We start from the raw sequence: 144,179 nt of genomic DNA, 5'->3' as shown, positions 1-144,179 counted from the left end.
GCAGCTTCTTGCTCCGAACACGTCCAGTCCCTTGAGTTAGCTTTTAATTTGTGATTTTTGAACAGTGTTGGTTTTAAGAATTCGAATATCAATCTTGTCTTGGTCACTGCCATCACTATCTCAATCATTCCGACTTTGCGTTACTCTCAACTTCCTTGACATTTTATGTAATTTATTCGTTGTGTCTAACTTCATTACTAGTAATCGCGTTCGTCTTAATTCGATTGAGCTTAATTTCCGGAATAGTGGAATGGCACAGTATGTAGTACCAATTATATAACATGGGAATGTGTATACTCCATTAGACGATGCGTATCGCAGTCCTGCGAGACGCCATTCACCAGCAAATGGGAATCGCACCCATCTCTCGTGAGGCATAGGTCGTGTCACGAATGGTATGGTCATGTCCTTTTGCAGTACCTGACGCAGTTGACATTTTCACCCAGTGTCTTGAAATTAATATCCATGTCCACATGGACCTACAATAAAAACGGCATTGTAAATAAGTTAGAAAATGTATAACTAGAAATTCTGCTGGCATTGGTAATATTTCTGGGCATATACTAAATTCAGTTGATTGAGATATAGAACCAAATATGTAGTGATTAATTGGATGTATGCAGCAGCTGTACCAAATGAATTAAGATTTGGTGTAGTAACACCCTGCTTATAAAGAAAATTTTGATAAACATAAACGAATAATTACACTCTAGTCATCTTGACCGGTTTTGGATGCCAGCCCTTGGTATTGATTCTTCATGATTATATTATACACCTTCACAACAATACTAACCGGTTCGATAGAAGTGAGTTCAGTTTTAGGAAATATAACTCCACTACAGCTCGTAGATTCCAGCAAATTATGGCAAAAATTTTAGATTCAGGAGGTCAAATGTATCACGATTGGCATATGTAAGGCTTTTGACAGTATTGTGAGAGTGACATTGGGCAATGGTATGATGGCAAATGGGGTGGAAAGTCAGATTTGTGTGTTTCCAAATGGGAGTCCTTCCTGTTTTAATTATTGTGTTGATGGGGTGAAAGTTCCTTATGGGGATCTCTGTAAATACCTAGGTATTTGTAATAAGGGTAGATCTTCACCTGAAGAAGATTGAAAAAAAGTTTTTGGATCTCTTAATGAAATTATGAGGTTATTTATAGGTTGTTAAAGAGAGGGAACATAAATCCCCAGCAAGGCCTCAATTAGAGCATGAGACCGTCACCAGGATTACTTGATTAGAGAACAGGAAGTAATCCACAGAGTCAGCTCCATTCCTCGTGGTGATTTCTGACAAAAGAGTTTTGTTACGTAAATATTGCGAAGTTTGTGCTGGGAGGACTTGGAAAAAAGTAGACAGGCTGGTTGACTAAACAATATATATTCAGATGTCATTGGAGAGATGGCTTGGAATGACGTTAGTTGATCAGTAAATTTAAGTCATGTTTTTTAAATGTAGGAAAGGTCACAACATGAAGATAAGTTATAATTCAAAGGGACAAATTTTGGCAAATATTTTTTTGTATGAAGATGATTTAATGATTGAAATAATTTACCAAGAGAGTTGTTTCATAAATTTCCAGAATCTTTTTCTACATCAAAAACTGATAAACAATCTGCCACCTTCTTGACAGCCCTAAATGCTGATCAGTAGTGATGGATGGATTTCATGGTTGATAGATTGATTGATAGACTGATTGTTTGATTTTTGCTTGATGGTTTTAATGTGTTGAGCAAAGAGGGTTGAAAACAAAGTAATTTTGATTTGATTTGACTGTTCCTTTACATTCTTATATTTTTACATTGGGAGATGAATGAATTATACTCTTATTGTGCCAATATGAAATGTATTTTCTCAGCTCTTTCTTGTTTAGTCCTATATATTTTTATTCCCTTTTAATTCTACTTTTCTTATTTTTTACTTATAGCCTTCCGAAGGTATTAAGGAGGAAATATTCACAGACCCTGGTACAATTAAACAGCTGGTACCGAACATCGAAGAAGAAACAAAGTACGTACACCACACACCCTAAACAGTATGGAATATGTAGTACCTATTCACTGTTGTGTTCAGTAGTGGATGATTTATATCCGAAAACTGGCCGTTTTCATCAGTATAATCCTTTCTTTAAATGGTTACATTTAAACACTGACATCGTAAAATTATATAGGTTAAAATTATCTAAAATATTCCGGAACTTTTAGATCGTACTTAATGACCCTTCATGTAGTTTTATCGAATCTATCTACAAAAAATCTCTGGTAGAGCTAGATATATCTGAAGTGTATTTATTTACAACAAATTTCAGCACAATTTACGAACATCATGGTGTAGATGCGTATTGATGCAGTTAAAACTAAGAAACAATGCTAGGTTCCGGTCCACCCAATCAATACACATCACTTTACAAATGAACTATTTATTTAGGAAGAAAAAATATATCATGTTAGTTTCACCTTTCGATTCAAAAGAAGGTCAACCACTTATGGTTAAGAAAAGAGACTAAATTTCTTTACAGAATGAAATCCTTTTTAAAGGAAAAGTTGTATCTTGAGGCCCCCCTGTGACTGGTCTCTCTAGAATGGAATTCATCCCTGTGTCATGTCGCAAATAAAATGGAATGCATCTTATGTATATATTTATATATTTTGCATTTCCCAAATTGTCATTAAAAAGACAATGGGTTCTTCCATTTTTTATATTTTTTCAGTTTCTGATTTGAGTTTTGTAATCTACCACATGATTTAATAGCTGATTATTATTTATTTATCGTATGATGTGCACAGATAGATTATATAAATAAGTATACAATATATATACAGTATATACAAGCAGAAGCCTATAGTTCCAAATCAAGTCCATTGATCCATTTCAAGGCCTCCTCAGTTGCGTTATTAATGTCCTCCAAAGGACCTTGAAATGCTCTCTGTGGACACTCGGCAATTACGTGGTGGATGGTCTGTGAGGTAGCTCCACAATCACACCCAAAGGACTTCTGCCAGCCCCTTTTATAAAGAGTATAGCCGCATCTTCCTTGATTGACTCTTATCCTGTTTAGAGTCCTCCATTGATGTCTGGGTAGATGGAATCCGGGAGGTTGAACATGAGGTAGAGTCACAAGATGTTGATTGGGAACAGAAGACTGCTGCGATTGGTGTAACCAAGCGTTCGTGATGGAGAACCCGGATTCTTCCAGTGTAAGTGCAGTGCGCCAGGGTGGAGATCTAGACTTAAGCCGTGGAGGGGCAGGTTGAGTAATATCCTGGTGAACGGGGAGGTTGGAGTCCTGGCTGGTTTTCTTCCACAGTTTTAGAAGAGATTCAGATCTTCTTAAGCAAGGCGGTGGAATATTACTGAGTGTAGGCAGCCAGGCCACATTTGTAGAGCGAATACAACCAGTTACAATGCGCATTCCTTGATTTAGTTGAGCATCAATCTTCGCAGTTTGAGCACTGTTCAGCCAAGTTGAAGCGCAGTATTCGGCAAATGAATAGCAAAGGGCTAGAGCAGTAGATCTCAACACTTGGTTGTTTGCGCCCCAGGATGTGCCGGCTAATTTTTGAAGAATATTATTCCGACTTTTGATCTTGGCGGCTGTGTTGTTATTATGATGTTTATATGTTAGGGATCTGTCCAATGTGACACCTAAACATTTTGGGAATTGACAGTGTTGTAAGGATTGATTTCTGAATATTATTGTAGGCGTGTAGTTGGCAAATTTATTTCTGAGATGAAACACAGATGCAACAGTCTTTTGGAGATTTGGACAGAGACACCACTTTTGGAAGTATGTATCTAGCTTTTTTAAATCTGCTGTAAGAATTTGTTCAGCTTCTGGAAAACTTGGTGTTTGGCTAACCAGTAGTATATCATCTGCATAAATAAATTTTCTGGACTTAGTTGCTGGTAAGTCAGCAGTATAGAGGTTGAAGAGTAAGGGTGCCAGAACAGATCCTTGTGGAAGTACATCATTCAGTTTGAAGGTTTTTCTTACTGCATCATCCGAGATCTGAAAGTTTATGTTGCCAATTATATTGCCAATGAGATTTGTAAGCTTGACACAGGGGATGGCAGAGATAAGTTTTAGCAGGAGCCCTTCTCGCCAAACAGTATCATAGGCTGCTGATAAGTCTAAGAAGACAGCCATACTAATCTTCCGATTCTCAAATCCATTTTCAATATGAGAGGTCAGTGCAAAAATTTGGTCAGCGCAATTTCTTCCAGGTCTGAAGCCAGCTTGTTCTGTGGGAAGGAGATTATTGATAGTTTCTGAGATCCTATTGTATATTAGTCTTTCCAGGAGCTTTAGAGTAACACTTAGCTGTGCAATGGGTCTGTAGCTTTCCACTCTCAGAGGGTCCTTGTTGGGTTTCAAGATCGATATTACTTTGGTCTTCTTGAATAATTAAGGAAGGTTACCTGCGCGTGTCCCCCGGATGGTGCTAAGAAAGCAACGGCGAAGAGATGCGATCGAACTGTCTGAAAAGACCTCTCGGTCATGATGCACAGAGTAATGAAGAAATCTGTCCATATCAGGACCCGGAAGCCTATAGCCGAAAAATCGGACCTTCAATTCGAATATGCCATCTTAACATCGAAGGCATCAGCAGAGTAAAATGCGAGTGTCTAGGTAAAATTCTGAAAGGTCAACAGATTGATGTCATTGCGCTACAAGAATGGCTGATGAAGTCTTAAATAGAGACAAAACATGTTCCTAAATAAACAGTTCACTTGTAATGTGATGTGTATTGATTGGGTGGACCAAAACCTAGCATTGTTTCTTAGTTTTAACTCTATCAATACGGATCTACTCGATGAAGTTCGTGAACTGTACTAATGAAGCCAACCAGGCTAAGAAAGTTTTAAATAGGTTCATGAATCTCAAAATCAGATTAGCAAGAATTTCAAAAGACATAGCTTTTTAAAAGGAATGTCTAGTAAGCAAAGTAACTCCTTCCCCAAAAAATTATATCATCTTAGTTTCACGTTTTGATTCAAAACAAGGTCAAATCTTATGGTTAAGAAAAGAGATTACATTTCTTTACAGAAGGAAATCCTTTTAAATGAAAATTGTATTTAGCTCATCTTGAGGCCAGGGGCCGATGACCTTCGATGTTAGGCCCCTTAAAACAACAAGCATCATCATCAGCATCATCTTGAGGCCCCCCTATGGCTGGTCCCTCTAGAATGTAATTCATTCCAATGTCATGTCGCAAATATAATGGAATGCATCTTAAGTATATATTTATATATTTTGCATTTCCCAAATAGTCCTTAAAAAGATATCGGGTTCTTCCATTTTTAACACTTTTTTGAGTGTCTAATTTGAGTTTTGTAATGTACCATGTGATTTAATGGCTAATGAAGTCTCAACTAGAGACGAAACATGTCCATGAATAAATAGTTTATTTGTAACATGATGTGTATTGATTGGTTTGACTAAAACCCAGCATTTTTTCTTAGTTTTATATCTTTAATCAAGTGTGAAGGCTGTATTCATTCTTTCACTGTCACCAAATAATTTGTTCATCACATTTTTATCACCTGAATTGCCTTCTGCAACTATTACCTCCAGATATTCTCAGTAATTTTGTATGTTTGTATCAAGAGTGGTGCACAGAAAGAGGCATAATTGTAGATTATAAAATAAATATACAAATTAAAGATTGTTATTTTTATGTACATTGCAAACAATATAATAATTCCAAACTAACATAACTTAGCTTCATTAATCAATAAATTGATGGCTCAGTTCAATAGTGCAATAACACAAAGAATGTCATTTTTTAAACTTTCCAGTTCTATTGTGTTAAGTCAGATTCCTCCATTTGTGAACACCAAAGCAGATAATCTGCTGAAGAAATGAAATGTTCAGTTCAGTAGTCCATCATCTTAAATACCATAGTTTTAAAATGAAACTTCCACATGGTTTTAAGCATAACAAGATATTGTGGTAGTGAATTATCTTTGTTCCAGTGTTGCGGTCACACTTGCTGAATGTCGCCATTTCCCCACTTTTCATTTTAGTGCTCATTGTCAGTGAAGTGCTTGTACTGTGTTGACTGGAAACACATTTACACAATTAATATAAACTAATAAAATGGATAGCTACAGTAGAAGTTTTATATTTTGTGCAGGTTGCCTAAGAAATTTCCAGAATTCATCGGGTGAATTGATTATCTCGTAAAAGTAGGTAAAAAATAATCTAATGATATAAATTCATTACAAAATTATTTTTATCAGTGACGTAACAGAGTAGCGCAAATGTATATCCTGTTTTCAAACTTTTAATGCAGTAGTGTTTCTTGAACTGCAGGTGTGCCAATGGACTCCTTGCTATTTGGTTACTGTGTGAAACGATCTTTGATAATCCCTGAGAAATGATTGTTTAAGCTCCGGTTTGTGCTCTTAGCCGCGCCCTGGTGTCGGCAGATTCTGCAATGGCTAGTCATAGCCTAAGGTTTGACTTCAAACCAGATTATTGACGGAAACTATGAAGTCTGAAAGGCTTATTTGATTTTGTGGGTAGTGAGAGTCTCCTCGTCTGTTACGTGATGCGTTGACTGCTTCCCACTCATCTCCCATCTGGCGCTCTGTTATCCTGACATTCACAACCAGTGGCAAGAAATATTCATTTCATTCCTCAGAACTGCCCAGTACACTCATTAGTCAGATTAGAACCATGCACACAACTGAGGAACGACCAAATATGTCAACTCTTTGAGGTTGAATTTCTCCTGTTTCTGAGTAATTCTTTTGTAACAGGTCACAGTAGGCTACGTTAGACAACAATCTTGTAATATGACCACCAATAAAAATGTTGCTTATGAATACGTTTCACACAAAATCATTATTTCACAATGCATATTTCTATTTTTGGATGGAGATTAATTTAGTTTTCTTCCTAAACATATATTGTGCAGGGTCACTCTCCAACCAGCAAAGCAGCAAGCCCCTGTGTGTATTCATTTTCCTTGGTATACAAGGCAGAGGACAGTCCATTGTCTACGTAGTTTAGTCCGTTGTTTATCATACGTTTTAGATGCTTCTGAAGGATTCATTCGACCGGGTCTTACTGTATCTACTGCTTCCCACTTTTTATATCTAACCTCTGGTGCTATCTTGTCCTGACTCTCAATTCAGCAGTCTACAAATATCATGCAGCAACTTAAATGCCTAAAAGGTTTGCCATGTTAATTTTTTATTGAATTACATAAGAAAAGGTTATGAAGATAATAAAATTTCCTAATTGCTGACTTGTGGAAAGACACATATTTTTGAGCTTACCTCTTAGTGATGAGGTTACCTTCCGTTTGCAGAGAGACACATTGCCCTGTGCTAAATAATTAGTGAAGAGACTCATGTGTGGAGACACATGGTCCTGAACCTGCCATTTTTGCGACTCCTTCACGGTCTTCATAATTATAGACTTGACCGTATTAAAATATCAAATTGATTAATCTGATTGTCTGCTGTCTAAGACGAACTTCCGTTCAGCCCAGAATACACTGACTGACTCCTCCACGGCTATTCTGTCACGCCCGATTAACACACATCATTCTGAAATTTTTATTTTGTTGAGTTATTCATATTTCTTAATAATGCATTTCATATAGTTGCTTAAACATCAAATCGAGAAGTACTCTGCCATTCAAACACTAAGTCATTTATAAATATTGGACGTAGGCTTTAGGAGAGAGAATTTGAACGTATTACGTTGTATGCTAGGATGTGTAAAATATCCATTGTATCCCATTTTTCACAGTAGAATATTCATCAGACTGCTTCTTGTTGTTCTGCTTCTTTAGTGTTAGTCCTGCATGGTGGATGGTCCAGTGTTGTGATTCATTGTCTCCAGTTAGGTCTCGGGCCATGTCTGTACGTATTCTCGGCTTTCGGGTCGTTGTGCACTGTATCTTTCCTTTGCTGTCTTGTTCGTGCCTTGCGCTTCTTTTCACAGACTTCCTGTGTATACGCTGACTTCAACTATATATGTCCTCTGCACGCAACACATTCCCAAACCTGCGCACATGGCTTTCCTCAATTTTCTTGTGGATCGGTGCAACGCCAAAACATTTCATAATAACACCATTTGGAATGTGATTCAGTCTAGAAATGCCAGGCTTCCTAATAAGCATCTTCGTATCCATGACGCTTAATTTGCGATCTATTTCATTTGTAGTTGGCCAGCATTTATTGCCGTAGAAAACGACAAGGCAGATAATAACAGTTTTGTAGATCTTAGGTTTCAGATGGTCCTTCATCTGACGGTCGCAACGCGCCCGTTGTTATTCTCCATTTCAGCCTGGCTTTTTATATCCTTAAGGTGACTTCATCAGTAAGTCGCGATCATCAGAGATTGTGGAGCCAAATTTCTCTACTTGTGCTGTATTTTCACCGGCAACACACACGGTTTCAACTTCTCGACTATGTAATGTCATGTATTCTGTCTTCCTTTTGTTGAGGCGCGGGGCATATTGCGCCAGTCATTATTCCAATCTTCTGTGTGACGCTGGATATCAAACTTATTCTCCGCAGACAAAATGGCGCCATTAACTTAGAGAAGTGTCCATGGTACTGGCTTGTGCAGGTCTGATGTAATGGTGTCCATCACAAGAATGAACAGCAGTGGTTATAAGGTACGGCCTTGGTGGACTCCTACGGTTCTGTGGAAGTCATCAGACGCTCCCGCGGCAGCTTGAACGTATCTACTTGGCTCTATATAGGGCAATCGTGTCCCCTTAACAATGTGCTCTGGAGTGCCATATTCTTGTGGCGCTGACCAGGTAAGGTCATGAGGTACCCGATGAAGACCTTGTCAAGGTCCAGAAAGTCGTGATGATTGTTATAATTCTTTTCACAGTGTCTCTCAACTAACAGCCTTGCAGCGTGGATTGCTCGTGTTGTGCCAAAATTTTACACCAATCTAGCTTGGCTCGTGTTGAGTTTGGCTAAATCGCTAATTCTTTTTTCGTGGATTTGTTCGAAAACTGTCATTTCATGGCTCACAAGTCTGATCGGGCGGTGATTAGAAGAATTGGCAGGACTTCCCTTATTTTTGAATGGATAATCCGTTACCGATCTGTTGGTTTTCGACCTTCTTTGATGATCAGGTTGAAAAGCTCATTCTAGCCACACTCTGCATCCCGTAGTTGAGAGAAACGAAACTCTGCTGGAAGATCGTAGGTGCCAATGGCCTTACCTGGTTTCATTTTCTTCAGCATAGCCTGGACTTCGGGTATGACATTATCCGTCGTTGGACCTTCAACAGGGGAGGTGTTTTGTATCGGTAGATACTGAAATTCCAAGATCGAAATTTTGTCAAAGTAGTTCAGCCAGCGTTCTCGCGCTTCCTTCCAGTCGAGTGGCAAATCGCCTGTTTCCTCATTGAAGCTGTAAAAACGTTGGCTTCTTTCCGTTTTGCCTTGCCCTGCCTTGCCTTGATTTGACTAGCATTTAAATATCCCGCTCATCTTCGGGCGTACCAGATTTCACCTGCATACCGGTGTGCTCTTGTTATGGCAATAACCTCCTTCACTTTTTTTTGGCTGCTTTGTAGGCATTCCAACGAGTAAGAACCGCGTGGTACAGCTGTTCCTTCAACCGTACTGCATCCTTAACATCGTCATTCCGAAGCCACGTGTCATAGATAAACCTTCGTCGTCGTCGCCCTGACTTAGTTGTTCCAAGAACAGAGCATGCGGTGTCTTTCAGTTTAGTCCGGCTCACTTCAACTCTGGTCACTTGTGGCACTGTAACTTTCGCAACAACATCGACCTCCTCCTTCAGGCGCCACTATTTGATTGTTTGGTCCATTTCCTGCGAATGTTTGGGCTCTTGGTGACTTTACCCGCAGCTTGCAGGTGACTGGTCGATGTTGCATTATAACGGTTTCGTAAGGAACATCTAGAACATCTTTGAGATTCCTTCTGTCTAACAAGGATGTATCGGTTTTTTTGTACTATTTGTTCGCGATGATTAGTTTCTGCATAATTGGGAATTTTTTGGCCGTCGTCGTTCTCCTGTCCATACCCAAGTATTCCATGGGCTGTGTGGTATTCCTTTATCCATCCGACGTGTCCATTCATAACACCGGCAGAGAAAACACAGTCAGAGGTCTTATTGCCATGTGGTGCCCAGGTTTCCGTGCTCAGGCCAATTTATGCAGCGTTGCTCTTAAAAATTGGAATTTCCTTCTGTCCCCAGCGTAGACGAGTTACATCAAGCGATTGTCACACTTTTTCGTGTCCTTTTGCACATAAGTGATAAACTTGTCCCCACTCCAACTTTTCGTCTGCACCTTACAGGTGCCTACATGCCTTCTCTCAAGGGCTGTGGCTAATTCGCTACTTCGTTCAGAAATAGTGATGCGATACACGATGGGATTACTCACTTGTTTAGCCGTCACAGCCCGCGCGACGATAACCCTTGCATACTTTTCACGCTGACTGAGCGCTGCCAACGCGCGTCCCTTCCAGGGGACGCTCTAACATTTCTTTCCGATTCCATGAGACTTTTCTGTAATGATGTGCTGGTATTATTTTACGGGCAGATTCTTAGGAAACATTTTAGAGCTCACCACAGCAGGTAGTTACGCCGCTCCGGATACGGAGAACAGACGTCTTGTGCATCCGCTCCTCTGGAGGAGGAATTCTACGCTACTTTCTGCATCAGCTTCCACAAAGGTAGAGTACCTCTTCTGCCAATTGCTCCGTATCGAAAGTTTCCACCTCCGCTAAAGTTGTCATTAAAGGCTTTGTGCGTGTTTGGTCCGCGAGAGCTATTATATTTCGCTCAAATCTGCTGACAGGCCGGTGGGGAACCAGTATCCTTCACCTGGGGCGCGCCACGTGTTACGGAAGTGTAACTAGTTTTTGGAGTATATTCATCAATACAAAATGAAAAACTAATTGAGAACCTGATAAATCACCTGTCACAAGAATCGCGTAATCACGTGAAGAAGAATTGCCACAGAATATTGTACATTTGCTTGGTGTGATCTGCAACAATATGTATGACATTCAAACCACTGTCGTATTCTCTGCCCCCTGTTGCTTTGTGGTGGAAATATTAATATCTTGTGTGGTGTTCAAGTGGTCTAGTCTGTCGTATCTGGAATCAATGACCCCGTTTCATTTGTCCACGTGGTCGAGCCTCCTACTAATTTACTTGTGAGCAAGTCATGCTTTCCACCGGCCCGTGTGAATTCAGTGCATACAGCATGAATTGGGAAATACCACTTCATCTTACGATGTATTTTGGCCTGCGTGATCGCCTTTTCCCACGTGCATGCTTAAGGGAATCTCACCCTTAACCAAGAAATTTGTATTTCTGGCTCTTCTTTCCTAGAATATCTCGAACTACTCTGCGGTTGGGAGACTTGCACAAACTACAATGCTGTCCAACGATGTTATATTTCACTAAAAATAATCACTTGTACTTGAAGTTTTTGAAATAAAAGGAACATCTTTCCTTCCTTTACAAAGTAGCAATATCCACTGCGGTGCAGTTCAATGTCCCGTCATCTTTAATTTTAGCTCAAGCCTTGATTTTCGTGCTTCATTTAGCTGTTGTGTTAAAGGAACTCTTTTAAGAATATTCAAGGGCATGATAGCCTGCATCTGGTTTCAAATATTTCATTATATCAGAAAATTGTTATAAAACACTGCTACCAAAGCCATATTCCTTGTCCACATCATAATATCTAACACAGCAGTATCTGGAGGTGAAAATGAAAGCTGTAATCTGCACGTTACCTTAAGCTTTTCGAGGATTTCATTTGGATTAGTGATTTCCATGTTGCATTTAAAGACAGTAACTAAGACGTAGGATGATGGAGTACATGGTAGTACATATGAATTTCCTTGTTGTACCAACCGTCCGTCTATGTGTCTGTCGACTGCGTTTGGTTGCACATCCCAGCTATGTGATTAGAGGTAACTACATTCTGACGTAGTAGAATACGGCAATGATATGGTAACAATGTACAAATACAATGCGTATGTTTGCGCGACAGTAATTAATATTTATCAATTATTTCCCGTTGTTCAGCAGATCTTGGTGAATATCGGAAAACCCTGTTCTCAACTTTATTAATATCTCCAACATTGAGATTCTCTCTCGAACAACCTCAAGGTCAAGGACTTTTTTAAGAAAAATATCACTCGCCTGCCACAAACCGCAGAGTATTTTTTGAACAAGATAAAATCTTCAAAGCATATTCTGTCCTTCATGTTCGAGAACAGACATATACGAATATCAATAGGTAAATGTTTGCCGGATTAAAGAGTTTGTGTTTCTCCTTTCAGGCTGTACCGCTTATTCTCATGCATTCTTTAAATCGTCAGATGTTTCTTACGCGTGATATCGTGATTCGAGACAAAGGTCGCAGCACATTCTCGTAAAAAGTAAGAGCTTTTCGAATTTACGACTACACTCTGAATTTGACCTCAGATGACGTTTAACCGCAGGAAAGTGATATTCATGAGTAACAAGCTCTTTGCATGTGATATCAGTCAGTGGGATGTTCAGTAGTAGCATTTCGCCAATGTGAGAGTTGTAGTGGAGTTGACTGTTGATCTATTGGCAACATCGTCTTCATTTTTTTCACTGTAGATCGAGACCCGAGATGAGCTACGCAGATCATCAAACACCGGATGGTGGAGCACAATGTTTCAGGAGTAGTCCCCGTGGCATATCCTTCAGCCAGAAGCCACACAGTTGCAATGTCTGTAGCAAGTCCTTCAGCGAGAAAAGCAACCTGAAAGCCCACATACGCACTCATACAGGCGATAAGCCATACTGTTGCAACGTCTGTGAGAAGACCTTCAGTCAGAAGGGCAGTCTGACAGGCCACATTCGAACACACACAGGCGAGAAGCCACACTGTTGCAATGTCTGTAGTAGGTCCTTCAGCCAGAATGCAAATGTAAGAGCTCATATGCGGACTCACACAGGCGAGAAGCCTTATAGGTGCAATGAATGTAGGATGGCATTCCGTCATACAGGCAGTCTTACATCCCACCTGCGGACTCATACAGGCGAGAAGCTAAACTGGTGCAATGTCTGTAGCAAGTCCTTCAGCCAGAATGAAAATCTAATAGCTCATATGTGGACTCACACAGGTGACAAGCCATACTGTTGCAATATCTGTAGGAAGACATTCCGTCAGACAGGCAGTCTTACATCCCATATGCGGTCTCACACAGGCGAGAAGCTAAACTGTTGCAATGTCTGTAGCAAGTCCTTCAGCGACAAAAGCAACCTGAAAGCCCACATACGCACTCATACAGGCGAGAAGCCATACTGTTGCAATGTCTGTAGCAAGTCCTTCAGCGAGAAAAGCAACCTGAAAGCCCACATACGCACTCATACAGGCGAGAAGCCATACTGTTGCAATGTCTGTGAGAAGACCTTCAGTCAGAAGGGCAGTCTCACAGGCCACATTCGAACACACACAGGCGAGAAGCCACACTGTTGCAATGTGTGTAAGAAGACCTTCAGTCAGAAGGGCAGTCTGGCAGCCCACATTCGAACACACACAGGCGAAGAGCCATACTCGTGCAATGTCTGTAAGAAGACCTTCAGTCAGAAGGGCAGTCTAGCAGCCCACATTCGTACACACACACAGGCGAACAGCCATACTGCTGCAATGTCTGTAAGAAGACCTTCAGTCAGAACGGCAGTCTAGTAGCCCACATGCCAGCTCACCCAGGCGAAGAGCCATACTGGTGAAATGTCTGTGGCAAGTCCTTCAGCCTAAAGCCTGCCTAACAGGTCACATGGGGACTCATAGGTGAGACCGTTGCAGTATCTGTATTCAAGTCTTCATTGGTAGAAGCACACTATCGACTCACATGCAGACTCACCCATACAAGAAACCATACTGCTGTAATGTCTGGGGCAAATACTTCATCCAAAAGTGAATTTAACAGCCTACAATCGGACTCACGCAAGCGAGAAGCCACCCTGGTGCAATGTCTGTGGAATATCATTCAGCATGATAGCGTACGTAGCAGCTCACGTGCGGTCATACTGGTGCAATTTTTGTAGCAGATGATGCAGCCAGAAAGGAAGTCGTACATTTGACAACCTGACTCACACAGAAGGGAATCCATACTGTTGTAATGTCTGTGGCAAATCCATCGGCATTAATGTGTACCTAACAACTCACGTGCGGACACACGCAGAGGAGAAGCCACACTGCGGCAATGTCTGCAGCAAATACGTCAGCATAAAGCGTACCTAGCAGCTCAGGTGCGGACTCGCACAGACGAGAAGCCACACTTGTAGAGTGTCTGTGTCAAATCTTTCAGCATTATAGCGTACCCAGCAGTGCACGTGCGGACACACGCAGGTCATACTGTTGCAATTTATGTGGCAATTCCTGCAGCATTAAAGCGTACCTAGCATCTCACGTGTCGACTCACACAGACGATAAGCCAGACTGTTGCCATGTCTGGCGAAACCTGAAGCCTGAAATTTATTTTAACAATACACTTGCGTACTCACCCAGGTGAGAAGCCATACTATGGCAATTTTTAAGGTAAATCCTTCAGTCAGAAAGGCAGTCGTACAGTTCACCAGCCAACTCACACAGAAGGGAAGCAATACTGGTGCTGTGTCTGTGGCAAATCTTTCAGCATTAAAACGTACCTAGCAGTTCACGTGCGGACTCATGCAGGCAAGAATTCATAATGCTGCAATGCCTGTAGAAAATACCCTAGCCAGAAAGGCAGTCTAACAGACCACTTTAAGAATCTCAGAGGTGAGAAGCTATACTGTTGCAGTTTCTGCATTCAAGTTTTCACTGATAGAAATGCACTCTCGAACCACATGCGTACTCACACTGACGAGAATCCAACAGAGATTCAATGTCTGTGACAAATCCTTCAGCGTCAAACTCAACCTAATGGTCCTCATGTGGTCGTAAATCGGCGAAAAGCCACTCTGCTGTAATATTTGCAGCAAATCCTTCAGCAGAAAGGCGATCTAACATTTCATATGCGAACGCTTTCAGCCGAGAAGCCATACTGCTGCAATATCTGTGGCAAATCCTTCATGCAAAAAGGAGTTTAACGGAACTCATGCGGATTCTCACAGGCGAGAAGCAGCACTGCTTCAATGTCTGTAGCAAATCCTGCATCATTAAAGCCAACCTAGCATTTCTCTAGTGCACTCATGCATGCAAGAAGCCATACTGCTGCAATATCTGCGGCAAATCCTTCAGGTAGAATGTCGATCTAACCATTCACATGTGAACGCATACAGGCGAGGGCCATAAGCCCCTAATGTCTGTGACATATCCTACAGCCAGAATGTCAGTGTAACAACTCACATGCGTATGGATATTGGTTTGAAAGCAAATGCGTACTCAATAATGCTGTAAGTTGTTCAGAGGATCATGTAATTTAACCCGTTGAGTTGGCGAGGCGTCGAGATCCGTGGCTACAAGTCTCTTGCTCGGAGGGGAAGTTGGATATTTGCGCCTATTATAATTATTTTCAAAGTTACTTGCCTGCAAGGGTTTATTTCTTTTTTCAGCGGCGTATTCTGGATGAGTCTGCCCTGTGATTAGAATTTTTACAACTATGCTCTAACAATTCCAATGTGTGATCCACGAGTTGCACCATAAAGAACGTCACATACGTCCGAGCAAGAACGACCTAAAGCCCAATAAACTCGCGGTGAAGCTTAAATGAAATAATATTGCTGTAGAAGTTATTTCTGGAGATCATGATACTCAGTAGACCTCTCGCATCACCCTTTAGAACTGTGACATTGAGTTCTTGGCTTCTTTCTTGACGACTGGAATGTGTTTTTACTGCGAGTTACACAGCATTTATTATCGCACACATGTGTTCCATAATACAGAAGGATTTGATGATTTTCTTCCAAACTACAGAGACAGGCGTTCTATTCAATTCTTTTGCTTACATTTTTCCTCTAAAATATCTTAAAGGAATAACAAGTTCTCACCTGTAGAGGAAGGCGATTTTCGGGTCATGATAAACGATTTGTTGAAATTTAGTTGGGAGGATAGTGATCTTCGTGAAATAAGGTTTGCCGAAAGATAATTCCAAGGTGACACGAATTTACCTGGAACAAGTACTGCATGCTCGCATATACAGGGTTCGAGCCCAGCCGATGCGAATATTTAGCATTTGCGGAAAACATAACACGTGTTCGATCCACTTCAGGTCGGAACCAGGACAGTGACAGTTGTGACGATAGTACTGATAATAGTCCAACCAGTGTGAGTCCGTCAACCTGGAGCAAAAGTGGCCAAAAGAAGGTCCTGCTGAGATCCAAAATTCCATCATGTTGTAGTGCGAGAGTTTTTAAGGAAAACAAAACCGAGCGAAATATTTGAAATTTATGATGACGAGGAATGACAGAACATAACCGAACAGACAAAAGACGCCCAGCAGAAAATCGCACATAATACTCACAAGGGGGCATTCCCTAATCGTCACCACCGATTTCGCTCAAATTAATAGAACATGCAAGGCATGGCTAGAAATGAAAGTGCCCGAAGTGGGAACTGCAGATGGCCAGGCGTATAGAAAATAAAACTAAAAATGGTAATGTTGACGTGGCTCTCGCACGGTATAAGCCATTTACGTTAGTGCGCACGCCGAGCAGTTGTTGGGGTAGCGGTAAGAGCTTGGACTGGTAATTCGATGGACTTGGGTTCAACTCCCTGTGTGCAGACTGTTTTTTCTGTCAACTTTTATATTATTCATTTTCCAATTAAGTAAAGAAGTGAACAATTCATTTTATTTATTTATGTATACGCGAAAGGCATAGAAAAGGTAAAAAATGGGGATTTATTTGTCAGACTTTTTACTACCTGTGCCAAGAATCTATTGTTTATGTACGGCCGCCAGGAGCAACCTTCACTTGTCAGGTGAAAACGAATCTTACAGCGAAACGACTATTTACGTTTATGGCACATTCCCCAAGGAGGGGAGATAGCCAGTAAAGGAGAAAAATAAGAATTTCTGTTTGAATACGTCGGGAAAGTTCGCAACTCCAAATTTTCTACAATTGTGGCCTTTAAAAAATGACGTCCTATATGCTTTTTGCATACAAATATATGAAATAAATTAAAATATATGAATAATATAAATTTGAAAAATATTCCCCATACGGCGAATCGAACCCACGACCATCGAATTTCCAGTCCAAACTCTTACAGCTACGCCAACTACTGCTTGGCGTGCACGCTAACGTAAGTGGCTTATACGGTACGAGATCCGCGTCAACATTATTATTTTAAGTTTTATTTTCTATACGCTTGGCCATCTGGAGTTCCCACTTTGGGTACTTTCATTTCTAGTCCAGCCCTGCATGTTCTATGAATTTGAGCGAAATCGGTGGTGACGAGTAGGGAATGCCCCCTTGTCAGTTTAGTAAGAAAATCCGAAGGAGTAGAAATTAAGACCGGGTCTGGACAAATAAAAAACAAATAAAGATTCTTATGGGCATCAGTTTTCACAGGGTTTGTACAGAAAACTAAATTAGGACATTATATTTCTCGCAAACACTTGTTGACTACTCCCATTTCCTGTGATCTGATGACACAGAAGAGATTTTTCCTCGCTAGGCTTAGTAGCTCAGACGGTTCAGACGCTGGCCGCCCTTTTGGTCCGAACTTGTCAGGTTCGATCCTGGCTCTGTCGGGTGGAATTTTACGGTGGTCTAATACATCAGTCTCGTGTCGGTAGATTTACTGGCATGCAAAGGAACTCCTGCGGGACTAGATTGTGGCACCTCGGCGTCTCCGAAAACCTGTAGTGTAGTGCAATATATTCCATGTGTGACAATTATGAATTGCAGGTCTATAAACTGGATACTGAGAAGCGCTAACGAACACAACAGAGACTTTCGTGAGTATTATTTATTCCATTTTAAATCTTTTAAGTAAATGGAAACTTTGTAAGTCTAGAATTTACATGAACAGAAAAATTTATTTCCAGGCAGAGATTGTTAGTAGCTACTTAAAATATTTAGGTATAAGTTATTATATAACCGAATAATAACATAATAACGTAATAGTCGAAAGTTAGAGCTTTACTATTGGGAAGTAACGAATTCGGTATCACAGTGTGAAAGCACTTAGTATCTTCTTGCCCAAAGTGTTGAAATGATAGAAGGATTATTCAATAGCTAAAAAATTATATTCAATTAAATATTTCTCATGTGGCCCGTGTATTGTTCATTTTAGTCTAAGATTGTTTCAAAGCAAGTACTTAAATAATTTCTTCAATCAGGGAATTCACTCCCGACCTGGGAGTGAGCCAGTGTGTACCGAGGTCCCAACATAAGAGGTTAAGTTACATGATTCTCTGAACGTTTTATAGCGTTACTGATTACGCGTTTGCTTCCACTACAGTCTTCGTTCTCATGTTAACTGTTATATTGGTGTATTCGACCATCTTCTAAGACCACCGGATTGAGCGAGGATAGATCCTGCCTAGATGGGGTCAGAAGGGCGGCCAGCGCCTCAACCGTCTGAGGCACTCAGCCTGGCGAGGAAAAAATCTCATCTGTGCCATCATTGCATAGGAAATAGCAGTTGTCAGCAAGCAACTATGAAAATATAATGCCCTGATTTTGTTTTCTGTTCAGTCTCCTGTGGCAACAGTATGCCCTTAAGAATTTTTATTTCATCCTTATATGTCCGGACCCGGTCTTGATTTCTACTCCTTTTTTTAGTAAACTGAGTTTTATGTGCGATATTTTGCCGGGCAAGTTTTGTCTGTTCAGCTATGTTCTGGCATATCGCATCACCGAAAAATTCAAATATTTCGCTCGTTATTTTTTCCAAAAACTTTCCCGTTATATCAGGACGAAATTTTGAATCAAAGCAGGACCTTCATTTTGACCTCTTTTGGTCCTGGATGACGAAGACGTTACACTGGTTCGACTTTTATTAGTATTATCATCACCACTGTCATGGTTCCTACTTGGACAGGAATCAAACACGTGTTATCTCTTTCGTGACTGCTAAATACTCGCATCCGCTAGGCCCGAATCCAATACATTCGAGCCTGCAGTAATTGTCACTTACAAATTCTACTTCGGCAAAACTTTCTTCGCTGTGTTCACTCTCCTCCCCACTATATTTCAACAATTCGTTTACCATGAACCGTTAATCATCTTCAAATCAAAAATCAAAATAAAATCTCTTTATTTGCAAATGAGATGTCTACCTCAGTGGTAAATGGTACACTAAAATACATTATTGTCAAGCACTAAATTTTAAATTAACAAGAAAAGAAAAACATTTCTAGAATACAATAATATACAATTTATGCTAACAATTTTTTTCTATTAAACAAACAGATCATCCTGAATAAATTTTTAATGTTTACAAAATTCTACTTATAATATCTCCTATACTTACAAACATAGTCAACTCATATACAGTATGTAGAATTACTTCAAATAATACTATGCAACTGGTATAAGATTAAAATTTACATTGCTTATTTACTTTTTTTTACCCATTTTGGGACCTAAGTAGCATAACGACCTGCTGCATCTTAACCAGACCCCCCTTTTGTCACAACTTTTCAGAGTTCCTGAAGGGCCTTCACAGCTACCGTAGCGGTCCCAGGGCCCTCCAAGTCCCCACTGTACTTCACCCCTACAGGCAGTCCCCTACTTTGGCTGTCCAAACTCCATGGACCAGGGGATGGAATTAATTTTTTTAACACACATTTTTTTAAATTTACAATAGCCTGCACTGGTCGAATGCCCTCTAACATTTCATTTATTTTCCCTGTTGCTGTTTATTCTCTTCTTGAATACCAGTACAGATTTTGGAAAAGGATCAAACACTACCCCTGGTAAACTGTTCCACTCCTTCACGCCCTTCCCAATGAATGAAAATTTACCCCAATCGCTTCTGCTAAAATTCCTTCTAATTTTATACTTGTGGTCAGTTCTGCCAATATAATTATTTTCCAACTGAAGCCTCTCATGGATTTCTCCCCATGCTTCTTCTCCTGTATAGGCTCTATATAATCCTATAAGTCTAGTTTCTCCCTTCTCTTAAAGTTTCCCACCCAAGTTCCTCTAACATTTCTGATACACTACTGTTCCTCCTGAAATCCCCTGTTACAAATCTTGCTGCTTTCCTCTGCACACTATCTTGTTCTTTTATTAGGTATTCTTGGTGAGGATCCCAAACACTGTTTGCATATTCCAATAATGGACGAACCATACTTAAGTAACTTTTTTGTTTTAATTCTTTGTTGCATCCTTTAAGTAGCCTCATTATGGCATGTAACGATCTGTATGCTTTCCCAACAATGTCCTCAACATGACTCTTCCAATGCAAATTACTTTCAAATCTCACACCTAAGTATTTGCACTTGCCATCTTTTGGGATAACTACCTCATCCAAAGTATATTCACATTCAGTTTTAAAGCTCCTGTTTGTAAATGTTGTAACAGTTGATTTGCCTCCATTAACCTTCATATTATTTTCTTCAACCCCCTGTTGGATACTTTCAAGGTCCCTTTGTAATTCTGAACAATCCCCAATGTTATTTATTTCCCTATAAACAATTATATCATCTGCATAAATCTTATTTTTGATGTTATATTGTTCCCTAAATCATTTGTGTATAGTAAGAAAAGTAATGGACCGATTATGCTACCCTGTGCGATTCCCTTCCAAACTTTCTCTTCCTGTGATATATTATTTCCTACTTTGACTTTCTGAACCCTTGAATTTAGAAATGTTCTTATCCAACATATAACCCTTACGTCCAATCCTATTCCCTCCAATTTCTTTAATAATATTCCATGTTCCACTCTATCAAAGGCTTTGGAAAGATCTATGGCTATGCAATCTAACTGGCCTCCTGAATCCAACTGATCTGATATGTCCTGCTGAAATCTCACCAGTTGTGCCTCACAAGAGAATTTCTTTCTAAATCCATACTGGCTCCTCATGAACCAATTTTTATCATCACATATCCCTCTGATGTACTTTGCTATAAAACTCTCCAATATTTTACAAACTACACTGGTCAGGCTGATTGGTCTGTAGTTCTCTGGTTTCCTTTTGTTACCCTTTCCTTTATAAATTGGTATTATTATAGATTCCTTCCATTCTTTTGGTATTACACTATTATTTATGACATAGTCAAAGAGAAATTTTAAATAAGGCACTATGTACCACCCCATTGTCTTTAATACCTCCCCAGTAATTTGATCACTTCCTGCTGCTTTTCCTTGCTGAAGCAGTTGGATTTCTCTGAAAATATCTTCATTTGTGAATGAGAAGCTTCTTGTTTCCCTATGTGTCTCTCCCTCTCTATCTTCTGTTACTGTTTCCAACTCCTGACAATCTTCTACTGAATCTCTGAATTCCCTACTAAATAGATTTGCTTTCTCAGTATCTGTTGAATAGTGTTCACCCCCTTCTCCCATCATTGTAGGAATTTGGATTCCTTTTCCTTTTTGATTCCTAATATATGAATACATCTTTTTCCATTTCCCTTTGTGGTCATTACCCTCTTGAAGTATGCCATTCATATAATTCTCTTTTGCTTCCTTTTTCACTCTATTCAGTTCCCTCATTAGCTGTTTTCTAGTTTCTCTATTCTCCCTACCCTCTTTGATTTTCCTGTTTACTATTCTACATTTTCTTTTTAATTTCCTTATTTCCCTTATATAATAAACAGGGTCTGAGGTCATTTTACCCTTTGTAAGAGGTACAAATCTCTTCTCTCCTTCCCAAATAATTCCTTTAAATTTAGCCCAAAGTGTATCCACATTACCCACTTCACTTATCCAACAACTGAATTGTGATTTAAGGTAAGTCCCAAATTCATCAACTTTAGTTTTTCTGTATAATTTCTTGTCTAGTGTGACCCTCTTATTAAGCATTTTTGGTACAAGTCTTACATCCATTATTACATGCTTATGGTCACATATTCCTTCAATTACCTCAGTTTTATCAACAATTTCCCACGGTTTAACCAAGAATACATCTAGTAAGTTATTGAGACGAGTCGGTTCTTGTACTACTTGTGTAAATCCTCCCTCCCAAATTAACTTATTTGCCAGTTTCTGTTCATAGGCTTCACTTGCAGCTCTATTCCATTCAACTTTAGGCAAGTTTAGATCTCCCCCAATTATTACCATATCATTATTATTGTTTTTATGAGTATAATCTATTATTTTCTCAAATATTTCCATGTCTCTTTCCTCTCTTCCAGGTCTATATGTTCCTATAATTCCCACCTCCTTCATGTTATCAAAAACTAATTTTATCCCTAATATTTCATCCCTTTCATTGGTAAACCATTCATGTGAACAATAAGTTTCCTTCACCAGAATAAACACCCCACCACCCTTTTTATCTCCTCGGTCTCTACAATAGACTGTATACCCTTCTGGAAATACATCTCTATTACCCACCTCTTCTCTCAACCATGATTCTACTCCTATCACCACATCAGTCTCATAAGATTCCATGAATGTACTGAATTTTATTTGTTTATTTACTACACTCTGACAGTTTACCAAGAGCAATCTCAGACCCCCTTCCTCCCTAAAACTTGACTGTTGTAATTGAGTAACATTTGACTCATGAGTTGAGAACGTCCCTGGAAGCCAGATCTTTGTACATAGATCTTGATTTAAGGATCTGGGTTTTCTGGCATGTTTCCCTGTATATGCCAATTTAGTGGTATGGGTTTTCTTAAGTTCATATTAGTTTGCAAATCTCTGTTGATAATTGTAGCAATTTTTTCTACAGAGAGTTGCTTTTCCATTACCATTCAGATGTAACCCGTGCCTAGTGAACATTTGCCTGCCAAGACCTAAAGTATCTACTACATAGACATTTCTAAAACTCTTACTTAATCTCTTGATTTTTATATTTACATCATGTACAGCTTTGTTCACACACGAGTCTTCTATAAGGTCATGCCTGGGTGGCACATTAACTACAATTACTTTGGGTCAGATAGTTTAGAAATCTTACTTCTGAGGGTCGTAATTAGTTCCTCACCTTCATTTGCAGCAATGTCATTTATACCACTCACAATCACCACATAGTTGTCCTTCTCTAACACAGGATCACAGTTTGAAAGGACGTCTTCAGTTTTGGCACCTGGTTTTATTAGTCCTAAGACCTCAGTTTCTGGATTATGCAGCTCATCCTTGATGCCTTCTGCCATACCCCGCCCTTGACTGTCTGCGTAGAGATGAATTTTTGGCGATCTTGACTTCCGGTTGGTTTTCTTCTTCTGTAGGTTACCTCCGCTGGATTTAAATTTATTCGGAAAACTTGATGTGTCTTCTTCTGGAACTTGTTGCAATGACTGAAATCTATTTTGGCACTGCAAAGAGTTTTTTCCCGGTTTTAACTTGGACGTAGTTTCTCCCATATGTTTAACATTAGGCCTAAAATGGCTACGCGTCACTTCCGTCCACGGCGATCTTTTTTCTCAACAGTCTTCTTTATCTTCCAGTTTCTTTATTCTGTCCTTTAATCTTTCATTTTCAAGTTTCAGAGCACATACGTCTTCTTGTAGCACTCCTAAAATCTTAACCATAGATTCGTAAGTCTCTCTTTCCTGTTGTTCTACCTCACTATCAGTTTGTTTACACTCGGGACACAGCCACACACTTTCTTCAATATCAGACCTATTTACAATATTTGCACAACGAAAATGGTACCATTCATCACACTTACGACACACAATCCCATTTTTAACTACTCTTCTGCATTTGCCTCATTTTTCACTGCATTTTACACCATTATCCACCACGGATATCACAGACTCACACACAGTAGTCGCCATCTTGATCACTCATTGATATTCATTGGGGTAATCACATAAATGGGATTGTAAATAAAGAGTACAGATCTCTGCACATGGTTATGAAGGTATTCAGGGGTTGTAGCAAATACAGTAGAGATAATACGCGACACTTACGGATTTCGCCTTGCTAAAATGGTGGGGACGGTTGATTCCTCCTAGGCATTTTAGCGAAAAATGTTAGAAGAGAAATTGAATAGAACCCGGGTCTCTGCAGTTTGGAAGAAAATGATGAATTGTGCTTCTATTATAGAACACATGCGTGAGATAATATATGTTGTGTAACTCGCAGTAAACACGCATTCCAGTCGTGAAGAAAGAACTTAAGAACTCAAGGTCACAGTTCCAAAGTGTCACCTAACAGGTTTGTTGAGTATCAGGATCCCCAGAAATGCCTTCCGCAGTAGTATTATTTCATCCAAGGGACGATTAGGCGATGAGGTACAGCTTCAGCGCGAGGCTATTGGACTTTGATCGTTCTGGCCCGGACGTAAGTTGCCTTCTTTATGATTCAACTCGTGGGTGACACTTTGGAATTTGAAGAACATAGTTGAAAAAATTCACATCACAGGACAGACTCATCCATAATACGCTGCTAAAAAGAAATAAAATCTACAGGCGGGTAACTGAGAGAAAAATAATTAAAATTGGTGGATATATCCGCGTTCGCACCGAGCAAGCGACTTGTAGCCGCGGATCTCGACGCAACGCCCACCCAACATGTGACGTCACCCGTGCAGTTGTTTTTCCATCTCCAATTTTCCATACAAGAGAGCATTTTGTGCAGTCAAGTGAGCGAACACTTTCTCCTGACTGCATCTAGACTGTGCAATATCATGGTCACAGTCGTGAAGAAATTGTTGGTACAGTTTTTCCCTTTCCTCACTGAAGCTAGGGTTATTTTTCTTTGCTGCAGATGTCATAGCGTCTACAAATCTTTCGTAAGCTTAATGTGTCTGTGCTATCCGACATCACGTCCGATGGTTTAACCTAAAAGAACCCTACACGTGACCCCTCAGGTGGTGCTAAGGGAGCAAAAACTATCTGGTGGCCAGACCTGATCAAGATAGAGTATAGAACTATATTCATCTCATATTAAATGTAATAATCTTATTTGTTTTACGAAACACGAACTATTTTTCCGGTTTTCGGAGACGCCGAGGTACCGGAATTTAGTTCCGCGGGATGTTTTTTTACATGCCAGTAAATCTACCGACACGAGATTGACGTATTGAGCCCCTTCAAATGCGACTGATCTGAGCCAGGATCGAACTTGCGAAGTTGAGACCAAAAGGCCAGCGCCTGAACCCTTTGAGCGACTGCACACCGTAATTTGCTTTGCAAGGCTCAACAACAGTCTTCTCCAAGTTTTATATTCTAAATCTTTGGAGTTTGTCTGTTAAAAATTCTCCAGTGCTGATAATGATGTGGCAGGAGAGTACTTGGATTTGGGAGCGAATGTAGGTGTTAAACATTCCAGTGGATCCTCATTATCTGAGGTTTACTGGGGAACACTTCACGTCCTCCAAGACTCAATCCACGTGCTTTTAGCTTCTTGACTGATTCTGGTATGATTTGGAAGTGTGTCTTGATAGCTGCCTGTTTCCTTTCAACTGTTTCATTGACGGAACAGTTCACGGTATTAATTACTTAATATTTTTTAAGATTGCTTATAAAACAGGTTAAAATATGCATAATAGAAAACGATGACATGGACAGTAAATTCGAAATTTGAAATGAAATATATTCTAATATGTATATACTTGCATTATTAATCTAAATAATTGGTCGCATTTCGCCTTCAAACGCACTTGCTTATCGGCTTTGGAGCTCTACATATAGGCATTTTCATACAGATCCGATGTCTTATCATCATAAACTGTAACTGTGTAGAATAATTATGTTAGTGAGTCCTTGATGTGAGGCTAGTAATATGAATCTGCGAAGATGTTAGTGAATCCTTGATGTGAGGCTAGTAATATGAATCTGCGATGATGTTAGTGAATCCTTGATGTGAGGCTAGTAATATGGATCTGTGATGATGCATTGAACCCTGTTACGGTTAGAAATGATGATAAAAGAATAACGCACCGTGTGAGGGGCACTCTAATGAGGTTTATAAGATTGTTCATAGGCACCAGTGATGTTGTGTTGGGTTCTTAAGTCATTTGGAGCCTGTAGATTACCTTATGCCTGTTTAGTGAGTTGCACAGTTCCCAAACTATCCATTATTTCTATTATGTTGAATGTTTTTGTGAAAGTAAAGCCAGGTCACTCACCATGCCAGGGTGTTGTGATTTATTTCCACGTAAATAGTAGTGTTAATGATGTTGTTGATAGTGTTCTCTCTAGCCTGTGGAGTGTCTGTTCAGACCCTCACAATTCTCTAGTTGAGTTATGCTGTGGTAACAGGTTCACAAGTAGGTCAGCTGATCGCAGGATGGTAACTAATCAACTATAATAATAAATAATAATTGTTCTGATTCCTCACCATCATGTTTATAATAATAATAATAATAATAATAATAATAATAATAATAATAATAATAAAATGGGCCGATGACCTTTGATGTTAGGCCCCTTTAAACAACAAGCATCATCATCATCATCAATAATAATAATAATAATAATAATAATAATAATAATAATAATAATAATAATAATAATAACATTAATAAGAAGGAAATTATTATTCCAAAATTTAATAAATAAAAATCATTATTAGCTCCTAGTAACTTATGATGGTATTCTTTCTGATGTCTAACAATGAATATAATCACATTAATGAATAATTAATTTGACAGTGAATGGCTAATAATTAGAATAATAATAATAATAATAATAATAATAATAATAATAATAATAATAATAATAATAATAATAATAATAATAATAATAATAATAATAATAATAATAATATGTATGATAATGATATTTGTGATATTCCTGTGGGATATTGTGCAGACATGTGACGGTGTTCTTATCTTTGTCCTGTGTTATAGTGGTTGCTGTTAATTAATGCCATTAGTAGGTCGACAAGTAGGAACATAGTGTTTCATTAGATAGCTTGTATTTTAGTGGAAGCAGGACTTTGTCGTCTGCTTCCATGTTTGTTTCAGTTTGTAAATAAACAAGTGTAAGCCTACTTTCTACCGGGATTCAGTCTGGCTTGGATGTTTTAACAACATTCTTGCCATCTTTTATCTGTAAATGAATGTAGTATGTTACAAAGTTCTAACAGTGCTGTAATATTTTATGGTGTTCATTAGGCCATCAGCCTTCATTTAAAAAAGTCCCAGTTCTTGTAAGAATGGAATAAATTGATTGAATTTAAATAATAAATTTTGTATTTTCTGTTAGGGTGTACCACTTAAACATGTCCCAGGCTTGACAAAGCAAACAGAGCTGGAAGTATGAAGCATTGAGGTGTGTTCAATGATGAGAGTAATTGTAAACTAATATTAGATGATCAAATCAGCAATAAAAATAACAATATTTTATTATGATTAACTTGGTGCCTTTAAACTAATTTTAAATTATATTCTCGTTTATTTCTAAATTTGAATTTATTTTTCACCCATTCCTTCACGCTTATTAAACTTCATTATGTCAACATGTATGTCATGCTATCCGGTAAGTATTGTCACAAGTGTGCAAAATATATTTGAATAAGGTTACTCGGAGAAACTCCAGCATCGTATTTTCTACGTCATGTGGCAATATTCTGCATTTATTTCTACAACATTGTGTATTACTTCAAGGTATTTCACTTCTCACCAGTCGACTGCTGGAAAACTGAAGTGTGAACGCTACTGCTCTAAATGCAGTTACCTTCAAAATGCCGAGTCCAAATCTTGACATGGTATTCTTTATATCATTTTCAATAGCGTCCGACTGTTCTTGTAAGAATATATATAATTTTACTTATTCCTTTGCTTTTATTAAAATATCAGTCTAACAATCACTACTAATCTGTAGTAGCCTATGTGGCAGGTACCCTAAATGTTGTTTACTTATTCCATCCTTTACATCCTTCCTGCAATCCCTAAATACCCTCATAACCATGTGCAGAGGTCTGTATCCTTTATTTAAAATCCCTACACATAACATTCTATTTTTCAATGGAATGTGTGTGACTGCCAGTTATGGTTGAAAACATGTCATCATTAGCTGACTTCTTCGCTAGATTCAACTTTCTAATAAATTCCCTCAATTTCTGATTACTTCACAACCATGTCTAACTCCATTTCTTTCCAACCTGCACCTTCTTCTTAGTCTCTTTACGTCTCTGTTATACACTGACTGACAGTGACAATGCAACACCAAGGAGGAGTGGTTCGAAAGGGATGAAAGTTGGGGAAAAAACAGAGACGCCACGGACGAATAATTGATGTTTATTTCAAACCGATATGCAGGTTACAGAATGCGCACGGCATCGACTCATTAGGATGTAGGACCACCGCGAGCGGCGATGCACGCAGAAACACGTCGAGGTACAGAGTCAATAAGAGTGCGGATGGTGTCCTGATGGATGTTTCTCCATTCTCTGTCAACCATTTGCCACAGTTGGTCGTCCGTACGAGGCTGGGGCAGAGTTTGCAAACGGCGTCCAATGAGATCCCACACGTGTTCGATTGGTGAGAGATCTGGAGAGTACGCTGGCCACGGAAGCATCTGTACACCTCGTAGAGCCTGTTGGGAGATGCGAGCAGTGTGTGGGCGGGCATTATCCTGCTGAAACAGAGCATTGGGCAGCCCCTGAAGGTACGGGATTGCCACCGGCCGCAGCACATGCTGCACGTAGCGGTGGGCATTTAACGTGCCTTGAATACGCACTAGAGGTGACGTGGAATCATACGCAATAGCGCCCCAAACCATGATGCCGCGTTGTCTAGCGGTAGGGCACTCCACAGTTACTGCCGGATTTGACCTTTCTCCACGCCGACGCCACACTCGTCTGCGGTGACTATCACTGACAGAACAGAAGCGTGACTCATCGGAGAACACGACGTTCCGCCATTCCCTCATCCAAGTCGCTCTAGCACGGCACCATGCCAAGCGTGCACGTCTATAATGTGGAGTCAATGGTAGTCTTCTGAGCGGACGCCGGGAGTGCAGGCCTCCTTCAACCAATCGACGGGAAATTGTTCTGGTCGATATTGGAACAGCCAGGGTGTCTTGCACATGCTGAAGAATGGCGGTTGACGTGGCGTGCGGGGCTGCCACCGCTTGGCGGCGGATGCGCCGATCCTCGCGTGCTGACGTCACTCGGGCTGCGCCTGGACCCCTCGCACGTGCCACATGTCCCTGCGCCAACCATCTTCGCCACAGGCGCTGCACCGTGGACACATCCCTATGGGTATCGGCTGCGATTTGACGAAGCGACCAACCTGCCCTTCTCAGCCCGATCACCATACCCCTCGTAAAGTCGTCTGTCTGCTGGAAATGCCTCCGTTGACGGCGGCCTGGCATTCTTAGCTATACACGTGTCCTGTGGCACACGACAACACGTTCTACAATGACTGTCGGCTGAGAAATCGCGGTACGAAGTGGGCCATACGCCAACGCCGTGTCCCATTTATCGTTCGCTACGTGCGCAGCACAGCGGCGCATTTCACATCATGAGCATACCTCAGTGACGTCAGTCTACCCTGCAATTGGCATAAAGTTCTGACCACTCCTTCTTGGTGTTGCATTTGCTCTGTCAGTCAGTGTATTATAGCGGCTCTTTACCATTCCTTACTATACTTACAAGTATATAGCTGTTCTCAGGTTCCACATTTAAACGTATATAGATGTTTTCAGGTTCCTTGACAATTGCTTTGAACCCATCCCACAGTCTGTTTACATTTTTATTTTGCGTTTTCCGCTGATCATTCTTACTTTTTTTAAACGCCCTCGTACTTGTCTTATCAGCCATATGGTACTACCTTTACGACCATCCTTTCTATCACTTTTCAACGAGAAGAATAGCTTCGTGATCACTAATACCACCGTCCGGCTCAACGGATAAATGGGCACATTGGTCCCGGGTTCGATTCCCGACAGGGTCAGGAATTTAACTTTAATTGGTTAATTCCACTGGCTTGGGGACTGGATTTTTGTGCCGTCATCATCACCATTATCACGACGCGCAGGTCGCCTACGGGTGTCATATCGAAATACCCGCATCAGGCCTCTGGGGGCCACACGTCATTTTATACTAACACCATCTATTACTTCAGTTTCTCTATAGACCTCATCTGGTTTTCCAGCACCACATCCAGAATAATCTTCCCTCTAGTTGGTTCCACCATTTTCTGAATCAGCTGTCCTTTCCATATTACCCTACTTGCCATTTGTTGGTCATCAATCGCATAACCTTCCCAACTGACATTTCCTAAATTGAGAATACCTGCTACAATCAGGTTGATAGTTGATTGTTGATTATCTTATCAAATAGTTCCGAATCAGTGTCTACGTCACCATTTCTAGGTCTATACACTCCAAAAACATCAAGTTGCCTACTACCATTAGGGATGAGCCTTACACTTAGAATTTCATATTTGTCATCTTTATCATTTTAGTAGCTAAAACATTCTTCTCTCACCAGAATGAATGTTCACCCTTGTACAATTCCTATCCTATCTACGATAAGAACTTCAGTAATCTGAGGCTGTTTCTGCATCTATTTTATCAATTGTAAGTCACGATTCAAATTTCATTACAACATACGGTAAGTATATTCTATCAAACCAGTACGTACTCAGTGCAATACTAAAGAGTTTACGTCATCCCTACTTGACATCCTGATTTATCACCGCTCCCTGGTCCACTCCATTTCACTGAATGTGCCTCCCAATAACGCTTCTTAACAAACTTCGCTATTTATACGTACAATTGTGGTTCAAGTGAGGGCCATCTGAGCGTAGATCCCTGTCTCCTATCCAGCCATTAGCATGCAAAATTATCACTTGCAACTTCTCATGTACCCATTCCACAGTCTCATTTAAATCCCCAATTACCCTCCAGTCAGTTTCTCTCCTGCACAGTATCCCAATGACAACAATCTCTGCTTCCTTATACTTCTTCCGTGCTGCAGTAACTAGATCCCACATATCCCAACCCTGTTAGTACTTATTCCTGCTTTCCTTACATTATTGGTACCAACGTGGAAAATTACCACCTTCTCCTTACCTCGTGCCTCCCTGCCTTGACGTGATGGCAGGATAACACTCTACTCTGGCTCCCTTTTCTCCTCACACTTTCCCCACGTGCCTGATAATTGAGTCACCAATGGCCAGTTCCTCAACCCCACCCTCCTCATTTGAACCCCACTTCTGCTCGTGTCACTGAGCATCCCCTGATTCCTGCAGAATCCGCTAAAAAAATGAAATAGCACATGGCTTTTAGTGCCGGAAGTGTCTGACATGTTTGGCTCGCCAGTTGCAGTTATTTTGATGAGACTTTCGTAGGCGACCTGCGCGTCATGATAAGGATGAAGTGATTATGAAGACGACACATACACCAGGCTCCGTACCAGCGAAATTAACCAATGATGGTTAAAATTCCAGACCCTGTCTGGAATCGAACACGGGGCCCTTGTGACCAAAGGCCAGCACGCTAACCATTTAGCCACGGAGCTGGGCGCAGAACCCACTTTCTCCTCTCTTTGCTCCGTCACCCTAACTTGTTCCACCTCTCTCTTCCTGTCCTCTACTCTACGTTTCCCTTTTCTACCGGTCACTTTGCTCTTCCCCCATCCCTCCTTTGTAACATCTCCCTGATGACCATCTCCCATTTGATGATCTACCTTCATTGACTCACACTGATTCCTCACCGATAACTCTCCTGGGCCCACTGCCTGAGGAAAACTCTTAGCTATCGTTTCCCTTGAACTTAAAACATGAGCCCACCTGTCTTCCATAACTTTCCCCCTTCCTTCCCCTCCCTCTCGCCTACCTACCGAATCCTGTACATTGACTGAAAGAGACTTTTCTTCATTCCTGTCCTCTGTTACAAGTCTAATTCTCTCCCTCAATCTCGCTATCTCTTCCTCAGTTCCCATTGCAACTGTGAAAATAGTTTTATTTCCCGTGTTTCATTCAACACACGAAACATAAAACGTGGGTATTGAATCCAATTGGTTCATGTCATTGGCATATAATTGTAAACATTTTTAGAATTAATATTACATGAGGGGAAGCCGGATGAATGGTGTAATCGAGCTGCTGAATTTATTAGCCCAATAGCACACGTGTCAAAGTAGGCGTATATTGCACAAGAACGGAGGCAATGGAATCTTCCACTCTAGACAGAGAAGTGTTAAGAGTTAGGCGACAGAGCTATACAAAATTAAGTTGGCAGGAGTTATGAACCAGCGAATCGCAAGGGAGCGCGCGAGAAGCGAAGGGATGCAGAAGCAGTGACACCAAAGTGAACGTGCTGTAATATTACCTAAAATCCACAAGAAGGTATTATAAAAGATGAATAAGACGTCTACATGGTTAGAAAAATTGAAAGTGAAGTATCCTGGCTAACTCTTTAGTTCAGTTTATGTGGCTACTGGAAGCAGGACATGGTGAAACCGGTCAGGGGTTCCCTCGGTTGCCGCGCCAGGAGGAACGCGGACCTGTTCATTTCTTGAACATTGCTAAAGTAGTACTTAATCCGGCGGGATTATTCCTATAAAGGAATTACATTCTCAAATTATCACAATTATGAAATATTAAGAGTAGCTGTTTTCGGAGAGTTAGGCCACCACCTCCTCCCCCGTCTCTCGAGAAATGCCACCTCCTCATTAAAGAAAGCCACGTGCTCTTGTTTGTAAACAAAGCCACGCGCTTTTTTACAGCTGTCAAGCTTACAGCCACGTGCTTATTGACAGCTGTCAGTGACCATCTTTAAAAAAAGAGCATCGTGCTGCCATCTTTACGGAACTAAACTTCACGGCTACCACCTTTGTCATGTGGTGGCGGGCAATTTAAAATTCCACGTGCTCTTGTTTGTAAACAAAGCCACGTGCTTTTTACAGCTGTCAGCCACGTGCTTATTGACAGCTGTCAGCGGCCATCTTTAAACAACAGAGAATCGTGCTGCCATCTTTACGGAACTAAACCTCACGGCTACCACCTTTGGCATGTGGCGGCGGGCAATTTGAAATTCCATGTGCTCTTGTTTTAAACAAGGACAAGTGCTTTTTTGACAGCTGTCAGCGACCATCTTTAAACAACGCAGGAACGGAAACTTCAATGCTGACAATGGCTAAATCCACATGCCTGCCATTTTAGGCATGTAGTAGCGGCCAATTTGAAAAATTCCACGTGCTTTTTGACAGCTGTCAGCCGCTACCTTTAACTACAGGCACATGGCTTACTTGAGTGTGTTGCTATGTTGACGGAAGTAAACTTTATAGCGCGAGATATAACACGACAAGCAAGCAAGCTGCCCTGCTCAACTTACTACGATCTAATAGCAAGCTGCACTTCTCAACACACTATTATTTTAGTGAACCTAGTTTTTACACCAAGATGCTGTTTTCAACACTTTAAGACTTTGTTGACATACCCTTACGAAGCTGCTCTTGAGAACACTGTTCAGAACATGTCCAAGAGATACTTTTTTTGGATAGATTCGAACAGATTCAGCACGACTAGAATCGAACAACAGGTGTTCAGAACACTGTTCAAAACATGTTTACTGATTAGCAAGAAGTACTTCTCTTAGATAACTTATCTTTTAAACCAAGCTGCTCTTTTCAATACTCTAAGACTTTTTTTACATACTTACGAAGCTGCTGCTCTGAACACTGTTCAGAACATTAGAAAGCCAACTACCAACGTGATTATGGTTAAGAGTGCTTGGTTAACCCACACATTTGACCGCAGACTTAACTTTACAAGGGCGTTACACTCTCAAGTTGGAGGCTCAACTTAACGAGACGAGATGAGACACGATCCAGGGACTTTAGTGCCGAGATTGGTAGAATCTGACGGCAACACATAGAACTGGTGATATATAGTGTAATATTTGGAAGCATCTTTGAAGCTCTAAAGCCGAAATTGATTCTGAACCACTGCGGGGCTAAATTCCGACTCTAAAACCTATTCAGTAGGACGTACACAGAGATTAGATTGAATTTCGGTGGGGGGAATCTTTTGGCTGCTGAAATCAAGTTGTAACAGGAAAAGTATTTGTCAGGAGTTTTTTTAGACATGAAATAGCGAGTGCATTGTTTTTTACCCTTTAGCCTAGCGTGCACATATCAGCAAGACTGCACAGGCCAGTTGGAAGTATTTGCTGACACAGGGAACACAAAGTTCATTGATTCTAGAAGTTCGCGACTTGGGTACATACATGCAGGAAGACTTAAGCTATTTTCATACTGAATACCTAATGTGGCGCCGGAATTTATACTTGCAGATTTCACGTATTATTAGAATTACTGAATACCGAATATAATCCCTACTTATACTTCACGTTCGATACCCCTGCAGGCCTAACGTTGCTCTGACAACGCATTAACCTCCTAGAACTTGACATGGTGTGAGACTAATACATATGCTTTATTTATTGAGGCGTAAAGGGGTATCTGATAAGAAGGAGGCAAAGCTACGTTCCTCTTTTACATTCCCTATTCCTTATTAATGCAAACATCATATGATTCCAATCAATAAAGCACAGTACAGTACTCTTCCTAGTCCTATCAGTACAATGTGTAGCCGCTATGTACCTAGGATTTGATGCCAGGCTAATCTTTTAAATCTTCTGCATGGAATAATACATACCTGTAGCATAGTAAAAAATAATATCTGCATAGCTGTAAATATATTCGTTGATGAAGGTAGAAATTAAATTAAGGTAATAGTAGTGGTGGTTAAAGGGATAAGCTTATTAGAACAAGGAAATAAATCAATAATATTTTAGTTTATCATATATAATAACAACTGTGATACAGCTTCAGCAAATTAACATTTGCTACTATTAAGCTCAGGTGACGAATACATCCGTGCTACAAGAAATCTCAAAGAAGAAATAACTCTCTCACTACAATCCCTCAATGTCCCTCCATCTGACAATTTCCTACATCCACGCCTAGAAATAACAGATGCCAGGAAAGTGAGAAGAGTACTGAGAGAAATGGCATTCAGTGAGTGGTATAAGTTGCAGCAGAAAGGAATAGGGTATGTTTGTACAATGAATATACTCCTGCCAACTCCTGGATTCGAGACCATCAAGGCTTATCATGTAGTGAATGGCGTGAAGCAATTAAGATAACAGCAAACATTTCAGCAGTTAGATCGGTACCAGGAAGATCTCAGAACGATTCCCTTTGTAGGCGCTGCCTCAAGGAGTTTGAAACTCTTGCGCATGTTCTGAGATCTTGTCCTCATGGTGAACTTCTAAGGAATACGCGTCATTATAACATCCGCTCGATAATTGCGACAACGCTAAAAGACAATGGCCCCAGGTAATTGAAGAGGTTCATGGCTTAGTGGACAACGGAAGCCACAGAAGGTTTGACATCATTGCTTTCAAGAATAAGGAGAGAGGTTACATCATCGACCCCACAATTCGCTTTGAACGCCATAAGTCGCAGCCCTCAGATGTTAACCTCGAGAGGAGGAATATTTACTTACCAACAATTCCTTACTACAGGGAGAAATGTCAGATAGAGGAAATCGACATAGTAGGCCTGATGATTGGAGCTAGGGGAACGATTCCCGCTTTTGCCGCTAATTTCTGGAAACAGATGTCTCTGCCAGTTACAACGTTACGAGAGATTGCCATCATAGCCTTAAGGGGCTCACTGATAATTCTAAGAAATCACTGTAACAATTAGGTTACCTTCAACATTTCTCAAGTACAGTATATCTATTTCTCTTCTAAAATTAAATGTAAAAGTATACTTTGTCGAAGGGCAGCCTCTGCATGAGAGGAAGTGTTTCATAAAATAAAATACGGATCTTTTATACAAAATACTTACAAAATTGTGTTTAAATACCAAGATTTATACAGTTATCTGTGAAGAAAGACAGCTTAAGTTCATATCTGTACCATAATATTCACAAAGTCTAGTACCTATCAATACCACTATGCCCCCAGTCTAGAGTGTTGGTACAAACCGTTCATAGTCTTCATTCTTAAGTGCTACTTTGAGTGCACAACTGGAGCTTCTTACTTCTAATAAGAGCCATTTGCTTATGTAAAATAAGTGGACCGGGCGAGTTGGCCGTGCGCGTAGAGGCGCGCGGCTGTGAGCTTGCATCCGGGAGATAGTAGGTTCGAATCCCACTATCGGCAGCCCTGAAGATGGTTTTCCGTGGTTTCCCATTTTCACACCAGGCAAATGCTGGGGCTGTACCTTAATTAAGGCCACGGTCGCTTCCTTCCAACTCCTAGGCCTTTCCTATCCCATCGTCGCCATAAGACCTATCTGTGTCGGTGCGACGTAAAGCCCGTAGCAAAAAAAAGTGGATTATTATGTATACAATTTTCATAATTTTGTAAACTTAACTCAGTCTGAACTACATAATTTTTAATTCCCTTTAATCTCTTTAGTTGTGGTTTATTTAATGTGATTTGTATTTAGTACCTACAAAAGAATCTATGATATTTCCAGCACATTCGTCTTTCATTTTACCTTGAACTCTTTTTTTGTTTACTAGTGGTAGGTTATAAGCATCATTTTCAGGATAGTTACTGGTATCAAACCTACCCAAGTCTGGCTGTATATCATTGTAATAGTCATAAGTTTTGATTTGGTAAATAAACGAATCAGTATCTGTAGAGTAATTGCACATTATGAGCGGACTTCTTCATCATATAATCGTAATGGAATTCATACATCAGTGTTTTAGCTAATTCAAGTACAGCAATGCCAGAGTAGATAGGTTTGTCGTACTTAACCTTAACACGGTTAATCTGTATAATAACTAAATTTTCATGTATAATAGTACAACTATGAAAATTATGTTTACTTATTAAATTGATAGCACCATACTTTTGTCTAATATTTTCCCAGTTTGTAATCAATTTTACATCAACGCGTTTGTCAACATTTTCCATTGTCTTACCCTTCGATCATATATCCAATAGATGGCTGATGACGTCACATTCTTGAAGCAAAGATCTCAATCAGCTGACTGGTGGGTAGTGCGAGAGTTTTGAACATTGTGTTATAGGCGAGAATAGTGATCAGCGTACTTAAAAGTGACTTTTAGCTACTGTTAATGAAGCGATGGTGCACTATTGCGTAGCGTATGGATGCAAGGAGACCTTCAAAAAAGGATCTGGCATTTCCTTTCACGGGTAAGTAAATATTTACGTAAATATGATGATGATGTAAGGGGTTTCATACAGTTGTTGTCAGGTGTCTGTAGAATACGTACGTTTATTGTATTGGTTACAGTTCCAGTTTCCCGGTTACAGCAATTTTGAATACTGTGCTTTTATTGATTTCAGTTTTCCTGCTGATGAGACAAGGAAAAAGCAATGGGTAGTTGCATTAAGAAGAGAGAATTTCATACCTGGAAAGCATTCAAGATTATGCTCTAAGCATTTTTCACCGGAATGTTTTGATAATGAAGCATTTGGTGTGGGAGTTAAACTGAAGCCAAATGCAGTACCAACAATTTTTAATTTTCCACCCCACCTTTTACCAGCTGAGAAGAGGAGAAAACCTCCTGTGAAGAGGAAACTTCAAGTGGATCCTGTTGCATCAACAAGTTGTGTGTGAGCAGATTTTTTTAAATTTATTATTTTCCATAGATTTATGCAGGAATGTGGCCTGTCATCCTTATGTGAAATATTTGTGTTTAAGATATTTAACATACTGTTCAACTGCAACATCTATTGCAGCATATTAGGTTACTATATTACACATAGGTAATACATTTTTGTTGTTGACCCTTATAATTTTCATATTTTTTCAGTGTTCCTCAGGAAGAGGAGAATGAGTCTCTTCCTAAAACAAAGGTGTTCAGAAAATCTTATGTTGGTGATTACACTGAGGAAATGGTAAAGTCACCAAGGAAAGCCCAGACCTTCATGCAGGTTGCCAGGGAAGTTATTCATAAATCCCATAAGAAGCTGAAATTGGAAAGGCAGAAGTATCGGCGAGCTATTAATCAGTTGCAGAATGGGAAAGCCTTAGTAAACCATCTGAAGGAGAAAATGATGATAACTGAAGATGCTGCTTGCACGCTTGAGGTAAGAAAACAACAGCTTAAATATTTTTTCGGTTTCCCTATATCCGCTAGCCTTTGGTGGTGCTATTTGAGGATCCAAACAGTCTCTGGGTTGATGACCTAACAGACAGACATACATACATAAAATTTGGAGCCTTTAGAAGTCTGTAATTTGTTTTTATTGTATCACAATCTCTGTTAAACAAATATTTCAAAAATAATGTAATACCATAAATTAACTTGTGAAAAAGCATAATGCACCTTTTAACTTCCATTGTTCCAGAAATGTCTTTCTCCTGCTGCTGCCCAACTTCTGATGCGAACAAAGGATGGTGATACAAGAGCAGAGTATCCTCCTGAACTACGCTGCTTTGCACTTACATTGAATTTCTATTCAAGTCGTGCATACAGCTACTTGAGGGATGTATTTCCTCATGGTTTGCCCCATCCAAGTACACTGCGGAAGTGGTATCAGTCGGTGGATGGTAAGCCAGGATTCAGTTCAGAGGCTGCAACTGCTCTCATTTCAAAAGGGAAGGAGATGGCTATCAGTGGAAAGCCCCTAGTGTGTGCACTGATGATGGATGAAATGTGCATCCGGAAGCACATTGAATTTGATGGAAAACAATTTCTTGGTTATGTGAATTGTGGTACTGAAATCGAGGATCAGGATTTACCAGAAGCCAAGGAGGCTTTAGTGTTTATGGTGGTCTCACTAAATGGACACTGGAAAATTCCAGTGGGTTATTTTTTGATTAACGGTTTAAGTGGCTCGGAGAGAGCAAATCTAGTGATTGAGTGCCTTAAATTTTTAAATGACCTAAATGTAATTGTAGTGTCACTTACTTTTGATGGTGCTGCTTCTAATTTATCCATGGCCCGTTGTTTGGGAGCTTCTTTTGATGAAAATAATATGGTGAACTGGTTTGAAAATCCCTCAAATGATTCTAAAGTGTTTATTCTTCTAGATGCTTGCCATGCTATAAAATTAGTGAGGAATACTTTAGGAGCTAAGAGAACTTTTGCCAGGGGTGATAATGTCATAGATTGGAGGTACTTAGAAGAGTTAGAGAAACTTCAGAGTATCGAGGGCCTTCATCTAGGAACAAAACTTTCCAAAAGGCACATTCACTGGGAGAAGGAACCCATGAAAGTAAAGCTCGCCACACAAACATTCAGTGAAAGTGTTGCAAGTGCAATGACATATTGTGACAGAGACTTAAATCTTCCTCAGTTTCAAGGGTGTGAGGAGACTGTAAAATTTGTTAGGCTCATGAACAATATATTTGATATCTTGAACAGCCGTAATCTTTGTTCAAAGGGATGGCAGAAACCATTGAAAGCAGAGAATATCCACAGTACGAGGGCCTACATTCAGGAGGCTGTTGAATATATACAATCACTGCAAGAGATGGATGGTGGTGTTTGTCTAGTGAAGTGCTCTAGGAAAACTGGTTTCATAGGTTTGATTGTGTGTCTAAAGTCTGTCTTAGGAGTGTATGACTCAATTTTGAACATGCCACAGCTGAAGATGCATTTTCTGCTCACCTACAAACTTAGTCAGGATCATCTGGAAGTATTTTTTAGTGCCATTAGGAGTCATGGTGGTCATAACAACAACCCCACAGCTAGGCAGTTTGAAGCAGCATATAAAAGACTTTTGCTCCATATACAGATAGGTACTACAACCAGTGCCAATTGCTCTGCAGTTGACCCTACTGTTATTATGAATTGTAGAGACAGCAGTCAAATAACTGGTGATCCTATTCATCTGCCTGCCAACAGTACTGATGTACTTTTTGTTAGTCATGATCATGACTACATTCCACACCCAGCCAACCTGACACTGTATGTTGAGGATGTAGTGGAATATATAGCAGGTTTTGTTGTGAAAAGATTACAGAAAGCAGTTAAATGTGATGTTTGTAAGGCGGTTCTCCAAACAGCAGTTTCACATTCAGCACTCCTGAAGAGGAAAAACAGAGGTGGCCTTTCAATCCCATCATTAGATGTGATATACCTCTGCAGGGAAGGTGAAAAGATGATGCGACAATTCCAGCACAAAATGACAAGGATGAAGGACCCTTTAAATGTACTTGTAATGGCAGTACTGAACCATGCTAAGAGAGAAGTGTTTGATGAACTTCAGGAGCATACATTTGCTTCTCCGCCCCTTGACAACCACATTCATCCGCTGAAGCGAGCAGTTTTGATGGAATACTTTAAAGTGAGGTTACACCATAAAGCACGGCTTGAAACAGAAAAACTTCACAGTGTGAGGGTACGAAGCTTTCACACAAAGACTGTTCTATTCAGGAACCAGTAATATAAGGTAGGCTGCTTTATAATATAATTATTGCATTTGTTATATAAACGTGTTAGAGTGTGTAGGCCTATATGAGGATTTCTATGCTTCCTATGACTGGAATATTTATATAGACTCAAGTTGCTAATGTAAGAGGATGCTGGTGCGGTATGCTAGTTTCACTGATTTGTATTAGTGTTCTACTTTTAGGCATATTCCCTCTAATCATTCTGTCTATGAGTCAGGTTGATTTTTATAGAAATTCATTCTTAAATTACTTTTATATTGGCATGTCTTGTTTCTGTATTTTTGGAACAACATTACTGAATGCTGCAGGATGTTTTCTTTTCTTCAGATGTGACCTCCTATTTATAGGCCTACTTCAAATGTGGCATGTGCATTAGTTTATGTTGGGCTTTCAACTAAGCTTAATTTAGTAGGTGGCAGTGGAGTGAAATTTTACCTGTGTAGCATTTTATGTATCCCTTTATTATTATTATTATTATTTATTAGTATTATTATTATGATGATGATGATTATTATTATTATTATTATTATGTTGTTGTTGAAGCAGCATATTACAACAGATCCCTGCTTCATAGGCATAAATAGGTACTACAACCAGTGCCAATTGATATGCAGTTGACCCTACTGTATTGTGAATATTTCTTGTTATGGTACCTGTTTATCGTTTACCCTGGAGAGTTCATTTTTGTTGCCATCTGTTGGTGGTGTATGGTTCACTTAAGTGTGATACTTGTGTTATTTTCTTTCCATAATGGTCCTGTAGGCTATATGTCACTCTTTGCATCTTGTGTTGTTGGGCATTGGTTTGAAGTAGGCCTATTTCAGTCAAAAGTATACCGAGCACGGTAAATACAGTATTTTAAAGTTGTTTTTGGAAGTTATGAAGTGTTTATTGTAGATGTCAGTCGCATTAATATTTCAAATTAGGCTACACTTCCTTACGGACAACTTTCAGAGGTTAGCTTTCAGCTATTAATCCCAATATGATGCGGTAATTGGAAAAAATTACTTGTCTCTTACATTATAATAAATAATTAACATTAAACAATTAGTGTTACTCACGGGGATGTAATACTTGCAAAAAAAAAGATCATAATGAGGGTGTATCCTATCGTAGCTCTCTTTTGGTTTTAAACATTTTCGTCGTAATTATGCATTTATGTCCACGGTTTTTATTGTAATTAACGCTTAACCACAACAGCTAAGCAGGGTACATATCATATTCCGATTTCGCCGCCTTTTCGAATGTCACTGTTCGACAATTTCCTTATATCCTCTCGGACTCTGCTTCGAACTACCCCCCAGTCAGCTGATCGAGATGTTGGCTTCAAGCCGCAACATGGACGAGGTGGCGCTAAGCGCACTCTATAGTATTAATGCTCTAAGGTCTTACCAAACGCACTATTATTCAAGAGCTTATAGAAATCTTTCTCAAGCTCGTTAACTGCATTTGTTCATAAATGATTGTTGAGATCGATATATGGTCTTAGCCACGGTGACTGATAGAATTCTAGCACGCGATGAATTTTTGTTAACTTCAAACCATGCTGCAATCACTGTTTTAAATTCCGATAGTGAATGACATACTTAAAATTGTCATAAAAATCGGTGACTAGCATGTTTGTTGTTGATGTGATGTACGGAGACTTCATATTTTCAGGGCTGAACGGTAAGTCATTAGGATAAGTGTGTAACTCTTTAGGATACTGTAGGTCGACTTCAAGAAAATACCCTTTGTTAGCTTCATCGTCTAGGGTGTGCAGCTGTAAATCGTCAATTTCGCACTGCGGTAGCCAGCTGAAGCCATTTTATGGTAGATGCTGACTCATTGTCCACCCATACTGATTGTTAGCATCAAGATAAGCAATATACTGAGATTGCTGATTAGAGTCAAAACTCGGCATGTACTTATTATTTGCATTAGAATACCGCCCTCTACACTGACTTAAGCCACCTCGAACAGACGATTTTATAAAGTGCACCATATCGATATCTGTTAGTAGTTCCAAATTCACTTGCGTGTATTTTAACATGGCGTCCCAACTTAACCCAGCGCTGTAAAATACTGGCATGGGTCAAGGCCGTATGTGTTCTTGCAGACAGCGAAAATGTTCAAAAATATCAGCTAACAAAAGTACATCCGTCTTTAAGTATAAATCAGAGTATTCGCCTAGCGTTTGAATGTGGAACTGCTCCCAGATACGTTGTGCATGTAAACAGTCATCATCGCTAATATCAGCGAGCTGCAAAATGATTGTTTTGATGGTAAGGCGCGTTCTTCGAGGCGTTCTAAGCAGTCAATATATTCATAACAAAATACACACTTACGCCGAATTAAATTAAACTGCTTTTCTTCAGGAAAAACACGTCGAATTTCTGCGAATTGTTCTGGTTGCAAATTACTCGAAAGTTTATCAAGGCAACTCGCCATAAAGCGAAACGAGTCAAGAAATCTCAATGTTACAGTATGTTTTTAATCTACTTTTACGCATTTTGTAAATGCTATATAACGCTCTTTGTTCTCAGGGAATATATTTTTTTCACCTGAAGCACCAAATTGTGAAATAATAAAATGGGAGTCGTAACCAGATAAGTTATGCAAAATTACAGGAACTAATTTTGGAACTCTGTACTTAAGATTGCAGCTATTATGAGCTGGACATCTGCACAAGCCATTTAAATGGTCATGATCGAAGACTTTAGGGTCATTTTCTGAAAATTGACCATCACAGATACTACATTTTGTAGCACGTTCATGTTCTTGTAACGGAATTTCAGTGAGTGGTTTCGTAGGAATGTTAGTATTTAGAATACGGCTAAGTCGCACAGCATCACTTTCAGGTCATTCTAAAAACACTTTAGCAGCAGGGGGCCCTCGATACAGCTCTAACTTGCTCTGACACACATGCATGTGTGTAGTATTACTAAAAGAGTTGTCCGGATTAGGTCCGCATGTGCTAAATGGTTTGAGGATGGCTTCAAAGTCAGCTTAAATGACGAAAGGCACCCAGAGCTGCTTGTTATAATTCGTAAATTTCAAATCATTATTGTCTGTATATACATGATTGTAGTCATTTCTAGAATGGTTCTTTTTTACTGATCTTCAGTTCTAAAATTCTGCAGGCATCCGTCACATAGCCACTTTTTACTATCACATTTTGACAACTCACTACTAACAATGTCTACTTAAATTTTTAATCCAAAAGAAAGTGCCAAAACTCCCCATTTTCTATATAGTGTAAGTTAACATGAGTACCCTTATTATTACTTGTTGTATAATACAAAGGACCTACTACAGACTATTCGTCTACACCATACACATGAATGCTAATACTATTTAGTTGTTCAAAGCGCTTAAATTCATGTAACTGCATAGGAAATTCTACAGAATCTCAATTTAATTGTGTTGAATAGTGAGATACGATGATGTTCTATTCGCTACATACGATTTCGCAGGATTTAAAGTCGACCAAATAGCCCATCCAAAACACGTCTCGTCATTGTTTTGAACGTTTACAACAGCTTCTTTCACTCAATCCATGTCGGCAGGGGAACATAGTGTTACTGTGTTCAGCATCTTCATGTCTGGCAAGGATGTCACGTCCTGTAAACGTAGCCTGACACTGCTCGCAGGGGAACATAGTGTTACTGTGTTTAGCATCTTTATGTCTGGCAAGGTTGTCACGCCTTGTAAATGTAGCCTGACACTGCTCGCAGGGGAACATAGTGTTACTGTGTTTAGCATCTTTATGTCTGGCAAGGTTGTCACGCCTTGTAAATGTAGCCTGACACTGCTCGCAGGGGAACATAGTGTTACTGTGTTTAGCATCTTTATGTCTGGCAAGGTTGTCACGCCTTGTAAATGTAGCCTGACACTGCTCGCAGGGGAACATAGTGTTACTGTGTTTAGCATCTTCATGTCTGGCAAGGTTGTCACGCCTTATGAACGTAGCCTGACACTGCTCGCAGGGGAACATAGTGTTACTGTGTTTAGCATCTTCATGTCTGGGAAGGTTGTCACGCCTTATGAACGTAGCCTGACACTGCTCGCAGGGGAACATAGTGTTACTGTGTTTAGCATCTTCATGTCTGGCAAGGTTGTCACGTCATGTAAATGTAGCCTGACACTGCTCGCAGGGGAACATAGTGTTACTGTGTTTAGCATCTTCATGTCTGGCAAGGTTGTCACGTCATGTAAATGTAGCCTGACATTGCCCGCAGGGGAACATAGTGTTACTGTGTTTAGCATATTTATGTCTGGCAAGGTTGTGACGTCTTGTAAATGTGGCTTGAGACTGCCCGCAGGGGAACATAGTGTTACTGTGTTTAGCATCTTCATGTCTGGCAAGGTTGTCACGTCATGTAAATGTAGCCTGACACTGCCCGCAGGGGAACATAGTGTTACTGTGTTTAGCATCTTCATGTCCGGCAAGGTTGTCACGCCTTATGAACGTAGCCTGACACTGCCCGCAGGGGAACATAGTGTTACTGTGTTTAGCATCTTCATCTGTAAATGAAGGTCTTCAATATTGTAAACACGCATATACTTTCGTATGTCGATCTATATATATTCACTGATGTCGATTTTTAGCGATCGAGAAAGGGTGGGTCTGATATTGTAATCAGTACTCCCCACACCGACTTTGACTGGCAGTAGGAAAGGGTTCCTTCTCCAACTCCTGTGTAACTGTCATTAGTAAGGAAGGCCTACAATTGTAATGAATAGTTCCCTTCTCGATTTGACTTGCAGAAGGCAAGTGAGCATGCAGTTTTGTTTAAAACTCCCCTACCCGATTGTGTTTGGCAGTAGGCAAGGGTGCCCGCCATTATAAAGAAATGTCCTCATCTAAAAGGTGACTGGCATTAGGCATAGTGGCGTGCTATTTTGATGTAAACTCACCAACTTGGTGTGACTGGCAGTAAGCTGGCTGGCAGTAGGAAAATGGGCCTGGCATTATAATGATAACTGCACAACTCAATTTCGAGTGATAGTAAGGTTATTGCCTACCATTATAATAGAAACTCCTCAACTGTAATCTGTCTGGAAGTAGGAAAGGGGGCTGTCATTTTAACGAAAATTCCCCAAATCGATTCTGTCCGCGTAGTAGGCAATGGGGCCTGCAATTATAATGTAAACTTCCCAACTCGATTGTGAATGCCAGTAGGCAAGTGAGCCTGCCGTTATATCACAAATCCGTAACAAACACTTTACATTGGAAACAACGTACGGGGACCTCCCCATGCTCTTTCTCGGATAACGCTAAGAGACATGCAATTTTAAAACAATCATATTTACCGCATGTACGCTATTTACTTCGATATTCGAATTCAATGTAGATTACCGTAGCGAAGCACGGGCACATTCGCTAGTTTAATTAGTTTTTAAAAATGTACAATTTATAAATTTAGGATGTGTCCACAATTTAAAGAATATAGGTGCACCTTGAGGTAAACCAATACAATAATTTTAAAAGTAGCGAGGGCAGAGTAGGTAACTTGAAATGCACAGGTACTTGAATTAAAAATGAAAGAGTAAATTAGAAGAGAAATTAATTGATTGAATAAATCAAAGATTGCACTAGTCATTCAAAAGACACAAATACCATAAAAGGGAAGAGACGTCCTTTAATTTAAAGCTCAAAAATAATTTAAAATCAGTAAATTTATTAATTATTAATAACAAGGACTCTTTTAGTACTAAAGAAACAAGCACAAGGGGAAAGACGTCCTCTAATTTAAAACTCAAAAATAAATTAAAATCAGAGAATTAATTAATTAATGATTTGCAGAGGACTGTGTTAGTCAAAGATATGAAACGAGTACAAAGGAAAGACCTCCTCTAATCTAAAAGGCAGGAATGAATTAAAATTAAAATTTAATCAATAGTTAAGTTAAAGAGCCAATGAGAACTGCTTACAAGACAATAAGCTTTAACATGTCCATGGTCTAGATTCACCAACTGGCAGAAAGATTTGGTAGAATAAATGACTTGCCATATCTCAGTTAACTGATTCCTTTCAAGATTATTATTAATTCCAGTTTTCACCAGTAATTTTTCTCTTTTCGTTCACATCAGAATATAGTAAGGGAGGCCATAGAGGTTTTCCCAAGGGATCGGATCTCAAATGTATATTACAGGAACGTATATTAACATAGAATGTATCACTTGTGACAACGACAAGAATGGGTCACCAAGAAAAGGAAAATTAATAAAACAGGTCACAATAAAGAAGAGAATATTCACCAAACTTCACCAAGAAGTAAGAGAAAAACCAGCTCAAATCATGAGGGACACGCCCACACCAATCAATTATCAATAATCATCACCAAGGGCATCAGCTGCCATGGAGACGACAACACAAACATAAGCCGCCACCGAAGTGACCAATCACAGATTTCCAAAACCGATGTAGGAGGTTTTAACAGTGTAAATGATAAAGGAATTACGTATTTATTTTACAAATATTTCAATCATTTATTTAAACTGAATGTCGAACTAAGGTTGCAAAATTTCATAGAAGTACCAATGTGGAAATTATTTCTGCTGAACAAATTCAATCCATGAGTCGTTTCTGACCAGCCCCAGGAGAAAAAATAAACTTGATGTAGGTGGAGTCGTTGGAAAATGGCGTTAGTAATGCAGTTTCTCACTCAGGCCCAGGATGGCAGGATAAAATAAATAAAGATGACGACGTCCACAGACTAAATAAGAATCAAAGCCCTCATACCAAATACCTTATCCAGGTATAAAAGCGTAGGCCAAGCGACCACAAACCACATCCGTATTCCATGATAGTTACTAGGCCACACGAAGCAGAAGCTACTCCAGATCGCGGCAAGAGAAAAGACGAGCCTCCAGACAGACTCGCAGTAAAGGTGACCCGAAACGGGACCAGAAAAATAACTCATGGCGAGTAGGTAGTTACAGTTATGATACATTGAAGATAGAATATAACTCGTAGGGAGGAGAGGATGCAAATGGAACCTAGCGACATAGAGCCGCACAGAAAAGAGTAACGGAAAACAAGTCGGAATTAAATTCCCAAAGGACACCGATTTCCACGGCTATATAGCCGAACCAAGAATGTAGTGGGAGAGACACGGAGACACCGTACAAATGCACTGATGTCATGTGGCTAACAGGTACAATTGTTCCTACATCTTTATAATTTGAAATTACACCAGATAACATGCATACGTTACTCTTTAATTAGTTCAATACTCCGGTCAGTCAGAGAAAAGCACATATCAGTTCCCCAATGTTCCTCGGGTGGTGTAAAAGTAACAATTTCCTATTGTACAGAGCGATATAAGCAGGTGGTGAATGAAGGAAAGGAGAACAAGCAAGTAACATTGTCTGATCTATACATTGTCTACTTTTGGCAGAAGTTTTCCATAAAAGCATCTGCTCTTTCAGGAAATCTGAATTTTCACAGTTGCTATCAAATAATGTTTTAATCAAATTATCTACTGCAGCACCACTGTTACACATACTGCTATATTCTTTTTTACGAATTCTACAAGCTCATCAAGTATATCCACTAAATTTGACGAGAAGAAGAGATAGAATGATAGGACACATCTTAAGACACCCAAGACTTGTGCAGTTGGTTTTTGAAGGAAGTGTAGGTGGTAAGAACGATAGGGGTAGACCAAGGTATGAATATGACAAGCAGATTTGAGCAGATGTAGGATGCAGTAGTTACGTAGAAATGAAAAGGTTAGCACAGGATAGGATGGCATGGAGCGCTGCATCAAACCAGTTTATGGACTGATGACTCAAATAAGATGAATACCAAGGAGGGTTCAGAAAAAGTCGCTCAACAGCTGAACAGATCCAAAATCTGAAAACGATCATCAGATATTGTACACTAAGATCCAAGCAGTATGTGTCTGTCTTTGTGGACTTTAAGAAAGCGTACGACTCCATTGACCGGGAAGTCCTGCTAAACATCTTAAATTAATTTGGAGTTGATTTGAAACTGCTGGCATTAATTAGAGCCACCCTGACCGATACAAAATCCAAGGTGAAATTCCACGGTTGTCTCTCGCATTCCTTTGACATCAAAACAGGAGTCCGACAAGGTGATGGGCTATCCCCGATACTCTTCAACTGTGTTCTTGAAAAGATCATCAGAACCTGGCGGGTGAGATTACAGGAAACCAACTACAGTCCATTGGGAATAGGAACCAAATCCAAGGGGATCGCAACACACTGCTTAGCATTTGCCGATGATATTGCTGTTCTCTCAACCGACATAGAAACCGCTAGAGCTCAAGTTGAAATTTTAAAGGAAATTGCCGAACAAACTGGTTTGCAGATATCGTTTGAGAAAACAGAAGTAATGACTAACATCTAAGAGGCTCCACCAAAACTCCATACTAAATACGGGGACATCACCCGAGTAGACAAATTCAAATACCTGGGTGAGATCATCATGAAAAATAGACTGGACAAAGAAGCACTTCAGGAGCGAGTACGCAAACTGGAAATAGCCTACCAAACATCCCGCACAATCTACAACAAAAAATGCCTTTCCCAAAACACCAAGATACGTCACTATGAAACAGTTCTGAAGCCAGTAGTTCTATATGCAGCCGAAACCCTGTCTCTAAATGCCCACAAAGGACTACTTGAAGAACTGGAGAAAAGAGAACGCAAAATTGTGAGAGGAATCTTGGGATCAAAGTACAGAAATGGAATCCATCAAAAGAGATCCAACAAGGAAGTCTACAGCAAAATAGAGAAAATTACTGACAAAAACAGGAAAAGACGGGCACGATATAACGGTCATCTGAAAAGAATGACAGAAGAAAGTTAACTAAAGAAATCTTTCACTTTTTTGATTCAAACCCCAAAACCACAATTCCCTGGTTTAGAAATACCAAAGAAGACCTGCAAATGCTACATATCTCAGCTGAAGACGCCTTTAACAGAGATCTCTTCCGCAAGAAAATATTGACGAACGGGCTAAACCGAGACGAGCAACCGAAGAGAAGACACGGTGCCCCTTGGACAGAGGAGCGTAAGCAGGCCCACTCACAAAGAATGAGGAAAATTTGGGCTCTAAAGAAGGCCAAGTTCAGTGTCAAATGCAACAAGACTTAACGTGGTTCTTGATGGCCCCAGCGAATTATATACGGTATATATATAATAACAATAATAAATAACAATAATAATAATAACTGTACGGTTTAATTTCTATTATACGACGAATTGGATCTTTAAATTCAGCCAGTTGATCCCTCCTTCGATGGCTGTCCACATACGTTACGAGTTATGGACCGGCTGTCGTATTATTTTTCTCCCCTGCAGCAACTAATGACGAATTTGTGTATTGTGGTCTGTTTATACACGGAGAGGTTAATTTTCTATTATAGATCCTCTGTGGGCTAGATATAGCCGGACATTATACACAGTACTTGGGAGTTGTTAGCGGTAATACATCCTTTTGTAAATTCAGCCTATTGTTCTGAATGATAGAAATTAAATTTGTACTACATTAAAATCATCGGTTTTGTTTCGAAGTGTGAGTTAAGTTGTTATATGAGACGCGTATTGGCCAGTTGTACAGCTTATTCCGTTCATTGTGTTACATATTTTCTTTTTGAGGAATCGTGATTTCTATCATTTTACACTGTGTTCACAACCTCTAACGTATTGTCGGTAATGTTGAAGTTACAATAATTTACTTTTGCCGAACATACAGATCTCAGCTGAGAACCGTAATAAGTTAATACTAATCTTTCTGTTTCAGCATTCCAGCCTACATATTTTTATATTTAATACTTTTAATTTTTCTTAAATTTTACGCTTACTTAAGCATTAAAAGTGTATACTTCTGTAACTAGCTTTCTACTTGAAAACTCCTGGCCTTTGCCTTACAAGTGCCGGCAAGTCATGTGTTGTAACAATGTACCGTGCAATTAAATTTAGAGGAATGAGGAATTTTTCTGAAGAGCTACGCGGATAAGTTTCAGAAAGAAATTACAAGATGTAGTGTATAATTTTAATTATTGTGTTAATGTGTTATTTACCTCTGTGTGCGATTTTAGTTTTACTTTACACTGTCGGCTGCGAAAGATGGTAGTAGGGTTCGAAATCTTGAGATTTGTTCCGTTTAGGATATCTGGAATATTATCTGAATATGTAAAATTCTTGGTATATACCGGTAAGTGTTGTTATGGAGATTCTTCTGTATCACATCATTACTCCACAACACAGCTGTATCCAGTAATTACTCCTTATGTTTTATTTATCAGTAGAATGCCTCTCCTTCTAAACATATTTCCTGATAATTATTGGTGTATAAAATATCTTCTTCAGGGGTGAGTGGCGGTGAGATTGCATGGGTTCGAATTCCGCGATGGGCAGCCCAGAAATTGCTTCCGTGGTTTCCCCATTTTCTCATTAATTAACCTTAATTAACTCTCCTATCTTCCTAACACCGAGCTCGATAGCTGCAGTCGCTTAAGTGCGGCCAGTATCCAGTAATCGGGAGATAGTGGGTTCGAACCCCACTGTCGGCAGGCCTGAGGATGGTTTTCCGTGGTGTCCCATTTTCACACCAGGCAAATGCTGGGGCTGTACCCCAATTAAGGCCACGGCCGCTTCCTTCCCATTCCTAGGCCTTTCCTATCCGATCGTCGCCATAAGACATATCTGTGTTGGTGCGACGTAAAGCAAATAGCAAATAGCAAAAAAAAAAAAAAAAAAAAAAAATCTTCCTCACCTTAGCCCTTTCCCTTCGATATGTTAGTGCACTAAATTCAGGCTCTGGAAACTGTACAAGGCAGTTACTTGCTAGTAAAACCAGTAATATATTAATAGAATAAACAGTGATGGCCAGAACAAGTAAACGTGGCACACTTTAGTTGTGGCCCCTACGTTGCAATATACAAAGTACAATTGATCATAGTTTCCTCAATAGATGTGAAGTCTGTTTCCTGGTAATGAGTAAAAATTTACGCAGTTGGCCACAGGAACGAAGGTCGTATTACATGTGTGAAACGTTGTAGTATTCATTGTTAGGGCAGTGTGTTTACTTTTACAGTAAGATATCATTGACTAACAAACATTACTATTGGATGAAATGAATTTTGTGACGCATCCCTCAAGGTATTCAACACAGACAAGTTTTGTACCACCTGGGGAACAAAAACCTGCTAAATATTTAAACCAATTGTTTTGCACAGAACTCTTTTCAAGGGGTGCACTGGTAAGCTCCCCTAGGTCGTAAGACATGACATGCACAGACAAATAATGAAAGGACACTTAAGTAAAGGTTGGTGGCATTATTCAATGAAATGAGCTAATAGCAGTGTTGTATAAATTTGTGTCTTCATTTCAACAGATTCCTTTTCTTCATTTTCCATTTCCAGTCTTCTGGGTAGACTTGTGAATGAAGGACATCCTCAGGTGTGTATCTCTCCTTTACCATGTCCATCCACCTCCTTCTGGGCATTCCCTGATGCCTTTCTCCTATTATTTTCTGTGTAAATACTCGCTTTGGAACACTAGCCTGTTCTATTCTCACCATGTGTCCATACCATTTAAGCTTACTGGTCTCTATCTTGTCTTGCGGTTTAGGGATTCCAATTCTCTCCCTGATTTCTGTGTTTCTGATTTTATCCCTTCACGTCTTCCCTGTTATTCATCCAAGGAATTTCATCTTGGCCTGTTGGATTCTGCCTTCATGATTTTTTCTTGTGCATGTGTCTGCAGCACATATCAAAATCGGTGTGTAATACGTAGGGTGCAATTTTTTTTGCATTCCTCTGGTATGCCCCAGTTTCAGACTATACATCTCACACATTGATAAAACACATTGGCTTGTTCAGTTCTTTTTCCAATTTCATAATTTTTCTCTCCATCTTCTGCTATTTTTCTTCACAAATACTTGAAACTTTCCTCAACATCTAATGGTCTTCCATTTACTTCAATATTTCCAATTTCCTTTCTATTACCTCTTGTCACCACTATAACCATGAACTTCTTCCCACTTATTTTATTACCATATTCCTCTATCTCCTGATTCCATACAGTAACTTCACTGTGTCCACAATCTCTGTTGTCGGTAATGTTCAAGTTAAATAATTTACTTTTGCGAAAATTGTAGAGAACAGAACAGAGGTATACTAATCCTTCTCAGTTTCAGCATTCTACATATTTTTAACATTTAGTATTTTTAATTTTCTTAAATTTTATTTTAACTTATTCATCAAAACTGTATACGCATATAACTGGCTTTCTTTTTGAAAACTCCTGGCATTTGTGTCACATGTGCCGGCAAATCTGTCCCTCGTGTGTTGTAGCAATATACCAGTAACGTATATCTAAATTTTTTGGACTTACGAATTTTTCTGAAGGGCTACGCAGGTGAAGAATTGCGAATGTTAGTTTCAGAAATAAATTACAAAATGTAGTGCATAATTTTAATTATTGTGTTGCTGTGTTATTTACCTCTGTGTGCAATTTAATAGTGACGCTGGGAATGTTGAATGGTTCTTTAGACTGTAGGCTGCAACATATGGTACTAGGGTTCGAAATTTTGAGAAGTTTCCGTTTAGGATATCTTTAACCCTCAACTGGTATCATACGTGTGTGAGACGGCCGAAACTTTTCCCAAGGCCATCCTCCCTCCTATCCTCAGCCTACTGCTTTCTTCCCTTGTGTACCTCTCTGTTGGAGTGTTGTTTCCCTGCAGGGAAAGTGATGTACCGTTCGCTTTGTTTGACCTTGAGTAAGTGCGTAGTAAACGTATCGCGCCGTCTGACAGACGTATGATACCAGTTCCGTGACTATTGTTCGTGAATTACGTTATTCAGTATTGAGTGTTTATTGAGATAATGGCTAGGCTTGATTTTATGAAGACACTTGCCAAGTCACTGGTCTATCCTCAAATGCATCGGAAGCTTACTGAGGTGAAGAAAATTCCACGCGAACTGACGTTCTGCATGAGGAGGATTCATCAGATTGATGCCGAACAAGAGGAACCTTAATTCTTCGAGGTTCGTAAAACATGCTACTTTTGCGATCCTCAACTGAAAAGAAGAACGAAGTGTCCGTGCCAAAAGTGCGGAAAACCGATATGCCTGGAGTGCGCCAAAAAAAATCTGCCGAGAGTGCTTTGCGGAAAAATGAATGAACGTATGTGGGTGTGTAAAACATTTTTGAAGTCTAACATGTTTTTCTATATATTGTGAAAATCATAGCTATATCTGGACACATAATGTCTTGAGCTGTAGTTGTATACATGTAAAAATAAGGTAACATATCCTCTGATAAGGAAAATTGTGCTTACTAAAAAACAGTGATTTTGAACCTTAAAATTTAAATTTATGTTTTGAGTTTTCCAGCAATTTTATGTTTTATTTGTTTGTATGGTCTTTGTATAATACTGATTTATCAGTGAAATAATCGTAATAATAATATTTTCTAGACTTTTAAGAAAAGCAGAAAGGTCCACATTTTTGGAGCATCATTCTAATATTTGTCCGACTCGTTGGCTGAACGGTCAGCGTACTGGCCTTCGGTTCAGAGGGTCCTGGGTTCGATTCCCGGCCGGGTCGGGGATTTTAAGCTCAATTGGTTAATTCCAATAGCACGGGGGCTGGGTGTGTGTGCTGTCTTCATCATCATTTCATCCTCATCACGACACGCAGGTCACCTACGGGTGTCAAATAGAAAGACCTGCACCTGGCGAGCCGAACCCGTCCTGGGATATCCCGGCACTAAAAGCCATACGACATTTCATTTTCATACAGTAACTTGTTCTTGTACGTCCATTTCATCTTCTCCCCATATTACAAAGTCATCTGTAAAGAGTGAGGCCTTTGCCTCATTGGTTCCCACTTGTGGATTTCATCCATGACTGTAATGAAGTGTAGAGGGGACAATACACATCCTTGTTGAAGTCATGTTTCTACTTTCAACCATTTTGTTTGTCCTATAGTTGTCTTCATATTGATTTCTCATTTTTCATTTTTGGCTTTTATAATTAGTTCTCCTTTCCCTGCCTTCTTTTTTAATAGTGCATCGAAGACAACTTGTGGTACACAGCCATATGCCTCCTCAATATCTGTAAATGTCATCACTAAATCCTGCCTAACTCGCATCTTTTCTACATCACGTTCGATTAAACGGAATGAAAACCTTAATAATTATGTTTGCACTGAGGTGAAAGTGAAACATGGAAAATAAATGGTGCCGAGAAAAACAGAGTGGAAGCCTATGAAATGCCGTGTTATAGCAAGTTGTTGAAGATCAGATGAATAGAACACGTCTCAAATAAAGAGTTAGTGAATCAGCTTGATGAGAGGAGAATGGTTTGAGAGAATTTGATCCTAAGAAGGAAAGTTTTGATAGAACAAATCTCAAGGCACTGGAGCGCAGTGCAGAGGATAAAAATGGTAGGAAGTTTCTAAGATATGGACCAAGGAGATCAGAGTGATATGCAAACGAATTAGTCACTGAATTCTTCAAGAAATTTTGTGAATTTCAATCACAATCATCGTATGTTGGATTTTTAGAAAGAAAAGTCAACATGCTGTGGTTTCAGTTCCATATGAAACTGTATATTATATAGCTATAAATAAGAAAAGTTTTAAAGTAAAACCAGGGGACTATGATCTCGATCTCGACAGATATGTTAAATTAGATATCCTATGGAGGTGATCATTGTATTAGAAGTCATTTAAAACTGGAGGTCTTTAGCTATGATCATAACATCCGTCATAGAAAACTTGAAGTCCCATAGGTACGATCACGGTCTCAACAATCATTTAAAATTTTGAGTCTTTTTGGTATAATCATATTGTTGACAGTCATATAGAATTACAAGTTTGTTGCTTAGTCTGTTGACAAATAATGTAAGTAGCAATGACAGCAATTAGGAAATATATTTTTCTGGCCTGTGTTTCAGTGTAAGGTCATTGAAAGTAATCAACGATCCCCAGTACCTTCTAACTACTTCAGTGGCAGTGTAAAATGGAGCTGGAAGTAAACATCAAAGAGGAACCAGCCTGGCTTGAAGGAACAAGAAATGCATCACTTGTAAGTCCCATTCCAGATAAATTTATAGAGATCAGAATTTAACCCTTAGTAGCTGAATAAATTTGGTACCACATAACACTGTGTAGTAAAAGGGAAAAGAGCATAGTTGACTATAGCAAAGACTAGAATGCCCCAAGCATCTGTAAATCGCAGTATGTTGTGTGACAATGTTTCATGCTTACTTTGTAACCTTGAAACCTATTGTTGTATCCCATTATATGGCCATATGGCTGCAATAAATTCTTATTAATAAATTTGGTCAACTCTTAGGAATTACAAACAACAGTAGTCGTGGCATAAGCCCCAGATTAGAGCCGTTCAGTGGACATTTGGCCTCTAGCATTTACTAGTGGACGGCAGTGCATTCTTTGTTTGATAGTGGCAAAAAGCTGAATTATTGTTCTGGGCTTGATAGTGAAGGAGCCTAGGTTAGGTCCAGGTAGTGACAAATTTGTGATAGGCATTGTCTCAAGATTGAGTCTTCAGGGCATTTCATGTGTTAAGTACCCATTGACTGACTCTGTGTTGTTTAATTGTTTACCTCTGTTGGTTATTGAAATTGATTTCTGAGATGTGTATGGTTATGAATTTATTCTGCATGGTATGGTAATGAAATCTTTGTGGGATTGACATCATTTCCTGTCATATGTCAGCCAATTGCAGTGCTAGTAGTTGCTGAAGTGATGGAAAATGGTGAGTGCTAGATTGAATTAGGTTATGGACAGTAGATCCCTGGCTCGCATGGTGAACATAATTTTCCTCCAAAAAAATTCCAGATAAGATTTGCATCATTTAAACTTCTGTACAATGTCACTAATGTTGGGTGAGCATGTAGTAAATTCTGCTGTGGCAGTTTGCTGTGAGTATAGCTCGTCTAAAGGAAACACGCTGATAAAGGCGGAGATGCCGTGGAATTGTTTTGAGAAGAAGCAAGATATTTTCATCATATTTCCTTGCTTTGTCTGTTGCTACTCTAATCACAGTCCATTGCTATCCTCTGAGTGTGGATTTCAGTTCAGTGGCTCTTCATCTGATAGCTCAGATAGTAAACTGATGACTTGCTAATTATGTGTTGGCAAGTGTGATTTGGGTTCCATCTAGAGGTATGTGGAGAAGTTGTATTATCACAGCACATGCCTGTAGTTGTACTAGCATGAAAGTGAATTCCTGCGCATCATTCTGGCACCTCAGAGTCTTCGAAAACCTTGAAAGTTGGAAGAGAGATGTTCAGTGAATAACTGTGACTTGACGGTGATAATTAAAGTCAAAATTCTTCAGTTAATGCACACTACTGTCAGAATAAATGTGTGTTTGTTGAGTTCTAATTTACAGGCACTACAGAAGGTGAAGGTGTGAAAATATCAAGGATGTGAGCATTTTGCTTTGTTATGTTCTGTGTCAAACTTGAACCTGGCATATGAGCACACTCCTGATGAAGAACTCTAGGTTTGATAGTTCTTATAATGATACTGCTTCAAAGTTGTACAGATCTCAAAATGATGTTAAAGAAATGTGTGCTATTATCGGAAACTGTTGGTGAGTGTGTTAATGTTTGTGTTGGATTAGTCTGTATTTTTTTCTGTCTGTATCTAATGTACTTTGTTTTAGGGGTCACACCTCTTCTATTTTCTCCTCTGATTAAAATGGAGGATGGTTGGCCCAGTTTACTTTTTTAAAATAATAACCTCCAATACTACTGCTCCACCATTATCACCACATGGTAAAAATTATTACTCCTGTCTTCATTAGTGTAGTTGAATCACATATTTTTCGTCAGTGTTTTTGAGACTGGATACATCAATCTGCTAAACAGAATGTTAACACAGGTATGATTACTCTGGGTTACCCTCACATTTACAAACTGCTGGAATATATTTGTGTTAAGGAAAAAGGAGATTTGCCTATGGCATATGAGAGTTAAAATCTGAATGTGATTTCTTTCAAAATAAGTATTTTTCTTAGACATTGAATTCATTTAGAAAGGCAGAATAGTAATTAGCTCATTTTATTTCTCAAATACATGTCTGTGTCTATGTTACATAGAGAACCATGTCTAAGGGATCTAGAATATATGATATCTGGGAAAATTCAATTTAATGTGACCCTTCATAGTGGGCTCCAACTCTCTGAGGATTTCTGGCACATTAAAATAACTTTTCTTTCCTCTTTGTAGTTATTTTCCTCCCTACTTTGTGCATATTTTTCATCCTTTATTTACATCACCTACTGTTCTCTTTCTCCTATATTGAATAGGTTAAGTCAGTGTATTCTAGAATTTTATACTTGAATACACTTTTATTAATAAATTAACTTATATTAGAATGTAAGCTTTTGATGACACTCCCTCCCCCACCTCCTTTCATACCGACGAGGTTTTATGAATCCATGTGAGATTAAAAGGTCTCGTGAGAGTTCATGGAAGATCTGAAACTGCTGATGGTGTTCTCATCCCCACAGTTCTTCACAGAACACCGCATACCATACTTGAAGTAGTAAAATGTTTCATTTGTAGTTGCTTTGAGTTTGGGCTATGTCACATCTTTCCCTGCTATATGACTGTGATGAGCCTTCTTCTTGCATGTTCGTTTTTTATTTTCACACTTGCAAGCATTGAAATATGCTGTTTGAAACAGAATTGTATCAATGCAGCATGTAGCCCCTGTGATCTCAGCAAAACCACAATATTTAGAAAACACTTTAGGGAAAGTTTCCATATTGTCAAGTGAAGGGAACTTAATTTAAATTGAATAATTTTCTCTTTTCCCGTAATTCAAATGAGTTCAAAAAGAATTTTAAGAACTTTTGAAGGAAGGAAGAGATTGTACTTTCAAATGAAATTCATTTTGGAATCACAGACATTTGCCACAATTAATTTGATGTTAAAACTTCAAGACGGAAGTGAGTCGATTTGTTAACATATTTTTCATCAAGCAATTAATAGGGAAAATGCAAGTCTTACTCAATGAAATGAATAAATTTTGTCTTAGAAATCGGCTATTATTTTGATCACCGTATACCTCTCTCTGTACCTGCTCCATAAGGACTGTTAACCAATTGTGGAATCTCATGCCCTTCTTCCTTATTCCATATCTTTTCCTGGTACAGAGAGGGAAGGATATAGTCCGCTCCCAGTGAGTGGCCTCAATTTGTATTGATGTATAGATGGCGCACAAACTTGATTTGGAGCTGCGACATGCAAAGTAATGCAGGTATTAAGTGGAGTTACATGAATAATTATGAACACGAAGTAACATCAACATGGACAGATTTTGTTCCAACACTCGAGCGCAAAATTGATTACACCTTTAGTACTTCGTGCTATTGGAGCTTCATCAAACTTTAAATATTTTAAAGTGGTTAATCACTTTGCTTTGTTCACAGCCATTGGAGCACTTAGGCTGAGTATTATTGACCAAAATTCAAAGATGAATTAACACTCAGATGGTGGTGTCCAGCACACTGTTAAATATTAAAATTGATCAATCCAATGCTGAGATGGAAGAATAAGCTATCCAAGAAATTAACACCAGTGAAAAGATGGAGCCTAGGTTTGTGGAAGGTCAATCCACTCTAGAGAGGAGGTTTGCTGAAGCAGACAAGACCATTAACAATATGCTCAATGAATCAAATACCAACTTAGAGCAAAGATTCAAGGAAGCAGGTGCATGAATTGAGAAGAGATATTCTGACTCCAGTGGTAAAGTAGAAGCCAAACTCAGTGAATAAAAACCCTATTTCTTGAGAATCTTGAAATTCTCATGGAAGAAATTAGACCACAGGATGTAGCGCATATAAGATGGTCTGGCATAACCACAGGCTTCATAGCCTGAGTCACGCCATATAAAACAAGTCAATAAATCAATAGAGTCTGTAGATTGTGTCATTAGAACTGTTCTTCTATCAGTTCAATCGTTCGCTTCCGAATGAAAGGAACTGATATCTGAATTTCAAGAATCACACAGCCACATATTGCAAGGTCAGATTAAAATGGCCCAAATTCAGAAAAAATTCAGTGAATCATTTAAGTATGATATTAGTAAAATCAATAACGAAATACGACATTAAAACTAGCCAAGGAGAATTTGATAAGCGTTTCACTGGACAGTTAGAAAACATAAATACCACAAATGCAGAAATGTTAATGATCTCTACAAGCTGAAATCAAAACCTGAGACACTGTATTTCAGTCTAAAGTAAAAAGAGATGACACAAATTAAGCAAAAGGAAAACCTATCATTTTCATCAAGCCGTGCTACTTAAAAGGACATGTCATATACAACAACTCTTATTAAGATCCAAGACGACAAACCAACTAAATTTTCCGGACGAGTTATGTACACAGCCCGGGAAATTTTACGAAACTTTTGAAGATTATTTACAGTCTCTAAGTTACTGGAAGGCAGAGTTCTCTCGTGGTTCATCGCATTTAAGAGTAGTTTGAATACCTACGAGGATTTTAAGAAAGCTGTTCTAAACTGTTTTTTGGATACGGAAACCCAACATCTTGTAAAAGTGCAATTATACTCCAGAAAGTATAATTCTTCAGTCAATACGTCCCGATACTGTGATTATCTTCTCATACAACGTAAGAAAATGCAATTTCTGGATGCTCCACTGCCGGATAAAGAGCTTATCCAGATCATGACTTTGCAATTCCCGTCCCATGTACAGGAGATACTTGTAACTGCTAACATTCGGACCATAGAACACTTGGATGCCACAATAAGGAGACCTGATACTGCTAACAACCAGTTAACTCCTAAAGGGGGCAGGACTAAAGATATTTCTACCAATTCTGCCGAGATTAGGATGCCTGATTGAGAGAACGTAAAACCGAGAGAAGAGAGGCGGAATAACACAACCTCTCTCAGTAGGTATCGTGGATTTCCAAGACGCCAGAATCGTGGTGAAGTTCCCTATAGGAACAGACCTTCTTGGAGAAAACAGGAGGAAGCTCCAGAAGAAAAATGTATTATAGAAGAGAAGACCTAGAATGCAGGTGGAAAGAAACAAGAGAATACGCCAGAGAAAGAATCAAACCTAACGATGACCCTGGAGCAACTTCGTTGGAATACCAGCAGCATATCAGAGCACAAGAGAAGTCTAGTCATGATATTAAATGTAATCACTTTAATTGACTCTGGAGCGCAATCCTCACTTATATCTGACAAACTGATTGAATCTTTGAAGAATAATAACGACATTTTGCTAATGCCAGTTGCATAACTGAAGGTCCAAGGAATAATTCCAGATAAAATATCAAATGTAGGATGCAAGCTTTCGTAGAATTTTACATCAGTGGAAAGTCATTTGAGCATATTTTTCTTGTAATAGCACGTATCAACTATAATACTACTTTAGGGTCAGACTTTATGATAAAATATAGAGGAACCATAAATTACGACGCCAATCTTGTATGTTTGAGCAATGCTGATTCTCCAGAGCTACAGCTGGTGGACCATGGGGACATAGAGACTGAAGAGATTGGAACCCCTGCCGGAGAGGTCAGTCGTGACTATGTATTACCCGCTGAATGCGAGGATGCACTAGCCGAAGCAATGGTTTTAACGAAGGGTGAACCAGAATAGGACAAAGAAGAGTCCGTAATTGACGAAAACTCCATAGTCGGTCCCTAGAATTTTATATCCTTATCCAGTGTGGCTGAAGACCCAGAATTCGTAGCCGGATTAGGGAAAGCTGGACAAGAGGTATTCAATATCTATCGAAGTGTATTTGATGACCAACTCGTTGAAATTAAGGGTTTCGTATATCACCTTATTGTAACTGATCGTTCCCCTTATAATAGAAAGCCGTATCCGATTCCGAACAAGTTTAGAGACGAAGCTAAAGTCCTTATCCAGCAAATGAAGGAAGATGACAACATTTCGCCTTGCGTTACGCCTTATATCAACCCAGTGGCAATTGTTCGCAAGTCTAACGTTCGTATTAGGTTATATCTTGAGGCTCGCGTCTTCAGCGAGAGATGGGTTCTCGAATATGATCGTCCTCCTCTATTGAAAGACATCATCAGACGATAGCAAGGATGGATGTTACCCTAGGGGATATATACAAGGACTCCAACCTCAAGATATATGTCCAGAAACAAAAACGAGCAAAAGGAAATCCTTCGAGTTTTCTTTAGCCACTGAGGGAGGCATATGTACTAGGAAGCATTAACGGCCTGGAACATTATTGTGTAATGTCAATTAACTGCAACGATACGGCCCGACGTGCGAAGAACTGCAACGGCACGACTCAGGCAGGCAAACAGCGAGCTATTAACGTCAGAACTTCCACGTTGGAGATTGACGACATGATCACGTGAACAACGCATGATTGCTTTAGAACATACGAGAAGTACTTTCACTAACATTTTATCCCGTGCAGATATCAAATAATGACATACACGATCTTGTAGTCCATGATTTAAACATCAACATGTGGAAATTTTATTAAAATTGGCCCACGGATTTAAAAGTTATTCCACAGTAAAAATGGAATTTTATCGGAATGGGAGGAAAGCTAACACAGCTGCACGATATAAAAGAACAGCAATCACGTACTCTGCTTCAATTATCTTCGGACTTGTAGTCCAGTGAACAGTGTCGGACTTAGAATTTTTTTAATTATTACTACAACTTGGTAATCTCATCATTTTTAAAGCGTTTAACAGTGCTGGTGATAGTAACTTACCTTACATTTTGGACTTTAACTCGAGTGAACTGGACTATATAAAACTTATAATTTTCTTCTAGACAGAATAACTTAAAACATTTACAACTGATAAACGTGTGCAAGTTAAGGACATTTTCTTGTAAAATAATGTCTCGTTTACTAAAGCAGGCTATCTCATAATAGTGCTTTAATATACACGTCTAATGACAATTTTGAACTATCAACGTATTGAATCTTTCGTCGCGAGTGCGTGATGTAGTACCGCAATCAGGACTTGTAAACAATCGCGAGATACAACATTCCGTCATTTGAATAGACTGTGATCTCAGAGTGAAAACACTTGTACATATCCTCCCACTGCTATTTTAAACGACGATTTTCAGAACAATAATTATCAGCAATTTACTGCTGGTGTGCACTTAAGACGATACTGTGTTCGTAGTCTGAAGCAGGTCAGATAAGACACTCGGTAATTTTTACTAGTCAGTTGAACTGTTTCGTGTTGTATATCCAGCCAAAAACGCGTTAAAACCTGAGTGTCAATTATATTCATGTCTACCTGTCAATGTGGGATTGATGACATGGGACATGGGACGTGGTCTCAACTAGGGAGTTTAACGTGGTACCATGGGTGATGACATCACGACACCGGCTGTCAAACATGCTATTCGCTGAACCGCATATCTTCACAAACCATTCCTGAATTCTAGATTATTGTTGATATGAGTGTTTTTGGGACTCTTTTTGAATTCCACAAGACTATCTTTTCATTGGTGGAATATTAGAATCAGTGGTTTAGATAGCAGTTCAACAAACAGTTTATTCACTCTTACTGGATATCATAATATTCCAACAGTATTATCAGAATATTTAAACTTCTATTCGTAAAGAAATTATAAGATCGAACTTTGTAAGACGAATCTCTTTGCGATATCCTTTTAAGTGTTAAATGTTTAAAGAGAGTCTAGTGGAGACTTGCACAATTTTAAGTGTTAATCATTTAGAAAACACTGTAGGGAAATTTTCCATATTGTCAAGTGAAGGAAACTTAATTTAAATTCAATAAATTTCTCTTTTCCCACAATTCAAACGAGTTCAAGAAAGAATTTTAAGAATTTTTAAAGGAAGAGGTTGTACTTTGAAATGAAATTAATTTAGGAATGACAGACATTCTCCACAATTAATTTGATATTAAAACTTCAAGACGAAATTGAGTCCGTTTATTAAAGTATTTTTTGATGAAGCAAATAACGGGGAAAATGCAAGTCCTACTCAATGAAATGAATAAATTTTGTCTTCAAAATCAGCTATTATTTCGATCAGCGAATACATCTCTCTGTACCTGCTCCATAAGATCCGTTCACCCCTTTGTTGAATCTCAAGCCCTTATTCCTTATTCCGTATATTTTCCCGATACAGTACATACAATTTAGTGTTAATGACTATGGCAGCATCCTTCCAAATTCTGTGCGAGATGGCCCCAATTCCATCTCTTCTAGGATATCTTCTGATATGACTAGAAAATATATCTAATTTTATATTTGGTTTTCAGTCCCATTCTTTCTCTGACATAAGGAGCGAGGAAGGATAGTGAGCCCATTCTCAGTACAGACTTTGGTATTAACAATCTTCTGCCGCTAGAAATCTTTCTTAAACATTAATGAAATTTTGAAAGTAACTGTAACACTGGCAGGTAATGAATTATCATGTTCATTTGTTGGTGACTGTATTTGTAGATACGTGTTATATGCATACCTAATATGCCATATTTTCCACAGGAAAATATTGAACATGTATCAGATATGGTAGTTCTGAAAAATGAAGTTAAATCAGAGTTAACAGAGCCAGGGTCAACACAGGAAAATACTCTTGAGGTAATGTACATAATTTGATAATCCATCTACAGGTAATGAAAATAGTTTAAAAATGGTTCAACAGATATCAGTTGTTAACCCTTCATTTCAATGCATATGATTGATAGTCCTATGGAAAATATACTTTTTTATGATTTTGACTGTTTACTTTGCTAATTTTCATTTTCCTTCAAGTTGTTCAACGATCTTGCTTTATGTATTGTGTAGCGGTTAGGATTACCCGAAAGACCAGTACCGTGTTATCATTTGTGACCTGGTATCATTCTTACTAATACTTTTGACTTCGTAAATATTTTCGAACACAGAGTTGCTATAAGATACATTTTTTTTACTCTTACTGGATACTTTACTTGTTGCATCCAAATGAAACACCTTTGTAATCTTATTGATTATATTAATTATTGATTTCTAGATAATACAATTATTTGTAGGTATAAGTTGCATGGGATATGTTTGCTTACTGTGAGCTATCACTTTTATACTACACATATTGTAGCCATCTCGTGGCAAGCAAAAAATATTCTTATTCTTCCTAATATGGTCTGTGGTGTTACTAGTGTATTGTGACTTATAGTATTACTTAAACTTGCAATGAATAAATAAACGCTTCACGAATGAGAGCCTTTCTGTTTCATACTTCATAATGGATACCGTTTGTGAGTAGTCCTTGTATGTTGACCGTTACTCACGTGAATGAATCCGTCACAACCAGGATACCCATTTGATCACTGCAATTGTCCACTGCATAGCATTTGTGTCATCTTCTTTCAGTATGACTATGTTGTTAGGGGGTATTTCAATGGGCCAAGGACACAAATATGAATACAGTAAAACAACAAGAAACAACATCAAAGCACAAAATTACTTATTTGGAGCAGCAGCATATGAACATAAAGCATGGAAGGGGCCCAGGATAATAGACAGTTAAGAGGGCAAGATCTTAAATTACCACTTAACTAGTTGCCAAGTCGAAGTAACCAGCACTACCAAATGAAGAGACACAATTAGAATTGGAGTTAAATATTTACTTAATGAATAAAGATTTAAATTTCATGAATATCTACAATTGAATTACCATTTCAAATGAATAAAATTACAAGAAATTTGATAACTAATAACTTTAAATAAGTTACTAAATAATATAAAAGTTAACCAATTCTATAAAACAATAAGGATACTGAAAGGTCGATACCTTTCTAGATTATTACTACGAATCTGAGACCATTTTAAAAAAATTAATATTTAATTTTAAGATATACCTTTCTAAAAAAATAGAATACTGGCCAGTAACTAAGTATTAATCTGATTAAATTGAACTTTGTTTCAATTCATTCTTACATGAATGTTTAAGCAATTACCGAAACACAGACACAAGCAAACTCAAAATGTGACTCGAACAGCAAATAAAATCACATGTATAAATAAATAAATTTAAATGACAATAATAAATGGTAGAAAAATTTCCCAAACCAATTACAATATTACAAGGGAAAAACATATTAATGGTCCACAATTAACAGAACAATGTTACACGAACTGAAGCATACAGCTACCCGAGCCAATCTATCATTAATCATTAACAGGCAAGGCCTGCCAAAATTAAAGCATCCACAAGATAAGGGATAAGAACTTAGTGACACAACAAATAAATAATGGAAGGTAAAAAACAAAACACGGATGTGAATAAGACATGTGAGCATGAACCAAAGGAGAATAAAGAACAGGAGAAACAAATTTCAGTTCCCTAGAATGGCCTAGCTACAGAAGATAAATAAAAATAATTATTAATACATTGAATGATAGTTGGATTTACAGAGTATTTAACAGGTGATCAAAATTGTTATAACATTTAAAGTGAGGGGCTTTGGAAACAGCATGATGTGTATATGAGGGATAATCAAAATTAGACCCCAGAACAGCGAAAACAATGATCCCATAATGATAAATAAACCAACACAGGGCAAAACACAAATTTACAGCACGATTAGAGATCACATAACAAAAACAAGGAAAAATAGAATGAAATACACCGGCCAAAATTTAATAAATATGATAGTAATAATAATAATAATAATAATAATAATCAAAACCAAGGAAAAATATGGAGGCAAAAATTTAACACAAACGATAATCTCAATGAAACAATTAGAATGACATTAACATTCATAGGCACAAATTACCTCTTGGTTTGGTTTTGATAAAAATCTAGACATTTTAATATGATATTTTTAACCTAATTACAATTGTTTGTTGAGAAGGTTATTCATTAGGTGGACGTAAAAGTTGTTGCCGAAATTTCCTACGATCGGTAGGCCTAATATTAGTAACGTCACATGATGATCGGTGGCTTGTTACTTCAATTTATGGTAATAACTTCAACTAATCCATGGCAGCAGATATTCAGCATGAGTTTGGGAAGTCAAATTACTTACATTTTTACTGTAGACTATCCAAAATAATGTTATCCAAAATTAACGTATTATGGTCTCATTCAAAGGTACACACAGACAGCAATTTAGTGCTCACATGGCTTTAAATAAAATAAAAATTGAAAGGTAATAACTGGAAATAAAAAAAATAAGGCTTAGCCTTAATCTTCAAGCACATTAACCTGGAGTATTTAAATCCATTCCCCAGATACTCCAATATGTCTTCCAACAAACACGACATGGGCCGTCCATCATGCAGCTCGGCTGAAGCACAATTCAGTGGCTAGCCGGAAGCTCCGCGCGCCAGTATTGATTTTCTATGCAACTGGTTGTGATTATTAATAGTCAGCAATAAAGACAGGAACTGATATTGTTACTAACTAATGTAAATCATACGTACCTAAATATGCTTCAAGCTCTATCAAAGGAATGGGCGTATAGGTTTTCCTTTATCTACAAATAACTTCTCCATTTCACAATATATTTCCACTCGTGTGTTTTTCAGCATTTTATGAAGGACGAGTAACTTCACTGCCAACATCTGGGAATCACCTGTCCTCTGAAGAGCATATCTCGTCTGTCCAGGGGCTGTTCTCATTATGTTGCCCAATCTGGAATACACATAATTGAAATGTACGTTTCTCTGAAGTGTTATAAATATAACCTACTGAAATCTTGATGAGCTTATAGGCCTATAGATATAGGTTGTACATAATGTAAACGAAGCAATAACATAGTCCATATTACTGTAGAATGCCGATTTTGCGTGACCTAGATTTAGCATAAACCTGCATTTAACAGAAGAAATTTCCAGTACTGAAAATTATTCCATAAGCGCAATATAATTTTATATTCGATTTCACGTCATTCAAAATGGGCAAAACTCGCTTTTAGCGTTCAGGAAATGCTAAAATTCTCAAATATTTATTTCTATTCATTTTAGTTATGGGAAATTAAGAACCTGTGCAAAAGACGCTATAAGCTTGCTAAGCAGGGTTCAAGCAAGAAGAGGAATTTAGAGACGGGCACTTAGGGCTGAAGTGAGATGTTGGACTCCAATACCCATCAAACCGCGGCCGTTGTAGTAGAAGAGAACCCGCGTTTTAATAACAGTATTATTATAACCTTCAAAAGTTCCTATATTATTCTGTGCAATATCTGCCGGTTACAATGAGAACCCTTTTACTCATTCATCCATTATCACGGGCAAATTCGGGCATGTTAGTTTTTATCCGTTATCAGTATTCGTACACTCTACTCCAGCGTTTATATTAAATGTGATCAATCATCTCCCGTATCGATTCCTCGCTACGTGCGAGCGAATCGATCTTCTCACAACTGCGACTGGTGTACTATACATCTAGGGATAACATGTCCTTAGAAATAAACGCGTAAGTGAATGATTTCTTAATTGTAATACTATGTACTGAAATAAAATAAGAATATGATACTTCTCCTTCTGAAGATACAGTGTTGTGTATAACTAATTTCATAGGTTAGATTATGTTCTTATGCATCTTGTTAAATTTCAGAAAGGCTGTTTCCATGTAAATTAGTAGTAAAAATTGTATCATTATTCTACAGGGAGCTTGAAATATGTTTTCATAATATGTGTGCGGTAACCCTATGTTAGGTGACGCCGTTTGGAATAAGAGAATGGAAATATTTGCCACAATCCTCTGGATTGGTACTATTACAATTCTTAAGAATGTAATGGAATATGTGTGTTCAGACTATTTTAATTTGAAAATACGTGCCAATGAATAAGCTGTTACTAGAAAGACATCTGCGAATATGTCTAAACAAACCCATTGCTGTTTCATACCAATGTTAATGTGTTTTTTGCAAGTGTACCCTTAAAATGTGCTCATATCTTTAAGGCGCTTGATATTAAATTAACGAGCATGGTTCTTAACCTAGGGAGTTGCTTTATCATTGGAGTTGGTACAGAGAGGGGTATTGTTATCAATTTTAGAGATTCTTTTGATAAATGGAGTTTATTGATCATCAAAAGCAAGTTCATATCACCTTCGTACAGCAGCATGGAAGTGTCGTGGCTGCTTGTACCTCCAAGTCCTGGCATGGCGTTGGACATCGCCTGGGCAGGGACCAGGCCTGCTCGGATGAGGAGTTCTGGAATGTCTCGAGGTTCAGTAATGTCTCGAGGTTCAGTAATGTCTCGAGGTTCAGTAATGTCTCGACGTTCTGGAATGTCTCTAAGATTGGCACACGTTCCTGGGTTCGATTTGAGACGTAATTCACACTTGAGTTTTCTGCACGGCACTCCACACATTCATGGCACTGTCTGAACAGATATGACCTTTTAATTATGGTCACTGCACTCTAGATATTAAATCAAAACGTTCTGGAATAATCACTCGAAGGACAAGATGATTTCGACTTCGTACCGGTAGAAATGCAAGTTCATAATGCAAGCTTACTGTAAATTGGAATGTTCTAGAGGATTATAGTCACCATAGTTCTTAATGCATAGTTTCTGAAGATTTAAAACACATTGGCAATGAACTGAATAAATAGCACTCGGAAACTGTCTTGTTCCGTCAATAGGCGAAGTAAATAGCCATTAAAGAAACTAATATTTGAAAGAAAAAGTCTGATTTCATAAATTATGGATTCACTCAAAATACTGGAAAGTTCTAGGCTTTCTGGAAACGCGACATGCGTATTCTGAATTGTCGCAGTCTTTAACGAGGATAAGAATAAAAACACAAGTCCCAGTGCAGCACTTGGAAAGTATTGCATATTTCACAATTAAACGTAATGTTGAACGTCCCCTAAGTTTCACAGTCTTTACAAGACGTAAATTCAATGAGGCACTTGGGAAAACAAGTCATATCGTTCACACGTAAGTTTATGTTGGTAGGGCACAAGTTCATCCTACACGCTCGGAAAATGTCAATGTTCCAGAAATTGATTCACAAAATACAAGTTCGAATAAGTTCGAAACGCAAGTTCAATGTGGTACACAACACTCGTGAAAATTCAAAGTCCTTTCAATCCTCGTCGAATAACTAAGTCCCTATGTGGCACTTCAAAAAATAACAAAGTTCCAATGTGTAGAAATAACAAAGTTCCAATGTGTCAAAATACTAAAGTCCCAACACGACACTCGAAGAAAATAAAGTTCCGACGTGTCAAAATATTAAAGTCCCAACACGACACTCGAAGAAAATAAAGTTCCGACGACAATGTTCCAGTATGTCACCTTAAGAAAATAATAAAGTCTTACCGTGACACTTGGCGGAAATAACTAAGTTCCAATGAGACGCTTCAGAAAAATAACAAAGTTCCTATATGGCACTTTAAGAAAATATAAAAGTCCAATCACGACACACGAAAAATAACAAAGTTCCAATGTGTCAATATGACTAAGTTCCAACACGATGCTCGCAGAAAATAACAAAGTCCCAATCAGGCACTTCAAGAAGATGATAAAGTCCCGACACAACACTTAGAGAAAATACCGAAGTTCCAATACTTGGATTTCGAAGACTGTCAACTAGAAGTTCGACACACACAATACTCCTCCTGTCACCCGTGTCACAGAGACGGCGGAGTGACAGATACTGAATTCGTAGGTCGGGTGGTCCTCCTTTTACACACGTTCGCATGGAAGTGTCTAGAACCCGGGTATTATCTGCCCTTATAACTTCTATAATACTTGGTGGATTTTCTTGAAATCTTGACAGATGACGTCCATTATAATGGTTTTTAAGATGGCAGTGTCGAAATAGCGATAAAGTAGCGCAACATGTACTTTTGAGGGTAAGCTGGAACATAACCGTATATGGTTGCGGATAGCTGGCTTACGACGGCCACGTCACTCGCTGGGTACTTCACTGCGTTCGGCGGGCTGCCTACCTTCCACCTCGCGCGAAGTTCAACAAACATACTTCGGACTTCTCTCGTAGCGGCGTTCCCGGTACAGTATATTTCCCTTCTTTTATGGAAAATCATGTATAACGCTACAAAGAAAACGTTAAACTGAACCGATTTGCATTTCCTGACAAAAAATTGTGAAATGAAGCACAGACTCTAACTACAATACAGTATGTAGAATATATAATTATCTCCTCCTTTTATTGCTCTCATTGTGCAAGTAATGTATTGAACCCTTGAACTTACCATTCCATCGTTGGTCGGCCACAGGTGCTACAGTAGACCAATACATAACTCTTAAATCATGGGTCGTTGCGGGAAGAAATTCGGTCACGATCTTAACCAAACGATGGGATTCAGAAGAGAGCCTAACTACTTGAAATGAGGAGCAAATATGTGCTTACTGACTTTTATTAAATTCGAAATGGCACGACAACATTGTTATTTTAATATAAATCCATGAAATAAAAAAAATTATAAATCATTTATTATTGAAGTTTCAAACGCAGTCACATTGCATAGCGTTGATTTATTTCTCACAATTATCGAGGAGTTGCTTCGGAAAAAGTAATAAATTAGTGGACAGCGAAACTGAAAACTGAAAAAGGAAAGACCTGAAAACCGGACACGTATTACTCCAAACGAGAAGTGAGAATTAATCCACACGATCCGTGGAAAATCTGACTTTCAACAAGTAGAACGCCTGATTTCCTCTCAATTAAGGTTATCCACCAGTCGAATACCCTTGCGGATACGGAACACCCGCCGAATGGACCCTTAATCGAACCAAATTGACTATCAGTTGCTTTGGATAGGTTGCGAAATATTATGGTAAAGCATGGTGTTCACTACGAGTTAACAGCATCATTCACAATTGAATAAAATTCCACCATGTATTTGTCATTCATGACACCCTTAAGTGATAAAATAATCCCGATGCTAAATGTGCATCACCCAAACCGCTGTTCGGAAGGAGCCAACAGCATGATCCGCGAGGATCTTACGTTACGTCATTCTGAAGGAACAAAACTGCGAAATGCAGGAAACACTTATTCTTCACGCATTTGGAAGAAATGCCAAACACTGAAGTTAATTAAAAAGTGGTAAATCACTTGAAAAGTATTATTGTCGAACCGATTTTCAGGTTAGAAATGATTATGTTACGCTTAATAAAATTAGCAGTCCACATTGAAAAATACAACAAACTTAAGGAATTCTTTCCTTTTTAAACAATGACTACCATTACAGATCCATCTACTTATTGTTTGTCCCAACACACTACCTACAAAGTTAGCACTTAATCGAACTCAACTACGTATAAAGATGAAAGAACGACAAAGATTGAAAATAAAAATAATATTACTGGCTGACGAATCGAAACCACCTTCGCAACTCAAGTCTCACACTAATACATTGAGTGTCAATATGCACACTATCAAAACGAAACGGACGTCAGAACGACAAAATAATTATGTCCGTAAAATAAAATAAAATATCAAAGTTATTTTAACTCAACACGCATGGAGAATTACAGTAAAATATTTAATCACCATCAGGTCGATATCCAATGTTGGGCAACCCTCATTCGCCGATAACGGTCCCATATCCTAGGGAGCACCTTCCAGCTGTTGGAGCTGCGCACAAGTTGGCCTCATTACCGATGTAATCCTTTTCATATTTCGTATTTTACTGTAGATGCTACCTTCGCCCAGGTCACTTCGCAAAACAAAAAACATCTAATCTGAGACTTGAGTATGTACAGCTGACATCCCACACCCATCGTCGAGCTCACTTAAGATCTGTTCATCCTAACACTAATCTCTATGTACACGATACCTTCCTAATTCTATCGTCGAGCGTGAACTAGGACGTCTCATCATCAGTATACTCCAAGGATAACATGTGACGTCCTAAATCTATTGTCGGGCGGAAAATGGGTCGTATTATGCTTCCCCTGGCATGTCAGGCGAACCAGCAATTTCAAACAAACTCTGACATTTCAGTAATAACCTGGTCAGACTAATAACACACAACGGAACAACGTCTCTTACTATTAAAGAAACGCAAGTCGGAAAATGCAGTAAGTCTCTATCTCATTACAAAACGTGAACTCGAAAATAAATATACGTGACGAACAATCCCCAAATCAAACACGATCTCAGCATGCGCAATGAATTTTTAGGGAATAAAAAATAATATCCCAACACCCGTCTACCATTTAGTGGATGTTGTCCAAAAATAATAATCATCACTACCGCATTGGAAACCCTCAAATCGTCTACCGTCAATTTCAAATATTTATATCTATGACTATCCAGTGAAACGACATTCAATAAATTTATACGGTCACACAACACCAACCGTGTATTCTAAATGCTCTTTTATCCTTGAGGTCACATTATCCTACTATTCATACTGACTTTACGTAACTAGTCACTTGACTTTTACTACCAAGATTTTTAATCTTCACTAGAATCGTTTTTCACTTGGGATCTTACTAGAAATCTACGGTGCCTCACACAGTAGTCTCAAATTTCGGATTGTTAGCGGAATACACTACACCCTGCCACAATACAGCCTGTCTCACAAATCCTTCCTCGGCAAACATAGCCTGTCTCAAAACTCATTCTCCTCGCCTTATCCCAGCGGTATTACTTAAAATCCAGGCTCCCTTTCACCTTCAGTATTCCTATCACTCTCATCTCCACATGTATAAATTCTTCGCTCTCAATCCATTTTTCTTATATTTCCAAGAACCTTTTCACATTTCGATCCTCTTGTAAAAAGCAATAACCATTATAAAATACACCTCTTTATTTTACTGTTACTACAACTTTCGGATCTCGAGAATACAAGAACACACCGCGATTTTTCGTATCATCGACATACACGATTCACAAAATTTTACTTCCCATGAATAAAACATAACTCTATCGAATTTCACTGGAATTTTCGAAATGCCTGCGATCCTTGTAAAACATACTTGTTAAATGCACTTTTAACATAGGAAAATTTTATCCCGCGGTAGACATTATTATTATTATTATTACTATTATTATTATTATTAATATATATTGCGAATGAGCCCATTAGGACTACGCAAAGTACTTAGAGACAGGCATTTGCCTTTCTTTGTGCCCACACTTCCTTCATTCGTTTGCTGTGTGCTTCTTTTCTCTCTTGAGACCATGTTGTTCCGGTCTTCTTCTTTGGTTTTTCCTCTTGGTCAACTTGCCACTTATGAACTTTGGTTCTGAAGATAACCCGGCTTTGGATGTCTTCAGGTGTAATTCCTGCCAGTTTGAGATCTGTTTTAATTTCGCCAATCCATTTTATTGTGTCCGTTTTAGCTTTACTTCGGTTTTCATAAAATTCAACTATTATTAATATTATTAATTTCGACAAACATTTCTGAATTCAAATGATACTTGAAATTTAAGACATTCTCCACGACTACTTTATCATTATCGCTTTCCTAATTTTCCTCACTTTGGACAATATCTCATAGAACATTAACACCAGATTTAAACGTCGCATTTTACAGTTTCTTGACGTGAAATTTTACAAAACTAAAGATTTTCACACGCTGACCAAAATTATAACACTTCTCGCCTGATAATTACAAATATCAACCCGACACACGTCTTAAAAATTGGTTGGGACAAACAAAAAAGTCTAACCTCAACATAATACAAAATATAGACAGACCTGCATTGACGTCATCTCCAGTATTCTGGCTACATTTTCGCCAGCTGACCTCATGCTTAGCCGCACATTGGTACAAAGAACATCATCTTCTCAAACATATCAATCTTACAAAAATACTGCCTTTTCACACGTTATTAAATGACAACACAAATCACGCACTTTCTTCGTTATAATTTGTACAGCACACCTCCTTCGTTCTGCAGTCGATTGCGACTGTCTCCCTTCTCCCCAGAGTCGGCTTTCAGTCACCGTAATACAACAGGTGTTCAACAGATAACGAAATCAGAACTACTCTGACTAGCTTCCCAACTCCCTTAACACTGTCCAACACACACGAGGTGATACAATAAAATCTGCTATGTACTTTAACAGACTCCTATGCTTTCACAGTTTGTCGGCTAAAGTTCAGGAAATTTCTATCACCTTCCCTTTTTAACAGAAGATGTGGACCACAGCCACGAACATGTACTAAGCTATTTGTAGATCAATCTTATACAATTTTCTGCTGACGACGGGCGTAAACTTCCACTGCTTCAGAAACCAGACCGACACTGAGAAAAATGCAGAGGGGGGTTTCTTTTATAGTCTTACAGTAGGAGTGACGCTACTCACACCACTACGCTTAATTACGTAATCTGCTAATATCGCGTCCAAGAGACCGATTTTCATGAAACATGTTCCAGAATTCCGGACAGACTTGTGATTTATTTAGATGTTAATCTCATAATTTTACCACACTCGCAACAGGTGAAATAATTTTTTTTCTGCCCGGGCGTTTAGCGGGTTTTCTTCATCCATTGACCTTGGCACGTGGAGCTAGTCCACTGATCTGACGCTGATTTGTACTTAGGCTTAACTGCATTTATATTTAACCCTGGGGGTTCTGTCTCCACGTAGGTTTTAAGAATAATTTAGACTATTTATTGCTGTATTTACTGTGTTGCCAAAATCTCTCGTTAGGCAGAATTCCGTGAATTTGAAGAATTGTTGGGTACTCGAAGTCCACCGAGGTGTCACGGTATTTCACGAGCTTACCGCGGGTGAGTTCGTTCCCACGCGACAGCGAGGCTCTGGAAGTGCAACATGGCTGCTCTCAAAAATAAAAGTAGCTCGTTATTTGAAATAAATATTGAGAAAAATAAAAAATATGGATGTTAATACACGCAAAGATCTCTGGAAACGGTTTGCTTCCTACTGAAACCTCGATTTAAAGTATACCCCATTTAAGGTTAAAAGAATCAGGTACCTGTAGAAACATTACATAGGGGTTCTACTGTATACGTTGAATGTACCTTACACGTGATTGTCAATAGTGTTATTTTCTCCATTCTGTCCTATTTCGAGATATGTACCCATCTTGTTGTACAGTCAACCTCATCTTGTATTTCATTATCAGATACTTTGAGCTCATCATTTTCTTCTCCCTCGGGGGAAACATGATCTTCATCATGAGTTTTTTGGGAAACGAAATATCAGGATCAGCGAATGATCATCAGCTTCCTCTTCATATTCACTCTCACTGATTTCATACATAATTTCTCACATATCCGCTGCTGACCTGCCATATTTGAACACTGAAACAATGAACAGATTATTACTTTCCTTACTGAAGTACTCCATAATCATGGAGGTAGTTCCTATGGTGACCAGCATGCAGGGAAGCATTGAAATGAATGGATGGGTCCAACAACCCATTCATCATATATTTAATTTATTGAACAAGTAGAGAAGTCATCAACTGAAAAATATTTTAAAGTCATGTCATAACTAATAACGAGATGAACAAATACACAAGGCTTTTTGCATATAGTGTCCACATTTTATCAGCTACACGCAGTTGAATATTAAATCTGGTTTGATTCGATCCACTCAGAGTAGAAGGGATAAACAGCGTAAAGACGAGCCTTACTGAACATGCCCAGATGATGATAATATTATCTAAGCACAGCTTATTCGTGGATTCAAGAATGTGCTTCACATACTCCGATGCAATCAGCTTAAGTTGTACAGTATGGTGACCTTGGATTCGATCATGGCAATATGTTTTTATGGTTTTCTTTGTCTAAATTTTCAGGGATGAGGTGATATATTGAATTTTTTTGTATTCGAATGAGGCTTTAATTTATGGTGGTCATATTTTCGAAAATGCCCTCGAAATATAGTCTCGTCTAAACTTGGTAATTTTGTTTTTGGAAGCCAGACCTTTGCCATATTTACCAATTCTCTTGATTTGAACACAGTGAAACCTCGTTAAGACGTTTCTGCAGGGGACAAGGAAAATGAATGTGGTAAGCGAGAAAAACGTACTACTGAATAAATGTATAAAAATTATCCAACAGGGATATCGAAACAGTACATACGATTTTCCGACATATTCGGATTTCTCGTCGTATATCCACGGGTACAGCGAAACTCTGTAAGGAGAGACTATTGTGATGTGAAAAAACACGAGAGAACACACATGAGACCTTTTCTGCTGTGGCTTATAACATTAAAATTGTACACCGGAAAGTGTTAAGAACAACAAATATGAAAATATTTGAATTTGGCCCATAAAAACATCGAAGTATTATTGCATATCTCACTCTTTCTAAAACAAATGCTAGAGAAAGCATTTTATTTCGGACCAGTGGGTGGTCAACTTCACACGATTATGTTGCGGATGTAGGCTACCGCGCGACAAATTTTTGCTACCCGTCATTGTGCAACTAAACACAAAATGCATTTCTAACTTTTGAATCGAATGTGAAATACAAGCACAAACAGGCTGATAGTGTTATTCAGCAGTTTCATTGCCGACCGGCAAGCAAAACTGAGCGTTTCTGAGGCTCCATGAGGGTGAAATTTATTCTGTGAACTTAAAGAATTCAAGACCTTGTCGAGTTATCACGCAACTGCGGGCAGGGCTCTTACCGGAGTTCGAAATCACGTTCCTTCCACAAGGGATGACAAATAACATTTTCAGGGCTAGGAAAATATGATCGTACTAAGCAGTAATAGCAAAAATTAGTGACGTGCTAAGTGACGTATTTTATATGGATTTAATACGATGAGCAGTGGGACCGAATTTACGTCGTGCTAAGTGAGAAAAGGTGTAAATGAGGAACGCTCTATCGAGGTTTCACTGTCATACTTTGCTTCAGTTCCATTATTATATGGTACTGGATTTATGGAGGTTATCATTTTTGCCTCCAGTAAGTCTTAAAGATCTTAGAAGCCTTTTATATATGTCACGTCCATGTACGTGAGACAGCCACTCTTTGAGAGGATGGTTGTGTAGTTGTACTAACTCGTAAAAAATCGTTCACCACTACTACCACATTCCTTATTTTAAACCATTAATTCTGAAGTTCCTTAGAAATGTTGTAGTTTTTATATGCATATTCTCATTTTCTTCAAGTAGTTCCTCTGTCTTCCACATAGTACTGCAATGCACTGCTAGGTATTGTGTGACATCTGGCTTTGTTCCAAGGCCACGCAACTGCTGATAGTGTTCCAAGATTCTTTGCCATATACATAATGTGTGGACGTTGGTATCATTGCTACTTGCGGTATATTGCAGGAATTGCCCATTTCAAACCGTGGCATGTTAGCTGCTTGTTAGGACAGTAGGGTGAATTTTGTGCAAGTTCTTTCAGGCTTTGCTGTTACGAATTGAGGGAGTTATCTTTACTATATGAAATTCCTGTACTAATGGGTAATACAAGGACATCCCCATCCATGTTGTCATCTGACAAGGAACAGCTTTGGTGGGACTAGACCGAATGCGATGGAAACTGTTAGGATTATGACTGAAGAGAGTAATCCTGCAAGTACTTGAAAGTAATGTAACCTAGAGTATCAAAGATATCGATTGTATTGAAACTACTGGTCGAGTTGGCCGTCCAATTAAGAGGTGCGCAGCTGTGAGCTTGCATCCGGGAGAGAGTGGGTTGGAGCCCCAATGCCGGCAGCCCTGAAGATGGTTTTTCATGGTTTCCGAATTTAACGCCAGGAAAATGCTGGTTCTCTACCTTATTTAAGGCCACAGCTGCTTCTTTCCCACCCCTAGTCCTTTCCTAACCCATCGTCGCCATAAGATCTATCTGTGTCGGTGCGATGTAAAACAAATTGTAAAGAAATATATTAAAACTCAGTAAGGTGCTCGGTGGAGACATCTAGACATCACCTAACTCCTGTAATTGTTACACATTAGTCCACAGCGTGACAAAATGAAAGATTTTGAACACTCTTTGTGTTGTTTGTACTAATAAAGTGTTATCTTAATAGCTTGCATGTTTATATATTGCCCCCAAACTACTCTGCACCTAATTAGTGAAGACAAGGAATCCAGAGGTGGACTGTTTGTGTTGGCAACACTTCAATGTTTGTGGCATATTTAGATGTGACGGGACTTGGAACACGTCTGGCAAATGACACAAAGTATAACAGGAGACTACATCACCGCTCAAAAATCACAAGAATTACAATAATTAGGTCTCTTGATGTTCAATAATAAAGTCTTTTTTGAATTTTAAATCAACACTCACAAATTTCTACTGTATAAGTATATAATACTTTTGAGATATTATTCACTGTCCTTGGAATGTATGGAACGTGGTTTATGTAACACTGAAGGAACAAGATATTAGTAGGTACTATTCACAGGTTCGCCAGCCACCGCCACCACATGCTCCTCTGCCTCACGGAATATGCTCAGTAAGAGTGTATGCTTGACCTCACATGACCTTACTTGGCGGGGGATTTAAAAAATAGTTCTTGGCTAAGAGTGCAATTTTAACCTAACAAACACAGATTCGACTCGACGCCTAACCTCACAGGTCCTGGATCCAACCCTAGGCTTAACCTTGCAATGGCGTTAGCTTTACAGGCTCAAGTTTGACGCCCAGGAGTGCTAGCTGAACCCAACTGCCAATGTGATTAGGGACAAGCATGCATTTGATGCCCACCGTAACTTACAAAAGCACTACCAACTACTGTTTGAGATTCGATCCCAGGCTTAACCTAACTAGACAATTGAGACATGGTCCAGGGGCTTTTGGATCTGATCTTGGAACAAGATAATGGCTATTCAAATTGTTTTAATATTACTGAGGAAATAGTGTAAGGCTAAATACATATGCTTTATTCATTTTGGTCAAAATGTTCGAAGGCGACGTTAGTTCATGGAGCTGAGAAACTGCGAAAGGGTCGAAGGACTAAAGAGAAAATGTGTTAAATTACTAAAGGAATAATTGCCTGCTGTGAAGTTTACATCGCTTGGCACCTAACAATAGAGCCATAAAATCCCCAGGCCGTATGGGAATCAAACTCGGCACACTTTCCCTTGAACAAATATAATAACTAAAGGAATGTGCGTTAAATTCGAAACATACAACATTCGAGCTAAAATAAATTAAAAATCACCGATGAGACAAGGAATCGAAACGGTGGCTCCTTTACTTGGGCAAGAAACAAGCATGCTAACTAAATGGGTTTACATTAAAAGCTTGTGTGTTTAACTGAAACACTTCAAGTTCGACTATCGTTTGAGTGGGAAAATTACAATAATCGCTTTACGTCTTACTAACTACACTCCAGTTTGCAAAAAATAATAAATACAATTTTTGAAGGTCCAAGCTGCTTTCATGCTGCACAATCAACATACATGCACACTGTAGCCGTCAGCCATGTTGATTGGAATTCTACAGTCCAATTACATGATATCATTCGATATCAAATTATCCGTCATCGGCAACTATTCGTTGAGAACTGTTAATTAAACTGCAGTCATTTGTAAAGTAGAATTATATTGGAATCACATTAGTTATATTAGAATATCATTTATTATTTTAGTTATCAGGACAGGAATGTATTATGTGTTGTTGCTATTTGCTTTACGTCGCACCGACATAGATATGTCTTATCATTACGATGGGATAGGAAATGCCTAGTAATGTGAAGGAATCGGCCGTGGCCTTAATTAAGGTACAGTCCCAGCATTTGCCTGGTGTGAAAATGGGAAACCACGGAAACCCATCTTCAGGACTGCCGATAGTGGGGTTCGAACCCACTATCTCCCGATTACTGGATACTGGCCGCACTTAGGCGACTGCAGCTATCGAGCTCGATATATTATGTATTGTAATGGGGTCAATATGTTGAGACATGTGTTATTTCATGTCATGTTTGTGTAAACGGAAAAGTTATTCTTGAAGCTGGGAATTTGCGATGAGTCACTGGGTTTAACTCAGGAGTACTTGATTATACAGCGACCCGAGCAAGGCTAGAGCTGCGTGCCTACATCGTAGACACGCCCACTGGTTACCCGTGAAGAAGCAAGAAATGGAAAGATCTGATATGAGTTCAAGGAATCCGGTGCTTCGATGGAAAAGAGAGCAGTTACCAACGGTGGGGATGTCTCGTGTATATTATTGTGAACGGTGCAGTCCTGACACACACAGTACAGTGAGTTACCATCGATATCGTGATGCTGTCGGAGTTGTACCCTGCGTGCGATTTATTTATTTAGTTATTTAATGACTTTAGCAGTGGCGAAGTTAGGGCTCGTGGCCCTCTCTTACACTTAACCACATAATCAATTTACAGATAATACATATATATAGGAAATGTACTATTCTAGTATAAAATCAAAGATAAGCTAAATATTACAGATATAATGAAGAAAGAAAGCAAAGTTCAACAAATAAAATAGAAAAAAATTCGGAGCGTAAAGACAATAAGAAAGAGACAATGTCTTAATGAAAAAGTAAGATACAAACTCAAAGAATAAGCATTGCATAAAGAGAACACAATAAGTAATAAAGTAAATGGAAATATAAGTATGGCTATAAAAGTGATCTATGTACATGAGTTAGAAGCTAAATATTATGTATATTATACTATAATAATATGTATTTTTACACTATAATAATAATGGTCATAATAATAACCACAATCACACAACGTCGTCATACACATGAAATAATCAGCGGTATTCAACAGGTAATCTCTACATGCAGTCCTAACTTTTGATATTGAGTTTGAGTACCTGACAGCAGCTGGGAGTGAATTCCAAAGTCGTGACCCAGCCACAACGAATGATCTGTTATATATTGAAGAGTGGTTGACGGAAATAGCGAGGGAAGTGCCAGATCTTGTGTTACAATTATGGAATGAGGATATTAAATGGAATTTTGAAGAGATGTATTTGGGTAGATTTTCCTTCTGAGTTCGATATATCAACGTGAGTACGTGGATTTTCCGTCGCCTCTCGAGTTTCAGCCAGAAAATAAATGTGTAACTATGGGTTATGTGAGCATCGTAACTCAAGTTAAAAACAAATCGAAGACCAGAGTTCAATTCTCGTTGATGTTTCATAGTTTGTTCACGGGTCGCATCAATGAGGACAATGTCACAGTAGTCAAGTATTGGTAGTATCAAAGTATGGAGTAGTTTTATCTGAACGTCTTGTGGCAAAATGTCCTTATGTCGTTTCATAGGGTGTAACGTCGCGTGCATCTTTCCACACGTGTTTCTTATGCGTGCAGGCAAATCAAGAGTTTCAGTCAGGGTCATACCTAGGTTCTTCACTTCCTTACTGAACGGGATTACGGTGGCATTAAATGTCACCGGAGGAAAAGCATAATTTTTATACATGGATGTTTAATAATTTCTGAGAACAGATTATGATTGAGTTTTTTGTGGGGGTTGAGGAGGAGAGAGTTTTCACTGGCGTACACACTGAGTTGTTGAAGGTCGGAGTTAATATCACTTATTGCATTCGATATATCATTTATATTAACGTGGCTGTAAATATGGAGGTCGTCGGCAGAGAGGTAATATCTATGATACTTAATTTTGGAGGAGATGTCATTAATATAGAGGACAAACAAAACGGGACCAAGAACAGAACCTCGGGGGTTCCTGCCTTCCAGAGTCGCCACTGAGCAGCGGTATCTTGTACTATAACACGTTGCATACGGTCTGTAAGATATGGGGCGAAAATGTTTAAAGCAACATTACCGAAAAACGATTTGAGCTTCATCAGCAATGTCTGGATGTTTATCGTGTCAAAAGCACTGCTGAAGTCAAGGAGTGTGAGTGTTGTCACTTGTCTTTCGTCCATCGCTTGTCTGGTGTCGTCAGTCACTTTGAGTAAGGCAGTTGCTGTGCTATGACCCTTCTTGAAGCCAGATTGAAGCGGGTCAAGAAGAGTTTGAGCCTGAAGGTATTCCAGTATTTGCGCATGTGCCAACCGTTCCAAAGCTTTGGAGAGTGCAGAAAGAATCGAAATGGGACGGTAATCGGATGGGAGTTTCGAATCTGGGTTTCTAGGAAGTGGAATTACATTGGCGTACTTCCAAATTTTCGGTAATGTGCCGTTCTTGAGCCAGTAATTAAAATATGGGTGAGAATGGGTAGAATAGCGCCAATAATGTTATGTATGAGAGTAATAGGAGTTTCATCGACACCACTTGCTTTGGATATAATAGAATACAAGACTTTCTTAACTTCATTAGGGCTGACGGTACGAAAGGCGAAGCAGGGGCGATTTTGTGGGACACGTGCTGAGACGTTATTTACGTGTGGTCTGTTAAGTGGATTAGACTGAGCTCTCTCTTCCGTGAAATACTCATTTAAATCTTCGAGAGGAATGTCAGTTACCTGAAGCTGTTCATGTGTTTTTCCTATGCCCATGGCTTAGAGATGCCTCCAGACACTAGCCGTATTTAGGCTATCTTACATATCTTACATATTTAAAATTGAGTTTACGGATGATTTATTTAGTTTTATTCCTAATTATTCTATAGTTTTCATAGTCATTTGGGTCCGGAGTACCCTTGTAATGTCGGTAAAGAGCATCACGTTGAGACATCATATTTTTAAATGCATAGGTTAGCCATGGATTAGGTTTGCGGGATATTCTGATCTGTTTTTCGGTGCATGCTTGTTGTATATATTGTGTATTAACGAATTATATGTATTTATTTTTGCATCAATGTGTCAATATTTTTCATATTCCTGCACGTCATATACCTAGGTTTGTATTTTGGTACGCGAAGTGAGTAGGCAAGAAATATAAGATCGTGGGTGGACACGGCCGGTACTGAAATTTGTCTGTGGGTTACCACTTTGTGAGGGTTGTTAGTCACTTTGAGGTCTATTAAGGTGCGGAAAATGTTGTTTGCAGTATGTACATGTTTTTTAGGGTCAGAGGGAAGGATAGTCAATTCACACGAGGAAAACAAGTCTTCCTATTTCTTAGTATCGTATTTCTTCGTAAGTAGATTAGTATTGAAGTCCCCTGATATAATGATATGTTGCTACGCTGGTAGCAAGTTAAGTAGGTGCGTTTCAAACTCGGTCAAATGAGATACTTTAGGTGGTCGGTAAACCACTACAGTAAGTATTTTCTGTCCACTAGCAACTACTTCGACGAACATAAACTCCGTCCTCGGCAGTTCACCGGTCGATGAGGTACAAATGATACGGCTCTTCACGTCATCTCTACAGCAGAGAACATGTACGATCATGGCGGTAGAAGTTATATCCGTCAAGGCGAACCATATTGTTCGGAATGGATGGCGATAACCACCTTTCACTAATAGCTATGAAATGGACGCTATTTTTGTTAAATATAGCTGAATTTCGTCAATGTATGCTGGCAAACTTAGGCTGTTCAAGTGACAACACTGGAGAGTATGAGGATATAGTGAAAGCTCTTGTTTCAAAAGGTTGCCGGCATCTATGTTCTGGGAAGGAGTGAGGGGTGTGCTATTCTTAGAGTGGTCAATGTCATGAGGAAATGTCGTAGCTACCTGACTAAAGGGCATACTCTAACTGAGACCTAAAATTTCTTACCTGTATTTCCTGAAGAAATGGACTGCTGATTACTTAAGGCACCACACACACACACACACGCGCGTAAACCTAATGATAAGAATAATATTTTGTATGCACATCACAATGGTCATATCACACTGATGATCTACCTAACCGCCTCATATGTAAGTTCATGAGGTGAGTTAATGTAGAGCTTTATTCCGTCTTCTAAATGAACGATAATTCGGCCGTCCTGCGTCGAAACCCGCCGCAAATCCCAGAAGTCCCGAGCCTTACGCAATACTTCTTTCCTTGTGGAAGTCAGAGATTCGGTGATTAATAATTTAGTACCTTTAAGAGCTTGCTTGCCGCGCCAGATGCGGTCTCTTTCATTCTACCTGAGGAATTTAATGCTGATCGGCCTATTATCTGCGGACACCACCTCAGCTGCTGTCCTCTTCACACGGCCCAGTCTATGACATAGATCTATACTGTCTGTAGAAAATTCGATGTTCCGTCTGTTTTTTAATTAACCAGCGCCACAGCGTACGTGTCCTCGTGTCACTGTGTGACTGGAGAATTCCACTAATCTGAAGTCCACAATATGTCCTGTTGCTGTGTGTACAGTGCTGAATGTCGACGAACTGAGAAAGGTATGGAGTACCAATTTTGCAACATGGGAATGTGTATACTCCATTAGTCGATGGGTATCGCAGTCCTGCATCACGTAAAAAAGACACCATTCGCCAGGAAATGGGCATCGTACCCATCACTCGCGAGGCATAGGACATGTCACCAATGTATGGTCATGTCCTTTTGCTGCACCTGATGCAGTTGAGAATTTCACCTAATCCTTTGAAATTAATTTGCAATGTCCACATGGATCTACAATGTTTAAAAAGATTGAAAATGATCTACAAAAATTTAACACTAGAAATGCTGCTGGGATTGATAAACTTTCTGGGGATATACTAAAGTCAGTTGGTTGAGATATAGAACCGTATCTGTAGTGTTTATTTGATAAGTGTATGTATGAAGCAGCTATACCAAATGAATGAAGAATTGCAGTAGTAGCATCCTGTGTATAAAGAAATGTGATAAACATAAAGCCAATAATCACACACTAGTCATCTTGGCTGGTGTTGCATGCAAGCTCCTGGAATGCATTCTTTCTGATTATATTATACACATTTACAAAATTAATAACTGGTTCGATAGATGGTAGTTCAGGATTAGGAAACATTATTCCACTGAAGCTCATCTTGTAGATTCCAGCAAGATATAGCAGATATTTTAGATTCAAGAGGTCAAATGTGTCATGATGTACATACCTAAGGCTTTTGATAGGATAGATATTTGGAGACTACTGAAAAAATTAAGTGCAGTTGGGCTAGGTAAAATTGTGACTAACTAGGTGGCTATATTTCTAGAAAATAGGACTGGGAAAAAGGGCAAAAGTCTGTCCCAGTCGATAAAGCACATGTATTAAGCCTTACACCACTCTTCCTAAGCTATTAGTAAAATGTGTAGCCGCTATGTCCCTATGGATAAAGCATAAGTATTAAATCTTCCACCATATTCTTCCTAGTCCCGCTCCGAGTTCAATTTCTAAACCCTTTTGCCATTCAGATGAGGAAGAGGAGCCCTTTTGCCAGCCAAATGAGGCGGAGCCCTTTTGCCTTAAGGGTGAGCAGGGATCCATTTTCCAGGCAAATAAGGAGGAGCCCTTTTGCCATTGGGATTAGGAGGACGAGCCCTTTTGCCAGGCAGTGGGGAGGAGCCGTTTGCCCTTTTGCCATACGGATAAGGAAGAGAAGCCCTTTTGCCAGGAAAATGAGGAGGAGCCCTTATGTTTAAAAGTGAGCCCTGGGTTCCATTCACTATCATGTGTGTAGCACGAAATGTTCTGGTTCTTAACACAAAGTTTTAACTCATGACCATTAGCACGGTGAACTTTTCGTTTTTAGGACAAAACAGTTTCCCGTGCACTTGTAGTAGGAATTATACAAATGTTAAGCAGCTTAGGTTGTAACTGTTCATAGTAGAAGGGCTATAACAAAACTGTAAGTCTGGTAGACCATTCAATGCAGTTTTTCGTTGAATAAAAAACACATTTATACACAACTATACAGTACTGTTGGACCTTTACGTTTTCTTATATATATAAATGATATGATTAAAGGAGTGGAATTAGAGGTAAGGTTTTTGCGGATGATGTTATTCTGTATAGAGTAATAAATAAGTTACAAGATTGTGAGCAACTGCAACGTGACCTCGATAATGTTGTGAGATGGACAGCAGGCAATGGTATGATGATAAACGGGGTTAAAAGTTAGGTTGTGAGTTTCACAAATAGGAAAAGTCCTCTCAGTTTTAATTACTGCGTTGATGGGGTGAAAGTTCCATTTGGGGTTCATTGGTGTTAATATAAGGATAGATATTCATTGGGGTAATCACATAAATGGGATTGTAAATAAAGGGTACAGATCTCTGCACATGGTTATGAGGGTTTTTAGGGGTTGTAGTAAGGCTGTAAAGAAGAGGGCAATATAAGTCTCTGGTAAGATCCCAACTACAGTATGGTTCCACTGTATGGGACCCTCACCAGGATTACCTCATTCAAGAATTGGAAAGAATCCAAAGAAAAGCAGCCCGATTTGTTCTGCGTGATATCCGACAAAAGAGTAGCGTTACAAAAATGTTGCAAAGTTTGGGCTGGGGAGAATTGAGAGAAATAAGAAGAGCTGCTCGACTAAGTGGTATGTTCCGAGCTGTCAGCGGAGAGATGGCGTGGAATGATATTAGTAGATGAATAAGTTCGAGTGGCGTTTATAAAAGTAGGAAAGATCAAAATATGAAGATAAAGTTGGAATTCAAGAGGACAAACTGGGGCAAATATTCATTTATAGGAAGGGGAGTTACGGATTGGAATAACTTACCAAGGGAGATGTTCAATAAATTTCAAATTTCTTAGGAATCATTTAGGGAAAGGCTAGGATAACAACTGATAGGGAATCTGCCACCTGAGATATAGTACAAATCCTGGGCTCTCGGAAGTAATTTTAAGGCATTCCCTAATCTAATAGGGGCTGAGCTTCTGGAAGGAGAATTTTGTGACTCAGCCCGTGACACTAGTCACTTCCTATCACATGGAGTCGTAGAGGCAGCACTAGAATTTGAAAAGATGGTGTGCTGTTACTTAAGGTGCAATTCTTAGCAAGATGGGAAAATGACCCGCACTTGAAGCAACCTTGAGACGGACCAGCTCCGTTCCTGGTTCAACTAGATTTTATCAAGGGACATTTGTTTCTAAGATGTTCCCTTGATACACATGCGAAACACTTGCGTGTAGGAAATGTTCGGTGAGGTGGTGGCCGAGAAGAGTTAGATGGCGAATGGGGCTCCTTGGCGACTCGTAAGGTGTCAGCGTACCTTACTCCTTCGGCTGACACTGCCATTGCTTCTAATTCCGAGAAGGTTTGGGGCCGAAATGCGAAACATATGTACGTGTTATAGGGCGGAGAGATTCCTTCTACTGTAGTTTGGACAATTTGATCTTCTGGGAAATGAAGAGCGAATACCCTCGTATGAAACTTTATATCTTAGATAAAGTCAACAAGGTTCTCGTCCAACCTCTCTACTCTGAAATAGTACTTCTGGATTAAAGATGACATAGCTCTAGCATGAATGAAGTTAGCCAAAAGATGGACATGGAAATCTTCTACTGAAGATCTATCAGCTATTGCTCTTACAGTTTTGTCCGAGAAGACACCTGCAGAAGAGGGGTAAATTATTTGAAGTATTTGGGAGTGAGAGATGGCAAACAATAAAGCATGGTCTTGAAATTCGACTAAAAATCTTAAAGACGCAATGACTTCAATAGTTGAGTTAATGGATAACTTGGATATTCCTTTAAGCAACATGGCTAAGTGGTGGGGCAAGCTGCTGAAGCCGTGCGACATAACAGGTGACGGCATTGGAGGTTGGTAGGTTCAAACACTGCGTTTCTCAGAAAGAAGGGTGGAAGTTGTCTTAGATGGTCCGACACTTGTTCCGATGGGGTAGATGGTTGTTGAGCATCAACAGATTTCCTACTCTCAATCGCTCTACTAGATTCTTCCTCCGTCGACAAATTTACCATAGGAACCTTGTCGCTTTTGGGAGTAGCTTCCCCGGACAACAATTGACTAACTCTATTCGACATTTCAAACAAGTGTTCCACTAGATTACTCGCCTCCTTAGCATGATCATCCTTCAATTTCAGAGAAAATAGATCTCTAACCCTATTATAGAAGTGAAACAGTCTAGCCTGAACTCCTTTAAGTTGATTACCAGAAGGACCGCTTACTTCAAAAACACTAAATACAGAAACTAGCTCGGTGGTATTATCCGTGATAGTGGATAGAGCCTCATCAATCTCTTTTTTCCCCCCAAATACCGGGAAACAAATAGGAAGTTCTAAGGATTCCTTAAGTTTGGCAATATCTACCTCAACCGTGCCTCCAGACTGGACCTTCCCAATTAGAAGTTCATACATCAATACCTCCTTGCGCAAATACCCGCTTGCAAGGACTTCTCGAGGACCAGACATGTTGATAGAAAATGATAGGAATTTTGAAAATTTCCAGTAACCAAGAACATTTTTAGAGTTCTATGTACATTTCTATTAGTAGCCGTCAAAATTGGCTTTATCTAGACCCATTCAACCACGCTCTGCTAGCACTTGTTTGCGTGGAACAGAGGGGTGAAAAAGGTGCAGGCATGAATGGGTCTATCTCCGTCAATCATAAGATTAATTAAAAGCTTTAAAATCAAGGTTATATTTCCTTTTGGCTGTTTTCTTATTTTTTCAAATGTCCAATTTTAACAAAAACGTGAATCAGCGACAGAACAAGATTTCAGGTACATAACTAGCACGTTAGCTTAGATACAAGGAGGGGAAGTTAGAAAATCAACAAAATGTGTCAATCATCTGAGCTTTAAGCTCCCAATTTTACAAATGTTTTGGAGCACTGTGGCTCCATCCACTTAACATAAATGGTTGAATTTTACAGGAGTATCGAAAACTCATTCTACCGGGCCTTTGTGTGGGAAAAACCACAGGTTAAAGTTACTGGCCCAAAAATTAAAATGATGCCCAGGTGGACACTTGCACTGCTTGGAACTTACATTTAGAAAAAACCCAAGTTGGGCTCATTGACCGACGTTAATCCTATACTACTGAGGTGACTAGAGGGAGAAATTTTAAGTTCCAGATAGAAAACGGTTACAAAATCATAGTCTCCTCGAAGTCAAGTTGATAGAGAACTCGAGAGGGTTTCACACTCTCTCTTCCCGAATTTAAGCTAAGTGATTTTCGGATGGTTTGAAATTCATAGTGGAAATCTACATTTTTGATTATTGGAAATGTATGGTTACATTATTAGAGATGGGAAACCTTCCCCTTGAGCTAGCTTTCAGAGGCTATCACATAGATATTAAATAGCTGCCATTATCTTAATCTGCTGTAAAGTTCGATGAAGGGCGAGACGCCCCCGCCTCCTCAATTAGCACACACTCAGTAAACTTGACGATCAGTAGGACAAGAGAGCTTGAAAAAGTGCCAGCTTTTATACCCAAGGGGATGGTTCTGGTGAACTCTGGGCTAACGCCCGTCACACCTGAAAATTTTATTTGATAATCAAATGTATACAAGACGGTTCCTGTTGGCTAATTAAATAGGTAGAAGATGATTGTTACTGGTGAAAAAATACATATTCAAAATTTCCTATTGCTCAGTTTTGAGGTTGGTGGGGCGTATTTTAAGTTTTGACAATCTTGACACACAAGAAACAAGGAACAATCAACTCAGTGTAGTAAACTCAAAATAAAGAATGTCTTCACACTAGAGGGCATAATGCAAGTTTTTCTTGGTAGAGACATCTCTAGTTGTTGCAATCACTATATTGAAGATGGCGCTTCATTGTGAGTGACTGCAAAAGACCTTGACAATATTGTGAGATGGATATCGGGCAATGGTATGATGGTAAACAGGGCGAAAGGTCAGGTTGTGTGTTTCACAAATGAAAAGAGTCCTCTCTGTTTTAATTATTTTAATTATAATATTTTGTTGAAGGGGTGAATGTTCCTCATGGGGATCTCTGTAAGTCCCTAGGTATTCATAATAAAGATAGAACTCCATTGTGATAATCACATAAACAGAATTCAAAATAAAATTTTCGGATCTCTTAATATGATTATGAGTTCATTTAGGGGTTTTAAAGGATAGGACATATAAATCTCCAGCAATGCCACAATTAGAGTATGAGACCGTCACCAGAATTACTTCATTAGAGAACAGGAAATAATCTACAGAAACAACTCAATTTCTTGTGGGTGATTTCACACAAAATATTTGTGTTACACAGATGTTGCAAAGTTTGGGCTGGGAAGACTTGGGGAAAGGAGACAAGCTGTTCGACTAAGTAGTATATTCTGAGATGTCATTGGAGAGATGGCTTGGAATTCAAAAGGACATACATTGGCAAATGTTTGCTTATACAAAGATGATTTAATGATAGAAATAATTTACTAAAGGAGTTGTTTCATGAATTTCAACAACCTTCTTCTACATAAACAACTGAGAATCAATCTTCCACCTGGTTGACAGCCCTAAATGCTGATCAATGGTGATTGATCGATTTTATGGTTGATTTATTTATTTATTTATTTATTTATTTATTTATTTATTTATTTATTTATTTATTTATTTATTTATTTATTTATTGATTGATTGATTGATTGATTGATTGATTGATTGATTGATTGATTGATTGATTGATTGATTGATTGATTGATTGTCTTAATGTGATGTACAGAGAAGGATGATCGATATTTCTGTCATTACTTAAGCTATTCGAGGACGGTTATAAACTCAAACGATATTCCACCAATAACCCGCAAAATGGCCGGTTGACGTCTCTCTTGTTTTCTACCCAAGGAACAACCACGAATTTACAGGAATGATGACGAAAATGGCAGTACGTTACTTCCCTGCTGGCAAGCAGTCAGAGACGTTGCCGTGGTAACCTGTAGAATCGTTGTCGGTCTGTCGGTCACTCATTACAGAGCATGATACCCGCAGAAAATAGTAAATCTTCCCGTCATTTGAAGAGTAAGATAAATTATGAACATAACAAAAGTTGTTTATAATGAAGAGACGTTTCACATACAGTCCACGGAGTTTACAGGAAATCAATAATATAAGAGAAAATGGAGGAAAACCGTTCTGGTTTTCCTATAAATCCTCCATCTATTCAAAGATTTTAAAATGATATGCATATAAAAAGCTACCCCGGGATGAGTATACACTAAAAATGACGTTTGGTCAAATTCTATAAAGCCGTCTCACCGTTATAGTGGAACAAACAAACGGATAATTATCTGAAAAATCGGCAAAACAAACGAAATTATACACAGCGGCCCCCTACAACTTTAATTATATAGATGTAGGAGCATGGAAAGTAACAAAGAGATGACAAGTTAATTCATGTATAGAATGATGGGAACAGGGGAACGTGAATATAAGAGGATAAGGATAATAGGTAGTCAGTTTGGAAATAGGGATCAGCAGAAAGAGAAAGAGCATGGTGTTGGGTAAGGATTTGGAGATTATATTTATCCTTTCATGTTCCTCCCTTCTATCGCTACCTTGTCTACTGCTATACTATTCTACGTACTTTTCATGTTCTTATCTCTCTTATCACTTATCTGAAAAGCAGTGGCTCTGGTTATGACGTAGCAGGTCGTTATGCTAGTTAGGTTCCAAAAATGGTAATACATAAATAATTAAATAAATAAATAAATAAATAAATAAATAAATAAATAAATCCATTGTAAATTTTAATCTTGTAGCAGTTGTATAGTATTATTTTAAGTCATTCCACGTACTGTATATGAGTTGATTATATTTGTATGTGCAGAAGATGTTATGAGTAGAATTTTTTAAATGATATAAATTTATGAAATATGAGCTTTGTAATTAATAAAAAAATTGTTAGTGTAAATTGTATAACACTGTATTTTAGGAAAATATCTTCTTTTCTTGTCAATTTGAAATTTAGTGCTTGATAATAATGCAGTTTAGTGTGCCATTTGCCACCGAGGTAGACACCTCTTTTCCAAATAATGTGATTTTAATTTGATTGTTACTTTCCATTCTTAAATGTTTATACTTTAAATTGGGAGATAAATTAATTATACTCTTATTTTGCCAATATAAAATTTATATTCTCACCCGATTCTTGTTTAGGACTATATACTCTTTTTTTATTCCTTTACTTCTTTATTCTACTCTTCTTATTTATAGCAGTCCGAAGATATTAAGAAGGAAATATTCATAGAACAATATACTGATGATCAGCTGCTGGCATACATCAAAGAAGAAACAAGGTACGTACACACAAACCCTATACAATATGGAATATGTTCTACCTATTCCCAGTTGTGTTGAGCAGTGGTTGTTTTATCTTTGAAACTTACCATTTTTATCAGATTAATCTTGTCTTTACAAAGTTACATTTAAAATACTCATATCTTAAAATTCTATTTGTTAAAATTATCTGACACCGAGCTCGATAGCTGCAGTCGCTTAAGTGCGGCCAGTATCCAGTATTCGGGAGATAGTAGGTTCGAACCCCACTGTCGGCATCTCTGAAAATGGTTTTCCGTGGTTTCCCATTTTCACACCAGGCAAATGCTGGGGCTGTACCTTAATTAAGGCCACGGCCGCTTCCTTCCCACTCCTAGCCCTTTCCTGTCCCATCGTCGCCATAAGACCTATCTGTGTTGGTGCGACGTAAAGCAACTAGCAAAAAAAAAATTATCTGAAATATTAAGAAATTTTGAGATCAAATTTTTTGTTCCTTCATGTAGTTTTGTTGAATATATATGTACAAAAAATCTCTAGGACTAGATATTTTTGTGTCAGCATGACGTAAAGCAACTAGCAGAAAAACAATACCTCTAAGCAACTGTGAAAAATGTATTCTTTCTTTCACTGTCACTGCTTCATTTGTTCATCACATGCTTATCATCTGAAATGCCATCTGCCACTATTGCCTCCAGATATTCTCAGTAATTTTTTACCTATGTATCAACAGTGACACACAGAAAAATGCATGTTTGTAGATTATAAACTAAATCCACAAATTGAAATGTTTTTATGTACATTGTAAACAATGTAATAATTTCGGACTAATGTAATTTAGTTTCATTAATCAGTTCAATAGTGTTATAACTCAAATATTGTCAGTTTTCGAATTATTTATTTGGTTAGATTCCTCTTTTATGATCTTTCCGGTTCTATTTTGTGTTAAGTAATTTCACCACTTGTTCCAGTGTTGTGGTCACTCTTGCTGATTGCCGCCATTTCCCACTTTTCACTTCAGTACTCATTGTCAGTCATGTGCTTGTACTTTGTTGTTTGCAAACGTATTTACACAGTTATTATAAACTAATAACTACAAGAGATGTTTTAAATTTGTGCAGGTTGCCTAAAGAACATTCCAGAATTCTTCAAGTAGGTGAATTTATTATCTGGCAGGAGTAGTTAAATAATGATGTAATCATAGAATATTATTTCAGAATTGTTATTTTTATCAGTGACATAACAGAGTATTGCTAGTGTGTATCCTGTTTTAAAATTTTTAATGCAGTAGTGTTTTTGAACTGTAGTTGTGCCATTGGACTACTTGCTAATTCATTTTTTGCTGTCACACCTTTGTTGGTTACTGTGTAGAATGATCTTTGATAATCCCTGGGGAACCATTGTATAAGGTCGAGTTTGTGCTCTTAGCTTCACTCTTGTATGAGCACGTTCTGGAATGCCTAGTCATAGCCTAATATTTGACTTCAAACCTGATTGATGGAAAGTACGAATGGTTTATTTGATTTTGTTAGTGATTAGAGTCCTCTCATGTGTTATGTGATGCTTTGAATTGTTCCTTCTGTACATTCACAACTAGTGGCAAGAAATATTCATTTCAGTCCTCAGAAATGCCCTGTATCAGCTTACACTCTCTCATTAGTCAGAGTAGAACCATGCATACAACTGAAGAACGCAAAATACGTCATCTCTTCTAGGTTGAAATTCTGCTGTTTCTTTGTAATTCTTGTGTTACAGGACACAATGGGTCACGTTAGAGAACAATTTTGTAATATGGCCACCAATAAAAATATTGCTTATGAATACGTTTCACACACAAAATGAATATTACTATTTTTGAATGGAGTTTAATTTAGCTTTGTTCTTAAACGTATCTTGTGCAGGGGCACTCTCGAACCAGCAAAGTGACACGCCTTTTGTGTATTATTTTATATCTCACCTCTAGCGCTGTGTTATCCGGACTGTCATTTCAGCAGTTTACAAATATCATGCAGCAATGATTTCTTTCAAATTGTCTAAGAGGTTTGCCATGTCAGTTTGGTACTGAATTACATAAGAACAGGTTTTAAGATTCATGAAATTTCCTAATTGCTGACTTGTGGAAGGACACATATTCCTGAGCTTACCAGTTAGTGATGAGGTTAACTTCCATTTGTGAAGAGACACATCGCCATGAGATAAATAATTAGTGAAGAGGTTAACTTCCGTTTGTGTAGGAGCAAATGGCCTTGAGCTGAACACTTTGTGCCACTCCTCCATCGTTTTCATATTTATAGACTTGATCAGTGTGAAAATAAATTGACTGATCTGATCATCTGCTATCTTTAACGGATGTAAGCAGAAATATGAATTGTGAAATTCCATTCAGACGCTCTTGTTGGTACCCATACCATTTCACTGGATATACAAACTGTCACTCCCGATTAATACAGATAATACTGAATTTTTTATTTGGTTGAGTTATATATTTTTGTATAAAATACATTTAATGCAGTCACTTAAACACGAAATCCAAAAGCGTTCTATCATTCAAACAGTATTTTGTGAAATTAAGTCATTTATAGAGATTGGACATAAGGCTTTAGGGGTGAGAATTGGAACTTATTAAGTGGAATGCTACAATGTGTAACATATACATTGTATCCGATTTTTCACAATAGAATATCCATCAATCTGCTTCTTGTTATTCTACTTCTTTAGTGTTAGTCCTGCGTCGTGTTGTGATACGTTTTTTCCAGTTAGATCGCTCTCGGACCATGTCTGTATGTACTTTCGCAGATTTCGGGTCGCTGTGCACTGTATCTCTCCTTTGCTGTCTAGTTCGTCCCTTGCGCCTCTTTCCGCTTACTTCCTGTGTATATACTGACTCTCACAATATATTACCCTATGCACGCAACAATTGCCCAAATCAGCGCACACGCCTTTCCTCAATTTTCTTCTGGATCTGTGCAATGCCAAGACATTTGCTAATAACATTATTTGAAATGCGATCCACTCTAGTTATTCTAGCCTTCCACTTAAACATCTTCGTATCCATGACGCTTAATTGTCGTTCTACCTCCTTTGTAGCTGGCCAGCTTTTGTTGCTGTGGAACACGAGAGGACAGATAACACTTCGGTAGATAGTCGATTTAAGATTGTTCTTCATCCGACTGTCGCAAGGGTGCCCTTTGTCATTCTCCACATCAGCCAGGCTTTGTATATCTTAAGTTGAATTCATCAGAGATTGTGGAGCCAAGATACTTAAATTTCACCACTCGTGCTATATCTTCACCGTGAACATGCATGGTTCCAACTTCTCGACGATGTATTGTCATGCATTCTGCCTTCTTTTTGTTGAGGCGCGGGACATATTGCGCTAGTCGATTGTTCCAACCTTCTGTTTGGCGCTGCAGATCAAGCTTATTCTCTGCAGCCAAAATGACACAAGCATAGAGAAGTGTCCGTGGTATTTGCTTGTGCAGGCCTGATATAATGTTTTCCATCACAAGAATGTACAGCAGTGGTAATGCAACACGGCCTTGGTGGACTCCTACAGTTATGCGAAAGTCATCAGATGCCCCTGCGGCAGCTTGGACATAACTGCTTCATTCTACGTAGAGCAATTGCACCCTCTCTGCAAGGTGCTCTGGAATGCCACGTTCTTGTAGCGCTGACCAGATAAGGTCACGAGGTACCCGATGGAAGGCTCTCTTAAGGTCCAGAATGTCGAGATGAAGCCTCTTATTCTTTTCACAGTGTCTCTCAGCTAACAGCCGTGCGGTGTGATTTGCTCCGATTGGCTCTTTGTAATTTTGGCTAAATCGCTAATCCTGTTATTGAGGATTTGTTCGAAAACTGTCATTGCGTAGCTCAGAAGTGTGATATGGCGGTAATTATAAAAATCGACAGGGTTTCCCTTATTTTTGAGCGGATGTGATTGGTACTGGTAGATACGGAAATCCCAAGATTGAAACTTTGTCGAAGTAGTTCCGCCAGCGTTCTCGCGCTTCCCGCCAGTCGAGTAGCAAATCGTCTGTTCCCTTATTGATGCTGTAAAAATGTTTGATTTGTTCCGTTTCATGATGCCTCGATTTGACTAGCTGTTAAATATCCCGCTCGTATTCGCGCATGTCTAGTTTCACATGTAGACCTGCATACTTCTGGCTGCTTTGTAGGCATTCCAATGAACTAGAAACTTGTCGAACACGTTAATGCATCCTGAACATTGTCATTCCGAAGCCACGTGTCATTGCCAATCCGTCGTCGTCGCCCTCAGTTAGTTGTTCCAAGAATAGGGCGTGCAGCGTCTTACAGTTTAGCCCGGCCTACTTCAACTGTAGTGATTGGTGGCAGTGTAATTTTTGCAACGTCAGCCTCTTTTAGGTGCCACAATTCGATCCATTTTGGTCCATTTCCTGTGAATTTGTCTGCGACATCTCTGAGATTATACATTGTGAGTCGGATGTTAGCCACTGCAGCAATTGCCTAGATGAGTATCACGCTCTTTAGTTTGTGCATTATCGGGAATTCGTTGGTCTTCTGACCGCAGTGAGCTCTGTGCTCTTGTTTCCTCCGTCTGACGTCCGTTCAGATCGCAGGCAACAACGGTATTCTTGTCAAGCACTGCCCAGGCCAGTTTGTGGAGCGTTGCACTGAAAAATGGGATTTTCCTTCTATCCCGAACGTAGACATGTTACATAAAGCGATTGTCATACATTTGCACCTCAGAGACTAAACAGTCTAAATTTTGCTGATAAAACAATGCCAACAAAATTAGTTGTTCTTCAGTTTCCGTTGTACATCATTTAGTATCTGCACCCCATTTCGCATGGCTTTTCTCCACTCCATCTTTTTTCCTGCACCTGCAGATGCCTATATGCATTCTGTCAAGTGCTACTTCGTCCAGACGTAGTTCAGTGATGCGATACAAATGGGGGTTCTCGCTTGTTTAGCCCTTCCAGGGGACGCCCTAGGCTTGGTTCCGATTCCATGAGACGTATTTACATTATTCCGTTATATGACGGCCGGCTTATTATGAAGAGTTTTAGAGCTCAAGACAGCAGGTAGTTACGCCTCTCCGGACATGAACAGACGCCTTTTGCAGCCCTCCTCTAGAGAAGGAACGCTACGCTCGTTTCTGTATTAACTTCGAAGAAGGAAGAGTACCTCGTCTGCGAACCGCTCCGTACTGAACGTCTCCATCTCCGCCAAAGTTGTCATTAAGAACTTTGTGTGTGTTCGGTCTACGAGAGCAAATACAGTTTATTTCGCTCAAGACTGCCGACAGGCCGATTGGGAACCCGTATCCGTTACCTGCGACTAGCCATGTGTTATTGCAATGCACAAGGTAGTTGCCTCTGTGGGTCCGTGGTAGAGTGTCGGCCTCCGGATCTCAAGATAGCGGGTTTAAACCCGGCAGAGGTAGTCGGATTTTTGAAGGGCGGAAAAAAGTCCATTCGACACTCCATGTCGTACGATGTCGGCATGTAAAAGATCTCTGGTGATACATTTGGTATTTACCCGACAAAATTAATTAAATCTGAGCCATAGACGTCCAAGAGAGATCCGGTTTACTCTAGGTCCGCTAGATGGCAGACAGAGTAAACCGGAACGTCGAAATTGACGAGCAGACAGCCAGATGGCGTCAAATCGAAATGTCTGCAACGGTAGCTGAGGCCATACGATTATTATTATTAATGCACAAGGTTCGTGGAGGATATTCATCAATACAAAATGAAATACCATTTTACTGAAAAAACTAATTGAGAACCTGATAAAACACTTGTAACGTAATCACGTAAAGAAGAATTGCCGCACAGTAATGCACCTTTTACTTGCTGTGATATGACACAAAACGTGTGACATACAAACCAGTGTCGTATTTTCTGCCACGTGTTGTCTTGTGGTGGCCATATCAATATATTGTGTGATGATCAAGTGGTCTAGCCTGTCTCGTCTGGAATCATTGCCCTCTTTTTTGTTTGTCCACGTATTTTCTCCTAAGAGTGCAATAACAACAAATAGTCGAGCCTCCCAGTACTTTGCTTGTGAGGAAGTCATGCATTCCTCCGATATATGTGAATTCAGTGCATACAGCATGAATTGGGAAGTCCCACTTCACGTTACGATGCATTTTGTCCTGTGTGATCGACTTTTCCCATGTGCCTGTTGCAGGCGGATATCACATTTAGCCAAGATATTTGTATTTCTCGCTCTTCTTTCCTAGGATATATAGAACCACCCTGCGGGGGGACACAGGTATAGATTTGGATGCTATTCAGCGATGTTATCATTCTACTAAAATAACACTTGGTCCATGAAGTTATTGAAATAAAATGAAATTCATTCTTTCCGTTACATAACAGCAGTATGGAAAATTCTAAATTCCCATGGAGGGAATTAGATATTTTTCACCAATAGAGCTTGTAAAAAACATATCAGATGTAAGGCTTTTCAGGCGTTTGCTCTATTAACCAGCGTTTCGTCTTAGGTCTGACACTAGACTCGTCAGAGCAAACACCTGAAAAGCCTTACGTCTGATATATAGCAGCAGTATCCCCTACGTGCAATTCAATGCCGTGTCATCTCGAATTCTGGCTCAAGTTTTGATTTTCATGCTCCTTTTAGGTGTAGTGTTAAAGGAACACTCGTAAGAATATTTAAGGACATGATTGCTTGCATTTGCGTTCAAATATTCCAGGATATCAGAACATTGTAATAAAACGCTACAACCTGAGCCATATTCTTTGTCGCCATCATAATATCTATGACGGCAGTATCTGTAGGTGAAATGAAAGCAACGGGGTTGGGGAAAGAGCCATCATCTGCACGTTATCTTTCAGCTTTTCGAGCATTTCATCAGGAATTCATCAGGAATAGTTGTTTCTAGATTGCCAATGGCCTCTGTTAAAGACAGCAATTAAGGGGAAATTGAAATCCCTTTTGGTGAAAATATGACTTTTATTTGCCTCAAGTTGTAGCGGGGTCTTTTCTGCTCATTTTGGTGCATCATTTGTTAAATTATGATGGTCCTAAATATGTTTAAAGTAATATAAGAAATATGGCTTACATACCGCAACACTTTCTTCTAAAGCTTGTCTCAGAAATTATTTTATGTGTAAGGACATGGCATATTCATTTGTTTTAGTTTGGCACGATTGCCAAAACAGATGACATGGTATATTCATTTATTTTAGGTTGGCAGGATTGCCAAAATAATAATGGAGGACATTTGTTTATATTTATCGCAAAGAGTGTGCATTATCCCTGTATTTTTACTTTCAGTATTACTTAGTTGTGGTGTGAAATATTCATAAGTTACTTAGATTCGTATATTCTATTGCAGTGGTGACAAAAAGCTGTCCATCAATCAGCTGGTAAACAAAACTATGAAGGTACGAGCAGGGGCCTGTTGACAGCTGCAGTAAAAGCTATTTTCAATTGCTCTGAACAAGCTCGAGGGGCTCGCTGTGTCCAATACCTGGGACATGGAGACTCTAAGACAAAGTGCTGTGTGTAGGCTACTTCCAAAAGAGAATGGGGACACATCTTCGCAAACTGAAAGCACAATATGTGGACAAAAAGGTGTCAGATAGTACAACCAAAAAACATTCTGGAAGGCTCACTGAGAAGATGAACTACAAAACTACTACGGCAAAGTAGTCAGAGAGAATAGCAATGTTTTTACAGGCTATGAGAAGAGCAGTTTGGACCACGTATTTTCATAAGGGTTCTTCTAATGAGAAATCAGTTCACCATCTGTGCCCTTCTCCTCCAGAAACCTGGTGCAAATATAGGAGAGCTGAGGCAGCTGGAACTGCTGACACTTACCACGACCAGAATGCATTGCCAGAAGCTGTTATGGAAGCAATAAAGCCAATATACCGTGATCTGGCAGCAACGGAACTGTTAAGGAAGTGCTTACATGGGAAGACTCAGAATCCCTACATGTCATTTAACAATTTTGTGTGGTTTCGTTTTCCTAAAAATGTTTTTGTTGGGAAGAAAACATTACAGTTGGGTGTATGGGATGCAGTAGTAAAATTTAATGGTGGCATTGTTGGAAGGCTGAGGGTCCTACAGGAACTTGGTGTCAGGATACTCTCAGATGTTTCGATCACGGATAAAAAAAGGCAGGAACTGCAGCTCAAACCATGATCAAGAAAGATTGGAGAGAAAGAAGAAACTTGGTGTGGAAGATAAGGAACAGGATCCAGACTGTGGACCAGGGTGCTTCTAGTAATTGCATAAACATTTATTATAATAATCATATGTTTTTCTTGTACAAATAACCTATTATCTCAGAAACGATAACAGATAGACACTTGGAATCTTCAGATATAGGTAAGTAACATTTGTTAGTACAATTGCTTTTATATCTTGAGAGTTTTGTTCATAAACGTTCCAAAATTTTGAAAAAAAGGTCATTTGTAAAAAAATTGAAACACATTTCCCAACTAAGCTGTCTTCTTTTTTTATTCAATAATTTCTCGAAATACTGGACCCATGTAGTATAACTTATATTGGTCCCCCCAGAGCCCGACTTCTTCTTGGTTATTTGATTTATTTTATCCATACTTTCCTACTGTCATTGTCCTTGCACTTTTTATTTATATCTGCAGCCAACTTTTGTTGCCATTCCAACTTCGTCTTTCTTAACATTTCTCTGTATTCTTTCCTTTTTTTACAAAATTCGTTTCTAGCTACTTGACCACCATCCACCCTGTATATCCTAAGTGCCTTTATAACTTGTGACTTTTTCTTTACACATTCTGTATTATACCATCCACCTCTTATTTGCGTTTTACTTAGATTTTGCCTCATACCTATTCCTGCCATTCCTATTAAATTTTCTATCCTGGTTAGGGCTTCCTCCACTCTATTCTCTTCTATCAATTTTACAATACCTATTTTCCAAATCTCAAAATTTTCTCCATTGAAGTACTCTGAATTCATTTCCTAATTCTTCTCTCCAACGATACCTAGCTATTTTCCTCTCATGTACGCTATCGTAAACGATCTCTTGCGCTCCTATCTATTGAATAATTAATTTTATAGATACTGGCATATGATTTGCCTCTGCCCAATCCTTAATGCTTATCTCTTTGATAATTTGCAAACTATCCCTACAGCATACAACTAGGTCAATAGTACTACCCCCATTTTCTACTATATAGGTTAGTTTTCCACTATCATCTCCAAACCACCACCCATTCAATATATAAAGCTCCTCTACCGCGCATAACTCTAGTAGTTTTTCTCCATTTCTGTTACATTGTTTATCCTGGCTATTTCTATTAACTAGTAATACCCCGTCCTCAAGTTGACTATAAACTGGTTTCTTGTCCCCTATCCTCGCGTTAAGATCGCCCATAATAATAATGCTTGCCTGATCATACGTACTTCTCATTCGTCTAATTTCTGTCGCTAAATTCTCAAAAAAATCATTCTGCGCAAATGGAGAGCTCAAAGATGGATTATATATAAAAGCTATACATATTTCATTCCTCCAATTAACCCTATCTAATATCCTTATCCAGATTAATTCCTTAAACTCAGATTCTAACCGCTGTATTCTATCTTTTAAGTTGTTTTTGATAACCACTGATATTCCGCCCGATATCCTTCCTCTATTGGATCTCCTTGATCCATATTGACTCCATACGATACACCCTTCTATCTTTAAGTCTTTCTTGTAATCAACCCAAGTTTCTACAAGCCCAAGGATGTCCATTTCTTCCAGTAGCTCTTTAAAGTCTTTGTTACCTATTTTGCTCCATATTCCTTCAATGTTAACACATGATACCTTTAACTCTAGTTATTTTTTACTTCTATGTTCTAAACTCCCTGACTTACTTCTAGTTATTCTAGATCTTTCCACTTCCATTATACTTCCCTCCGGAGAGCAAATAACGTCCTTCTCAGATAGTTCTGTGAGTTTTAATCTACTACCTGAACCCATCCCCTTCTTCTGAAAAAAGTCTTTTAGACTCACTGACCTACGCCTGAAAGTATCCTCATCTCCTCCACGCGGCGCCGCTGTTGACATCCGGCTCGCCTCGTCGTTCCTCCCACTGTTATTTAACTCCGCTAGAAGATCTTTCCCAGCCAGAGTCTTGGTTCTGTCATCAGGTGTGCCGCTACTTCCTGGATTCGTGTCGACTCAACTGTCAGCTGTTTGTCCATCGTCCTCCACTAGGTGTTCGTCCCTCTGCTGTCTTCTGTTCCTCTGTAGAGTATGCAGATCGCTGTTGTCATCAGATTGTACGTTATCAGCCCCTGTGCAGGCAGCTGAATGACACATTCCTTCCTCTACAGGCCGTTGCACTTCCTGGTGTGATGAACTCAACTGTCTATCCATTTCTCGTAGCTGTGCAATTGACCAGATACGCGACCAGTTACTGTCACCTACTATAAGACGTTTGCCCCTTATGTATGCTTTTAGTCCATAGTTCCTAGCTTTTACTAGGTGAAATCGCAAGACTCTCTGTTCCATGATTGTCTCTTTATCCATATCTCTTCTTACCCAAATCCTTTCCCCTTTCAAGTTCTTCCCATAGAGGATAATTTTGTTCGCCTTCAAAGCAGAAATCAACTTAACCTTAATAGGTCTTTTCCCTTTGACTCTCTCCAGCCTATATATTTCATCAATATCTTCTTCTTTAAAATGTATCTTGATATGGTTATTTATAATATCCAACACTTTATTCGTTAGATCATTCGAATCCTCCTTTTCCTTCTCTGGAGTGCCGTATATGAAAATATTTTTCCTCTTTGCGTCCTGGATAGTCATTTTCAGTTGCCACTTTAATTTATCAGTTTCTCCTTCAATCTCCTTCATATTCGACTTCAATAATTCTATTTCCCTAGAGTTTTCCACCACCTTTTCTGTCATTTCTTCTCTCTTCTTTTATACAGTCTTTCATTTCTGTCATGTCATTTCTCAGCTCGCGAATTAACTCCCTCGTTTGCTCACACTGGCAAGCATCTCTGACTATTTCCCTAATCGTATCTATGTCCTCCCAGCTCAATGAACCCGTTGGTCCAGGGTTCATTTCTATGCCTCCTATTATCAGAAGAATTGCCACCACTGCTGCTACCATCATAGTTCCCTCAAGCCCAGATTTTCGTAAATGCACCTTATCACTTGGCGTACAAACACACTTCACTCGCCCGTGCCATCGACCTATGGCCGCGCGATATTGCTCTAAAGCAATATTCATACTTCTCACTCAGCACTCACTGCACAATACAACCTCTCGCTTCGCTAGCTCGATTACAACTGATGAACTAAGCTGTCGTATTGAGTGTAGATCAGTGTACATTATGGGTACTCAATAACCTTCAGTAAAAATTTCAGGTCTCTACTTGAAATAATTTATGAGAAAATGGGTCATCAGTATGGTAAATATATATTGTGCGCTTTTCACTCCTCACTCCGGCCCCTGTGCCCTTTTCAAGGCAACAACTGCGGTGAAGTCTTCCTTCTTCTGTGCGCCGGCTGCTCCTGTAATAAATGACATTTAAATGATACTCAGCGCTCCATGTAGACTCTTCTTCCTCAGTCGTGGACCGTCCGTTGGTATCCCCGAAGATAGGCCACCCGTCGATCAGGGAGTGAGGAAATGAAAAGTAGGGGTAAACTAACTAAAATGACTGTACCCAAAGACTGAATTAAAATTTAAATAACAGACTGATTTATTGAATAAAGTGCAAAGTGCCAAAATGAAAGTAAACTAAACCGGTGGAAAATGTAAACAAAGTGAAATAAATGAGACTAAGAAAATTAAAGATTGAGGATCTGCCTTACAATCACACCATTATCTGCCTAATAAACTGACTGAAGGTCAATCAAATATTAAAATATTCCAGACTATGTTGACACTGTCTCCAAGACGATGACGTGAATAAATTCAAAACTCTGGCCAGAAACACCACCTCATTTGAAGTACAGAATTATATTACGTAGAAAATATCTCTCAAAATAAATTAAAAGTAGTTGAATCAATATAAAGTAATTAGTTACGTCATCAAATCCACTGACTCAGAGGAGTTATCAAATCTTTAACACATGTGGCTCATTTGGGAAACACCCAACTTAAAATAATCATGGATTGCGCTAACCATGTGTAACAAATAAGGAATAATTCAAAGAAAACAGCCATGAACATCACACTTCATTTACCACATAACCACTGTCTTATTCAAACACCTCGTGATTAAACAAAATAAATTATTGAAACATGAATCTGAGTGTTACAACCGCTCATCTAATTTTTTTAAACTTCATTTGCATGACTGTGATAGCCTGGACTTCTTAAAATAATCCAAATGATTAGGCCAAGTGCCTCATGTTTACATTTCAAATGAAAGCGATCCTTGTACATTAAAATTTCTACTGAATTTGCCGCTGACTGCATTTCTTTATGAATTCATTATTTGTGGTACCACCACTAGATAGAGGCAGATGCCATCTTATTTTTCCTCATTCATTGCGGCAATCATTATACAACTGGTTTATTAAAGATCGCTTCATTTCCTAAATAAAATGTAGTGGATTTTAAAAGGTTTGGTAATTACTGAATGTCTGGTATGAGCATACCACTACTATGGTTTTGACTGTGACCTAATCGATGATCCGTTAACCTAACACATGAAATCTTATTTACATAATTAAATCTGTTAACGGAGAAACACTGCTCCAACCAAAAGAAAAACAGAAATCAAAACTAGCCTAACTACACCTATCTATTTACATCAGATGAAATATAAATAATTCACGTACGATCACATCCTACAAATAAACGGTAATAAAAAGTACACTCAGAAAGAATAACAAATAAACAAAACTAGATCCCAACATCGCTGCCTATTGAAAATTAATAAGGATGGAATGCGCAAAAAAAATCGGAATCTACAGAAAATATACCCCGCTGCGAGTAGCAAAATATTGCGAATTTGACGGCAATCTCTAACCTCAGACGACAAATGTCTGGCCATGATACTATTTAACCTTTATGGACAATACTTCCTGTTATTTCATGTCATCCATGACTTTACATGACTATCAAAATACACATTGACTCGTCGCTCTGCTCACATGTACAACGGCTAGCATATTTGCCGAGCATCTACTTTCCCTGGAATTATTTAAAACAAATACAGGCTTCTGCCTACAATCATAACCCATGTCGTAACATATTTAACACTCTTGGTTAAATTATTCATTTCTCAATTCTATTTACTCATCATTATTCTCGACGTCATTATTATTCATTATTCTCACAATACGGCCTCGCTCGTATCCGGCGGGCAAAATATCTGTCGTGCACATCACTATTTCTTACGACAGTTCATGACATGGTCCAAATATCACATTTTCATTATCAACGTAGATCATCAGGGATATTTCTCACTTAGCTCGATCTCTGGATCATTCTCTGCTTCATATATCACAAAATATCAGAGCTGACTCATCAATGGCGTCCTGCCACTACCTGTTTCTAAAAAAAATAAAAAAATGAAAGACGAGATTGCCTCTCAAAACACAGATATTGAAAGATGTGTAACCGCAACTACACAGAAGTAAATACTCGCGTCTACTAGAAATCGTCGCAAAAATACACGGGATAAGAACTACCAGAAACGGTCATCTGAAGGATGATTCCACAACATAACAAGCTGAAAGCGCAAAATAGCAAAAATAAACATTAAAATCAACAAGGCGGCGTCTACAAAATCACAACTCCAACAGAAATATGACTCAAAACCAACGATCTACTAACATTATGATCATTAATAATTACAAATCGGCATTACACTCATTGAGATCAAATAATATAGCTTCCTAAACTGTCAAAGTGACATACTACAGAATAATCCATAACAATACGCAAACACATCTACATAAAGGAAGTGCGGAAATAACCCTAGCTGAAAGTGCAACATTATTATTATTAGTAGTATTATTATAGTTATTAGAATGTGAATTATTTACAATCCTACCTAACAGTCTAAGCTACATTTGATCATCGATTAGTCACGGTCCTACATATTTATTTACATTATTTTATTGATGCTCATACCTGGGTGATGGAGGCATGTTGGATTACCCTCCGGGCTCCGTCATGATGAATTAGAATTCCATCTTGAAGCTGATGTGGTATCCCAAATTTTCACACACGCAAACTTGATACATTTTTATCATGCCGTTACACACGCTTACATTAACATAAAACACTCGCATTTTCTCGCACTCCAATGAAGGTTAGACGATAGCACTGCGTAGACTCCTGTCGTGAAGTTGGAAGTTCGTCTCCGCTACCTGCCTGAAACATCACCTGCTGGTCCCCACACCGCTCTCTCAGCTTTTGTTTACCGATCATTCACCCCAACGGAACATAACAGTTTGCTCAAGGTCTTTACCACTGCGGCCTTCATTAAAGAAAAGTCATTCTCCTCCCTGTCTGCCTTAACTAGTTTCTCCCCGCAAACATCTCGCTTGCCTAAACAGTTTATTATAAGTGGGAAAAGCAAGCGAAAGTACAGTTTCCAATGTTGTGGAGAAATTTATGTTGATCGTCCTCCAAAATGAAGAATAAAATAGCTTTCCAACAAATGTCAAAAGAACCCGTGGATTAGAGAGGTTTTATGCAGCTATGCTGAAAACCTGGACTTGTCCCTCTCGACTCGTAATGTGAGTTCATTTAAGCCAAGTGTTGAAAGTGTGGCTATTGCCTGTTATCTCTGCATAAATAGTAAAAGTTTGTTAAAGTGTCCATTTCTGAAATGTTACTCTCCCAAGTAAAATAATACATGGCTCTCTCAAATGCCAACAAGTGTCTCTAATCGCTTTCTTACCAGCCAAAAGTAAAGTTCAAGCTGACTAACTGAACTGGCTGACACACTCTAAACACACTGAAGATTCAACTAACCCACGAACACAGAATACAGTGAAATACACAGTCACACCGTCACACTGTGCCACTGTCCCTCTCTGTCACACTGTCACTGAAAATTCAACACCCTGGTCGCTGGGTTTTTGTAATGAGTTCTCCCCCCACCTTGAAAATAGTTCTGTGGAAGGGATGTGGCGTAGTGATCTAGCCCTCGGGAGCGCTTTATCGTACATCCGTAGGTTAAAGTTTCAAAATTTATGTACAAAAACTTCCTAATTTCGGTCTGACTTACTTGTTATATTGCGCCGTGGGAAACGATCACAGGATAATCCACACGACGGCGCGCGTCACCGACGTTATTTTCTTCCAGCGGTTGGCTCCTTCCCGCCATGACAGTTCATCTCCTGGGCAATACTACTATTCCGTGTGAAGTTAAAATTCTATTAATTAGGCACTAATTAACCACAGATTCGCACTGATAAATTTCCAAATATTATAAAGAAGTCAGGACACTGTTTTTCACCACTACACCGGGCTTCAGGTAGCGAAATACTGACTGTAGATTCCCGCTATGACAGTTCATTCAAATTTAGAATTTTGTGATTGGCTGAGACTTTCGCGCTCTTCGTAGCGTGGATGCTTCCATTTCCTCCCAAGGGTTGGAGGGTATTGTCGTTGTCTCTTTGTCCTTGCTAAGTAGGTCAGGCCTCAACGCGTGATTTTCTTGTGAGAACCCAGTAGAAAGTCGCCACTCCTAGGCGGTACCATAAAATTTATTGGATGGAGTACCGAGGGCGGTTTACAAGTTGCTCGTGCTCTAAGAAGAGTTTCGTGGATTTTCCTTGCGTCAGACTGGCGCCAGAAAGTTCCTTTGTGACTGCTAGATTCACAGCCTACTGTAGTATCCCAATATGCGAAATATTCAACTTTTAATTTGTAAATTAATTACGTAAATTCGCTTATGGGTGCAATGCTCCCTTACGACGTTAGAAATCTTACGCGATAGTGGAAGATTTCTCAATTCAACCAATGATTTACACATACTTGCAGCCATAAGCGAATGTATACTTCTGACTATGAAGTATACCTCTGCTTATGTCTCAGCTCTTCTCTGATTTCTCTCTCTAAACTCCTGTTCTCTTTCTCGAGGTCATCTGCAATCTGTTTCATGACTGCCAGTATCTCGGCTGAGTTCTGTTCACACTCCGGACAATGTTCTTCTGTTTGTTGACCTGTCTCAATCTCGAAATGACTGTCGTCTCCTGGGTTCGTTAACAGGGTTTCCTGGTCATCTTCTTCTTCTGCTTCAGTACACGGGTCATCATCATCATCTTCTTCTTCCGTGCCGGAACCTGCCTCTTCTCCTGCGTTTGGGCTCCTTGGTTTTTCAACGAGATTCACTTGAGCTGCGCCTGGTGCTGATCTATATATTCTGAGGTTTGAGGCATTCATAACCATTTCATTTTCTCCATCTAAACTTCTAATTTTATATGCATTATTTTGCATATCTTGAATAATGCGGTAAGGACCGATGTACAATGGTGCGAATTTTGCGTAATATTTCCTTTCAGGATCGGAGATGGCTGGTCTACGGATCAATACCATTTCACCTACTCTTAATGGCCTGTGAAATCTTCTTCCCCGAACCCTTCTTAGCCTGCGGTCAGCTTGCTCTCTTAAACGCTCTTGTACCTGCTGTGCACACACTTCCGGACTTCAGGCGGACAATTGACGACTGGATGCCAAGGTCTAGCCGGTTGTAAGCCATTATGCACTGTGGCCGGAATTTTTGCTATTGCTTCATGGACAGTATTATTTAAGCAGTCAGTGATCAATGGGAGAATATCTACCCATCGCCAATGCTGTTCTGGGATATAAATTCTGCTGAATTTTGCGATGACTTTCATTACTCTTTCTGCCGGGTTCGACTCTGGGTGACGTGTTGAACTCAGAACATGCTGTATTTCTAGTTGCCGTAAACCTGTTTTGAACTCTGCGGAGGTGAAATGTGTTCCGTGATCTGTTAATAATTTCTCCGGTTTTCCCATAGCCGGAATTATTTCCCTATTAAGGCATCTCAAAACTGACCTAGTATTAGCCTTTTGCATTGGAGAAAGGTTTGTAAATTTCGAAAATGCATCCATGGTGACTAATATAAACTGATTGCCTCTCCGTGATATCGGGATTTTTCCATAAATATCCATCGCGTATAACTCACGGGGCTTTGACGGTAGAATGGGAATTGGCTTCTGTTTTACAAGGTAGGAGTTTGCCTTCACACGCTGGCAAGTGTCGCATGTAACTATTGCATCTCTGACAGTTTTCCTTAGGTCTTTCCAGGTAAAGGTTTCCTGAATTGTGGCGACGGTCTTATCAATACCTCCGTGTCCAATAATACGGTGTACATGCCATATCAGCTCTTCCTGTAATTCTTTCGGGACTACGATCTTTAATTTTGTATGGTCCTTATCTGCCTATTTTAACAACTGATTATTTAACAACCTGTATTCTTCTGCGGCCTTGTGAATTTCGTCATACCGAGGGTCCCCTTGTTGAATTGCTCCCTGGAAATACTGGATAATCGGCTGTAAGGTTGGGTCAGCCTGTTGAAAGGTTGATAACTGGCTCAGTCGGAGCAGTACATTTCTGTCCTCCTGTGTTAAGTCCACATAATTTACTTGCTCTTCATGTTTATTTGGGTTCCTGCTTAAGGCGTCAGCTAAAATGTTCGCCTTGCCTGTACAGTGTTCAATGGTGAAATTAAATTGCTGCACGAACAGTGACCATCTAGTAATTCTGTCAGATGAAACAGCTGACTTTAACATGAACGTTAAAGCTTTGTGGTCGGTTCTTATGACGATTGGATATCCATAAATAACTTTTCGCCAGTGCTGTAGGGCTTGGACTATAGCTAGCATTTCTAGCTCTGTAGTTGTGTAGTTCCGTTCGTGCGACCTCAGTTTTCTACTGTAAAAACCCAAATAATCCTTGGTTTTACATTCATCGTCCTGTTCCTGGAATAAGACTGCACCTATACCAACTTTAGATGCGTCCGTTTGGAGGATGAATGGTCTGTTAAAGTCAGGATATGCTAATTTTATACTCCTGGCTAACAATTCTTTAGTATTTGTGAACGCTGTCTCTGCTTCCTGTGTCCATTTCCATCTGTTATTCTTACGCAGCAGGTCTTGTAGTGGTGCAACGACTTCGGTGAAATTTTTACAGTGTTCCCTAAAGAATTGACACATACCAAGGAATTGGCGAACGTGTTTCACCTTGGTAGGCCTAGGGAAGTTACTTATTGCTTCTAACTTTACCGGGTTTGGTCGGATTCCCTTGCCATCTATTACGTGTGCTAGGAACAGGATTTCCGGCTGACAGAAGTGCGATTTCTTGATGTTCACCTTGAATCCAGTTTCTATAAGGTGTTTGAATAGTTTACCTAAATTTTGGAGGTTTTCTTCAAAGGTTTTAGTCGCAATTTCATGTCATCGATGTACAAAGTGGTAACTGCTTTGACTTCGTCTGTTAGGTTCCTGTCAAGTGCTCGTATGAGCGCACTACTTGAGTTCCTCGTACCAAACGGAAGCCTTTCAAAAACATAGGTCTGTTGATCAAACATGAACCCTGTTAGTAATTTCGATTTGTCGTGCAGAAGGATATGGTGAAAGGAACTGGTCAGGTCTACACCTGTAAAAACTTCCATGTCTTTAAATCGACGAATTGCGTCCTTAATAGTCATGGCTTGATCATTTTCTGGGATTAATTTGGAATTTAATTGGCGAGCGTCTAAACACTGCCTCAGGGAATTATCGGCTTTCTTTACAATGACAAGGCTGTTCACGTACGGAGTGGGTCGCTTCGAGATTATCCCGTTTTCCTCCATTTGTTTAATTATTTGCTTGACCTCCTCGTGGTATTTCTCTGGCACTGGGTACGGCTTTCGTTTATATGGTTCCCAGTCCAAAACATTGAAAGCGTACGTGAAATTTGGTATTAGGCCCACTTTGGAATCGAATACGGCCTGATGTTCAATTAAAAAGGCTCTTAATTTATCTTTCTGTTCGTTTGTTCCTTTAAATTCTGAAACCTTGTCGTTAATTAATTTATCAATGTCTTCTGCAGTATCAGCCATAAAAATGTCTGTAAAAATCCCCTCATGGTCCAAAATATTTAATTGTTCATCCATATGCTTGGTTCCCAAAGTATCGTGGAACTCTCCGTCAGTACTGTTATCTGCTTCGTCCTCCTCATCAGTTTCCGGATTTATTGCAACCCTGTCATGACCTCCATTCCTTCGGAATCTCACAACGCCCCCTGCAAGGTCAATGACGGCATGCGTTTCCGTGAGAAAATCGGCTCCGAGAATTATGTTGTAGTTAACTCTAGCCATTATAATAAATGTATGACTGTAGGTTGAGCTTCCTATTGTCATCTCCAGGTATGTCTGCGACTTACAGGTAGTCACCTTGTCTGGCACGATCCCTTTTATTTTTACAGTCGAGACCGGGATCTCAGGTAGGCTCATTTTCTCTTTCAAGTCATTAAACAGAGTCCTCGAAATAATGCTGATACTAGCACCAGTGTCTAAAAGTCCTAAAATACTTGTTCCATTAATTTTGATTCTAATCACAGGTAGAGGTAAAATTTGTGGGCTCTCCTGTTTGAATTCATCATTTAGTAAGTCCTCTGGCTGTGCTATCCATGAATCTACTTGTGCTACTTCCCACTCTTCATTCTCAATGGTTAAATGTGTGGTTGAGTCAGTGTCTGATGGAGCTACTAATTGGAAATTGAAGTTTTTTTTTCTTAGCACCAGTCCCCTCGTACGTTGGTGCATTAGGGTTGAGCGGCCTGCGGTCCTCGCTTCCTCTCCTTCTTGCCTGCTGGAACTCGAGGCTTTCGGCTCCCGTGATATCCGGGTTCATATCCTGGGATTCGATTGCCTGTTTCCACGGATCGCGCTGCTGTTTATTATTCAGATCATTAATATATCGGCGCCCCTCCTGGTATCTCGGGTCCTAGTTCCTATCTCTCTGGTAATTTCTTCTCTCGTCCCATCTTCTTTCACGGTCACGATAATAAGGTCTATCTCTTCCTCTATCTTCCCGTCGCCTTCTATCTCGTGAGATGTACCTCCTTTGGTATGGCTGCCTGTCCTGATATTTCGGTCGCCTGTCTGGATAGTTAGGTCTTCGGTACCACGGACGTTGGGTTTCTTCCTCCTGGCGTCTCGTGTTCATATCTCGCCGCGGTGCAGCACCTGAATTCGGGCCGTTTACTTGCGCGTTGCCTCGTGTATTCTCACTTGTGGCATTAGCTAGGTAAGCCCTATGCTCTTGCATCTGCCTAGTCACTCTTTGCGGTACGTTACTGGTTGATGTGGCGTCTAGCTCCCTTAAAATTGCCTCAACTTGAGCTGGATCATCTACCCTCGCCGTAATTAGCATTCGCTGCACGTCCGGCGGAAATTGCTTGATTATTGTCTGAAAGATTTCTGCGTCAGACACAAGGGAGTCTAATTGTCTAAGTTTCACCAGTTGAGTTAAGAAAAAGTCTAGATAACGTGTGGGCTGTGTTGACATGTACTTGCGAGTGTACAAGTCCATTCTGAGTGCTTGTTGAGTTGACAAGGACCAGTACCTTTCGAGGAAAGCTTTTTCAAAATCTTCGAATGTCTTAAACGTGTCCACGAAACCATAGTACCATGTCTTTGCCTGTCCCTCGAGGTATTTTTCTACAATACGTAGTTTCTTGTCTTCTGGGACTTTTATATCTTGGAAATATTGTTTTAATTTCCTAAGATATACTTTCGGGGTGATTTGTGACGTCCCACTAAATTTCTTTGGTTGATCGTCACTTGTACGCACAATGTTTATTATCTGGGTGGAAGCTTCATTTCTTTGTGTACTTTCCGGCATTGTTCTTTCCACGTTGAATACCTGTGTCATCGGCTCGCTCTCTGTCTGCTCACACTGCGGCTATACCCTTATTTCCTGTACTACCTGCGATTCCGCAGCCTGTTTGTCTACCAGCAGCGTGACCAAGGTCGACAAGTTTTCGCCCTGGGTCTTGATTGCCTGGATTTTTCCCTCAATGACCTCGTTAAACTCCTGTCTTATTGATTGCTCATTATGTGCAATCTCACCCTCAGTCTCTGCTATTTTCTCCGACAGTTCTGTTAGCTTCTTGGTGATATCCTGGGTTTCTGACTTTAGGGTCATGATTTCATTACTCATTTTCTCCTGAGTCTCTCCAACCTGCACGCATACTTTACTCATTTCTTTCTTGGTTTCGTCCTCTATTTTATCTATTCGTTCTTCCAAGAGTATGATACTTTGAGCTAAGTCCTTACCCTGGTCTTGTATCATCACTCTGGTTTCCCTCATACTTTCCTTAACAGTCGCGCTATGGCTGTCTAACTGTTCTTGTATTTGCGCCTGTACATCGGCTAATTTCTTTATTTCTTCCGTTGTCTCCTGCCTGTTCGCATTACACGCCTGCATGAGTTTGTCCTGGTTTGCCTGTAATTCTTTCTTCAATTCGACCTGGCTCTTTATAAATTTTTGCTCGAGCTTTTCCTCGCACTGTTTGAATTCTTCTAATACCTGTTCTTGTATTGCCTCTACTTTATTTGCAAGTTCGGCTTGGCTACTTTCAAACTTAGCCGCTAATTCTACCTGGCTGGATTTTAATTCGCCTTGTGTGGTTTTTAACTCGTTAGCTAATTCTGCCTGGCTACTTTCTACCTTGTTTGCAAGTTCAGCCTGACTGGATTTTAACTCATCTTGATTTATTTTAAGTTCAATAGCTAATTCTGCCTGGCTACTTTCTATTTTGTTTGATAGTTCGGCCTGACTCGATTTTAGTTCATTAGCTAATTCTGCCTGACTGGATTTCAGTTCATTAGTTGTTATGCTTAAATCACTGATGGTTTTAATTAACCTGTCCCACTGCTCCTGACTAATCGACATTTCGTATACTGAGAGAAGCGACTGAGACCTTCAGGTTCCCCAACAATACTTCCAACACATGCAAGACACAGTAATCACCAATAAAAACAATTTTATCCTAAATTTGGATAAAATTATGCAAAACATGTCAGTTATAGTTAATACCACTACTTGTCAAACAGTACTATCACAGCATTCATATTTATCAACACTCAGTAAACCTATGTTCATGGCTGTCAGTCTGGGTACAAAAATAAATTAAATGTAAAGTGCAAAGTCCCCGGGATAAGCAAATCTGGCCCCAAAGGTGGGCGACACGCTTTTCACTCCTCACTCCGGCCCCTGTGCCCTTTTCAAGGCAACAACTGCGGTGAACTCTTCCTTCTTCTGTGCGCCGGCTGCTCCTGTAATAAATGGCATTTAAATTATACTCAGCGCTGCATGTAGACTCTTCTTCCTCAGTCGTGGACCGTCTGTTGGTATCCCCGAAGATAGGCCACCCGTCGATCAGGGAGTGAGGAAATGAAAAGTAGGGGTAAACTAACTAAAATGACTGTACCCAAAGACTGAATTAAAATTTAAATAACAGACTGATTTATTGAATAAAGTGCAAAGTGCCAAAATGAAAGTAAACTAAACCGGTGGAAAATGTAAACAAAGTGAAATAAATGAGACTAAGAAAATTAAAGATTGAGGATCTGCCTTACAATCACACCATTATCTGCCTAATAAACTGACTGAAGGTCAATCAAATATTAAAATATTCCAGACTATGTTGACACTGTCTCCAAGACGATGACGTGAATAAATTCAAAACTCTGGCCAGAAACACCACCTCATTTGAAGTACAGAATTATATTACGTAGAAAATATCTCTCAAAATAAATTAAAAGTAGTTGAATCAATATAAAGTAATTAGTTACGTCATCAAATCCACTGACTCAGAGGAGTTATCAAATCTTTAACACATGTGGCTCATTTGGGAAACACCCAACTTAAAATAATCATGGATTGCGCTAACCATGTGTAACAAATAAGGAATAATTCAAAGAAAACAGCCATGAACATTACACTTCATTTACCACATAACCACTGTCTTATTCAAACACCTCGTGATTAAACAAAATAAATTATTGAAACATGAATCTGAGTGTTACAACTGCTCATCTAATTTTTTTAAACTTCATTTGCATGACTGTGATAGCCTGGACTTCTTAAAATAATCCAAATGATTAGGCCAAGTGCCTCATGTTTACATTTCAAATGAAAGCGATCCTTGTACATTAAAATTTCTACTGAATTTGCCGCTGACTGCATTTCTTTATGAATTCATTATTTGCGGTACCACCACTAGATAGAGGCAGATGCCATCTTATTTTTCCTCATTCATTGCGGCAATCATTATACAACTGGTTTATTAAAGATCGCTTCATTTCCTAAATAAAATGTAGTGGATTTTAAAAGGTTTGGTAATTACTGAATGTCTGGTATGAGCATACCACTACTATGGTTTTGACTGTGACCTAATCGATGATCCGTTAACCTAACACATGAAATCTTATTTACATAATTAAATCTGTTAACGGAGAAACACTGCTCCAACCAAAAGAAAAACAGAAATCAAAACTAGCCTAACTACACCTATCTATTTACATCAGATGAAATATAAATAATTCACGTACGTTCACATCCTACAAATAAACGGTAATAAAAAGTACACTCAGAAAGAATAACAAATAAACAAAACTAGATCCCAACATCGCTGCCTATTGAAAATTAATAAGGATGGAATGCGCAAAAAAAATCGGAATCTACAGAAAATATACCCCGCTGCGAGTAGCAAAATATTGCGAATTTGACGGCAATCTCTAACCTCAGACGACAAATGTCTGGCCATGATACTATTTAACCTTTATGGACAATACTTCCTGTTATTTCATGTCATCCATGACTTTACATGACTATCAAAATACACATTGACTCGTCGCTCTGCTCACATGTACAACGGCTAGCATATTTGCCGAGCATCTACTTTCCCTGGAATTATTTAAAACAAATACAGGCTTCTGCCTACAATCATAACCCATGTCGTAACATATTTAACACTCTTGGTTAAATTATTCATTTCTCAATTCTATTTACTCATCATTATTCTCGACGTCATTATTATTCATTATTCTCACAATACGGCCTCGCTCGTATCCGGCGGGCGAAATATCTGTCGTGCACATCACTATTTCTTACGACAGTTCATGACATGGTCCAAATATCACATTTTCATTATCAACGTAGATCATCAGGGATATTTCTCACTTAGCTCGATCTCTGGATCATTCTCTGCTTCACATATCACAAAAATCAGAACTGACTCATCAATGGCTTCCTGGCACTACCTGTTTCTAAAAAAAATAAAAAAATGAAAGACGAGATTGCCTCTCACAACACAGATATTGAAAGATGTGTAACCGCAACTACACAGAAGTAAATACTCGCGTCTACCAGAAATCGTCGCAAAAATACACGGGATAAGAACTACCAGAAACGGTCATCTGAAGGATGATTCCACAACATAACAAGCTGAAAAAGCAAAAATAGCAAAAATAAACGTTAAAATAAACAAGGCGGCGTCTACAAAATCACAACTCCAACAGAAATATGACTCAAAATCAACGATCTACTAACATGATGATCATTAATAATTACAAATCGGCATTACACTCATTGAGATCAAATAATATAGCTTCCTAAACTGTCAAAGTGACATACTACAGAATAATCCATAACAATACGCAAACACATCTACATAAAGGAAGTGCGGAAATAACCCTAGCTGAAAGTGCAACATTATTATTATTATTAGTATTATTATAGTTATTAGAATGTGAATTATTTACAATCCTACCTAACAGTCTAAGCTACATTTGATCATCGATTAGTCACGGTCCTACATATTTATTTACATTATTTTATTGATGCTCATACCTGGGTGATGGAGGCATGTTGGATTACCCTCCGGGCTCCGTCATGATGAATTAGAATTCCATCTTGAAGCTGATGTGGTATTTCAAATTTTCACACACGCAAACTTGATACATTTTTATCATGCCGTTACACACGCTTACATTAACATAAAACACTCGCATTTTCTCGCACTCCAGTGAAGGTTAGACGATAGCACTGCGTAGACTCCTGTCGTGAAGTTGGAAGTTCGTCTCCGCTACCTGCCTGAAACATCACCTGCTGGTCCCCACACCGCTCTCTCAGCTTTTGTTTACCGATCATTCACCCCAACGGAACATAACAGTTTGCTCAAGGTCTTTACCACTGCGGCCTTCATTAAAGAAAAGTCATTCTCCTCCCTGTCTGCCTTAACTAGTTTCTCCCCGCAAACATCTCACTTGCCTAAACAGTTTATTATAAGTGGGAAAAGCAAGCGAAAGTACAGTTTCCAATGTTGTGGAGAAATTTATGCTGATCGTCCTCCAAAATGAAGAATAAAATAGCTTTCCAACAAATGTCAAAAGAACCCGTGGATTAGAGAGGTTTTATTCAGCTATGCTGAAAACCTGGACTTGTCCCTCTCGACTCGTAATGTGAGTTCATTTAAGCCAAGTGTTGAAAGTGTGGCTATTGCCTGTTATCTCTGCATAAATAGTAAAAGTTTGTTAAAGTGTCCATTTCTGAAATGTTACTCTCCCAAGTAAAATAATACATGGCTCTCTCAAATGCCAACAAGTGTCTCTAATCGCTTTCTTACCAGCCAAAAGTAAAGTTCAAGCTGACTAACTGAACTGGCTGACACACTCTAAACACACTGAAGATTCAACTAACCCACGAACACAGAATACAGTGAAATACACAGTCACACCGTCACACTGTGCCACTGTCCCTCTCTGTCACACTGTCACTGAAAATTCAACACCCTGGTCGCTGGGTTTTTGTAATGAGTTCTCCCCCCACCTTGAAAATAGTTCTGTGGAAGGGATGTGGCGTAGTGATCTAGCCCTCGGGAGCGCTTTATCGTACATCCGTAGGTTAAAGTTTCAAAATTTATGTACAAAAACTTCCTAATTTCGGTCTGACTTACTTGTTATATTGCGCCGTGGGAAACGATCACAGGATAATCCACACGACGGCGCGCGTCACCGACGTTATTTTCTTCCAGCGGTTGGCTCCTTCCCGCCATGACAGTTCATCTCCTGGGCAATACTACTATTCCGTGTGAAGTTAAAATTCTATTAATTAGGCACTAATTAACCACAGATTCGCACTGATAAATTTCCAAATATTATAAAGAAGTCAGGACACTGTTTTTCACCACTACACCGGGCTTCAGATAGCGAAATACTGACTGTAGATTCCCGCTATGACAGTTCATTCAAATTTAGAATTTTGTGATTGGCTGAGACTTTCGCGCTCTTCGTAGCGTGGATGCTTCCATTTCCTCCCAAGGGTTGGTGGGTATTGTCGTTGTCTCTTTGTCCTTGCTAAGTAGGTCAGGCCTCAACGCGTGATTTTCTCGTGAGAACCAAGTAGAAAGTTGTCACTCCTAGGCGGTACCATAAAATTTATTGGATGGAGTACCGAGGGCGGTTTACAAGTTGCTCGTGCTCTAAGAAGAGTTTCGTGGATTTTCCTTGCCGTCAGACTGGCGCCAGAAAGTTCCTTTGTGACTGCTAGATTCACAGCCTACTGTAGTATCCCAATATGCGAAATATTCAACTTTTAATTTGTAAATTAATTACGTAAATTCGCTTATGGGTGCAATATATATATATATAAAATAAGAGTTTTGTCGGTACATTGCTCAGAATTTGAAAAGAATGGTATTTTTGTATCGGTCATGTCTACAGTAACAAGGAAATGCATTTTTTACTATTCCGTAATGTCTGTCTGTCTGTCTGTCTGTCTGTCTGTCTGTCTGTCTGTCTGTCTGTCTGTCTGTCTGTCTGTCTGTCTGTCTGTCTGTCTGTCTGTCTGTCTGTCTGTCTGTCTGTCTGTCTGTATGTATGTATGTACACGCATCACGAGAAAACGGCTGAAGAGAATTTAATGAAAATCGGAATGTAAAATCGGGTGATGAACCGCTTTAATCTAGGCTATCACTTATTTTATTCACGCTGTGTGAAATGGTAGTTTAGGGGAAGGCCTGAAATTTAATTCTCAAATATTTATGTATTTGTGGTCCTATCTTAATGAAAATCGGTTTGCAAAGTCGGGGTAATAAGTTGATATACTCTAGGCCATAAATAATTGTATTCACGCTGAGTGATGGCAGTTTAGGGGAATGCCTAAAATTTAATTTTCAAATATTTATATTGTTAGTGGTCGTATCTTAATGGAAATCGGTAGACAGAGATGGGAAATAAGTCGCTACAATATAGGTTATACATAATTGTATTCACACTGAGAAAATGGTAGTTTAGGGGTAGGCCTAAAATTTAATTCTGAAATATTTATTATATTTGTGGTCGTATCTTAACGAAAATTGGTATACAAAGTCGGGGAATAAGTCGCTATAATCTATGCCATCAATAATTGTATTCGCACTGAGTAAAATGGTAGTTTAGGGGAAGGCATGAAAGGTAATTCTAAAATAAGTTATTTATGTTATTAGTGGTCGTATCGATGAATACTACATAACTAACATAACTTTAGTTATGTCGTAAGTTAGTAGTAGTTATGTAAGAAGTTATTAAATTTCCGATCACTTATGTCTCACATTGTTACCGTACCGCATATAATCACGGAGATATTCATGAATTTGGATTTTTAGTTACTAAGCCCATATCAGCGCCGAGTCACGAGAAAATGGGTAAACAGAATTTAGTGAATATAGGTATGTACGATCTGAGAATAAGGAACTACAGTCTAGGATATAAATAAATTTTAAGACGCCCTAATATCATAGAGTCGAAAGATAACTAACGTGAAGGCCTGCAATATAGAAAGCTCATAAACTTTATCAACAATAACATTACATTGACCATTGTTTGTTGTGATGTGCTTTTTGTCTTCTGTTTCCACTCATCCCCGATAGATAGGATTACTGCAGCGTACCGAAGTTTTTTTTAATTTGCTTTACGTTGCACCGACACAGGTAGGTCTTATAGCGATGATGGGATAGGAAAGGAATAAGGGTGTGAAGGAAGCGGCCTAGGCTTTAATTAAGGTACAGTGTGGTGTGACTGGTGCGCAAATGGAAAACCACGGAAAACCATATTCAGGGATGCTGGCAGTGGGGTTCGAATCCACTATCTCCCGGATGCTGGCTCACATTTGCGCGCCTCTTACCGCACGGCCAACTCGCTTCGTCGTACCTTGTGTAACAGCCTGCCTGTATATTGGCGGGAAGAACCTGGGGAGTTAAATAACTTTCTTCTTTAGCATGCTATTCCTCTGGTTCATACATTTTCTGATATTACTGGTACGTAACACACTGGTTCATCATAGCAATCGAGCTATTCAATCTCTCCTGAGGCACTGATTGGAATGAGTAGTGTGCATATTTAACGGAATAATGAGAGGGGAGTGTTCACGGCAGTCTGCGACCTGGTTATTCCAGCTCTGAAACTTTGGACTGTTAGATCGGCACCGTAATACTGTTCGTTGAAAGTGAGAAAATGTGCGGTTTTTCATTTGATCGAGTATTTTATATGATAACATTGCTTTCAATCGCTACATTCCTACTTACGTTTTGTAATGACCTATGATTAATTCAGTTAAGAAAATCACCAAGTCAGTATTTCTGAGAATCCCGTAGCGAAGCACGGGTATATCAGCTAGTAACATTATAAGCATAGGGCTTTTAGCCTCCACTTAAAACGTAGACTGATGTAATACATGGTAGTAGTACGAACTTCCTTGTATGAACCTACTGTCCTTTATTTACAGTATGTCGGATCTAATTGCACATCAAAGCTATATAATTAGAAATTGCCACACTGATATTTTATAATGCTGAACTAGTATGAATACAATGTACAAATACAATAAGTATATTTTCGGGAGAGTAAATAATATTTATAAATGATTTGCCATGGTTCAGCAGATCTTGCAGACTGTCGGCAAACAATGTTCTCGACTTTATTAATATCTACAAGACTGAGATTCTTTGAAACAATCGCAAAAAGGGCTTTTACAAAATTATTACTCGCCTGCCACAAATTGCAGAGTGGTTGAACAAGATCAAATCATATGCCGTCCTTTATCTAGGAGGACAGACGTATACGGATTTAAATACATACATATTTACCGGATTAAAGACCTTGTACTTCTTTTTTTAATGGACCATTTCTCATGAGGGCTACGAGCTCGTGCATTCCTATATCGCCAGGAGTTTCTTGCGCGTAATAATGTCATTCGAGAGAAAGGTCGCAATATGTCCTCGTAACAAGTGACAGATTTTCAAATTTATTACACCCTGAATTTGACCTCACATGATGTTTACTCTCAGGAATGTGATGTTCATGAGTAACATGTGATGTCAGTGAGTGGAATGTTCAGTAGCTTTTCCTTAGTGTGAGAGTTGTAGCGGAGTTGACTGTTATATAATTCTTAACATCGTTTTCATCTTTTCACTGTAGGTCGAAACAAGAGGTGAGCTGCGCAGATCATCAACCTCCGGATAACGGAGGAACTTATTTCAGGTGCAATATCTGTGGAGAATTCTTCAGCCACAAAGTCAATCTGAATCGTCACATGCGGACTCACACGCGCGATAATAAACATTGGTGCAATGTCTGTGACAAATCCTTCAGACAGAAAGTCCATTTAATACTCCACATGCGGACTCACACAGGCGAGAAGCCACACTTGTGCAATGTCTGTAGTAAATCGTACAGCCTGAAAAGTCATCTGACGCGTCACATGCGGAATCACACGGGCCTTAAGCCGCATTGCTGCGATGTCTGTGGTAAATCCTTCAGCAAGAAAAACCATTTAGAAAATCACATGCCGTCTCATACAGGCGAGAAGCCACACTTTTGCAATGTCTGTAGTAAATCGTACAGCCTCAAAAGTATTCTGACACGTCATATGCGGATTCACACGGGCCAAAAGCCGCATTGCTGCAATGTCTGTGGCAAATCCTTCATCAGCAAAAACCATTTAGGAGATCACATGCGAACTCACACAGGCGAGAAGCCATACTGTTGCAATGTCTGTGGCAAATCCTTCATCCAGAAAAACCATTTAGGAGATCACATGCGGACTCACACAGGCGAGAAGCCACACTTATGCAATGTCTGTAGTAAATCGTACTACCTCAAATGTCATCTGAAGCGTCACATGCGGAATCACACGGGTCAAAAGCCACATCGCTGCGATGTCTGTGGTAAATCCTTCAGCCAGAAAATCTATTTGAGAGATCATATGCGCACTCACACAGGTGAGAAGCCACATTGTTGCAATTGCTGTGGCAAAGTCTTCAGCCAGAAAAACCATTTGAGATATCACATGCGGACTCACACAGGCGAGAAGCCATTTTCCTGCAATCTCTGTGGTAAATCTTTCAGCATGAAACACAATTTAAGCGATCACATGCGGACTCACACAGGTGAGAAGCCATTTTCCTGCAATATCTGTGGAAAATCCTTCAGCCTCAAAATCAATGTGAATCGCCACATGCGCAATCACACGGGTGTTAGCCACAATGATGCTGTGCCTATGGCGAATCCTCCAGCCCGAAAGTCCGTTTAATAATTCACATGCGGACTCACACGGACGAGAAGCCGCATTGCGGTAATGTCCGTGTCAAATCCTTCATCTAAAAAGTCCATTTAAGACTCCACTTACGGACTCACACAGGCGAGAAGCCACACTGTTGGAATGTCTGTAGTAAATCGTTCAGCCCCAAAGTTAATCTGAATCGTCACATGCGGAATCCCACGGGCGATAAGCCACAATCCTGCAATGTCTGTGGTAAATCCTTCAGCCAGAAAATCTATTTCAGAGATCACATGCGGATTCACATAGGCGGGAAGCCATATTGTTGCAATATGTGAGTTAAATCCTTCAGCCTCAAAGTCGATCTGAATTGTCAAATGCAGACTCAAACGGGCGATAAGCCATAATGCTACCATGTCTATCGCAAATCCTTCAGCCAGAAAATCCATTTAAGAGATCACATGCGCTCTCACACAGGCGAGAAGCCATATTGTTGCAATATCTATGGTAAATCCTTCAGCTTCAAAGTCCATCTGACACGTCACATGCGTACTCACACAGGAGAGAAGTCACATCGCTCTAATGTCCTTGGGAAGTCGTGCAGCTAGGAAGTCCATTTAAGATTTCACATGTGGACTCACACGGGCGAGAAGTCACAACGTTGGTCACGATTTCCTGGATCTCTTAGGGTCTGAGTTACTTATCGTTCTAGAAAACTACGTTGGCTGAAAGGGATAAAGCTAGATTAGGCATCAATAGTTTTAACTTCGGAAGTTGTGTGGCACTCGAATTGGATCACCACCTTCCATGGGTATAAAATCTTCCCAACATAAATTTGGTGTCAAATTATTAATGCACACAACGGTATGAGTCCACATGAGATCTGTTAGACTGACTCTGTGGCCTGCTGCAGTGTCGGTGGCAAATCCTGCAGCCACAACGCTATTAGGCCTACCATTTGGTTCGAAGTTTTCCATATGAATGCACTTGACAGTAATAGAGCAACACGGGTTCTAAAATGGGAGCTACGTCGGAATTGTCTCACGAGGTCATTGTCCCCTTGCAAGGTCATTGACCCCCATGACGTCACGGTCACGTGCTCACGTCGTCACGGCCACGAATTATTGTTTACAAACAAGGCCACGTGCTCGTGTTTTGACAGCTGTCATCTTGACGGGTCCTAAAATCATTTTTTTGAGCTAGTAGTTAAACATTTTCTTCAATCAGGGAAAGCTCTCCCCACCTGGAAGTGAACCGGTACGTACAGTATAAAAGCAATCTTAGACTAAAATGAACAATAGAAGGACCACTAGGAAATGTTTACTTCATTATATTGAATGTAATTGGTGAGAAACTGTACTGTTTTAATTTTTGAATTCTTTGTGGACGAACGTACTAAGTGCTTTCATTCTGTGATACGGAGTTCGTTTCTTCCCAATGACAGAGCTCTTGTTTTCGTTTATACAGTAACGTGTACATACATATTTTATGCTGTTTACTGAAAATCTCCTGAAAAATTTCTCTGCATGTGAATTTTAGATTTACAAGGTTTCCATGTACTTAAACATTTAAGTGGAATAAATGATACGAAACGAACTGTTATGTTGGTTAGAGCTCCCGAGGTACCCGTTTTATATACCTACAATTTTTAATTGTCACCAACTGATTACATTACACTAAAATATAGGTAATATGTACAGTATTTGTAGTCTTCACTGTGTTTTTACCTTTACAGCTGTTCGTTATGATACACACGGAAGCAGATCGTGTTACATACCCTCCTCGGTTTCACATAATTCGTGTGATTCGATTCTGGAACGCGATCGTTTTCTTGGTATGTAAACTTTCCACCCTAGGCACCCTTTCCGTAACAAAGAGTTCTCATCAACTGAGACGATGCCATCAGTGGTAAAAGCTTCCAAAAATTTTGATACCACGTGGTCATGTACTGGCTCTATCTTTTATACTTTGGGAGGAATTTGTTCATTATACGCCTCATTGTCAGATAAATGTGAAAAGATGTGGAGGAATATCTAATAATATTAATAATGGCTTTACGTTTCACTAACTAATTTTGTGCTTTTCGTAGACGCTGAGGTGCTGGAATTTAGTCAGGAACTTATATTCCGTGCCAGTAAATCTACTGATACGGGGCTGATGTATTCGAGCACCTTGAAATACCACCGGACTGAGCCAGGTTCGAACATGCCAAGTTGGGGTCTGAGGCCGGCCAGCGCCTCAACCGTCTGAGCCACTCAGCCTGGCAAGATAAAATGACTTCCGTTTCACCCGCTCATAGGAAATAGGAGTTGGTAGTCAACCAGCAATTGCAAGAAATATAATGACCTTATTTAGTTTTCTGTACAATCCCTCGTGGCAACAATATGCCCATAAGAATCTTTATTTCGTCCCTATTTGTACGGACACGGTCTTGACTTCTACCCCTTCGTTTTTTCCTACTAAACTGAGTTTTATATGCGATTTTCTTCTGAGTACTTTTTGTATGTTCTGGCATAATTCGTGATGAAAAAATCAAATATTTCGCTCGGTTTTGCTTTCCCTAAACTCTCGACCTTTTTGTATCATGATGGAATTTTGGGTCAAAGTGGGGCCTTCCTTGTCCACTTTAGGTCCAGGTTGACGAAGAAGTTACACTGATTGGACTGTTATCAGTATTATCGTCACCACCGTCACTGTCATGATCGCTACTTGAACAAGAATCGATCACGTGTTATCTCTTGACTGCAAAATTTTCGCATTAGCTGGGCCCGAACTCTGTACATTCCAGGCTGCAGTACTTATTCCATGTACATTCCTGTCACGAATTCCCCTGCGGCAGAATTGCCTTCACTAAGATCACTATCGCCCACACTAAATATCAACATTTCGTTTATGATGATCCATAAATCATCTTCCTCTAACGGTGGGGACTGATGATTTCTTTCAGACATTTTAGCGGAAGAAATGTAAGAAAAGGAAATGAATAGAACCCTTGTCTCAGCAGTTGGGAGGAAATTAATGAATTGTATTACAGAACACATGCGTACGATAATAAATGTTGTGCAACTCGCAGTAAACGCACACTCCAATCGTGAAGAATGAACCCAACCCAAGAACTCAAAGTCACAGTTCTAAAGTATCACCAGAGAGGTCTCTTGATTATCACGATCTCCAGAAATACCTTCCAAGGCAATATAATTTCATCCAAGAGACGATTAGGCTTCGGCGCGAGGGTATTGGGCTTCAGGCCGTTCTTGCCCAGACGTAAGTTGCGTTCTGTATGATCCAACTCTTGGATGATACATTGGAATTGAGGGAATATAGTTTTAAAAAATCACATCAGAGGGCAGACTCATCCAGGATACGCTACTGAAAAAGAAATAAACTTCTGCAGGCAGGTAACTGAGAAAAATATATTAATTATGGGCGGATACTTTTTATGGCGATAAAGGAAAGGAAAAGAACGTGGCTCCTGTTGGGGTATAGCAACAGCATTTGCCTAATTTCAAATGTTAAACCACGGAAATCCGACTTCAGAGCTGCCGACAATGGGGCTCAAACCCACTATCCCCCGAACGCAAGCCCACTAGTCACCGAAAACTTATCGGAATTGATTGCACATCATCTTGTAATTTATAAAAAAACGTAGTCCACATTCTCACTCACGAGAAATGGGGTTATGTTTGGTTTACGCACCTCTGCTCTAAAACACTGAGAACTATTACTTAAATCTTACATCATTCTTGCACCATCACTTAAAATCATTTTCGTCTCTCAATCATAACTCTTGGTCACGATTTCCTCGATCTCTTAGGGACTGAGTTACTTATCGTTCTAGTAAGCTACGTTGGCTGAAAGGGATAAAGGCAGAATATGCATCAATAGTTTTAACTTCGGAAGTTGTGTGGCACTCGAATTTGATCACCACCTTCCATGGTTATAAAATCTTCCTAACATAAATTTGGTATCTAATTATTGATGCACACAACGCTATTAGGCCTATCATTTGGTTCGAAGTTTTCCATATGAATGCGCTTGACAGTAGTAGAGCAACACAGGTCTAAAACAATGGGAGCTACGTCAGCATTTTCTCACGAGGTCATTGTCCCCTCCCAAGGTCATTGACCCCCATGACGACACGGCCACGAATTATTGTTTACAAACAAGGCCACGTGCTCGTGTTTCGACAGCTGTCATCTTGACGGGTCCTAAAATCACTTTTGAACACGTGCTAGTGTTTTGGCGCGGGATTTGATTAAGTTAGCGACCCTAACCTTACAAACGTCATCTTGAGAGCTTCTAACCTCACCCCATGTTCTTTTGACAGGTGTGAGGAGCGGAATTTGAATAAGTGTGTGACCCTAACCTCACTGCTGTCGTCTTGACGGGACTTAGAAGCACACCACGTGCTATCGACAAGGGTGAGGTGCGGAATTTTAAAAAAGAGAAGCACTCCCACCTCACAGCTCTCATCTAGACGGGACTTAGCCAAACACCACGTGCTTTTGGCAACGGAGATGTGGGAAATTTTGAAAAGTAGAACGATCCTAACCTCACAGCTGTTATCCTGACGGGACTTAGCCACACACCACCTGCTTTTAGCAGGTATGTGGCGCGGAATTTTGAAAAAGAGAAGGACTCTAACCTCACAGCTGTCACCTTGACGGGACATAGCCACACACCACGTGCTTTTTTGATTGACAGCTGTTAACACGACCGCGTGCTGTGGCATGAGTGCAAGGCTAACCACACAGACGCTACACAGGTCCTCTTGCTAGATCTACCTTCCCCGACACCATCTTCGAGGGGCCTAAACTTACAGGGCCCGATTTTTAAGGCCAGATGCACTTCAGACGCCATCTTGCCAGATTCCCCTTCCCGACAACATCTTCGAGGGGTCTAACATTACAGTGCCTTAGTTTTAAGGCTAGATGCCCTTCCCTTCGCCACCCTGCTAGGACTTAGCCACACACCACTTGCTTTTGGCAAGTATGAGGCGCAGAATTTTGAATAAGTGAAGGACCCTAACCTCACAACTGTCATCTTGATGGGACTTAGCCTCACACCACGTGCTTTTGGAAGGTGTTGGGCGCGGACACACCACGTGCTTTTGACAAGGGTGAGGTGCGAAATTTTAAATAATAGATGCCACCTCCCTTATGTCATCTTGGAGGGTTCTATTCTTACAAGGCCCTAGTTTTACGGCAATATGCCCTTCCCGACATCATCCCGCCAGTTCCCCATTCCGACACTATCTTGGTAGATTTACGTCTCCATCCGATGGACAAATAACTATGATCACACCTCCTCTTCCTTTACCTAAAACGCATCTCTACTTAGTTGCACACCTGCGTTATCGTAAGGTCTGATTGAGGTTTTACGTCTCCATCCGACACATAGACGGCCTCCTCATCGTCTGACCCACTCCCTCCTTCTCCCTATCGTCTCTCCCTAGGTGCCTTCCCTCCTCCGATGCCTTTTATAACGCAGGGATGAAAATAATATAAAATGAATAATGTAAGCCACCAGCGCAGTTAAGTCACCACACTAGCGGTTAGCAAACAAACACCGGTCGGTACAGCCTATGAATCGGTGTGAAATAGACAGTTACCAAAATCAAAATGAAAGTCAGAAACAAGATAGGAAAATTACACCAATCAAGTACTTACCATGCAGCCCATAAAATCACCCAGAGGAAAAAAAAGGCTAGATCCCTTGTTTTGGCGTTGAACCACTTAGATAATGAAAGAAAACTCTTAACTTTTCAAAAACTTTAATCAAGGAATGAAAACTTATCATTTAACCAAAACTAACATCGTCCCATCTGAGAGAATAAAAATTGTTTCGTTTGAAAATAAACAGTGAAAAATAGAGAATAACACAGACTGAAAACGCAGGCCTGTCAGGTAATAACACTGATGGAAATCATTAACTAAAAAGAAATGGCTCTAATTTATAACACCAAATTCATTACAAGAAAAGGTTCGGATTGATAACCTTACTATTACAGACAATTATACGAATAAAAACTTAAATTGACTACAGAAAGTGTACACGGGCCCGTTTGTTAACGTAACTAAAATGAAATTAAAACTAAAGCTTAAACCTTGGGAAAACCCACTCATTTGATCAGTTTAATTGAAATATGAGGCTTCGCAGAAACATAAAACTCTAGCCCAATTAATAAACTGCGAGGACAAAAATCCAATCCACGAGCGATAATCACACAGGAAAACAGGAGGAAAACAAGAAGAGACCAAGCGAGGATAGGGAAAACTTTCTCTTCAGTCGAAAATACATCAGTAATCTTAGGTCACACAACCAACACGCAAAACCCACCGGCAACAATCAACAATCACGCCCAAAAAGAAAAACGTTGCCATGGCAACCCAAAAAACACGCCGCGTCCCACATTAAGGTACAAGGCACAACGAAGGCGAGAAACCCAAGAAAAACTAGAAATTCACTAAACATAAAATACCGGAAAAACAGAAGAAGCAAGATTTCCTTAAAAAGAACAAGGAAACTAGAATTATATGCTACTGCAAAACCTCGCACAGAATAAAGGCAACAGAGTGCCGCGACACAATTTGAATTTACATGATTAATTGACGGGTGAAAATAATGGTTAATAAGTAAAATCTCCGTATCTTCATAGTCTTTACATGCCTATAAGCTTGATATTTTAGTAGAAATAACCACACGACCGTCCGGTTTGTAGTTTCCAAAAAAATTAATTTCACAAACTTCCACCATGAAATAGTTAATTTCAAAACACGGATCACATGAATTTCCTCGCAGTTTCATAATCACAGGATATAACTTGCCAAATGATGAACCACTTACTTGGGTGAAGCAGACGCTCAGCGAAGATGAGTTATATCCTCACATACTTACAGACGCTTACTGAAGAGTTTGGTTTCCCAGGTCAGAATTAGTTAAAACCATTTACTAATAGGACGATGCAGAAGATGAAGTAAAACGGGTTTCAAACCCATATCTCAAGTCCCTCAGCCGAGGTCTATTCTCCAACATGACGCCAACATCTTGAGAATCCCATTAACGCAACTGCACGCCATGACTCGCAGCAACGAATTGTTTATAGTACAAAATGGCGAGGTTTGCTCCCTCGGGCAGTAGCGGCGCTCCGATAGATAGAAGAGCGCGCGGGGAGGGGAACTCTATTGTGGGTGATTGACGGAAGATAGCAGCACAATATTAGACGAGGAATGAAACAGTCCACACCATACATAAATGCGTGAATGTATTGACGTTGTCATTAGTCCACAATAAGGCATATAAATAATGTTCAATAAGTATCACTAAAACACTTAGTGTACGAGGGAAACCATACGCTTAGTCGTATAGAATAATTAAGTTCTTTTTACGGCGATGTTGGCAGTTCAAAGTAGGTTCTCAGGGTAGGGTAAATTGCGTTACACCGTAACAGCCCCCCCCCCCGAAGCCTAGTGTATTCACTGATATAACTTCCAGTTCAGTTTAGTTGTCAAGAAGTAAGCTAAATTTCAAATCATGTCCACATTAGATAGAGACCACAAATGACGACTTCATGTATGCATAAAAATAACACGCCGACCTTGAGTCATTTTTATGTCACAATCCTCACTTCAGTTCAAGTTTGTGGTGGCAAGAGTTTAGTAAACAAATCACGCTTCCCTCAAACAGGGTTCCATTTACCTAACGTTCATACCCATTAGATTTAATTGAATTTTCGCACTCTAGGCGGTGCGCCTCTAGTTAAGCCAGTTACATATTACTATTCACCCGTTTAAAGAAAATTAAGATTAAGTTCATAATTACAGGTTAGAGAATAAATTTTCTCTAGGTTACCAAGAAATGCACTATCTCGCCCATTTCCTTTTGACATAATAGTCAAACATGTAAGCAAAAGAAAAGGAAAAATCACAAGGAGAGAAACAAGTCCGGTGATACATACAGTAAAGAAAATTTATAAAATCAATAATAAATCACACATAGCTTAACTTAGTAGAAGGCGGACTCAAGACTAAATCGTACCAATTGACCCACCAAACTAAATTACACAAGAAACCAAATTAGGTTTAACTAAAGTAGGTACGAACCAAATAATCTACCAGCACCCAAAAATTACCAGATTACTACACATAATAGATAGACACAGGCAAAGGTAATTTTAACCCACCCTACTCCAAAGGTGGAACATAAATGTCAAGCTTACAGTACTTACCTCAATGTACCAAATGGTTCAATACACTAAACTTAAACGTTGGAGGTGAATGAGAATAATGGACGTAACGTCTACTAAGGTTCCCTACCTATACAGGGAGCCACAGCGAGAATAATCAATTCACGTGCTCCACCGGAGAACCCTTACCACTATAAAAAAAATCCCCAAAACCAGCAATATACCAAGATACAATCCCCAAAACACAGCTTTACTTAAACACCCACAGACGGATAAGATGAGTAAGAACCCCCTTTAAAAAAACAGACTGAGATCTACAGAACAGTGAGCCACTGGTTCATTAATTTTCAAGAACCCACCATAATTCAACCCAAATATCTAATTAGACCATAAAGAATGGCAGATTTTAAGTCATAAGTAATTGACCTCGCATAACACAGAAGAAGAGATTATTCGAAAAAGGACACATCAAGCAGAGCAACTACCGACCAGAGCACAAACATTGCGAAGCCATAACTGAGTTAATGGTAACTGCCGTTCCAAGCAAAGGAAACCCTAGGTAGAAAGAGTTGGAGACCTCTAGTACTATCAGGTGTAGGGAGCGCAACAGTTTGTCATCGACAATCATTCCGCGGGAACAAACTAGCACAGAGGTAAGTACCATTCAAGAATTGATGGATAAGGCTTCAGGAGGACATAACACGGAGTCACATAACCAACCCACATTGGAAGAGGAAAAACTGGAACACCTTCCACAATAGTACACCCAATTAAAACAGAAAAGGTAATGAGATACCTCAATTAGATGACTACTGGGGACGTGATGGGCAATAACCCAACATCGCACATAACTGATAGCCCAAAGAACCTCGCCACTACGCGGTTATTTAAAAATAGGTTATATCCGTAGATACACACTGCTGCCCATGAGCAAACAGGACCACTTCCCCACCAACAGGAGAGTGGAAATATTACATATACACTGACTGACAGAGCAAATGCAACACCAATAAGGAGTGGTCAGAACTTTATGCCAATTGCAGGGTAGACTGACGTCACTGAGGTATGCTCATGATGTGAAATGCGCCGCTGTGCTGCGCACGTAGCGAACGATAAATGGGACACGGCGTTGGCGAATGGCCCACTTCGTACCGTGGTTTCTCAGCCGGCAGTCATTGTAGAACGTGTTGTCGTGTGCCACAGGACACGTGTATAGCTAAGAATGCCAGGCCGCCGTCAACGGAGGCATTTTCAGCAGACAGACGACTTTACGGGGGGTATGGTGATCGGGCTGAGAAGGGCAGGTTGGTCGCTTCGTCAAATCGCAGCCGATACCCATAGGGATGTGTCCACGGTGCAGCGCCTGTGGCGAAGATGGTTGGCGCAGGGACATGTGGCACGTGCGAGGGGTTCAGGCGCAGCCCGAGTGACGTCAGCACGCGAGGATCGCCGCATCCGCCGCCAAGCGGTGGCAGCCCCGCACGCCACGTCAACCGCCATTCTTCAGCATGTGCAAGACACCCTGGCTGTTCCAATATCGACCAGAACAATTTCCCGTCGATTGGTTGAAGGAGGCCTGCACTCCCGGCGTCCGCTCAGAAGACTACCATTGACTCCACAGCATAGACGTGCACGCCTGGCATGGTGCCGGGCTAGAGCGACTTGGATGAGGGAATGGCGGAACGTCGTGTTCTTCGATGAGTCACGCTTCTGTTCTGTCAGTGATAGTCACCGCAGACGAGTGTGGCGTCGGCGTGGAGAAAGGTCAAATACGGCAGTAACTGTGGAGCGCCCTACCGCTAGACAACGCGGCATCATGGTTTGGGGCGCTATTGCCTATGATTCCACATCACCTCTAGTGCGTATTCAAGGCACGTTAAATGCCCACCGCTACGTGCAGCATGTGCTGCGGCCGGTGGCACTCCCGTACCTTAAGGGGCTGCCCAATGCTCTGTTTCAGCAGGATAATGCCCGCCCACACACTGCTCGTATCTCCCAACAGTCTCTACGAGGTGTACAGATGCTTCCGTGGCCAGTGTACTCCCTGGATCTCTCACCAATCGAACACGTGTGGGATCTCATTGGACGCCGTTTGCAAACTCTGCCCCAGCCTCGTACGGACGACCAACTGTGGCAAATGGTTGACAGAGAATGGAGAACCATCCCTCAGGACACCATCCGCACTCTTATTGACTCTGTACCTCGACGTGTTTCTGCGTGCATCGCCGCTCGCGGTGGTCCTACATCCTACTGAGTCGATGCCGTGCGCATTGTGTAACCTGCATATCGGTTTGAAATAAACATCAATTATTCATCCGTGCCGTCTCTGTTTTTCCCCCAACTTTCATCCCTTTCGAACCACTCCTCCTTGGTGTTGCATTGTCACTGTCAGTCAGTGTACATAGTAGGTAACGATGTTGGTGATAATAATTTACTAGACAACATGCAGAAGAAAGGATAAATTCCACTAAGGGATCATCAAATTAATAGGCAGGATGACTCCAAAAGGTGATAGCACATAGGTAAGCAATAACACGCTCAACAATCCAGAATGCAGAACGGTAAGCAGACAAATCAACAATAACTACTAATGTTAGCAAATTAACCAAAGGAAAAATAACCATAGAAGGTAGGATTAACAAAATTGAACTTTACAATATTATAAGTGGAAATAAGGATGACATCAGGGCAATAGGTTTTGCGGGTAATTACAATTTTCACTCACCAAGTCCATAACATACCATACGAGTTGCAGGCACAAACTGCCTAATTAATTTCCATCTTCACAAAGACACAATGGTTCAATCAAAGGTGCTTAAACACCCACCAGAGTGCAATAACACAACTAATATTGACTCACAGAATCCTTACAGGAGCAATGGTAACCAGCACTAAGAGACAATATAACAGGGTCCCTCTACCACCACATGCCACACAGCATCTTAACCAATTCATGGTGCAAAACCACACCACCACCAAATTCAGGACTAGGAAACCAAGCACAAAGGTAAAAGAAGATAACTTCTCAGGCTTCAAGTCCATGTATTGACTTCTCTACTCAACATAATATCAATAGATGGAAGATGGTACTGTCAACACCCCAACATACACTCCACAACTCGCACAGAACGATAAGATCAACAAGAAGATAGTAAATTCAAGAAAATATTTCAGTAGTGTGGCGATAATAGTAATGCGTGGAATAAAATACCACAAGATCCATGAACATCATAAAGGACAACCTAATACCACCCATAGTGGAAGAGTAGTTTTAAAACAGGACAAAATTTCAAAACAATGGGATAATATATTCAACCAAAGGAAAACCATAAGCCAAGTAAGGAATAAATTGAGATTACTAAGAATAGAGGTACTACTGTCAGTTCTCAGAATAATTATCAAAGGGCAACGCAGCATTAGAAATGAAGAGGGACTGAAACCAAAAGCTACAGATGGAAAAACCATCAAGATCCAAGATCCATGCACGAAGCAAACAGTCTACCAACTCCGACACAGGTTAACAGACCACCCCAAAGGATTTCACCAAAACAAAAGGATTGCAGAAACTGATCAGCGGTAAGTAACTGTGTTAATCTTCGAAGCTTAAACAAATGGCACTCAGGGACAGTTATTATTGACAATCGATAGTAGCCCACAAATAAGATACAGAATAAGATATTAAACCTGATTTCAAAGAGATAAATAATGATAACATCACCTACACCAAAGGAAGGGAAACAGTAGAACAGTACTGTACATCAACCAGGTTTAATTTGAGACAGATGGACACGCCTAATTCTTTTAGCAACCGGGTCACTCACTAACATAGATACCGGGGACAGAAATTGCAATACGGTGCAAGGACCTTGATACCTAGGCGCCAGCTTGGCAGAAAATTTATTAACAGCTTTACTGATGGGATAACATTTAATGAAGACTGTATCGCCAACCTTCACTCTAGTTGATTTCCTACCCAAATTGTACCTTATCTTGGCTTTCTCATAATACACGGACAGATTTTTCTTTGCTTCGTCCCAAACCTTCCGAACACCATGTGGCTTAGAGAGATCAGGCAAAAGATCATCAATAGCAAGCACATTTGACATTCGGGAATATGGAATGTAAGAAAACATAAGGGACATGGGCGTTTTTCCATGAGACTCATGGATCGCAGAGTTGAAAGCATGGGCTAACCAATGCAAACAGGAGTCGCACTTAGATTGATTATTGTGATGATAGGCTATCAACGCAAACTTCAAATTTCTATTTACTCTTTCAGCATAAGATGGGTTTGGATAATAAGGAGTGGTTGTGACATGTGAGATACACAACTCGAAAAGGTACCTTTTAAACAGATGACTAGTGAAAGCACTGGCATTATCAGAAACAAGGAACTTGGGAGGGCCGAAAGGAGCAAATATATAATTTAGACAGTTAATAGTAGTCCGAGAAGTGGTAGACCTAGTAGGAAAGATCCAAGTGAACCGTGAGAACGCATCGACACACACAAAGATATGAGTGTTCCCCTGAGAAGATCGAACCATTGGTCCCACGTAGTCGATGAATAGTCGCTCCATCGGGCGAGAGGCTTGTGAGGATGATAACAAACCTACACGGTTGTTCAAACTAGGTTTACTGATGGCACAAATTTTACATGACTTAATCATGTTTCTGATGTCACAGTCCATCCTTTTCCAAATGAAAAACTGCCTAATTTTCTGCCTTGTCTTCAACATACCTAAATGACCTCCAATTGGACAGTAGTGATAATACTTGAAGATAATCGGTATTAGCACCTTGGGCACAACAATTTTGAAACTATGGTCTCCTCGACCCTTACAACACAGGACACCCTTGACAAGAGAGTAAGGCTTCACTAGAGTTCCATTATTAATTTTGCCGATGATCTCACTTAATTCAGGGTCAGATTTCTGATGATCTTCAAATTCATGGTAAAGTAAACGTAGATTAGTAAGGATGGCACTAACGACATTACTTTCATCAAAATTTACAACATCATTTTTTTCCTTAGGACAAGGTTCCCCATCAAACATTCTGCTCAGACTATCGGCGATGACATTATCGGTACCTCTGATATGCTTAACTTGAAAATTAAAGGCAGAAATCCTAAGTGCCCATCGAGTGATCCTCCCAGTTCTTTTGGGCCGGTTCAAAACCCACGACAAAGCCTGATTATCTGTCTCCAGGTCAAAATTTACATGTTCAACAAATGGCCGAAACTTTTCGAGGGCAAGCAGGACTGCAAGGCACTCCAACTCGTAAACAGAGTATTTACTCTCAAGATCAGTTGGGACACGGGAGGCATATGCAACAGGTCTGCGTCCATCCTCGTACTCTTGCATGAGTACACCAGCAATAGCCTTTCCAGATGCGTCGGTCTGAACAATAAAGCGTTTATAAAAATCAGGTATGGCCAAAACAGGGCCGTTCGACAGAGCAAGTTTCAATTTCTCAAAAGCTTCTTGTTGAAGAGGACCCCAGAAGAACTTCACATCTTTCCGCCTTAAATGATTGAGAGGAGCAGCTACCTCAGCGAAATTGGGAATAAATTTTCTGAAAAAGTTAACCATTCCCACAAAACGGGCAATGCCTTTGACATCTTTAGGAGGCTGGAACTCACGAATGGCCTGTGTCCTGGATAGGTCAATGGAAACTCCATTTGAAGAGACAACGTGTCCAAGAAAGGACATACTCGGTTGGGCAAAGGCTACCGTAGATAGCTTAACGGTGAGACCAGCTTTCCTCAAGCGCTCAAGAACTTCCCGAACATGGGTCACTTGTTCTTCAAAGGTTTTCGAATATATAACGACATCATCAAGATAGTTAAAAACGCATTTAAATTTGATATCAGAGAAGATAAAATCAAGCAAACGAGTGAGAACACCAGCACCAGAATTCAAACCGAACGGGAGCCGGAGAAATTCATACAAATTCCAGTCAGTAATGAAGGCAGTAAGAGGTATCGACCGCTTAGATAAAGGAATTTGATAGTAGGCCTGGTTAAGGTCCAGTACTGTGAAAAACTTTGTCCCAGAAAACCACCCAAAGCAGGTGTGCAGGTCCGGTAACGGATAAGACTGAAGAACCACTTTCTGGTTTAATTTCGTATAGTCCAGAACAGCACGGAAGCCACCAGAGGGCTTGGGTACAAGGAAAACTGGAGAGGCATATGGAGAGGTAGAAGGTCGGATAACCCCTTCCGCAAGCATTTTCTCAATAATCTTTTTTAATTCCAATATACGCGGAGGAGAGAGTCTATACGGGGGAGACCTCACAGGTTTGGTATCAGTTAGTTCGATATCATATTCAAGAACATCAGTTAGCCCTAATTTACTGGTGAATACTTCAGGAAATTCACTACAGAGAGCACGAATTACCTCAGCCTTTTCTTTACTTAAATGATCAAGTTTTAAGTTTTCAATACCACTACTTTCATCTGGTACAGACCCAGATACACAAGAGACTTTAAGGGTACCCCTAGAACTCTCAATCAATTTAAATTTACAGGTGGCAGAAAATTTAAAAAAGAACATTTTGTCCTGAAGATCAAGAACTAATCCCGTTTTTGACAAGAATCCAGATCCTAAAATTACATTGCAGGATAGTTGGGATGCCACTAGGAAGGTAATTTTCCAAGTGAAATTTCCTATTCTTAGTTTTACTCTCACAGTTCCCAAAATATCCAATTTGTTACCATTAGCTGCAACACATTTAATGCCAACGGGTTGCAATTCAGAAAATTTACAGGCACTCTTAAGACAATTATACCAATCAAAATCAATCAAATTCACCATACTACCCGAATCCACCAATGCAAGGACAGGTTCATTATTTACTTCCACCTTAGTGAAAGTAAAATGGGAAGAAACGAGCCCATATATTTTATTACATTCAGGAGGACAGAGAACTTCATTCACATCGTTTGAATTCACGGAATTTTGAAATGCAGATAGTTTACCATTACCCTTTTGTCATTTGCTACGTCTATGGAAGGAGTTAGGGAAGGAATTTTTGGAATGTTGACGAGAACCACACAAATAGCAACAAATATCCAGTTTTCTGTTCTTGGAAAGGCAAGAATTCCTAAGATGCTCGACAGAACCACATACAAAACATGTTTTAAGATTAGAACCATTACCAGTTTTAGAACCCACTGGATAACTGGGATTAATAGGGGAAGGTAGGTGTACCGATCTGGACGCATCTCCGTGCTTTACATCTTCTGCGAAGGAACACGCGGCCTCAAGTTCACTGAAATTAGTCGGACACCTCATAAGGGAAAGGTAAGACCGATAGGCAGGAGATATCCATTTTAGTATACGAGTTACCATTTCTTCTTCAGGGACCGTAATTCGGAACACCTTACAAAAGAATTTCACATCAACAATGTAGCAAATTCTCATGAAGGTACTGAGTCCTGAAGCAATGCTGTGGAATGAGACTCTGAAGGGCTAAGGAGGGAATAAATTTATCAAGAATTAGTTCATGAAAATCATCAATTTTACACTTCTGAGAAATAGCCTCAGAAATTTATCTCTTTAAAATACCCTCGCAATGGGAAAATAAGGCCCTATACATGTCCAGATCGTCAACAGAGTATACACAAGCGGATTCCTTGATTTCTACAAGGAATCTTAGGAATCTTAAAGTTTCTTCGATTGAATTCACAGAAAAATTCTTAACTCCGTTAAACAGTTCCTTAAGGGAATTATGAGAAGGGGTAACGTTTAACCTAGAGATGAGGCTTTCTAACACAGAAGTAGGAACACAGGTAGACTCTTGACATTAGTATTGGAAGGAACTCGGTTAGGATGGTTATTAGGGTTAGGACACAAAGGACCTTGTCTGTCAACCACAGATAACTTTTCTACCTCTCTACACGCTAACATCAGGTCTAACTCAGTTGAGATACTAGAGGCGAGACATAACAAACGTGTTAACTCACTAACATTTTCTGCAGCAGGTTTAATGGTTAAAATGTCTTGAATCCGCCCACAATAGTGGAATGATCTAGCCTTGAGCCGATCTACTTGGGCCTTGGTAGGCTTCACCTCAATAAATTCATTTCTGAAGGACTGAATCTCCTCTACGTTACTTTTAATTTCAAGAATGGACTCACCGGAGTTGTTAACTTCTACCTTAGATAGATCAATCGGAACCTGGAGATGGGATGACAAACGAGCTGCACATTCAGTAGCAGTGCCGTCAGTCTCCAAGCCACGAACCTGGAGCTCATACAGGAGTTTGGCTTTCCGCAAATGATATGGAAACAACACCGCTCGGGACATGATGAATGAACATGAAACAGAGTTCGTATAGAATAATTAAGGTTTCTTTACGGCGATGTTGCCAGTTCAAAATAGGTTCTCAGGGTAGGGTAAATTGCGTTACACCGTAACAAATGTAATGAACAATAATTTACATCTAATTTTACGGTTTTTGAAAAAACGAACATCATAATTTTTTATTAATAACAATTCAGGAGCAATCTGATGTCGATGCCCGGTCTAGTTTGCAAAGAATAACGGATGAGATGATCAGACTGAAAAATTTAGAAAATTATCATTACATGTTAACTATACATTAATAGCACCTATTATCCCATTTTTCTGCAGATATACTTACGTTACTGTTATGAAATTAACGCGGAAGCACGGTGTAGAGTACCATCGCCATCTTGCTCAAGGCTTTACGTCTCCATCCGACGACGTCATAGCGTGACCTCCCTCTCCTTATCAAACTAAACATGTCGACAAGCAATCTCTACAGGTTCAATCCTGTTACAGTAGAGTGGAAATGTGCCCTCCACTAAGAGCAAGATGGCAACAACTTTGTGTTTAGAACATGCTGTTGCTATATTACCTTACTCATAAATTACAAATATACATGTATGTTTGTAACAAACAATTAAATGCATGGACTCGAAATCAGAAGGTGAACGTCAAACTACCTCTGGCCTTATTCTTCTAGCTCACAAACACATAGTGTCCGTAACAGGGCAAAATATCTCTATAACAGGCATGGATTCGATGCCTGACCTCTCCGTTTAACGCCAAAATCAAAAATCACTATTACATGCATTATATGGTTACCGTAACAGAGAAAATTCTCTACTATAAATATGGATTCGAACCCTGATCCCTCTGCTTAATGCTTGAGTAAAGAAATTACTAAAACTACCTCACTCCTTATTTCATGAACTGTCTGCACATGATTCATGGCACAAACGCGTAGTCAATGTGACAGAATAAAAAAAGTTACTATTACATACATAGAATCGAAGACTGAAACTCTCTGTCGTATACTTGAAAACAATGTGTAATTAATGTGTGAAATAACAACAGACTATACATGATGACAAACGCACTGCATTAGGTGAGAAAACTACACTACTTCTTATTTTCGTTAGTACACTTCTTTAGTGTAATACGCGCACGCAGATATTTAATTTTGCTTGCATTCTCTAACGTAAAAAACACGAGGCACAAAATACGGATTGTGCGACAAGCAAATGCTGTGAGGTAGCCCTTACACACGGACATATTTTAATACTGCACGCAGTAAAAATAACTTAGATATAGCATACACACGAGATTAATTCTTCATTCACATTTTTTGTCTACCTGAGATTACCAATATCTACTTACATGTGAAGAAAAGGGGAATGTCAAATAAATTTTTAAAATATTTTGTGTGTGTGTGCGCTTTATGTGAAGCCATCAAAAGATATCAACGAGATACTGCGCTTCAGTAGCGTAGCCAGGATTTCAGTTTGGGGGGGGGCCATTCATCCAGAATTTTATTTTGATAGGTGTCCAAACTTCCATAGTTTAGGTGGTGTAGAATACCGAAAAAGGAAATTAGTGTCCTTGGATCCAAGTAAAAGTGGTGGATTCGTGCGGATTCCGGAAGCTAATAGTAATTTACTTCTTCTTCTTCTTCTTCTTCTTCTTCCCCACTTTCCCCACATCTGTGGGGTCGCGGGTGCGAAATGTGTCGCACATATGGATTTGGCCCTGTTTTACGGCCGGATGTCCTTCCCGACGCCAACCCTATATAGAGGGATGTAATCAGTGTTGTGTGTTTATTTGGTGGTTAGTAATGTAGTATGTTGTCTGAATATGAATATGTTGGGACAAACACCCAGTCCCAAGCCAGAAAAATTATTCAGATGCGATTAAAATCAAAGACCCAGCCGGGAATCGAACCCGGAACCGTCTGAACCGAAGGCCTCAACACTGATCATTCAGCCAATGAGTCGGACTCCGGAAGCTAATATTAATGCACATTATATATAAAATGCTCAATAAAAGAACTTAAGTTAAAACTCCTGGGGTGTCTGGACTCCTTGGACGACAACCCACCGGTCCCCCGGCTACCTCTGTTACTCCCATCCCAACATAACTGCAGCATTTCATATATTCCACGTAGAAGTGAAATGAATGCAAGAATAAACACTTTCAGTAAGGATGCAATATTCTGGTTTAGAACAAATACGGTAATGTTATAATAATAATGGTCATGTGATAAGCAATAAAGAAGTAACATTTTATACAAATAATGCGGAAAAGATACACACACAAACACACGCGCGCGTCGAATACAGGTTTCTCGTCCTTCTTGTCCATGGCTAGATGATGAAGGCAAGAGAATGATGGCCCACCGTGACTCGTTATTTCGACATTATAAACAAACCCTAGATGACACAGACTTCAACTCTAACCGCATCTTAAGAAATCGCACAAAGCAGTTAATCAGAAATTAAAAAAATGCATATATTTTCGGATTTTAGCTAACAACTTAAATTCTAATCGCGCATGGGACCAACTTAGAGCTCTGGGAATAGGAAAACATCAACAGAGACAGACAACTCCTGACATTCCACTTGACGAACTGAACGATTACTTTAGTAGAATAAATATTCAACCTCCCCAAATTAACTGCACCGACTCACCGCCCTCCCCTCCAGCCAATCCGCCATTCACATTTCACAGTGTCACAGAAAATCAGGTTAAAAGGCTTTGTATTCGATTAAATCAAAGACTACAGGTGTATATGATATTCCTATTACTTTTATACATAACATTATGGGTGCTATCTCGCCTATACTGACGCACATACTGAACTACTGTTTACTAAACGGAACTTTCCCTACTGTATGGAAAACAGCCAATATTATATCGGTACCTAAGAGTTTAGACCCACAATCACCCTCTGACTATCGTCCTATGTCCGTACTCCCTGCGCTTTTTAAAGACTTTGAACGTTTAGTATACGAGGAAGTTCTGGAATACCTAAATAAATATGCTCTTTTGGACCCTTTGCAATCTGTATTTGAGAAGGGTCACAGTACCGCGACAGCACTTTTGAAGGTTACCGAAGACATTAGAAACGCTATGGACAAATGACTGCTCATTATACGTATCCTTCTTGACTTCAGCAGCGCCTTTGACACTGTACTAATTCCGACTATGATACAGAAAATGGAACTGCTAAATTTCGACCTGGCTGTGCTTAAGGTTTTTAGTTCTTATTTGAGTAACCGTCAACAGCGTGTAACAGTAAACGACAAGGCCTCTAAATGGAAAATGAAACTTAGTGTTGCCCCACAGGGCAGTATTCTACGGCCCCTAAGTTTCTGTATTTATATCAATGACATACCATCTGTGACAGGAAATAACACACATGACCTCTGTGCTGACGATCTTTAAATAGGCTATATCGACACTGCAAGACAAGATATTAACAGGGACCTCCGACGACTCAGTGTATATGCACAACGAAGCTCTCTTATACTAAACTGCAAAAAAACTCAGACAATTATAATTGGATCACGAAAATTACTGAGCTTCTCAAACAATGTCGCGATCCCGCCCATCCTACTGAATGGTAACATTATTCCCTACAGTAAAACGGTTAAAATTCCCGGCGTAATGATGAATGTAACAGTTGATTGGTCTGATCAAACGAAAGAAATACGTAAAAAGATTTTTGGAGTACTTCACCCTCTTAAACGACAGAGAAATATATTTCCATTTGAGCTACAGGCCAAACTAATACAGACACTCATTCTCCCTATTCTTGATTATTGTGACGACGTTTTAGTTGACATGACGAGAGAAGAAACACTTAAACTTCAACGAGCACTGAATTCCAGCCTGCGATTTATTTACAATATCGGGTACGATGTTCATATCACCCCATACTATCAGGCTGTCTCATGGTTGATGTCTGATAAACGTCGGCAGCTACACACTTTAACGATGATGATCAGAGTGGTAGCTGAAAGTCAGCCAATGTATATTTCTTCTAAATTCATCTTTCTATCATCATTTCACAACATTAATACACGTTCTAGATCCATTCTTTCTATTCCACTGCACCGCACAAATAAAATTATTAAATCATTTGTGGTGACTGTCGCCAGATTATGGAATTCCCTGCCAGTTCAGGTCAGAGAAACTAGCTTTTTTAAATCACCATTTAAGGTCACCTGCCGAGACTACCTGCTGAGGACAGCTGACTGAATGGTTGAAGTATGAATGTGTGCGTTCCTGAGGATTAGCCATGTTTAAGAGTTTTTAATATTAATTAGTTCTAATATTAATTTAGTAAGTAATTTATTTAAATTTATTTTATTTTATATAGTTTTAACTATTTTAAGAATCTCAGTATTCTATTTAAGATTTTGATTAGTATGTGGTTAAGTGTACAAGAGGGCATGGAGCCCTAACTTCGCCACTGTACTGAAGGCACAAATAAATAAATAAATAAATAAATAAATAAATAAATAAATAAATAAATAAATAAATAAATAAATAATGTAAAACGTATGGGTATAGATATTTTGTTAGTTGGTAAAGGAAAATACACGTTACAACAAATGCTATGTAGGGTTTACCTTGTCCTGTTAGTTCCCAACGCGGTTAGGGCCACGCAGCTGTGAGCTTGCATCCGGGAGATAGTGGATTCGAACTCCACTGTCGGCAGCCCTGAAAATGTTTTCCCGTGGTTTCCCATTTTCACACCAAGCAAATGCTGGGGCCGTACCTTAATTAAGGCTACGGCCGCTTCCTTCCCACTCCTAGGCATTTCCTATCCCGACGTCGCCATAAGACCTATCTGTGTCGGTGTGACGTAAAGTAAATTGTTAATTACTTTTCCACGCAAGTCTGGGATACAGAATATCTATATATATAAAATAAGAGTTTTGTCTGTACATTGCTCAGAATTTGAAAATAATGGTATTTCTG

General features: G+C 39.4%; 1 protein-coding gene across 1 annotated transcript; it reads left to right on the top strand.

The window, feature by feature from the left end:
• The first annotated feature begins 49,952 nt into the window (after positions 1–49,952).
• On the top strand, positions 49,953–122,753 carry LOC136882114 (zinc finger protein 33B-like). Its single transcript, XM_068229374.1, has 5 exons — positions 49,953–50,018; positions 55,276–55,406; positions 63,860–63,955; positions 92,147–92,226; positions 121,640–122,753. The coding sequence occupies exons 2-5, from the start codon at positions 55,341–55,343 to the stop codon at positions 122,751–122,753; spliced, it is 1,356 nt and encodes a 451-aa protein (XP_068085475.1). The 5' UTR covers positions 49,953–50,018; positions 55,276–55,340.
• Positions 122,754–144,179: the final 21,426 nt, after the last annotated feature.

Source organism: Anabrus simplex, chromosome 10, assembly GCF_040414725.1.
Source record: "Anabrus simplex isolate iqAnaSimp1 chromosome 10, ASM4041472v1, whole genome shotgun sequence".
NCBI classification, from domain to species: Eukaryota; Metazoa; Arthropoda; class Insecta; order Orthoptera; family Tettigoniidae; genus Anabrus; species Anabrus simplex.
Note: the sequence above shows the minus strand (reverse complement) of the source record. Positions and strands in the feature narration are given on the sequence as shown.

Excerpts from the sequence above, each read along its gene's own strand:
- LOC136882114 (XM_068229374.1), top strand. The coding sequence starts at position 55,341 with ATGGAGCTGGAAGTAAACATCAAAGAGGAACCAGCCTGGCTTGAAGGA. Across the intron at positions 55,407-63,859 it reads GAACAAGAAATGCATCACTT|GAAAATATTGAACATGTATC; the intron begins GTAAGTCCCATT and ends TATTTTCCACAG. Across the intron at positions 92,227-121,639 it reads TACATCAAAGAAGAAACAAG|GTCGAAACAAGAGGTGAGCT; the intron begins GTACGTACACAC and ends TTTTCACTGTAG.